This window comes from Thunnus thynnus, chromosome 17 (genome assembly GCF_963924715.1).
Source record: "Thunnus thynnus chromosome 17, fThuThy2.1, whole genome shotgun sequence".
Taxonomy (NCBI): Eukaryota; Metazoa; Chordata; class Actinopteri; order Scombriformes; family Scombridae; genus Thunnus; species Thunnus thynnus.
The window spans coordinates 24,211,645-24,318,972 of record NC_089533.1 but is presented as its reverse complement, the minus strand read 5'-3'; the positions used below and the strand labels follow the sequence as shown (position 1 = coordinate 24,318,972).

The window sequence follows — 107,328 nt, the reverse complement described above, 5'->3', positions numbered from 1 at the left end:
AAAAACCCTCAACCAAATAGTTTTCAGTACCGTTCACATCACCATGCAGGCATGATGTTTCTCTTCTCATTGTGTGCATGCAAACCAGAGGGAAGTCTGTTGCTGATGAACATAATAAAAACAAGCGAAAGTCATTTTCTTCTGTGGTATAAACAGTTAGTCATTTCACATGCGGACAGCATTATTGTGGATTTTATTTAGTTATGCCTATTATAGAGAATAAAAAGAAACGTCTGAGAGTAAAATTGGGTTTGCCCTTTTGTTTGAGTTTTGTGCTCAATCCAATGGAACGGCGGATTTTATCTGATGCATTGTATCTATTTGATCAGCCCGCATGTCTTTGCTTGTCCGCCTGCTAACATATGATGCTGTCTTTATTTATCTGTCTCTCTGCACCGACACTTTGTCCCTCAGCCTCTCTCAGTCTGTCTGTCTGCCTGCCTGTCTTCCTCTCTGGTTAGATCTGTCTGTCCTGGTGCGGTCAGACAACACAGACCTGTATGTTTATGTATGGGTTCATTAACAGGCATTGACAGCTTGTGAAGGAGAGTGCCATTAACATCGCATGTATTCCCAAGTGGTGATCCTGCCGTGAGTATTGCACTCATCTCTGTGTTTTACATGCGTAGTGGGTGACCGTAGTAAAGGAGGGGGGTGTGTGGGATGAGTGGAAATTACAGGGCTAGTTATAGTGTGATAGTCTGCTCGACAGGCCTCGCTTGGCATGATTCCTTTTTTTAAGGGAATTTAAAAGCACTAGACGGGGACCCTATTGTGTGACCCCATCTCTGTGCCTCCTCCTCCCCTTCCACACCTCCTCTGCTGCATCCGTCGCTTGCTTCCAGTCATGATTCAACGCTGTTTTTTAATCTCGCCAGGCCTCAGCGGGGCCTAAAAGCACAGGGACTGGGCGCAATGCCTAGATGACCCCAGGTAATATGGAAATGGATAGAGCAACCCCACTCACAGTCCCTCACGGACCCACTCACACACACTGAGGCGCTTACACTAACACACATGCAGACTTTTTTAATTTTCCATCAGAGCCATTTCACCTGAAATATTCCTGCAAGCAGAGCAGCACTGTATTGGAGCCACTGCCCTCTTTGGAGCCCTTTTGTCCCCTGCTCCCTCTACCTCTGCAGAAAGGCCGGTGTTATGTAACTGCACCAGATTCCCTCCCGCATGCTCACATCACAGGTCAAGAGCTCACGCTGATAATTTTTAGTGAAGTGCACCACTCGGAAAAGTTTCTGATAGAAGAGTCTGGCCAAACATGTACCACACAGGCCTATGCACACTTAACTTTAGATTTGGCGCAGTTGCACACCATTCAGCGAGAGTGTTTGCAAAGTTCTGTTCTAATGAAGTTACATGGCCTTCCCGAGTCAGAGCCCACTGCGGGTTTCTGATCCGTAACCATCCAGCATCATTTTTCCACTCAAGGCTAAATTTATGCTCGAGAGGCAGGATACACAAAAACTCCAAAGTTTACCCTCTCCCCCGCTCTGCCTCACACACTCCCGTCGTAATTTGTCTGCCCACTGGTTTCACTTATTAAGTTTCAAAAGGTTTCTGGGCAACGTGGTTTGAGAAAGGGAAAAAAAAGGAGCCATGGCATTTTTTTGGCACACCGCTCTGCCCGTCTTGCCCAGAACGAGGAGGTTACCATGGCATCAGTGGGCACCTCATAAAGCAGACCATTGTTGGTGCTTGTGTGTGTGTGTGTGTGTGTGTGTGTGTGTGTGTGTGTGTATATGTGTGCATGTGTGTGTGTGTGTGTGTATGTGTGCCACATTGAGTTTCATGGCAACAACCTCTGGGCACCACCACCACTAGCAAGAAGCTCAAATCTTGCACGGGGCAGTGCCAGCCTGCAAAGCAACATGAACATGAGTCTTTTCAATCAGTTTGATTCTGACTTTTGCTCTACCTGCCTGTCTGCTTCTTCATCTGTCTTACATTTACACACACACACACACACACACATATTTTTCCACCTGAGCTGTAAGTTTTCGGCACTTGAAAAGAGAGTGAAAGATGCCATAATTGTTTCTCAGATCATGATTTATCGTTCCCAAACACAATAGCAACGGGTTGTCAGAGGTTAGCAAATCAGGAATGATCTGGAGTGGTTTTTTTTTTTCTTTCTCTCTGTGCAGACAGTGGTGTGTGCAGATTTTCATTAAAGCTAGAAAATTACTAAGAAACATGCACTGCATGCGTAAAGAGTGGCCACCATAATTCGAAAATGAGCCCACAATCTAAAATAACCTGAGGGGGGAAAACAGAAACGTTTAATTTTCTTGTCTTTTCTAGTCAGATCCATTAGCTGAGAAAGGGTATGATACAGGTTTGTTTGTAATTGTTTCAGTCCCAAATAGCCCAAAACACTAAGTTACTATGTGTGAAAATCTGGACACAATTTGTGGTTCCCTTGGAAAAAAAAAAAAAGTGAGAGCAGGGAAGGAAAGTAGCTATTTTCAGTTTATAAAAGTTTTGGTGGGAGTTGAAACGCGCGGGTGACAACAACCTTTGACAGGTGTACTCTCTCTGGCTCACTGCAACCTTTGTGTTAGAGTTAAGGCCTGACTGTGTGTAGTGCCTGTGGTGTTATGAGCTGCAGGTTAAACATAAGACTAAAGTGAGACGTGGGTCCTCTGGCGCACTCTGCTGGTGCGTTTGTACAACTACACAGCTCTCAATCATTTTGAAGAAAAGGTTTTTGAAAGAAAATAATTTGTGATAGCAATTTATGATAAAGGTCATGATGATTTATGGATGTATCATGAATCCTTGTTAATCACCATTAAGAAATTATCAAGTCACTATGAGTTTATGCGGTTAGTTAACAATTAATGATTGTTAACTCACAGTTGCTTCATGCATTCGTTGGTAGCCAGTGAAACGAAATTAACTGGAATCCAGTGACATAGAAAAGGGCATTTCAGACCCTGAAAGCAGAACAGCACCTGTTATCATAGAAATATGAAGCTGTTTTTATCGTCATGTTACTGCATGACGCAACAGTCAACAGAAACAAGATGAGAAGTAACAATCAGATTTCTAACACAAAATTAATATCCAGTTTTTCTTTCACACTTCATCACAACGTGAACTTTATGCCTGAACATATTTTTTCATTCGCTCTTAGATATATTTGGTGTTAGTGCAGCATTATATTCTGTGCTACACTGCACTTGTTAAAAATATATAGTAATAGAATAAAATAAAACACACTTTCAACCCATTATCTTGTCAATGTGACAAAAACAAAGACTTTCAGCTCATGCAGAAACGTCTATCTGTTTGATACAAACTGCGTCATATTTCTGTGAGAACAGGTTCACCTGTATATAGACATTCCTTGTGTATATTTCTGAAGATTGTTGTGTTGTTTTTCTGTGTAAGTACATTGAGAGCCACTAAACTGGAGTCCTTGTATGTGTAAAAATACTTGGCCAATAAAGATGCATCTGATTCACTGAGGCTTTTCTATGTCACTGGATTTCAGCTAATTTGGTGGCATGAGTTATAAATTATTGTATGTAATTGTGACTCATTCATGCATTAATTCAGCATATTTTTGTACCCTTATTATGAAGTGTTACTGAATTGGCAATAAATTTAGTTCCGTTTCTTCTCGAGCATTCGTGCATAATGAATTTTACTTTGTTATAGTGATTTCTGAGACACAGAGTCATACTGGAAAAATACTTAAAAGCCCATTTGATTGGAAAGGTAATATTTGACTACAATAATCCTAAAATGATACATTGTTGACAGTAAATATAACAGCATTCCTTGTGGCCACAAAAAGAAAACACCAAATGTTGGTTTTACCCTTTCTAGCCCCATACACTATAAATCACGTACACATTCATTTTCTTCTTCTTCTTCTTTTTTTTTTTTTTTTTAGATTTTTCATGGTTTTTTTCTGTATCCCAGGCCACCACTGGTTGTCACATGTTTCATATGGTTTGAACCCATATGAATGAATTATAACTCTGAATTTCTGCAGCACACAAAATGTTCACTGAAGTCTTCATCTGAAGCAAGTTTGAGGTCCTTACAAGTTGATTTCCGTACTGCACAGAAATGAATGTGGCTGCCTAGAAGGAAGGAAAACATTAAAATAAATCTTAAAACTATGGTATGCTGTGCAAAACTCTTTTGGCACTCGTGTAAGGTAGCTGTGACCAGCAGTAAATGGGCTAAAACATGTAAAAGTACCAGTATGGTCTTGTGAAGGACAGCGACCTAAGAGGGTTCAACATGATCACAACTTATATATGCAGCCACCTGGAACAGACTTCCTCACTTGCCAAATATATGCCATGTTTAGCCTGGGCAAGCCTGGCTGCTCCGAGTTCGTGTGTGTGTATGTGCGTTGTCAGGTCTGTTACTGTGGTGCTCCTTTGGTCCTCTGCTGTTGTGCAGCATGTGGCCCACAGATTAACGCTTTAAATGAGACTCTCTCCTGTTCTGAATGCCCCCTCTGTTTGCTTACAAGGCCCGGGTGAGACAGAGTGGAAGGATTTGAGAGGGTTTTTGTATCTCCTCCTATTCAGAGGGGGGCATCCTATTATGACTGAAAAGCTAAGGGAGGGCATGGTCACAAAGGGTTAAAACCTGAGAGTGTCTTTTTTTGGCATAATATGCGGAATTGGCTTTTTTTTTTTAAAGACATGTGGAAAACGGCTCCAAACAGATTTTAGTGTAAGACAGGTGCCAGCTCTGCCATCTGCTTTCAGTTTTACCTCCCTCTCTGTCTGCTCTCAGCCGATCCCCTCCTCTCTCTACAATCCTGATTCATCCATCTCTCTCTCGCTCCTTTCCCCCTTTTCCACCAATCACGTCAGTTTGACACCCTCCCCATCATGTGCTGGCACACACCCTTTAGGTACCTGGAAGAAATTAAAAGTGGGGAGAAATCAAATCAAAGAGAAATGTATTAACTTCAGGTATGGCACCCAAAATACTGGGTATTAAATGTGTAAGTATATGCATGGATGGATTATAGAATAGGCCTACGGAGCGCAGGGTCAGCAGGTTCAGTGAGACTCTCTGTTTGAAGTGACTGTTCACAAGATTTAGTCTTTTAATGTTGGGTATCTGCCTTTTTTCCCCTATATTATGCAGTTGCACAGTGAATACTTAACCTACAGAAAAACTAATAAAGCAAACTCAGTGTTTGACACAGTAAAGCCCTGCTAAGAAAATAAAACTTGCACCAAAGGTTTGGACAAGATGGCTCCCTTTAATGTTCTGTGTGCATCTGTGCTCAATTTTTTTTGTCTTCAACATGAACAGAATATTGAAGTTTAAGCGCCGTTTTCAACCAACATGGTTACAGTTGCAAAATGTTGAATTTTACACTGTAAAAAAAAATACAGTTTAATGTTATTTATAGGCTCCACTATTGTAGAACTAATCTGAGTAAAACCTATGTCTCAGTATCACCATCATGTGATGCAAATTAGTTGAAGGGTCACTTGCTCATTAATTTTGGTTTTGTCCAGTCTTATGTGATTATTGGCTTAAAGTATTCAGATGGGGTTTTTTTATGGTGTTTAAAAAAGGGAACCAGATCTGCTCTTGGTAATGTTTGGTTCATCTGAAATGAAAAAGAGTTTTTCATATATCCATCAACAAGCATAGATATGGGGCATAGTTACATGTACACTGGAAATGTGGAAATTATCAGGTTATCCATGTTAAAAAAAATGGTTAAACGGGATGCTTTTTATCATTAAATATGGACTCTGAAACACAGAAAAATGTTTCTGTTGTTTGACTTTTCTATTCCTACTTTCTATTTTGGGATATTCGCATCAGTGTATTTACCTTTCATCCATTGAATAAATAAATTCTTTTTTAATGGGGACTCTTTTTTAATTTATTTTTTTTGAATGGTTTTTGTATTTCCTTTAATTGTGTCTATCTTCTTTTGTCTCACTGTGATTCTATTATGTTTTTCCTCTTGATTTGTGAAATGGAACAAAACAAACTGTTTCCTTGGGTGTAAGTAACATTTTAAATACAAAAATACAGCTTTGTTATATTGTTATGGTCTGAATAATTAGCTCACATGGTGAAAAACTCTTTTTTTTTATTTCACTGTGACTTTAACACATGTAATGTTCCATTTCAACTCACCTTTGAGGACACTCACAACAGAATGTGCAAAAAAAATTAAAGCTGATTCATACTGTTGGGAAAAGAAAAACTTCCAAAATGTTGCTGCATTGTACAGGAGGGCGGTCCTTTTACATGTCTGTGCCTAGGGGCCAACTGTCTCATAGTCCGTCCCCGCACACACACAAGCACCACCTGTGCATACATAAAGGTATGCATGTAACGGCAAAACCTTCCCGCGTCCCTTCACTGTATTTTATTAGGAAACGTAGAGCGAGCAGAGACAGCAGCTGCCAGATCCTGGAAAGCTTTAGGACATTAAAATGATGCTGCATACAGACCTGCTCCTGCATGTAATGTGTTGAAAGCATGTTAAATTCTCATGTGCAACGTGTACTGCCAAAACCTTAAAAGGGAGGAAGAAAAAGAGAAAGGGAGCGAGCATGTTGCTTTTTGGAAAAGATGCAATTTCTTGTGAAAAATATCACTTTTAATGGCCAACTAGATGACTTATGAAAATACATAAAAGTGAAAACATATTGTTGGCTCCTCTCACTGCAGCTACCCCAGGCCTCATTTACAGTGCGGCGCCTGAGCCGTGTCGCTCGGCTCAGAAATGTGGGGCTTTAACCTGGTGGTTTCTTGCTGGAATGAGGCCGCTGCTAATGAGCCCATTAGGACAAAGGTGAGTTCTAAACGAGCAGAAAGAAAAGTAAACAAACCAGGTGACAAATTGCAAATAAGCGAACATCAAATAGGCTAGATGGGGATTCTGTTCACGGATACAAACTTGTTCTCCTGGGTTACATAAGAAAACCAGTGACCGTCAGTGTTGTAAAGAGTTGTTGAAACGAGAGTTTTTGTTTCTGAGACTCTTACAGCATGCAGGTGCTCTTTTCAAAGGCAGTGCTCTCCGCCAGCCACTTCTTGGCCGGTGTTGAATGTTGGGCTCCCAGGGTGTTTGTTTGGGTTCCTTTCTGTATGCTTACTGTCTATGCCTGCTTGATACCTATTCCTCTTTTCTTCTGTTATTTAAGTGCACTTTTTTTTTTTTTTTAAAGAACGCTTGCAAGGCTTTTCCAAAATATATAACTTGCTCACAAAGAGTGTAGGTCAGTTTTTCCATTCATAAAAAGAAAAAGAAAAGAAGCAACAGGAGATTTAAACACAAGTTCACAAGCCGTAGCGGTCCTGAAAAAAAAATGTGCACAGTTCATTACTATAAATCTATATGTTACGGATTTCACAGTGCATTCTCAAGACAAATCCCTTCTTCTCCTCTAAAACCTTATGAGTTAAGACCTCAATTAAAACGCGGTTTTCAGTTTCACACTACATTTAAATCCTGTCTGTGATTTTGGCCCACAATCTTTCAACGTGTGTGTGTGTTTGTGTGTGTGTGTGTGTGTGTGAATTCATCAGTGTGTCAGATGGAGCCGGTTGTGCCAGGCAGCAGTGGTGCCACTCTGTGTGGCCAGGGCACAGTGTGTCCTCTCAGCTGCTGTTTCGAATACACAACTAACTTGACAGCAGCATCCTCGCTCATTCACCACAGCAGATGGTAGTGAGCTTGCTATTCGTGTGTGCGTGTGTTTGCCCATTTCTTTGGAGAGGCAGCTGTGGGAGGCAAAGCTTTGCCCGCTGCTGTGTCCAGTTTCATGTGCAGGAACACACAGCGACACAGAGGAGGACAATTGAAATAAAACTCTGGAGTCTGAAAAGTAAAAGAATCTCAAAACAGGATGCTGCTGGCCGAGGCTTGCGTAAAATTCTCCCGTATCACTCTGTATCAGAGATCCAGAGAGGCTGCGGCCAGTTTCATTGGAGAGTAATCCTTGAGATTATATCCCTGCCTGGTGGACAATGAGCATATTGTTGTGATCTTGTTGCCGTAATCCAGCTCAGCACCATATGCAATAGACAGCAACGCTCTCTAGAGAACTGCAGCGGTGAATAATACACTGCCCAGTCTTAGCACGGCAATCCATCTGCCACTGGCTCTCTGTGTCTGAAAATATCTCCACTAGAATCAAATCAGAGAGCAGCATTCAGTGTGTTTCTGTGATATGCCTCACTGCTGTGTTTTAGAGAAAAGGTGTAAATATTACAGTTTCTAGAGTGTATTATCAATCTGGTTTAGTTCATTTTTATTCAATATGCTGCCAAAAATGCAAAGGACCACAACATGATACAGGCATTCAAGTCTCCTGGAGTCTAATATGAACATAACCTCAAGTGCACAGAGAGGAGATGGATTAAAAATGAGGATGGGGTGAAGCCATCTGTTTTGCGGTAAAATCTGAGAGACAGAGGAAGGAATCTGGAGCAGCCAGGCTCATAAAGAAACGGCAGACTCAGGCCAAATTGTCAGTCAGTCAGTAGATGAGATGTCATGCTAGCCAGACATGCTAGACAGGCGGGCGGCGTTGCCTGAGGAGGAATCCTCCTATTTAATGTGCCTCGGCAACCCAGCTGATTCACCACTACACCATCCAGTCTAATAGGTTTTGTTCTGGTGAATCACTCCAGGTTTCCTTAATGGAAAAGCCAAACATACTGCTCTAACATTGGGTGACAAGGGCACCTTGGGTTTGCAGATGTTCACGCAGATGACAGATGGCGCCGGCGCAGCTAAGGGAGCAACGGGAACGATGTCTGCGCCAGGCTGGTGCCACATGCACCCCCTCTCCCTCTTAAATTCCCCCTCTGTACTGCAGAGTCCCTTATCTCAAAATCTCCAAAATGAGGGGCATGTAGTTGTATGAATATGTCTATGTCTCTGTGTGTACCTCTATCTGAATGTGATTGTGCACACGCAGTGACTCAGCACCCTGTGGTCAGGGCTCGAGGGACGCACAAGCTGTAACAAAATGTGCATCCCATGTGTTTGGATCACAGGTTGACTCAGATGACAGTTGGTCCTTGGATCTTTCAGTAACTCCTCTTTCTCATATGAAGAGGTCAAAGGAAGCTCATGAGGTCAAATTGATGTTTCGCTAAGCTCCACCTACCTTAGTCAGCTACTGAAACTAAGTCTGTCAAGCTTTCCATTGACTGCACATAGGCTATAGTTTGAAATTAAATGGGGGCAGATTTACCATCAAAATTATCATCATTATTATTGTTTTTTATGGTAGACAAAAACAGGCTTCCCATTTCTTGCCACCAGCTGAAATTACAACTGTCCCTGTCAGATTTTATTAGCTGTAGCTAGTTAGTCAACTAAGCTAACGTTAACTAAGCATGAGTTTGTTGAAAACACAGTCTCTGGCTGACTTTTTAAAGTTTCAAGCTCGTTTTATAACAAGAACCCTGTAAATGGGTCTTAACTATGCACTTGATGGCTACATACGTGATATGCTAAAAGACTTGGGCTAAAGCTACATGTCCCAGGCAAAACGTTAGCATCCCCACCAATAGATGATTCATGCATAAGAAAAGAAAAAGAAACGACTCTTCAGACTGTTATTTCATTTTAACAAAATCCTATTTGCCTGGATAACTACATGTCTGTTCATGTTTTTAAACAGTATGTTTCAATTTTAAAATTACAAGACAAAAGACTTTTATGATGAGAACCAATGTTTATTGCGAATGTTTAAGCTTAAGTTGGCTTGGTTTGCTGGAGTGTAATTTAAAGAGCAGGATAGAGCAGCTAACAGTTAGCCTGAACCTGCTAGCATCCAGGACTGGCTTCCACAGTGTTGGGAAATACTGTACAGTGCTAGTCTACAGGCTTTGTTTGTCCTGTAACCTGTGTCATTTTTTTTACACTTTTGTTCTTGTGTTTTTGATTTGGAAAAGTTCAAAAAGAAATGTTGCCAGAGTTAGACCCTACCTTACACTGGAAGATGCCACAAAGATGACTCATGCTTTTGTATCTTCTCGCCTGGATTATTGTAATGCACTTTATTCAGGATTACCGGAAAAAAAAAACATTGATAGGCTGCAGCTTGCAGAATTGAGCAGCCAGGGTTTTAACAGGAACCAGGAAAAGAGATCACATTACTCCAGTTTTAGCATCATTACACTGGCTGCCTGTTTCGCTGTGGATTGATTTTAAAATTCTTTTACTTGTTTATAAGGCCCTTAATGGTTCAGCACGTTCATACATTTCTGATTACTTATCCAAGTATGTTCCAAACCGTCCCCTTAGGTTGTGTAATGCAGGCTTGCTAAATGTTCCAAAAATGAACTACAAAAAGTATGGAGAAGCAGATTTCTGTTTTTATGCACCGAAGCTTTGGAACATACTCCCACCACAAATTAGATAAGCAACTTCTGCTGATAGTTTTTTAAGAAACAGCTCAAGACCTATTTTTATGATCTTGCTGTTAATTAACTTTATTTTCACTTCACTGTGTTTTTTTGGTACTTCTTTTATACCTTTATAACCACTTTATGCTTTTTTTTATTGTTTTTTTTTATTGTTTCATCGCTCTTTTTTATTGCTATTTTTAAATTTATAAAATCGCCCCTCATGTCTTCTTTTTAATATCTGTCTTTGATTTTATTTTCTCCCATAAAGCACTTTGAGCTGCATTTTATGTATAAAAGGTGTTGTATAAATAAAGTTTATTATTATTATTATAATTAGTATTATAAAAATAAAAGACAACATCCTCCAAACTTTTTCAATGCTGTGCATCACTCTTACTACAGCCCCATGTACACCATTTCGGCATGTTGAGAAATCCAAAGCCTGACAGGCCTGTCAAACTATTATGATTGGGTAATTGTTCAGGGAAAAGATTTAATGAACGGTCAATTTTGATGAATCTGGTGGATTCATTGTGCTAAAGACACTGTTCTCTTTCACTCACTGGGGTGAAAATCTCCAGCAATGTAAAAGTTGGTGTCATATTATCCCCTAACTGTACTATCAGTGGCCACTATGCTGGTAATTCTGCATCAAAGAAGCATATTCAGTGCCTTTGGCATGAGATTTCATAGAAACCAATGACATTTCACAACAATGCCAACTGGAAGTGCAAACAGTAATCGCTCTGTTGAGCAAGTGATAGCACTTACAGCCCGACTGTAGCAGTGGAGAAAGCCTAGTGATTAGATCATTTGGTGCCAATGTGCAGAATGAGGCATTCAGTGTGGCACTTTTTGTCAGATGACAGCAACAATACTGCTGCATTAGTACAATGTGTAATAAGCTCTCACTTCAGACTCAATTGAAATCTATCAGTAAAAAGTGGAATTTGATATAAACATCGGCTCTTCATGCAGACGGATTAGGAGCCCTGGAACCCCAGGCAGCCGCAGAGAAGAGGAGGGTGGTCGTGAACAGGTAGAGTTGATAATTACCTCCATTCATCTTCACTGGACCCCAGCACTGTTTTATGAAGGTGCATCTGAGTGCAGGCCCACATTTGATGAATCTCCCCTTAAATTAGCAGTCACTAGTGGATTGAGAGCCTCCATCATTCCGTATGCTCCCATTCATCATCTCATTAGGACCCTGGGCTGGGCTGTGTGGGCCTGAGGACTCCCAAAGAGAAAGGAGAAACTATGAGCTCCATCATAACTAAACATTTTGAGGCTGTTATCATCATTGTTTACAAATCTGTCAAATTGGGCACATACACATTTTTTCTAAACTGCAATCTGTTCGATTTCCCAGACCATTTGATCATTTGTAGGGAAAAAAAAATCTTAATGTATCAGAGGCAGAGAGTGGCACAGTTGTTTACTACCGTGGGAATCCGGTGCCATTACAGACCAGGAACTAATGCCAAATCCTTATGTAAACCCAGTGCGTGTATATGTTTATAGAATGTATTTCTCTTCAGGTGTTTACATGAGCGTGAGATATAAAGATTTGTGATGCAAGATAATATGGTTAAAATGTTACAGCCATTATGTGGCAGGGAATGCAGTGGGAGTTCGGGGAGTCCCAGCTTGCCATTTTTACTGCACTCTTTGCTGCAAAGTGAGCAGAAATAAAAGCTCTCTGGTGGCTATGCTCGCCTCGCCCCCCACCTCTCCATCATCTCTCTGCCCAGGTGGATGAATCTTTTAGAAAGCCACAGTCACCCCTGCATTTTTCCACAGTGGAGAATGCAGTAGGGCATAGAGACCCCCCCCAACTCCACTCAAAATCCCCAGTCGCGCTCCAAACGCATCACTAACCAGATCTCCATGTGGTACATCCATTACCGTAAAATACTCTGCTGCTCCCCACTGAAAGCTCACCATCCTCTGCCTTCCCTCACACATCAGCCCCCCACCACCACCATCCTAACTCCATTCCCTCTGCACCACCCCGGCCCCCCTGTATAAGACCGCTTACGCTGGCAGTTCTGAATTGGGCTAAGTCCAAGTTTAACATTAGTGGGGGGCGGTTGGGGTGTTTAAAAAGCAGCCTGCGGAGAGCTGCAAGAGTGATCACAGCCGTGACTTACGCTCCAGTGAGAAAAATCTGCACATGACTACACTCCTCAGATTGCTTTGTCGTGAGCATAATGGTCTGTTTTTTTAAACCACAAATTGAGAAATCAGTAATGCCATACAAACTTGCAGATTTTACATGTTTGAGGAGTAAGCTTAAGTTGTCTATGGGCAATTTACAGTATATATCCCGGTTGCCAAGGACAACATTAGTTACCTTTGGATTATTCATTTCTGTGTGATGTTCCTGTGGAAAGCTGTAATTCATCACCAGCCCTGTGGGGACTCGTCTTACCAAGGAGACTTTTTTTATGTCCTTTTTTTTCTCTTACTTTGTGCAGTATAGCCACAGTGCTGTCATTACCAGGAAATGGAGATATTTTGGGGCTCAGCTCTCTTTTATTTGGATTTTGTCCTCATCCCTTGTTCTGGGGAAATGCTGACAAATCTAATTCTTGGTGCCAAATTCTGAGTAAAACCCTGTCATTGTTTAAGGCCAACAAAACAGTGGTTCATTTAGTCTCAATTTATTGTGATTTCTTCTTTGTGTCAACAAATAGTAACGCTGGCTTGGCTTGTTGCTTCATAGGAAAGACGAAACCAAACCCTGGCTCTCTCTCTGCACGTGTGTGTGAGAGAGTGAGAGAGAGAAAAAGAGTGAGAGTATTTGAAGAATAAAATCTATTATTACAGAAGAAATCCCCTGATAATTATTGGTTGAATAAACCACATGAAAACTCAGTAGGTACGTATTTATCACATTACACATGCCCAAGATTTTTTGTGCAGTTCATAACCAACTTCAGAAAAAATAAAAGTATGATTTCTGCAAGGCATCCTAAACCTCAGCTGCACAGGGGCACCACTTCTAAAATCATCAGCTGTGATAATAGGATTAAATGGGTGCAATGAGGCAAAGGTCACTGACACTGCAATTTTGCTTCAATTACAGTTCCTGTAATTTAAATTTTACATGTGTTTATAAGAATGTGGAGATGTTAAAATTAAATTTATATGTCTCACAGTGAGTTTAGTTTAGTTTAGTTTAGTTTAGTTTATGAGAAAGATGACATTAAATCACACGCAACTACAAAAATACAAAGGATGACACACTGCAACTAATAGTTATTTTCATGATCAGTTCATGTTTTGTTTGACCATCAGTCTAAAATCTAAAGATATTTCAGTGAGTAAAGCCACAAACCCTAAAATCTGAAAAAGTATGATCCAGTACATTTTGCTCAAAAAATAATTGAAACAATTTATTGATTAAAATTGTTGTTGATTAATTTTCTGTCAATCAACTTATCTATTAATTGACAAATAATTTCACACAATTAAGTCTAAGACTTCGTGAAGTAAAGAAAGCAAAGATGCAAGAGTCCAGGTGACTATAGGCAACAACCTCCTACCAACAAAACAACACAATAAATACGCAATAAATTACATACAAATTATAACTAGAATGATGAGCTTAATATAAGTTTCCTATGAGCCATAACTGGTCCTTCGTTTTAAAATAGTGGTGGTCACTCATCATTTTAATGGGCAAAAGTAACCTCCAATTCCTGGCACCACAGACTATGGTATGCTGAAAGGTTTTGCTTCAATAGATTTACTTGGTCTAATATGACCAGTAGCTTATGACATTAGCTCATGTTTGCTAATGTAAGCAAACTTTATGTAGCTCTCTTGAGTCCTTGAGAGTCCTTCAAAAGTCCTTTAGACTGTCTGCCTTGGCTTCAGACCTCAATAATCAAATCTTTAAATGCAATGTAGCAGAGCTTCGTAAGAGACCTCAGCTCACCTTTGATTGTAAACAGTGTGACAATGAAATTCGTCAGAGTAGTGATGTGAACGGAGAACATTAGTTCCGGAACAAAAACGTGAAAATACAAACAATGGACTAATGCACTAGTGGTTAAAATCCTTTCAGTCACCAATATTAATTTTCTACCTGTTATACATCAGTATATTCCTGTACAGTATGAGACAAATGTGTTTAATCGCATCAGAAATTTTAACCTTTAAAATTATTTAAGTCAAATGAATTATTTATTTATTGCACTAAATTATGAAATCAAATCTGAATGAATTGTTAATTATGCATCATGAACACTACGTATTTATGCAACAGCACTTACACTTTATATAGATATTGCTGTGTGAATTACATTACTTTGGCTGACTTTCTAATCTTTCTTTACTTCTGCTACTGCTAACTGCTAACATTTCAATGGTTTATCATTAAGGTAAAACAAGAAGTAAACATACTGTGTTTATTGAATGTTTATCTCTGACTGTAGCATAAGAAGAAGAATAGTGAACTTAACAAATGAATTCAGTATCAGCTACACATTATCTATCTAAAGTTTGCTAACAGTAGCCACCATAAACTACTGGTCATACCAGTACAGCTGTAGTAGTAAAATTTTTGAGTGTATTGAGTTGAGCGAGGGTGCATTTTATTGCTTTTGAATTCAACTTTTAATTTGTAAGAGGATAAATGTATTATTAAAAGTTACATAGTCTCACTTTAAACCTTGGCAAGCCCTAGTTGGCAACATTAACTGTAGTTTGGGCATGAGTTCCTCAAACCCTACCAAGGTGGTCTTTGAGATACTCAGGGGATCTGTTGTTCTACATATTATGTAGTGCACTGAATTGCAGTGTATGGCTCTATTCTTCAAGTGTAACCACTCGAACTACGTATTGGAATTTCTGTTTGCCAAGATGTGCTCTTTGTTTCCAGTCCAACACGACCCTGATCTGCAGTTTGTAAGTGACCAGATGTGGAGGGCCAAGGTGTTGTTCTGGGCTGACCCTGTATGTATACAGTTCAACTTAGCAAATGTACCAAAACCTCTGAGCAGATACTCCTACCACTGACACCATTACATGAAAGATAAATGTGCGGTTCTATAAAAATTAAATGCATCTGTAAAGACAGAGGCAATTTTAAGAATGAATAGAGTGATAATTCAGGTAAGCTTGCTCTATATAACTTCCCTAAACATGTTTAACACACCAGCCATCCCTCCTACTCACATACTCACTCAGAAATAGACCTGTCATCTTGCCACTATCCCCTTATCGTCTAACTGCTAACAAGCCTATTTGCCTGTGACTGACGTTGATGTGATCCCTAAAGCCCTGGGCTTGGCACCATAGCTCCTAAGCCAAATTAAGCCTCTGTCATGCCCACCCCCACCTCCAGCCTAGTGCTACCCCTGCCATGGGAACCCTAAATCTTTAATGACGATGGAGAGCTTTGCGCGCTCCCACAACACAAAAGCGATGACATCTGTCTCTGTAAGTGCTGCACTCCAGAGCAACCCCATTTGTTCTATCTCCGCTTCTTGAAAAGAAATCAAATATAAAAGTTGAGGGAGGGTGAAGGCTGCTAAAAGAGGAAGGAGGAGGTGGGGCCAAGGAGGTTAAAACAAAGATCCTTTCTTTCAAGGAAGGTTTATTCCCTGGCCCAGTGGTCCCAAAATGTTCAAAGAAGGTGTTAAAAGAGTCTCAGCTCCCCTCCTTGTTCTGGTGCTCTGGCTCCGGCCCACCTGCTCACAACTACTTCCATGTCAACGGGGATGTTGAGTGAAAAACATCGCCCCCCACCACCGCTTCATTTAACTCCTGAAAGTCAAAGTCACTGAGAACGCTTTTGAAAGTGATAACTAATTCATTTAACAAGCAATAGACACTTGAACTTTAGTCATCACAATCCCCAGTACAACTGTACATTAGAAAAATACTTTCTTTTGAAATACTACACAATAAAAATGTCTGAAACAGATTCTGGCAAGCCACACAGAGAAAGAGCATCTATTTAGTGACACTGCTTCAAAGAAATGAGAAAGATGTACAGTAGATCTGTAATGATTAGTCAATGAATCGATAATTTGCTAACTTTTAAATTAATCACCAACTATTTTGATAATTGATAAATTGTTTTTGAGTTATTTTGCGAGAGAAAAAGTCTAAATTCTCTGATTCAAACTCCTCAAATGTGAAAATGTTCTGGTTTCTTTAGTCTTCTATGACAGTAAACTGAATATCTTTGGGTTGAGGACTGTTGGTCAGGACAAAACAAGACATTTGAGGATGTCGTCTTGGGGTTAGGGAAACAGAGATAGACATTTTTCACATTTTTTGACATTGTATAGACCAGTGATTCCCAACCAGGGGTACTTGTACCCCTAGGGGTACTTCTGCTGTTGCCAGTGGGTACGTAGCTCAACTCATTTGAAAAATTTTAATTAATGATTTGATTAAAAAATTCATCCGTGTATTGAGTCAGCTATAACAATTAATTTAGGTGTTACTGCAATTAAGAGTGCATGAAAACTAATTAGCAAGTGAGCAGAGGAGATGAAATAGTTAGCTAAAACTAACGGATAAATGGTTGGAATATTCAGCTTTTGCTACTCCATATTGTTGTAGCTTGAATGCAAATTTGACCAAACTGAACTAAACATTGACAGTTCAGTTGTATGAAAATATTGTAGCATCCACTATTATATCCACTTTTATACATAATTTATAATTAAATAACATCCAGTTTGAAATTAATTCAAATGAACACATTTGGAACATAGATGGTGGTGTTGATGAAGGGTTACTTGAGTTCATCGGACTGGGCTGTGGGGGTACGCCTTACAAAAAAGGTTGGGAACCACTGGTATAGACCAAACAACTAATCGATTAATTGAGGAAATAATCAACAGATTAATTGATAATGAAAATAATATTTAGTCACAGCCCTAATCTACAGAAGATACAGTGAAAGAGGTTCTCCCGCTGTAATCATTCCTCCTGTTCATACTGGCTATTAAAAGATCCCCTTCAAAGGTGCTTTCAGTATAAGTGATGGGGGCCAAAATCCACAGTCATTTTGTGCAAAAATGCATTTAAAAGTTTATCTGAAGCTTATATGAGGCTTCAACAGTATGAGTTAGCCATATCAAGTGGATATCTGCCACATTTACAGTCTTTTTAGCATCAAATTCCCTCTTTGTGTTTTCCCTTGGACAGTGTTTCCCTGTTGAGCTGCGGTGGAAGTATAATAACAAAAAGAGGGACTTTGGCACTAATGTTGAAAGATATCTACTTGATTTGACTAATTTGGATGACTGAAGCTTCATATTACCCTCAGATAACTTTTAAATACATTTTTGCACAGAAGGAGGTTTGTGGATTTTGTCCCTCATCACTGACATTGAAAATACATTATGAAGGGATTCTCTAGTGGCCAGTATGAACAGGAAAAAGTATTACAGCAAAAAGAACATGTTCAATGTTCATTTGGGCACCTGACTATTGCTTTAAGAAAAATTGTGAACCTGTCCTTTAAAACTATGAACCCACACTAGAGCTCAGAGAAAACCTATGTGAACACAGAATTAAGAGGCAGGAATAGAAATTAAATTCATGTGGATTCCTGCACATATCAGTGTGGATGGAAATGAGCTGGGTTGAGACTGAGGTTAAAAGTATAATCAAATCAGAAATTAAAAATAAATGGCAGGAAGAGATGAAATAAGGGCTGATACTACTACAGCATTCAAAGAAAAATAGGAAAAATGAGAGGAAGAAATAAGAATAGAAAGGACGAGGACATGATATCAAGGTTTGGTCACACTGGTCTGTACAGTACATTAAACATAATGAATAAGCAGCATGCTACAGGTAGATGTGAACATTGTAGACTACATGAAACGGTGGAGTATGTTTTTTTATACTGTCCTAGATATCAACAAGAGAGACAGAAACTTAAAATTACTCTTCAAAGGAATCACATGACACTAGATATTATAGAAATGTTGCAGGTGATGTAGAATACAGGGCTATTTTCATATTTTTAGAAAGAACGGGGCTTCATAGGAGAATTTAAGGAGAATAGGAGAATTTAATGTACTTTAATAGTATAGTAACCGTTCAGATCCACACTCCAATCCAGAAGATGGCGGTAATTAATTTAAAAGCTGTTTGCCAACCGCTATCAAACAACAAAAGAAGAAGAAGAATAACCAGGCACAGTTGCAGCCACCTATGACTTTACCCCGGGGTCCTTGTTGTGTGCAAAGAAAGATGGCGGTGTCCATGGTGTGCAGGAGGACAGCAGTGTTATGTAGGACTTTAAAGGGGATTTCATCTTCAAAAGCTGTCATTCCAGCGCACTCCTTATTACAGACAGCATCTTATAACCCGAAACCCCTCAAACTAAACCTCCATGACCCTTATATCCCGGACAGGGACAGCGAGAGGACACCGGAGTGGCAGCGGACGGCCCGATATGCAGGGAAGCTGTTCGGACGTTACGGCTCCGCGTCGGGCATCGAGCCGGCCTCGCTGTGGCCCAGCAGCGAGCAGCTGGACAGGGCCGTGGCAGAGGAGAGCGAGTGGCACCCTCCGTTAGAGGTGATGCTGAGGAACATCGAGGCCAAGCAGAAGGAGGAAACCGAGAAACGCCTAGCAAAGTAAGTCCTGCTAACAGAGCTAATGCTGGTGCGTCAATCATCGGACAGCTCGTTGAAACAAACTGTCCCATGCTTCCAAATCATCTCATCTAATTTAAAGATTATTAACTGTAAAGGTTACACAGTATAATTATTGGAGTAAAGATCTGAATGATACAAAAGCTTATAGAAACATTTAAAAAGTGCTTGTGTCCCAACTGTTGTGAATGTGCGGCTAATGCAATACAAACTGATGACAGTATTTTATATAAATGAACAAGATATTTTGATAATGACGAAGGGAAATTAAAATGTTACAGCAGCCAACAATGAGGTAAGAAACAATGAGTTAAAAGAAACAAATACAACTAAAGACGATGCTGAAGTTAGCGTCTGATTCTGAGTTAAAGGAAACATAAATAATGATTTTTAGCGGCTGATTCTTCGTTTTTTCACCACTTACACTCATGAAAAAGTGTTAGACATCGCAGTAAATACCTTAACGCTATTTAAACCCACTCTCAGATTTGTGAAACTCTGTTTCTAAAAACAGAAAAAAAGGTGATTTCACTGCTTTTGATAAGTTTAAGTATAGTGGTTTTTGATCTAGACCTGGACTAATGTGTGTGGATGGAGAAATTGCCCTTTTTTCTTTTCTCATAAGCAAATAAAGGTTTCAAATCCGAAAGTGGGTTTAAACAGTGTTAAGGTTTTTACTACAATATCTAATACTTTTTCACAAGTGTAAATGATGCAAAAGATGGAGAATCAGCCGCTACATGTCATTTGTTTCCCTTAACTTTCCCCTTAATTCTGAATTGAAAGCTACCTTCAGCATTGTCAATTAAAGACTAAATTATACAATAATGAAATAAACCAACCCAAATATAAACAAAAATGAATAATAGAAAGTAGAATGAACAAGTGGATATTGTTACGGTAGATTGATGACATGATTGTCTGTCAGAATTCATTGAGTGTACTAAATATTGATACCTGAATAACCTACACAAGGTTTATACATATAACAGCAGCATATACCAAAATTATGAATCTGAAATGCAACAGATGTGATGGACAATGTAATAAATGAATAAAGAAAATTCCAAGTGAGCAGTCTGTCTTCACAGTCAGAGGAGTCCCCTCTCCTGACACAGAGGAGAGTCATTGTACAGACTGATGGCAGCTGGCAGGAACGACTTCCTGTAGCATTCCTTGTCTGACTGAAAGTGCTCTGCTGTGTGAATAGCAGGTCATGGAGGGGATGTGAAATGTTCTCCATGATGTTTAACTTTTTGTGCAGCATCCTCCTCTCCAAAAACCCACACATTTTGTCCAATGTTTGAAGGGTTTCTGTCATTATTGCCTTATTCGTTCCTTCTGGTTGTGTACAAAAGTGAAAAACACTTGCTGAGATATTCCAAAAATGAATTGGAAATCTAGAATTTGTGACGCAAAAATAAAATTCTCACCAATTTTTGGAGTGCTGAAAATTCTCTGTGGGTCAGCAGACTCTTCTGTTAAACTACTGTAAACATGCAGAACTCCTTACTTTACAGACATGGGTTGATCTGGTGAAATGTTATCAAGTCATAGAGAAGATAAAGTCTGAAGATAACAACAAAACCAGTTACTGACCTCTACTAGCACTATGGACCGTTTTTAAAAAAAAAAAAAAAAAAAAAATTTTATGAGTGGGACCTGTCGCTGGTCATCTGCATGGATAGGTAAAGGACAGTTTCACAATTTTTCAACTCTGTCTTAAAACAGTCAGATGCCCTTATGATGCCCACTGAAAGAGTTTTTCCTCACTGTAATCATTCCTCCTGTTCATACTGGCTATTAAAAGATCCCCTTCAAATGTGCTTTCAGTGTAAGTGATCCACAGTGTGTCCATACAGTCATTTTCAGCAGTCTGAGTTAGTCATCCACTTGATGTGACTCAGACTGCTGAAGCCTCATATAAACTTTAAAAAACATTTTTGCACAGAAGGAGGCTTGTGAATTTGTCCATCACTTACACTGTAAGTGCATTATGAAGGGATCTTCTAATGGTCAGTATGAACAGGAGGAATGATTACAGCAAGACAAACATATTCCAATGTTCATTTGGCCATCTATTTTTAAGTCAGACTTGAGAAATTGTGAACCTGTCCTTTTAAGGTTTTATGCACATCCCTTCTTGGCAGTGGTGGTTAAAGTCAATGTGAAAATGATAGTGGTTGTCATGCATACATGCTCACAACTACAATGTAAACATGCTCATGTTAAGCAGGTGTAATATTTACTATATTCACCATCTTAGTTTTGTATGTTAGCAAACTAACATTTGCTTACGAGCAAATTAGCACTAAACATAAAGTACAGCCAAAGCAGATGGGAATGTCATTAGTTTTGCAGGTTTAAACCAGTTTTGGTCAAATTAAAATTTGACCTTGATGATGGCTCTAGATGAAAATTCAGGAGATCACCCAAGTTATTACAATTCATCTTGAGGGGAGTGTTGATGTGTGCGCCAAATTTAATAGATATCCATCCAATAGTTGAGACATTTCACTCTGAACCAAAGTGCTGGATTGCTCGTTATACAACTATGCATCATGCATGACATTAACATCTATTATACTAATCTTTTCTATTTCCATTGCAGAGAGAAACTCATAGCAGAAAACATGGCCAAAATGCCCAAGATGATAGCCGACTGGCGCAGAGAGAAGCGTGAAACCAAACAGAAGCTAAAAGAGGAGAAGGCTCGCCGTGCGAAGTTGCTGGCTGAGGCCAGAGAGCGTTTTGGCTATGCAGTGGACCCCCGCAGCCCCAAGTTCTTGGAAATGGTTGCTGAAATAGAAAAGGAAGAGAAGAAGAAGAAGAAACTAATGAAACGCAGACTGAAAGAGGAACAGGCGGCAGCTCCTGTCACACCTCCTGTTGCCTCCTCATAGTTTTGGACTGAGTCATTGTAGGCATAATTAACTATTAGACCTTGGTCTAACTGTATTTAATGACAAGAGAAACAGTTTATCCCTTGTTTTCTGTTACCTGATCCCATCAGGATAAGAAAACCCCATCCATTCGTTTCTGTGAAAAAAATATACTTTTTCCAGAATTGTTTGCTTTCTTTGTGCATATTTGTTAATTTTTCAGGATCTCTCTATGTATTTGGCTGAAATAAATGCGTCTGTGCAGACTGTGTAATTTCAAGCTTGAGTGCATTTTGTCTAAAATACTTCCAAAGAAAGATATTGAATGTTACACAATGACAAACTACTGAACGATGGTAGTTTTTGTATGATTCAGGAGAAGACACAGGCATTCATACATAGAATTTATTTATGCAAAAATAACTTTTGTACAGATAAAATCTTTTTGGAAAGTGCATGCACTGATCCAGATAAGTCTAAACACTGAATTTTGATTGTAAACACATCAAGATGAGGGGAAGTGCTGTGACTATAATTAGTGTGTCAGGGAGCATAAAACACTGGCTGTGGGTCGTACTTTTATTCAAGCCACTTAATTAAAACAGTTAAAATGTTTCCGTATCATGTAAAACATCCTCATTCTAAAACATGTTGCTACAGCACAGTATTCCGAGGTTATTTAATTATATAATCATGTAGAGCTCTTTCAATCCAGCTCAACAAAGTCATCATTATACATTTCATTACATCAAACATTTCTTACATTTGGTATTCAGAGTGGGTTTCAATCAATTGTTGATTAAAGTTTAGTGTTCTTTAATTTTCAGTGTAAACAATAAAAACATTGTTAATAAAATTAAAAGTCTACCGTATATACACTCAAGTCTATTAACCTATGAAAGGCAGTGAAACTGAGGTCCCTCGGCTCAAAATATCAACCTCCACTTGACACTTTACTGCTCTTGGAAACCAGTCTGGGAAGGATGGACTCTTGTAAATATTCTACCAGATGACACCTTTGTCCAATGATATGTTAGTGCAGACCGTGACACAACCATGGCAGAAAAGGTCCACCTGAACAAATACCCAGTATTTACTCATTGAAAACGGATATAGGTCAAAAACTTGGTATCAGCTAAAAACAGCCGGCACAGTGTAAGCAATAACTTTGAGGGCAGTGGAGCATCAAGAGTGAAGAGCTGTTCCAATCATGAAGAAATGTCTTCTTACAGATGAGAGTCCTCCTCCTCACCAGGGCCAGCCTTGAGTTTGGCCAGAGCAGCGTGTACTCTGAACTGCGTACGAGACTCCATCGAGTAGTCTTTGTAGTTTTGTCTACAAGTCAAAACAGTGGAGATGCTTTAACTTCTACACATTTATCCGAGTTCATGAGTGTTAGATGAAATGGAAGTAGTATTAGCATTTAATGGAACATTAGAAAAAACGTTTAAAAAAAACAAGATTTCTCAACACCTATAAGAACAACTGCACAACTGAAATGTTACTTGCTTTGCACATTTTATGCTATTCTTTAGATTTTTTTTTTTGTGAATTAATTATTGAGTTAAAATAGTAGTAATAACAGCATTTGCCATTGGCACCTATAATATAAAGATTAGTCTTGAAGAACCCATATCATTACTCCCAGTCAGTGCATAACATTTGTGTTAAAGACAACCTATCAGATCTACATGTAGCAGGCAGACAGTGACCTCTAGTGTGTCTTGATGGCCATACATTAAATTGTTATATAAACCCATCCAACAGTCGTGTAATAAACACTTTTTTTGTGAAACTAATAATATAGTGGTAAATCATTTCTTGGCCAGGAGTGGTCACTCCTTGAGATATAACCTGTTGATGAGTGAGCTTTAGAGGTGTTTGTACGTGGATTTTGTCACCTTTGTAAAGAGCTAGTCTAGCTGCTTACAATCTTTATGCTAAACTAAGCTATCTGACTGCTGGCTGCAGCTTTAATACTGAAAACTACTAGTGGTATCAATCTTTTCATCTAACTCTAGAAAAGAAAGCAAGTAAGAGTGCTGAACTAGTAAAGTAGTATTTATTGCAAGGCTGTCGTAATGTAAGGTATCTATTTTTGGTCATTATCTCTTTGTTTCGAAGTGCTTAAACTGGGCCAGTACTTAATGGTACAGCATACTGGTATTTAAGATTTCTGTCCAACAGAGCACTACTACTCACTACTGCCAATTTGTAAAGAGTGTAGAGGGGGTGAGGTGGGGCTATAAATGAGTTACTTACTTGGCCTTGTGCAGTAGGTTAATAGCCTCGTCCCTTCTGCCTTGGTCAATGTAGAGCAGACTGAGCTCCACCAGAGAGTTGGGCACCAGGTAGTGGTCAAACTTGATCTTCTTCTCGCTGAGAACATACAGAAACAGTTGAATAAACTGTCGCTGTCACACATTTCATTGTACCTGTATGGATTTTACTGTATGTGACATGCTGGGTAGGTGACTTTTGAAATGAATGAAGAAGATGGTTGTCATGACTTGAAACCCTCAAGCAATGTTAGTTTATTAACAAAGAGTGATGTTACTCTTAACTGACATTCAAATATTCTCTGTATGCCTTGGTGGGTGAGTTCAGATAGTTTTATAATTGCTAAGCAAACATCAAACTGTCAATACATACATTAAATCAAGTTGCCCTTAAGACATGAGGAGAAGCTGCAGTTATCATTTTAACAAAAGTCAAGCTAAAACTAAAACTTGAAAGTCTTTGTTAATGATAATTATTACTGTGAGAATGGTGTGGTGAAATTTTAAAGTTTTGATTGTCTTCTGGCCCTAATTCAACATGACACATGGTCAAAGGCAATAAATTACCTGCATTTGAAATCAAGAGCTCACCTAGAACACACTTTGTTGAAGCATTCCTCAGCAGCCTGGAGGAGACCCTGGTTCTTGAAACACAGACCCTTTAGCAGGTGGATCAAACAGCGGTCATCTATCATATACTGATTTTCTGTAGATGGGGGAGCAGACACCATCAGCACAACCCAGATCACAGCACACTTACGTGCCACATTTGGAGTTATATATAAAGTTGAGGGTGGGTTGTCCTGGGTTATGGTTTGAGATGTTGTATTACCAGGAGACTCCAGCAGGGTACGCTCTGCCTCCACTAGAGTCTGCATCATGCCTTCAGTCAGCTCTGGTCGTTTGCTGATCATCCTGAAACCGTTCCACATGTACATCATCTCCTAAAATGAAGCAGTAAATGCTGTTGAAAGGCTCTGTGAGTCAAACATACTGTCCATTGTGTGTGTGTGTGTGTGTGTGTGTGTGTGTGTGTGTGAATGAAGCTTTACCAGCACTGGCACTGGCAGCCTGACTGGGCAGGAACCCTTGTAGCGTCTGGCTTTACGGATAGCAAACTTTTCAGTCGGTTGAGACTTCCCTGCTATCTTCTGCTTGAAGGTGGGCACTTGTCTAAAGGTGCAGGACAAGAATAAAAACCAAATGTAGAGGCAAGAAACAGGTCTTAGTTAGTGAAACAGCCTAAAGCTTCTGTTGTATTTGATTTCTTAGTCATTTGGGGGTTGTGCAACAAGCTGTAAAAACAGCAGCGATGTATCATCACTTTATGAAGTTGTTAAATCAAACATGTTAGCTAACAGTTGCGTATTTACACACCCGGCAGTTTGGAGTCATGTTGCTTTCCACCTGATGACTCTTAAATCTAATATTAACTCTTCTTTTAATTCTGTTTTTCAGTCTCCCCTAACTTTTGAAGTAAAGGCTCTTTAGCTGTTATGTTCTCCAGCTAGTTGCTAACTTTGTCCGTCTGCAGTAACCCTAACCCTGAAAACAGCTGCCTAAAAAATTTGACTAGTGCAGCTTTAACAATGCCTTTATATGCATATGATTGCTACCCTGCATATCATGCGTTACTTTGGAGTTTTGTTTATGCATGTCCTTAGGAATCAACACTGCATGAATGGTGGGGACATATATCAGCATGTAAAATAAGGTTGGCTACAAATTCTGCATGAATTGCAACAACAGTGGCAGAATGTTTTGAAAGGAAACAAATCTGCACTGGTACCGCTGGTTAATTCTCTGCCATGATATCAACATTAACATTTTAGTAACCTCTTTATGTTTATTTTGTGCAGAATCCAAAGTTCTCACAATGGACATTCCAGCATTGACCAGGAATGATTCAGCAAATAGCTGCATGTCTACAAATGCTTTTGGTAAAAAGCAAGATAATGAACCTTAAGACAATGGCAGTTAAATAAAAGATAAATGAAGACACAATTAGTGTGTGTGTGTTTACCTAAAGAGGTCTACCTCGTCCTCCCCAAAAGGCCTGGCCTCATCTTTAGGCAGCATGCTGAGGTAAGCAGCTTTCATGTACACGTACATCGCCTACGAGAGAGAGAGAGAATCATAAACACAGGATTTAGTTTTTCCAAGAGGTTTGACTGGATCACAACAAGAATGCCTCTTCTCGTCTGTACCTTGGACCAGCGGCTCTCCTGGCTCAGTAGGTCTGCATAGAAGTAAGCCATCCTCCATGCTCGCTTATAGGTGAAGCACCACATCAGCTCCCAGTAGCACATGTGATGGAACTGCTTCCATGCCTGCTGGGCCTTGCAGCCATCTTCAAAAAGAGCCACCGCCTGGTAGCACAGCGACATATCAGACAGTAGAACAATAAGGACATGTGACGCTGCATTTGAGGTATGTTGTGTATTAAGTCTTAACATCAGGTGCTGGTCCTCATCCTGGTAGCTCAGCCTGAAATGTTGTATTAAAAGTGATTCATGATTCGCTTACTCCCAAGAATGTACACTCACTTACAATAATGAATAGTTTGCTTGAACAAAATTCTCTTTTGACAAATTAATAGCTAATATTTTATTTCCTGTACATTTATTGATGTCATCTTTCAGGCTGTGTTCCCAAAACATTTTATGACACACACCTCATCAATGTTCCCTTTGATCTCTTCAGTTCTGCCTGCAAAGAAGAGGAATATCGCTCCCTGGACAGAAGAGAAAAAACAGTTAATGAAATTAGATTTAAGCTTCAAAAATAGCTCAGTATTACATGTCATCTTACTGGTGTTAAATTCTTTTTCAAGCACACGCATCATATAGTAATTATTCTTAGCGTGTTTAATCAAGGCATTTCCATTGTGGCTTGGTACACATTGTGTCAGAGTGTTGAGTTTGCTCTCTGGGATGGGCAGGCATGTAGGTAAAAGGTGGAGCGTGAACAGGGATTGTGAATTTACAGGAATGTTAGGAGGTGGAGGTGGCGTCAGGATTATGGGTGCAGAGGACACTGCGTGAGAGGAAGGTGGAGTGAGTGAACGTATCAAACAAAACTAATCAGGGTGTGGGAGATCCTAAGTGTGTGACTGGATGATAGGAAGAGAGGAAAAGAGTTAAAAAAAAAAAAACACAATGAGAGAGTGCTGACATGCAAAGACGATGTAAAAATAGGAAGATTGTAAAGAAGTTTAGGTAGCAGTTGAAAGAAAGAGAACACAAGTCTGAATAAGAAACTGGCAAGAGACGAGGAAGAATAGATGTATTGTCAAGCACTAAACATCAAGAAAAAGAACAAACATTACAAGCCACAGTCTGAATTTATTGGCATAAAAAGGATAATTCTGGTTTATCACAACTTTTTTTTGTATGATTGGCTGTCATTTCTATCAGTTATCCTAACACTGGAGTCACTTGCTTAGATTTCGGAACATCTAGCGATATCGCTAACACAAAATCCCACAGGGCAAATTCATAAGCAGAGAGATTGTAAATACGCAAACAATTTATTCCCGATTATCTTAACCACTTTATTTGATGAGTAAACTCAAAGTGAGAGCACCTGAGGTGTTGGTAATAATTTCTTATTGCAAGTTGAACCAGGCAGTCTCCCTATTTCCGACTTCTTGGTGTCGCTACATTCAGAGATGAATTTAGTGAGTATAAGGTTATCATAACTGATAGAAAAGTCCAAAGTAAAAAAAAAAGAATATGCCATCCAGCACCTCACCAACTGATATGTAGCATCTTGCATATTCCATGAAAAATTTAAGTGTAAACATGACACATTGTGGATATAGAAGGGGTTATGTGCTATTATGAATTTTATCAACTATATCTTTACCTGGCCCAGTAATTTGCCTGACGACCTTACAGTCACAAGACTGGAGACTGGAGCTACATATTTACAATACAGACATGTATGGTATCAATATACTCATCTAGCACTCACACAAAGCAAATAAGCCTACTTCCCAAAACATTGACTGATTCCTTTAAAAGGTTTACGTTTATGAAAGAAATGTGAAAAAAGTGAAAGAAAATGACACAATGAAAAAGAAAAGAGAGTCAAACAGTCAACATCGATGCAACAGAGGCAAGACACCTTGACATTTAGTCCCTAACACAGTATAAGAGAAGCTCCAAAAATGCTGGATCCTTCATTTCCCCACCAAAGTTACTTCTCAGACTCCTCCAGAGATTCAGAGAAAACATACAACCATTTGCACCAGCTGAGAAGTACTACCATTACCAGAAACTTCATCTACATGTGAAAATTGGTGTGGTTCCCCTTAATCTAACACAATTTGGCTGGCTGGCTGCTGTACATGTCATTTGTTAAAAACATAACACCCATACCAAAACTACTGTTTACATTCAAAGCAAAAGAATTTTTTTTTTTTTTTGTGATGACTAGTTTCTGTAAAGAACACTTTTTGTAAGAGAGAGTGATTAGATATATGCTTATACATCAGTCTGCCCAGTGAGTGAGGCCACCTTTGCAGAATAATAGCACTCACACGCAGAAAGTCCCCAGCTTTAACTAGAAAGTGATTTATTCCACTCACCCGTGGGTAGCGGAGTCGAAAGGGCTTCAGCAGCCTTTCAGCTTCAACCACCTCTCCCTCGCCTGTCCCTGAGAGGAGAGACATTGAAAGGATATATGACATATGATAAATTATACCGACATCTTTGACACAATCAGCATCATCTGGAAGTCAGATGCATTTAGTTCTGTACAGCGTTACCTAGTATGAATGTGAGAAAGGTGTAGTAGCAGAGCAGTAGCAGAGCGCACAGCATGGAGCGCAGATTCATCCCTGTCGCGCCGTCATGCAGCAGGGACAGACCATATTCCTAAAACAGGACAACACATGTAGAAAACATCCACGGGTGATTTGCTGTGTCAGTCAATGAGTGAATACATAATGGAGGAAATTTATTATAAATTTAAATATATATAATTTATACTTATATATACTATATATCACACCTTGTCTCCAGAGAAGCCTGCAAACTCCAAAACTTTGAGTATCCGTGGAGGAAATAGAGAAAGAGTCTGTAAATAAAGAAAACCTGATAAACTGTGTGGTACAAACACATGATTACACACAATGTACAGACAACCAGTGGCGCTTAAAAATACTTGTGTGACGTACCAGATTAAACGCCCCTACTCCAAAAGATATTCCTCCCTCTAAGTGAATGTGGCTGGGTCCTTTGAGACAGTGGTGAGATTTAATAAAGGAGTGCAGTTCTCTGGATGATAAAAGGGAACAATGTCAGTAACACAGCTCAGCATAATAAGCTGCATACTGTAGCAAGTGACTATGCAAAAAAACAAACAAAAAGTGGTACTCCAGTGATTCATTTATTATGTCCACAAAGTTAGGAAATTTGTGAGAGGTCAAAATCAAGTCAGCACAGGCCAAGATATCCTGACTTTAAGTCCATTGTATAGCTCAAATACCAAAAACACTGGATCCTACATTTCCCATGGTGCAACTCAATAACATCTTTCGTTAGAAGCCTTTTAAATGCCACACTTTCAGTTTGTATGGCTTTCTGCTACAAAATTTTATCCTCTGTAATACTGTCTCCAAGTCCAAACTGAGATAACCCTGATGACATCACCATGACATCATCAGGGTTATTTTTTAGTTCCCTCCAAATCTACAGATGATGTTATAAAACCGTTTTCACAGGCTGAGAAGCACTCCTCATGATGAGCAAACTGAACTTTATGTGTAAAATCAGTGGAGTGCCCCTTTGATAACAACCATGCAAATACTTTTTAACAACTACAGTAAGTTAACTGGGCATTAAATAACTAAGTTAGATAATGGATTAACTATTAGTGCACATTTAAATTACACATCACTGACATTCACTTAATATACACCCTGTTTTTTTTTTGATTACTTACTTGTAAATCAGGTAACTATTTCGTACTTTGATCCCTCCTTTGATAAAACTCACCATGTTCTCATCCTGCAAAAAAAAAAGTAAGGAAATGAAAAAAAAAAAAATTTAATGCAGTCATTTGTGGAACTTTCATGCCATATATTCATTGGACACTTTTGATAATACACTCTGGTTAAGGTGGAAACTTTGGTGTGCTGTATATATTGTGATATACAGTTATGTCTGTGTTTTCAAAAGCCTAGTGAACCTGAAGGAAGGTGAGAGCAGCTCTTTGGAGTTGGCACTCTGCGTAACACACTTCAGCATGGAGCTGCTCTGCAAAAATACATACACACACACACACAATAAGTTTTAAGTAATAAAGAACATACTCACAGTCAACAAACAATAAAGCATAAAATCTAGTGACCAACCAGACAAGAGCACACAGGAAAGTATTCCATATACTTGTAGGAAAGAAAGCATACAGTATGTGGTTGTTTAGGAGAACAGGTTGAGGCTTGGTACTTTAACACACATTTACTTCCTGTTGTACTGGTTGTAGCCAGCTACAGGGAAGATCTGATTTCTGCCAAATGTCACTTCAGCTCACAGTGTTGTCAATGTCTCTTAGGCCTATAAAGACTATCTGTCAAATGCTGTAAATTATAGCTTAATCTTTCATTTGTGGGTTATTTTATCATTGATTTAGTTAATTTACGTTTTGTGTAACCGCTTTCCCTCAATCGATGTTGATTTCCCACATTTCCCAGAATGAAATTCAACAACCAAAATTGATGAATTAATGCCACGTTCATGTCATATGGATGGGAAAGATAACCATGTTCACAACTTGCGAGCGTACACCTTATCTTATATACACTCACCATACTCTGTGTGTGTGTGTGTGTGTAAATTGTGTAGTCACAGATGAGCGGTCACACACAATAATAACAGAGTTAAAAGACAAGTAAGTTGAATTAGCCATATCTCCGGCTGGTTTTTGAATAAATTAAAGCAGGTGTGATCGCACTTTCAACCATTTCGGTCCATCTTCAGTTTGTTATGTGTATTTGTGTATAACATCAGGTTTAATATTGAACTGTCAACAATGGTAGTTTTATAGCCATTTTAGCACCGACTTCCGGAAGTGCTTCTGCCAAGTAGGAGATATCATTGTCAGAAATTCCGATATCTCTGGAGGGACCTAAATCATGGATGTATTATAAGAGCTGGATACCGAACTGAAAATAGCGTCCATTCAGTCCAATGGGAATTGCTTGGCTGGCGCAGTTTCTAGCTTCCGCGTTTGCTTCCGTGTTGTGCGGCCCACTGAATATGCGCAGTAGTGTTTCTCCCACTGGGCCTGCCCACAAGTTCCCGCTCAGCCCATAGACTTTACAATGTGACAGATTTTTAAATTGCTTTTCTTGACTTGAAGAAAGTTTTGTGAATATAAAACCTCCATTGATCAAAAAAAATTTATGATAGAAAGAGTCTTAATTGACCTAATTTGCAGATTGAGGTGTTCTGTCAACAGTTTTACAGACGTCTCCTTTACAAAGGTGGTCTATGGGGAAAATGCTTTTTGGACCGCAAGGGTTTTTTTTGTTGCAATACCGATACACAATTCTTTGTTTATATTTCACACTTGCTTTGGCAATGTAAACATGTGTTTCCCATGTAAATAAAGCCAATGAAGCCTCATTGAATTAAATATTGAATTGATAGAGGGGGAATACAGGATTGTGCACAAATGTCCCTGTTTGGTTTTTGGTTTCCAGCACAGACTACCTTGTAGGTTTAAATTGATGGGGTCAATTTGACCCCTAACATGAAATATGTCTAATATGTCTAATTTAGATTTTGACGACAGAGGATGCAATAAAAGTGTAAAGAGTCTTTCATCAGTAGCCCCCAGGGTCTTCCACTTAGGCATAGTCTATTCATACTGTTAAATAAATTGTTAATAATTGTTTAGAAGAAATTGTTTAATAAATAAATTTGATTTAAAAATTACATCAAACATTTAAAAGTATTGGTGACTTATTAAAGACTTGAATTAACTTGATACTAGCCCATTTTTAAAATCTGTACTAATTGCGAACTTGTCAATTTAAATATTGTATAAAGCCTTTAAGAGAGTCAATAGACTTTTAAATTATATTTCTAATGAATAAACTTTGCATATTTTTTTTTAATCCGTATGCTGCTTCACAGGGAAAAGAAAAAAGACTTCCACTGCAAGTGATTTCCTGTCAACTGCGGTGGCAGAGGTCCAAGATGTCTGCCTCCGTGTCCACCATTTTGTCTGCAGCTAGGTAGTCTTGGATATCTCCAACACGGAATTACACGTCAGAGGTTGACGTGAATGGCTTTTCTCATTTGTCTGCTTATAATTATGGTTTGAACAACATGACATGAATGTGGCCTTTTTTTTTTTTTTTTTTTTTAAATAAAGTGGCACTACTTGGGTCTAGGGATGACAATGTCATCTGTAAGGCAGTCGGTTCACCACTTTGGTCCAGAATAAAATGTCTGAAAAATCTCAACAATTTGTCCAGTACAAATTTCCTATGAAACTCCATTGTAAATGTACTGGAAATATGACACAACCTATTGCAGGTTATCTCTAGTTATCCACTGGAATAAGGAAAATGCAATACATGCTGATTTTTTCCACTGTTTTTGGATGGATTTTCTTTAAAACTGCAGGGAGAGGTGTCAAAGTGTTTTACCTTCAGTTAGTGATTCACCTACTGACTTGTTAGCCAAACCTGAGGATTTCCGTCGAAACCTGAAACATCAAACAGTATTTCAGTATTAACAAAAGACATTTTATAACTATTCCTGGTATGATAACCACATCTTTTCTGACACAGCAATCATCCATTTTAACTATCTGCAACAGACGCTATATTCTCTCATGCAAACACAGTCAAATTGGTAGGATGATCAGAAACAGGCCTGTTGGCCATGTAAATGCACCTGTGTAAATTTGCCTCTTATGGCTTATGGACTGTGGAAGAGGAGTTTACAGCACTTTAGAGAATACAGTTAGGCGTTTTAAAAGCTGGGAAGACTATCAAATGAGTAAAAGAACCATCTGTTTAACTCTAAACCTGCTGAAAATAATCTACATTCACAAGACATCCTGACCTCTGACACACCTCCTTGGCACTCTTCATGGTATTTCCTGCATTGTTGATGTCGTCATGCTGGAAAGTCATCATGGCCTGCATTTCCAGTATTGTGGCGTAGATAAGAGCATGGTACATACTCTCATTCACTCTACATAGGAAACATGGAGTCCGAGGATCAACAACATACACATCATACTGCCAGCAAACAAGGGCAACATTAGTAGGATAGCTGTCATATGCCCTGCGCACATTCCTGTTGTGAAAAGATAAGAGTAAATATCTTGTTCTCTTTATTCTTCCTATCTCCTCTACAGTCCCAGTCTGTCAAGTGGATGGTGTTTATTTTCCAGGGCAGCCTTTCTGGTAGCTGTTGAATCAGTCAGACCTTGGGCGTCAGCTTCAGCAAACACTTCATATCCTGGAGGACTGAAGCCTACCAGGGCAACCCTTGTGTCTTGGCTGACAGGAAGCACACTACTTCACAGTTCAAACCACTGAAGTTTCTCAACATCACCTGCGGCCACATATTGCTGACTTCACACTAAAACACACCACTATGAATGTGTGCTAAAACAAAGTAGTATACTACCTCACAGCTAGACATTAAAACCCCTGTGGGGCCAGACATGACTCAGGGTTATGGTGTTACCTTGGTCGCAGCCTCTCCAGGCTCTCGTCGAAGTGGTTGTTAAGGAAGAGATCCAAGGCTTCCATACACTCATCCAGGTTCTCTTTCAGGGTCATCTGTGAGGAGCTGTTGCGCAAATACAAACATGGATTAAAGACATGCATAGAACAAATGCAAATGTATTTAAGTGTGACTAAACTGATGTGTGCTTTGCTGGTGAATGGTAATGCAAAGTCAGCAGCAGCACTGGGCACACACATAATAAATATACAGCATCCATGCTTTGAATGCAAATTTGAGTTTGCTTACAGTGAGCTTTCCACTAAACACAGCACTGATGTGACGCAACTGGAGCACCATCACACAATGTGCTGCTGTATTTGTATTATATCCTTATTAATGTGATCGAAAATCAAGTTTTATCAATAACCTATCAGTACCGCCGTGCTGACTTCAGTTGCTGGCTGTCTGGAAAACACCCTCGGCACTAACCGAAAGCATACAAATACGAGACTCTCTCCAGGAGCACCACCGGTGACTTTAATTTATCGGGCATTATTTTAAGACAAAGTTAAACAAAGGAAAAATAGATCGTCAACACTGACGACCAGAAAATGAGGACAGAAACGGTGTATTAACGTTTGCTGGTGCAGGTGAGGGTGATTTTTTTATTTATTTCCTCCTGTGCAGGTAGTTTTTTGTCAAGTTTAACATAATCTTACCAGTTGATCAAAAGAGCGAATAAACAGGTTAACCGGCCAAGATATAAGCACTGTAATGAAAAAAAGTCAAACTTTTGGCGTGTCAAAAATTTCTTAGTTGCCTGTACTCACTTTTCTGCAGCATTTGCGTCTTTCCCATTGGACATGTTCTCTCTCCGGGCGGCGTGCCCCAACACCTGTTAGGAGCTCAGCAACACTCGCAGAAAATCAAGATGCATTCACCACTTATACCGTGAAACCAAGCTTTGAGATCAGTCCAACGGCAGAGAATGTGGCATTAAGTTACGCAGACTTTGTATCCTGTTGGTTTAATTCACACACACAGTGCTCAGAGGTAAAGGCATGCGTTTATCTGTGTTGTGTGAGTGTGCGCATTAGAGACGCATCTGACTCCTCCTCTGTTCTGTGACGGCGCTGCCACGCACAATGAGCTCTGAATTACAGGATCAAGTGTCAGCAGCACCCAGTGAAGTGGTGATCTGAGAGATTCAGATTTGGTGATATTAAGTTGATCACTACAACGACTTCATCGTTGAATTACTTGAAGGACAGGTTCACAATTTTTCAAGACAGTCCTCAAACAATAGTCAGGTGCCCAAATGAACACTGACAAATGTTTTTCTTGTTGTAATCATTCTTCCTGTTCATATTGACTATTAGAAGAGCTCCTCATAATGCAATTACAATGTAAGTGATGGGGGGCAAAGTCCACAGTCCTCCTTCTGTGCAAAAATGTATTTAAAAGTTTATCTGAAGCTAATATGAATCTTTAGCCATCCAAATGAGTCAAATCAAGTAGATATCTTTCAATGTTGCAGTCTTTTTAGTGCCCTCTTTTTGTCACAATTCTTTCACCACAGCTGAACAGAGAAACACATTTTAAAACAATCAGAGTTGACCAAAGTGTTTTACAATAAATAATAAAATTTAATAACATAACATGGTGACAGCAAAAAAGCAGTAGAGCTAACATAACGATACTATCTCATAAGCATACACAAAAAATAAGTAAAGGAACAGTTGGAAAAAAACCCAGAAGAGTAAAATGTGAAACATAAAACCTTAAAGACACTCAAAGGCCTGAGAAAACATGTGGGTGTTAAGTTTGGCTTTGGGGCAGCTACTGCGAACGCACAATCACCCTTACCCCTTAGCCTCAATCAAGGGACAGCCAGGAGCAGCTGGTCTGAGGATCTGAGAGATCTGGGGTTGGAAAGGGGGCAGAGGAGCTCAAAGATGTACTGGGGCACCAGAACTTTTAAAACAAATAATAGAACCTTAAACTCAGTCCTATACTTTACCAGTAGCCAATACAGGGATGCCAGTACAGGTGTAGTGCTGTCTCTCTTCCTGGTACCAGTTAGCAGTCTAGCAGCAGCATTCTGCACCAGCTGCAAGCGAGACAAGGGTGATTGTAGGGTGACTGACTAATACCCAAATAAAGAGCTTTGCCATAATCCAGCTGAGAGGAAATTCAGGCATTTGTGACAATCTTCAGGTGATTAAATGAGAGGAACAGTTTGAGTTTGGCAATATTTCTTAGCTAGAAAAAGCAACCTTTCACAACAGTGTTCATTTTTTTGTCAAATTTTAAAGCTAGATTGAATATGACAATGAGATTTCTGGCATGGGCATGAAGGTTAGGGGCCAGGGGCTCTAAATCATTAGCTATATCCCCGATGGAGTTGGACGGCCCAAATAAGACCACTTCAGTCTTACTATCATTTAATTATAGAATTTAATTTAATTATATGTCATCTGCGTAGCAATGGTAGAACATATTGTATATTTTGAAGATAACGCCTGAAGGGAGCATGTATAAAGCGGATAATGTGGGCCCTAAAATGGAGCCTCTAATGTGTAGCCACGGCCATGGCCAAAAAAGCTGCACAAAAATAAAAGAGTCCATAATACCAAGAGATTCAGTGGCTCTGACGTTTGATGAGAGGTCAACATGAAAATTAATATATTGTCATGATTCACAACAACTGAAGCTAAAAACTCAGAGAACTCAGCGAGGAAAATGGCATCCAGCCTAGGGGGGCGATACACAACTACACAGAGGACTGGACATGAGCCACTGGTTTTAAACATCAGGACTTCAAAGGTAGAATAATCATTAATACCAATGGGAGTGCACTTCAGTTTCTGAAAATGACAGCTAAGCTTCCACCATGGCCGCTCGGCTGAGGGGAGCTATAGAAGTCATAGTCAGGGGGACATGCTTCCAAGAGCTGGCTGTGTTCACCAGGTTTCAGCCAGGTTTCTGTCAAAATGAAATCTAGGTGGTTGAATGAGATAAAATCATTTAGAATGAAAGACTTATTCCTCATATTTAGAGGAACCAGAGGACACTATGTTTTATCTAAGAGAGGTTGTTTTTGTTTACAGCTTTGAAACTGCCAAGTGGACGAGAAAACCTGTCTGTCACAATAGTCTGAATGGGGAGACCAACAGCTGAGGGGGTTAGTGACAGGTGAGGCCAGTAGGGGGAGTTCTCAATTCAATTCAATTCAGTTTTATCTATATAGCACCAAATCACAACAGAGAGGGAGGAGGAGAGGGGAGAGAGAGACACAGAGAAGCACAACAACAACAACAACAACAACAACAACAACAACAACAACCAAAACAACAATAATAATGATAAGAAGAAGAAGAATAGCAGGCGTGGGTGTCAAGCATAACCACGACAACACTGGGCACCACAGGAAACAGTACTCTGAGGAAGCACGGAGGTACCGGAGTGTGTGTGTGGGGAGTGAACAGTCAATCAGTTTTATGCTAAAAAGATTGTAAATGTGGCAGATATCCACTTGCTATGATTAACTCAGACAGCTGAAGCCTCATATAAGCTTCAGATAAAATTTTAAATGCATTTTTGCTCAAAACGAGGACTTGGCCCCCACCACTTACTTTGTAAATGTTTTAGGAAGGAATCTTTTAATGGTCAGTATGAACAGGAGGAATGATCACAGCAAGAAAACCTGTTTCAATACTGTATGAGCACCTGACTATTGTTTTAAGACGGACTTAAAAAATTGTGAACCTGTCCTTTAATTTGTTTCCCCCCTGTTTATCTGGGGGATGCCTTTTTTTTCAAACTATCAAACTTTAGTAAATCATTATTTTACATTATTGGCACATACATGACATATGGATGTGAATAGTCAGTTTAGTATGACAATGATTTGTTTCATTTTGGGGACTGGGAGGCCAAATGATACGTTTTACTTTACTTGAGTTGGGATGAAAGTCCGAGAATACTGAATGAAACCTATTTGCTCAAACCTGATGACAAACTGGCGCCATTTTCAAATATGTAATGTGTATCTCTTCATTCGCATGTAATGCTACAGTACTGTCACTTGGGGGCAGTATTGTCATATTTATATTAAATATGCACTGCAGTTGGTACATTCATTCTCTTAATCTTTACATTCATCTTTTTTGTTTAAGATCACACAGGTTATAAGAAGGTAGAAACAGCTTGTAAATAAATACTGACCCAGATAGCAAAATTGCTGTGGCCCAGATCTGGCCCACACCCGATACTTTCGGCACTTTCATCCGGCCCACATACCGCATGGAATGATGGCAATTGTTTCCCAGATGAGGGCCACAAGCAAGCTGTATGTCAACCAAGAACAAACCAGATAAACCAGAACTGGCCCACATCCAGAATACACATACCTTAGGGCACCGCATCTTTACCAAAAAGGCCCACATTTGATTTGGGATATTTGAGCCATATTTGCTATATTACATGTGGACAATTTCAGACTCACATCCATTTTGTCCGGGCCAGAAGAAGACCAGCAGCGCCGCATCATTGCCTGAAGTGGCCCACTTCCGTATGCTATCTGGAAAGTGTAAAAAGGCCATGGACCTGTTCATATTTTCCCCTGATATCTCCTGTTTCTGATCATGCTCTGTGCATGTGAGCTCTGTGTGCCCACACTGTGCGTGCATGCAAATGCAGCAGTAAGTGAGTGGGACCTGCAGATGACAGCAGAGCTTATCCTACCTCGGATCACGGTGACATCAAACGAACATTTCGCTGAGTGTGTGCGTCCATAAAAACGTGAGTTTAATATTTGCTCATGTTTATGTTACGCCGTTAGTGTTTATATTTAGCCACGAGTGTATGTTGTAGAGTTAGTTGCGGTTTTCTGTCTGTTTACATGATGTCCAAAAGGCCCTATTTAACAGCAACACTCTCACTACATATTGCCGGGGTTGTGTTGTTTAATATTTACCATATTACCGATTGAATAGCGGACTGAACGGCCACTTGTAGGTCCGCTCGTTAATTAACGGGCGCGCACAACCCCTGCAGTATAGCAGCTCGTTCAGCCCCCCGGATTGATGTCATGCATGTCTACTTCTGGCCAATAGATGGCAGTGTTGCACTGCTGATGGACATTAACCTACTGTTGGAGGGAATATGCTGCTTCAGCCTCAGCTATGCCTGTTTAATACACGGCCACATTATTTATTAACTGTTTGCCAGTTGTATTGTCTTGTATACATTCAGAAAGTAATATAGTTTACCATTTCTACATTAGCCTGTTATACTTTCATACGGATATCTGACGTGTTTATTCTGATTTATTATGTTCATATACACAGAACCACTGAGTCATCAGACAGTTGTAGCTACAAGGATTGTGGTTGTAGTGGTGACAATAAATCCATACCAATTCAAGACATTCAAGACATCTGCGTGATTCTGATCAATCACCTGCAGCGGGCTCCACGTGAACAAATCCAGCACATAGTCATAGCAGGGAACGAGAGCTTCCTCACACATGACGTGATTCAGAGTTAGCTGCTAGCTTGTAATAGTCTGAGAGAGTTGTGTTACTGTATTAAAACTATCATTTCAGTGCATTTCTGTCATTATTTTTCCATTTTTATATCCTTGTACACTGAATGCTTGTTTATTAGTAACTGTTACAGTGACTGTCATCCATATGTTGTGCAGTTTGCTTATTCACTTTTTGCTAATATTTTATATTAGCTAATATTTTATTTATATTTACTAGCCTTTAGTTCTGTATATGACCTGTCATCTGGGTGGATGTCTATGTCTAGCTTAGGTTGATATGTTAGATTCTCGATTGCTAATCAGTCTGTACTGTATGTTTATTGTTACAGAACCACACATCCTTTAGACAAACAACCTAAACCTTAGACGTGGACTCTGCACTCCCACCTGAACACCACAGAATAGTGTTCTGATCGGAGACACCCTGGAGTGATTGCTGTCACACCCATAGCCCTATCCACATTCTCTCACACAGGAAGCATTTATAACCTGCTTTATATTTGTTTACATTTGTATTTATATTTGTTTACTGTACTATTGACATTTTTTTTCAATATTCAACCAAAATCATGATCTTTCCTTATCATATTCCTTGTGTTCTTGTGGCCTAAATTTAAACACATGCAGGGTGCAGCGTCTTTATGTTTATCAACAACTCTGAAACTTTGTGGGAAAATGCTGTAAATTAGATGTTATTGAAAAAGATTAATATGTTCTGAAAAGGTAAATAAATGCAGATGGAATGGATGAATATATACAGTATTTATAAGTATACACGTTTCTTTTCTTTTAAAATGTGTTAGAAAGGAATCATCATGTCCTAATGTCAGTTCTGTACATTCAGTGAATTTTGGAAATATTACTGTTATATTTAATTTTATTTTCCACTGAAAACCTTCAGCACAATGGCCAAAAGGACAGAAAACACGAGATATACAAGATGATAAATGTATTTTATTTAAACTTTATTTACACATAAATACAGACAGATCTTGGATTTTATGCGTCAGACTTTCACAAATAAATTTCCATTTCACAAAGATATAAAATTAGATGAACTTAGATACATTCCTGTAATACTGAAAATTAAAAAAAACAAACACACAAACTTCCTCTATCTTAAAGTCACATTGATAAATTCTCCCATCTGGTTAAATGATCAAATGAAGTATCATTCTTGAGGAGAAACAACCTGTTTGACAATATTAACTTGAAGGCAGTCAGTGTGATGTCTCAGCTGTGAGAGTGAACCTGGCATTGGAGATGTGTATCAATAATATTCAGCTATCTGCACATATCGGCACATATTGCAGGAAGATCGAGCCGTTGCTCAGTAGAGTGTAATACACTGTTGTGTCCCAAACAAGGTTCAGCGCCAGAAAAGGTTCAACATCATTGGCGCAGAGAGTTGGAAATCAGCAGGTTCGAGACCACCTCGAAACCAATGCCCGCTTCCCATTTCAACCGACAAAAGCGGGTGGGTGTTTTTAGTGAGACATTGGGACATTTGCAGCCGTTTTTATTTTATTTTTTATTTTATTTAAACCCAAACCATGATCTTTCCCTAACCCTAACCAAGTGGTCTTTGTGCCTAAACCTACAGCGGAGGAGGAGGGGCAGGTGGATGGTTACTAAGTTCCTTGGCAGCGAGTTGGAAATCAGCAGAGAGCACGGTTTGAGACCATTTCAACCGACAAAAGCGGGTGTTTTCAGTGAGGTGTCAGGACATTTGCAGCTGAGAGAAAACGAGAAAACCGGCTTTTTTGTGAGACATCGGCCATTTTTTAAAATCTTTATTTTAACTCAAACCATGATCTTTCCCTAACCCTAACCAAGTGGTCTTTGTGCCCAAACCTAACCAGACCTTAACCACAGCGTTGTCACCAACTTATACATCTCGGTTCCGTCTTGAGACACACAAGCATTTTCAGTCCCGCCTTGAGTCAGGCCGTCTGAGAAGTAGCCGTTCACCTACGCAGTCGGTTTTATCGCCAGTTCTTGAGAGCAAACGGGCAAAAGGCTACAATAAACCTACACAGTCCATTTGAATTTGCTCTCGAGACCAAGCGGCCAAAACCTTACTGTAAACCTACTTGTGCGGTTTTGTGGGTTTATTTTCGAGGCCGTTGTTCTGAAACCGAGCTCCTACTCGTACACGTCATGAGTTATGCGTATGAGTCCAGAAAACGGACCTGAAAAATTCATGTAGAACTTTGTGTTCTGGCCCTTTGAGTGGGCGCCTTGGGCCGCCGGTTATGTTATTACACACGTTTTCGAGACCATGACCTTAAATGGCGCTTAAGCCGCAGCTGTAGGCTACATTTCAGATCGAGGACTCAACAACGTGTTAGGGGAAAAAAACATACACATACATAACGTACATACATAGAGCCGTTCATACTGTAACGGTAACCTTAAAGTGAATGCGGTGAACTTAAGGATAAATCCAATCAGAATAGCGTTATGGACCGCTATGGAACGTTATGCGCCCGTATGGACCACATAGGGGCTGCTGCACACACACACACACACACACACACACACACACATACACACACACACACTCACACACACATATTAAAATTGAGGTTTTATGTAAGATTATCGATAGTGACATCTCAAACACACATACCACAAAAATAATTATGACCATTAGGTGATGCTATACCAGTTTGAGGTCTAACAATAGAGATTACTTCTCATCACAGTGACAGGTTGAACTTTTGAACTTTTGAATGTGCTCTAGAGCGCCACTTATGTAACTAAAATGGCCGCCACGGCCGAGAGATCAAACCAAAACTCAATTATTCGTCTCATCAAGACAAATCATACACTGACACCCCTGACCTAAATCCAACAGGAAGTTCGTAATCAGCCTTTCAAAATAACACTGCCCCAAATTTGAACTTTTGATCTATGGAGGCTTTATGTTTGTAAAACTTTCCTCGAGCCGAGAAAAACGATTTAAAAATCCGTGACGTCATCACAATGTAAAGTCTATGGGCCGAGCGGGGCCAGCGGGGGAAACACTACTGCGCATATTCAGTGGGCCGCACAACGCGGAAGCAAACCCGGAAGCTAGAAACCTTTTTGTGGCGTATGCGCCAGGCGAACAATTCCTATAGGACTGAATGGGCGCCATTTTAGTCCGGTATCCAGCTCTTATAATACATCCATGTTTTATCCCCATTCAAGTTAGCCGGAGGGCTAAACCGGAAGTTACCGGCTCTGCCAGCGGAAGTCACTAGTGCGCATGCTCAATGGGCCGCACAACGCGAAAGAGACGGTTAAGGTCAACTTTTACTGTCCACCATTACCTCGCCATGAAAGTCAAGACCGTTTGTTGTACAGGACAAAACTCTTTAAAACATGGTAAGAATTCGAAATTGTGTTGTCTTAAAGGAAGTGTGTTTTCCATATACATTTACGGTTAGTGGCAGGGAGGACAACTACTTTACACACTGCCTTTGTATTTTGTGCGCTAGCGCTAGCTAACGCTAACGCTAGCTAAAGGTAGTTGCATCAATTTCTCATGTATACGGCAATGCTTTCGTTGTCTTGTTTGACACATGCAATGTTAATGTTGTTGCTAATGTTATTTTGTTGTCATGTAAGGAAATATAGTGAAAGTATGTTGAGGCTCGTTGTTTATAGTATACTGCTTTGTGTCTGGACATGTTTGTACCGGGGGCGGGCTAGGCTCCCCCACCACACGGACACACACTGATGAACAGAGCTGGCAGCAGAGCTAAGTGAGGCAAAGATAGTGAACGTCGGTGGGCACATTTTATCGAATTGGCGGCTGAAATGCATGCTGCTGTAAGTGACATAAACCTTTGGAGTAAAAACTAAACAATTTATTAAAATTGTACAAACAAAATAGAATTTTATAGACGTGACACGCATTTGCCTGTCCTGTCTCACATCCACATTTGAAATAGAGTTAGCCTGCATTGTTCACAATGGATGAGGTAACTTTTTTAATCAATGGCAACAGGTCAGCGGTGGTCTGTAAAATAAATATTATCAGCTATCATGTGAAAACTGCTAAAAAAATTGGGCCAAAACAGTCCAAAATGCTATTTGGCCCACTACACAGTTGTAATATTTCACAATAACATATGCATGTGCTTTTTTGTTTTTTAAAGATCAACGCTGAATTCATGACAATAAACAACTGTTCCACTTCAACTGTGATTTCTGGCTTCCTTGGACAAGCACCGGCAAGCTTATTGAAATCATCGGAAACAAGGGAGGAGTTGTCAGAGAGAAGACCTGGATTATACTCAAAGTTCTTGATCAGGTCTGTATGTGCTCAATATTTTTTACTTTATATCACTTAAATAGTAACATTGTAAATAGAAGCAAGGTCATGTTTTGTTCATCTTGTCAATACATTGTGGAGTTAGAGTACATGTAGAAAGATGTGCTACGGTTATCTTCTGAGTTAGACAGGCCTTTTAACTGCTTTGCTCAAAGCATTTGTAAATCACAATTCCTGTAGCGTCGAGTGTTCAGTCTAGTTGCAAAATCAGACAGCATTATTTTGATTTGATTGTGTGTTTGCACTCTCACCTAGAACCTCAAAGTCAATCTATAAAGAGAGTCTGCTCAAGGGCCTTATTGTGTTCCTTGGGGAAGATGTGGACAAGCTTATCAAAGAGTATCTGGTTAGAAGTTTTGCATTAATCATTTAAGCTTCAGTCAAGATAAAACACTGAATATTTTAAATTTTAAAGTTCATATACGTGGTCTCAGGTCCTAAAAAATACACTTATTGTACATTCATGTACATTTGCCTACGCCCATAATTTTTGTGGATTTCTCTGTCCCTTGGTGGTCATCAATCATCACTGTTATTTATTATTCAATATGTCTAATACTCGATAAAGGTCTCTGTGCTGGTTCATATTTTATACAACATTGCACAGTGTGGCTACATGTGCCTGGAACATATTTAGATATTTTAATTACAATATGAAATATTTGTCGGAGCAGTGAAAGCTTGGAGATAAAATAGATATTATATCCAAATATTGCATTGTGTAAAATTTCAGTCTGGGGCCAGATTCTGAAATTAATGAAATATGAAAATGCAAGGCTTTTAACATTATAGTGAATCTTAATTTAAGTATATTTACTACTGTATTGTGCTATGTAATATTTTTTGTCACAGCAGATGTTATGACTTTTTGGCGGATAGCTATTATTAACCTCTTAAACTCCACAAGGACGCCGGCGTCCTCATCTGACGTGACTGTCTTTAAGAGGCTGTAGTGGGCTCAGTTTTAAAGCTATTACCATATGAAACTATACAACCTAAGGCATCTATTGGCATTAACTATGTCATGCTAGCTTGTCGGGAAGAGGGCTAAATAAAGAGAGGCTAAATTTTGGCGAGGGAAAAACTGACATGGCCATTTTTAAAGGGGTCCCTTGACCTCTCACCTCAATATATGTGAATGGAAAATGGGTTCTGTGGTTACTGATGAGTCTCCCCTTTACACACATGCCCACTTTATGCTAATCCCATGCAGTTTCTTGCATGCAGTATAAATGTGTTATTTTCACCTATTCCAGGGCAGGAATAATACTACAGCCAAACGGCCAGTGCTGTTGCTCTTGGGGTGTGGCCGTAATGCCCGTCAAAAATTAATTACCCACACGGCCAGTTTGGCGTGCCCTCTTTTGAACTGGCCGTTGTGCCCTTAAAAGAAAGTTGCGGATTTCCTCATTTAAAACTACATGCGACGAAGCAAATAAATAGACTGAACATTTCCCAGTGTCTCCGTCATCACACTGAGCATCAACAGGAGTGCAAGATTTCTCCTGCAAATATGTAGCTAGCCCAGTAGCTTACATTAGCAAACAATTAACATTATGTGATAAGCACAGGCAGCTGAACACTGCACAGTGTAAGTATCGATACATGTTGTGTTTTAAAGTTCAGTCACGCACTCTTCTAACAGGCTCTCAGGAAATGGTCAAAAGTTATTTTCTCTGGCAGTTAACAGATACATAAGACTGCCTGTGTCACCTGTCTGTGACAGGGGTAAAGTTAATCTGGCAGTTTGATATATTCCGTTTCTGCAATCGGAAGATGTTTTGGACTCATTTTCACTCGTCATGAATTTATTTCCTCCGTGGCAGAAAAATACAGTACACGATCCTTCAGCAATGACTGCCGGGGGATGTTCCATCAAGCTGGCTAAATGGCATAGCTTGGCTTATTTCAATAAGCCTTGCTAATTTAAGTGAGAGTTCTGTTCCATCACTGTGGCTTATATGAGTTCCAGTTTAGTAACCATGGTAACTTACACTGTAAAAAATAATCCGTAAATTTTACGGTGAAAATCTGGCACCTGAGTTGCCAGACTTTTACTGTAAAAAATACAGAATAAATCTGCATCTCGGTTACAGAACTTAACTGCGATAAATACAGTGAAAGGACGTCTGTTATTTTAACGGTGAAAAACTGGCAGCTGAGTTGCCAGAATTTTACTGTAAAAAATACAGTAGAAATCTGCCGCTTGTTTACAGCACTTAATTGTAATAAGTACGGTGAAGGCACTAACAATATTTTAATGGTGGAAAACTGGGAGCTGGGTTGCCAAAATATTACCGTAATAAATACAGCTTACCCACGTGTGCCATTTTGGCAGAATAAATGTTGATGTCACACTGTAAAACCCGATAAGTTAATATAACTTAAAATAATTGTTGAAACAGATTACATCGAAAATTTTAAGTGATAATTATTCCATTTTCTAAGTTAAAGAAACATACTTGTTCAAGTAGTTTTTACTAAGTAATTTCTAGTGACACATACTCAATATTTTAAGTTACATAAACTTTCTTACTTACATCATTATTACTCAGTATTTTGTTTTCAGACTACTAATAAAAATCAAGTATAGCTAACCGTAAAATTTTTGTTACTTAACCAGAAAATGTTTAATTTCTTGGTAAAGCTATTTTCACTTTATGTGAACTTAACTTGTTTAAGTTCAACAAAGTTGTACAATCCTCCCTATACTTAAATATTTCACTTGAAATTTTAACTCAAAATTCCATGTGAGGCAACTTAATTTTTTTTTTGAAACTGATTACATCAATTTTATTAAGTAGATTTGACTAAAAAATACAAACATATTTTGAGTAAACATTAAAAACACATTAACACAGATGATTCAAATGCAAGTTACTATTTTATTTAGTAACCAAAAACATTTTACACTGAAATTAGCACGATAACACCTTCAAAAACAGTGCAGGGGCCTTTGGGAAATTACTTTTTTCCCCAAACTATAGAAGTGGACAATATGTATATACTCCTATAATGGTACGTGCCAATTTTTATCATGATATTAATATACAATCGTGGCAAGTTAAAAACATTTTTGTACGTTTCCTGACAAGGAAAGGCAATTGATACCAAAATTATCCAAATATTGCCATAAACCGTTCTGTTCACCAATTTTTCAGTTTGCTTATAATGGCCGCATATTAAAAAGAGTTACATGACAATGAATATTAAGGCAATATCTCTGCTGGTTGACAACTTTCACGTTATACATCAATATCTTGCCCTATACGCTTCCATTCAGTGCAAAAACAGGAACAGTAACATTGAACAATAGTGCAAGGGCCTAACAAAATGGCCTGACAAAAGAACCACATAGTGGACAACCGCATGGTATGGGATCTTACCAGTACAGAATGAGTTTTCTTGAACATTAACACATTCAAAATTGAACAATAAAAATCTTTGAAAAACACATCTCTAAGATGTTTTAAAACAGGAACAAACTACTCCACTGCCAAAAGTTCATTTTTGAGGCTCAAGACCCTGGGTCTCATGTTTCCATCCTCCAGACCCATCAAGACTTTCTGAGTGAAGTCAAAAGTATTTGCCATGTCTTTTGGGTAATTCAGATGCAGTGCATAAATCAGTGCGAAAAGCACTACAAATGCGTCAGCGAATGTGGGAAAATCAATGACTGTTTTACCCTCGAGCACGACCGCAACCTTCTCTGGGCAGAGGTACATGGCATCTGAAGTGGCACTGATCAAGAGCCCAACCGGTAAGTCACCAATGTCTGGTTCAGACTGCGCCACCTGCAGACAACAACAGAAGGGTTACCTTAGGCCCTAGACTCCCTCAGCTATTTCTAAAGGGTGATTGCTGAAAAATATATCAGTGGCTTATCAGAAGACAAATAGCAGTAAAAAAAAAAAATTACAATCTATGAATGTGATTTGATTCACCATATGTAACATAAAATAAAAAATAAGCAATTAATCTTTTAGGGGCGAGTGTACATTTTGTTGACACATGGCATAGCAACTATGGCATTTATTAAGATAAACCTGAAACTTGGTAATATTACCATTGCTTCAAGGGCAGGATTTCAGCATTACAAAAAAAAGGTAGCACTATGGAATTTCCATGGTACTGTTTATTTTCATGTAACTATAGATTTGACTAATTTACACTGGAGTTTGCAGTCCAAGTGACAACAGTGAGAAATGGCCACTTAATATTTAAGCATACTGAAGCAAACTGAAGCTTGGAATAGATCATGAAATTGTATATTTTGGAGAGTATGAATGATTCAGGCAAACAGAAATTGGGCTAGAACCAGTTATTAAGTTATCAAAATTATCAATATCCATACAATATGGTAAATTTGAATGGCATGTACTCAGAATTGTTTTCTCCAAGATGTGGATTTTCATTCATTCACACAGTGGCAGAGGCATTATTTTTGATTAATAAAATGAATAGACATTTATTAATCATGTTCAGTCCAGTTATTTATTATACCTCATTCCAGTCTACAAATCTTTGAATGTGTACTGTGATCGTAACCTTAACCCCCAAGAAAAACATAACATTAATTAAAGCAGGATTTATTGCATATGGAAACATCGTAATTTCAAAGACACCCATGATTGAAAAGCATATTCAACACATGCCTGTTTTCTGATTTGTGTCCATTCTATTCATATGACTATAATTTTAATGGTAATATTCAAACTCTGAAATTTTTCAACTTGTATAATCAGTGATTTACTGGATTAGAGTAACAAAGAAATTTGACTCTTTGATCAAAATAAATATACTGACTTACATCGATTGAAGGGAACCATCCAGTTTGATAACATATAATCATGATGTTGTTCAAAAGAAATGCCAGAAATGTACTTCAAATTTTCATTTTAGAATGAAAAAAAATATTGTTTTTGATGAGTATCATTAACTTCAAACGCCTGCCGTTTGCAATAAACAAAACAATCTGTTCAGTTAGTCTTTATTGGCTTGTTGTGGTGGGCAGTGTCACTGGCACTGATTATTTCCAGCAGAGGGCAGATTATTTTCTCCACTGTCTATAGATCCTCATTTCCAAATACATTTTAATCCTGCAAGTCTCTGATCAAAATAAATCTTTTCTGCGTTAACATCAAATGCCCATCAATATCATACGCCATGAGACTTACAGTGTCATTTAACTCTGACAGCTGAAGCACAGAGGTGTTGCCTGTTGATGTCAGCTCAAATGATCGTAAATGCTCACTGTACCAGCACTTGTAGTTCCTGCAAAGAAAGGAAACAGAGTTATCCACAAGCAGAACACGTTCAATTCTGCTGAAATTTGGAAGTCCTCCAGTCTGGTCTGCAGACACAAACATTCCATTTGCAAAATCTGTGCCATTTATGGAGACCTTTGAAGTACTATATATGTTTTGGCTTTCTGTCTTTGTCTCTATGAAGTCTTTGGCCACTTGCGGCAGTGTGGCGATTTGGACAGAGGTGACACTTGAGGCTCGTGTGTGGGGTCTGAAAAACAATGGTGCACTGAGGTGATACGCCATCATGTGCTGATGCCTGGTTGCAAGAGTTTTCAAGACATTCTTGAAATTCTGTGTGTCATGTATCACCCTTTTGAAAAAGCGATGTTTTCCCTCAAACCTCATGGTCCATAAGTGAACCAGAGGCCCAAAACATCTTGTTAGTTCTGGGTAGTGCTCAAGGTAATGATGTTTGGGTCGGAGCTTAAAATCTGGAAACACTGCTTGAAGACCCTGTCTGTGATCACTTATCTTAGTCTGCATGTACTGGATGGAATCTTCTGTGAAAGATGGGGAGAGTACTAGCTGCACGATTTCTTTCAGGTCCATCAAAATAGCCCAGGTTTCATCTCCTTCAGGAACTTTACTTCCCACCATAAGGGGCAATAACCTCAGCAAAGTGGAATTTTCATGTCCATTTCCACCAATGCTTAGTTTGGCCGCAAAATTCTTTGGGATTGGTTGTGGTTTATCAAGCCTATCAGAGTGCTGATATGGAAATGAACGTATTTTTGTGTTAAGATATTCAAGAGTGAAATACTTAAGACGAATCATTTCACGAATGCACAAGGCCAACTCAACTGGCACAATACCTTCAAAAAGGTCGTGAAGTATATCAGGTGGGAAACCAGAAATAGGATGAAAATGCTGTAGTGTCTTACTGAGAGTGCACTCAGCCTTTACACCAAAATGAGATGCATTTTCTCCTTGCACAACATTCTGCACATGTACGTCATGGGAGGCCCTTGTTCTCATGCTAAACTCTCCTTCAGAAACTTCAGTGGACTGTATTTGGTCTGTAGTACAGCAACAAAATCTGCAGACATAGTGTCCTCTGAAACACTGCACAAAGCCTGCCAGACCATGGGCAGCCAAATTATCAGCAGCAACACACATGACAGTGCCCTTTACGCATTGGCCGACAGGTTCGATAAAAATGCCATCCTGCTCAAGAGTATGCAAGTCTTTCAGCAAAGGTGAAAGAACACTTTCATAACCACAACTCTGCAGATCAGGTACTTTGCACAACAGAGCTAGTTGTATGATATGAAGGCTGGACCTATATATACTGGGCACATTGGCTAGCATCCAGTACACCGCACAAAGCTTGTGGATCTTTCTAGCTGTGCCTAAAGGATTAGCTAGTTCAATGTCATCCACATATAAAATCAGAGACAACTTAAGGTCTTCTGCCGCTGACAACAATTGATTTTCTTTGAAATACATTCCATCTTCATGAGACATGTACATTCCAGGTGGTGATGGTTTAGTTTCTTGAATCTTGTCAAGAAGATCTGTATTTTTAAACATTGTTTGAAGCATCTGTAGTATTGGAACATACACTGCTGTGTGTCCAAGGGAATCCACAGCATATTGCACTGGCATTACCAGAGGGTAGTGACTTCTTACAAATGTTTTCCTCCGTTTAGCACTGGACAGCTCTGCACCTTCAGCAGTAGCACTGACAAAAACATTACTTTTCATGACAGCTTCCACCAATTCCTCAAGAAGGGCCTCATTGATAGACTGATCATGCTCTCCTAAAACCTTGATGACAGAGTCTCTCACAAGGGGTTTGGACAACGTGAATATTTGTGCCAGATTTTCCACTATGTCTTGTATCGCTGTCTCTGACACATGCAGAACACTGTGCATTTTCAAGAACAAAGAAGCCAAATTTTTTCTCAGTTGAGTTTGCAATTCACCAGCGTCATATCCAGAGTCGGGAGGATTACACTCTGGAGCTTCCAGCTCAAGAAAATTCTGAGACGGACCAGCCTCATCAGATTCAACTTGGTTCTGAATGGGTTGGCCGTCAGTTTCTGTCAAGACAATTTCTGTCTTAAAATCTGAGAATTCACAGCCTAGATGATTCCTACTTTTGTGGGCATTAAAGGAGGAATACACATTAGTGCGGTACTGACAATTTTTGAATGGACAATCCACCATCTCGTGTTGTTTTAAATGCATCCTTAAATGACTGAGAAGAGTTTTGTCATTAAAAGGTTCTTTAAATTTACACACAGCACAGACAAATGACACATATCCTTCTTGATTGTCACTTTGCACAAGCGTCTGAGTATGTAACCGGGTTAGGTGAATTTTCAATGCATTTACTGAATGAAATGTGCAGACACAGTTGTCATAGAGACGAGGCAATTGATTGACTGAGGAGACATTGCTATGATGTAAACGATAATGTTCAAGCAACTGTGCCTTTCTATCAAAGAGAGTAGCACAGAGTTTGCACCTCCAAGCCATTGGAAACCAAAATTCTATTTACAACTCTAATATTTAGAGTGAGAACTGGTACGAGCAGAGCATTATAAACATACCAGATTGAAGAATCTGGTATCTGTATCTCAGCCAGTCTTTTGTTGCTTCAATTTCAACCTGAAGAGAGAAGAGATTGAAAAGTGAGATAGGCTGCAATCTTTTTACAAAACCAGAGCAAAGTAATAGAGAAGCATTGAATAATTGTCAGTTACCTTACATTACAGAAATTACATGAAATATGGTGTTTCAGAAACTTAATATAATAATATACTATATAATATACAAAACCCAAGGACACCCGAAAAACACTTTGTTCTTTTTGGTCTCAAAAAATTAAGCTATTTATTTTCTCTTTCTTTGCACAATAAGTTGTCTTCCATGTCAAAATCCTAAAAGGTGAGGGCAACATAGAATAAATACATTCAGCAGGTTACTAATGTAATGTTATGTCTTGCTGATGCCTTGATCGTCTAAAGGCTTTTCTGGGTGTAATTTAGCAAAAAATGTAACAGGCTACTTAATATATTTAAACTTTGGCTAAGTAAAAATCCTCATACATTCATAGGAAAAAAAAATACAAATGGTTAGAACGGTCCTTTTATCACCAAATAAATATAACAAACAAAAGTCTATACTGGCTCTTAAGTTTAGCAGGCAAATAAGGATGTTGGGTGTTTTTCTTTTTACTTATTATGTTTTCGTCAACACTGCTAATCTTTGGAGGTCAGGTTACTGCACAAACCCTGGACACTGTGCCCTGACCTTGACCATGAGAGTGTTATTTCACACACAAATCACAAGACTAATTTTTTTTAATGATCTCTCCTTACTAAAATACATGACGTGTAGTAAAACGTTCCAGCATTACATCGGGGCAAAAACTGAATGCAAACCATTGCCTTTACTGAAACTTGCCAAAACTTGCCCGATTAAAATGGGGTCGCATGCCGCCAATTTCTGGTTGAGAAAAGAACCAGAAAACTTAAAAAGCCTGCACAAATAAATTAATGCATCACAAACGGTCCGCCTCAACGGGAAACATTAGAATAACTATTATTGTTGTGTACTCTAATAATTAACGTTAACTTTCAGTGTTTTCAACGTTTTAATTGCCTTTCACTCTTTAATTAGGCAGATATGGTTAACAGTTTTTTCAAATGCATGAAGTAACTCTAAGACACGCCAAATATTAGTTACGTTAATTAAACCCGACAAAACACGTAACTAAACTAACGAATAAAATATTAAGGCAACCACGGAAAACCATATGACCGCTTTCATTGCAGCCAGCATGGTAACAGTTAAAGTTAGCAACAATTAGCTGGTCAGGTCGAGAAACTTGCTGCATGCCACAGCACGTTTCGCTTAAAATATCGTCACAAGCAGTCCCACAGCAAGTTTACCAATCTCTCTTTCTTTCGCTTTAGGCTCTAAATATATTTAAAGAACTCACATGCAAAAAACGTTTAAGCAAACTTCTTACCTGTGCACTGCAGGGATGTAGCAGCAGTAATGGCGGACATTTCCACTTTGGCGAAGAGGCACGTACGCACGTGCGTGACGTCACGCGGATTAAGTGATTACTATCAAATTATTTGAGTACAATATATCAAAATCATTAAAGTGGTTAAGTACTGTACACTTAAAATTAAAAATTCGTTGAAATAACTCAAACATTTTGCCTTGTAATAGCTGTTTTTAATTTAATAATACAACTCATCATTTTTAATAAGCTTATACTGTTCGGTTTTACAGTGTGTAGTCGGCCATATCTGAAATCAGTAACAAATTTTAACGCTCTTTTCAATATCAGCAACTCTGTAACCTAAAACAATAGTAAGTACTCTATACATTTATTTTAAACATCATGTCAGTATTCTCTCTCCTCTCATTAACCATAGTGTCGGCACTATTTCCATTATATTTCCAATATTTCCATCTATAGTCAGCCAGATCGGAAACAGACTCAGTAACAGTAACAAATCATTAACAGACATACCATATCAGCAAAAACTGTAACGTTAAACAACAGGAACTGCCCTAGGCATCTCTTTGAAACATGTCGATAGGCTACTCTATTTCCACTCATAGTCGGCCAGGTCTGAAATCAATGTTAGCACTCTGGGATTGACCTGGAGCACTTTCTTCTGTTTTCTCCATTCAACCTTTGTTCCTCTTTCCGGGTTTATGGCGAAGAAGCACCTTAAGTAAAACAAATGTGCACGTTTTACATAACTTTAGAGGGTAAATAATAAAGGATAAGGATAGAGTATGACCATCTATTGTTACAATGTAAAATGACAAAATTACCTCTGGAGAAACTCCAGTGTGGAGCGGAGCTCCACTGGGTAATGAATGTTGAAAACGTAGTAGCTCCCAAACATCAGACAGACAGCCAACATGAAAGAAGTGATGTGGTCATTGACCACCTCCTGGTCAATGGACAGCATGTACGTCTGGGCTGCAAAACAGGAGGACCCTAAAATGACAGGTACAAAGAACAAAACAAACAGCCAATAACAAAAGAGTTAAACTGTGGTTCACATTAAGAAACCTGTGATGCCTCCTGTAAACCCACCCACCCCTCCAACATGATGGCAGCAGACTGAACAACCTCCATACCTGGACTAGCAGGCACACATTAGAGACACATTAATCCACCAAACCCCACGCAAACATTGGACTCAAATCATCCACTGAACCCCACCCCCTATCCCCAAGTCATTTCAGTACAACAGGAAAAAGTCAATTCAGTACACCAGCATTCAGTACACCTTGAGGGTTTAGGCAAACTTACCACACACAATGATACAGGGGTTTGGTGGAAGCCTCTGCAGTTCAATCTCATGGGCCAGACAAGTATCATCAACGAAATGGAAAAGGCTTTCTTTCTTCTCAGTGAAACGGGTCATCAGAAGGATAAACATCTCAATGATCTCTGTGCACCTGCCTGATGGCCCTTTTGCAGCATGGCATTTCATCAGCACATCCTGGACCTTTTTGTTTTTTGGTGCAATCACATGTCTGAAGAATTCCAGAAGACGTCTGCCCTTTCTTTCCACATTTCCAATGAAGGTGCCGATGAGACTAAGACCAGTCAATTCTTCAAAGTGTGCAGCCATGCCAGGCTCTTTAAACAGAAAAGGCCACTCTTGACGAAGGTGCTTTAAGGTCACTCCTTTGTTGATGTCTCCTCTTTGGGAGAAGTAAGTTGCCACAACCAACTTTTTGATCTCCTCTGCATTGTAATGCATGTCCTCGTGCATCTTCTTCATTTGTTCTTTCTTAATCTTCTGAGACTCCACAGTTTCAGTCACTGGCATAAACTTTGGATCCCACTTCACACACCCATAGGTGTCCTGCACAGTTGCTCGTTGGCTTGGTGTGACTTCATCTGTGTCCTCTTCCTCAGTGTCTTGTTTACGTCTTTTTATTTTTGGCGTGTCTGGTCTTTTTACGTTCTCCACCTGAGTCTGTAGCTGCTTGGCAATCGAGTCATATCCAGAACCAACGACGTCACCATCAATGACGTCTTGGAGAGACTTTGGGTACTTCGCCACCATCCTCTTAGCAATCTGTGTCATGTTCTGTTTGGTAGGATTGTTGCACACCTTGATTACAGCTGCTACAACAACCCTGATCATTTCACGTCTAAGTTTTGGGGAAGGCCTTTTCTGTCTTGCCAGACATTGCATGAGCTCTTCAGGGAGTTTAGCCCAAGGAATTTCAAACTTCTCAATCCAGTTGACTGAAGAGGATGGTGTGTTGCATGTTGAGGACAAAGATGTCACAGAAGAAGTGGGCGATGGGGAGGAAGACACCATGTGTGTCAAGATATGGCTGGGCAGTGGAGATGCACACACTGAGGACAAAGGTGGTGTGACAGACTCTGTAATTAGACAAAGGAAACATTTGTCCACTTTTCAACACAAAAGGATGCTGGTTTTGTGAAGTCAATGGTGAGGAAAGTTAGCTTTAATACTTAGTATTTTTAGCCCAGGTAACAAGTCTCCTGGCTTGAACTGGTTTTAGTGTGGGCAACAAATCAACTTCAGTTATATAGTGGAGGTCATCCAAAGTCTCTACACCCACCGCTTTGAGAGCATCCATCACTGAACTTAGAATGTCTTCAGAGTAATCTGGAAATACTGTAGCAATGGTCCTTCTGATCATTTCAGTCTGGGATTCTGACATTTCTGTCACAAACAAAAACAATTTGGACTGTGTTACATTCACAATTCTATGCAAACAATCACCATTCTATGCAAACAAGCACCTTGCATTTGCTTTTAACTGTATCAAAACAAAAGTGTCTTAGCAAAATCATGTAGGGGTTTTTTTGGCATGGGCATGAGTACATTTTTCATGAAACAGCAAAACTATGACAGAAGCTGGCTTTTACGTTTGGTAAAAATGGCAAGAACATTGACCATCATCCTGTTATTTGAATCCGTCTTGGCCTATATTTCTGCCTCGAGAGGAAAATTCCTGATTGGTACATCACTACAATTTCTGTTTCACATTTATATTGACAATATGCTGTGCCTCAATGGGACAATCTGGTGTCCATCTTTGATGTAGGATGACAATGGCCAAGCATCTAGGAGGTCATTAATGTGAAAGCATTGCAATTTTTCACTTGGGTTTTTTACAGAGTACATGCGGTAGTGTGGCAAAAATTCTGTGGCATGTAGTCTCAATAGAAAATGAACAGCAGTGTCATCCTTCACTATGACCTGAATGAGTTCACCAAATTGAACCAAATCATCATTCCTAGTGACAACAAATTGACCCCTCTTGTAAGTTATCCCTTTGTACTGAACATCTGCTGTGATCTTAGCATTTGTCTCTGTGAAACCAAACTGCACCACTGCACTGTTAATTTGTTCAGAGTAAAACTCAGAACAAAACGGTGAACAGTGTTGGGCCTCAAACCATGAGGTCACACAAAGAAGGCCTACATGTAACCTGTGAGGCCTGACCACGAGGTGCTTTATTCCTTTGTTTTCCCCGAGACAAAGAAATAGCGCCAAAAATGCTGCTTAGACAATGGGAGTCCATTGCGAACTCCATTTCCAAGGATGTTTTGCGATTTTCACACCTCAGCAGGGAGCAGTCAACATACAGTCTCATTGGCGGAGACGCTCCTGCACAGCGGAGCGTCCTGATCATGCAGCCATGACATCACCGCCCCTTTAAAAACTGAACGTGCCCTGAAGTACATGCCCTTCCCATGTCACTGAGCTAGGGGTAACTCCTGTTCCTCTGTGAGTCAGCTGACTAAAGGGGGTATCCCACGCACGTGTTTTCCCCTCATCGAAGACTCCCCTCGCCGGACGAGACGAGACTTCGCCCGTGTTCACCCGAACACATTCCCGGATCCGAGAGAGACTGCTGCTGCAACTAGCGTCCTCAATTTCCTCGAGACGGAAGAAATGCTTCTTCACCGAGTCGACTCTGCTGTTCTCTCCGCCACGCCGCCGAGAGCCAGCTGCCGTGCTTTTCGCCGACCGTGCGAGAACGGCCACCGTCTGCATCCGAGCCCAGGACAAAGCCGGAAATAACGACGGATTACACACACACCCTGCTCGCTTTCTGAAGTGACCCAAGTAAGAGGCATAAGTCTGGGCAGAGGCAGTGTTAATTGTGTGTTCTTATCAGCATCAGTTGCTGTTGTATAGCATTTAGCTTTTGCTTTATTGCTATTGTTTTGTTGTGCTGTTGACGGACCGCCGAGTCCATTTCTCCTGTTTTACTCTTAGGAGTATTTTAAGTTTGCTGCCTGTTTAGTTGTGTTCACCACGCTAGACTGTTTTGTGTTTGTCCCGCTCGGGACTACTGCTGTGTTTGTGCCATTGTGAGTGAGGAAGTAAGTTGCTTTGTCGATCAGAAACCAGACAACGTGCGTTACATACTGCCGTCCGTACACACGCTGTCTGTGGACAAAGCTTCTCTTCCTCTCACGATCGCTCTCTCCTTCTTCCTTCTCTCTTCTGACTAACACATACACGCGCGCGCACACGCATACACGCACCGACATCTTTTGCACATCTGATGGTCAGATAACGTCGGACAAAGCTTCGCTTTGTCTTTCCTTATCCGCCATCAGACGTGTGTTTTTCACAGAAGTGGGTGAGTGCGAGACGCCGTCCATTAGGCGGTGCCGTCTTGTTTCTGTCTAACCAAGACACCGCCACATTTCTGCCATCCGGTTCTCGCGCGACGTGACTTCCTCACGTAGTCACGTCCGCGTCGCAGACCGACGACGTCATCACGTCAGGCCCCGTCGCCATCTTGTCACACACACGCTCACACACACACACGCGCACGCATGCACATGCATTACCCTGCATGTGTCCAACCCTTACATAGCTGTTGTGTTTGTTTGGTAGGATTAGATTTTAGAATAGTCGTTTATTGAATGAAGCATTTGTTAACTTTGTTAATTTTGCTAAGTTTAATAAACACTGTTATATCTTTAAAGAGAAGTTCTTCTGTCATTATTGTGTGTAATATTGTGAAAAGTGGCTGATTGAAGGAGTCAGAGCTCGAATTCACCCTTTTTTGTTCATCCTTGAATGTTGATATCTCTCAGATATTAACATTCTGGTTCTGGTTTGGTTATTGGTCCCGGTTTCCGGGTGGTGCCCCGTATTTGTTAATTCATATTAATAATTCTATTAATTGTCATAATTAGTTAATTATCCTTGATAATTGATAATTATTGCAAATAATCAACTGTGTTCCTCACAGATCCAACAGTTGGTGCCGAATTGTTGATTAAGGTTAACAATATCTTATTTTCATAATTCATAATTATCTATGATAATTATGAATTATTGCTAATAACCAACGCACTACTGCCCGTCCCAACAACAGTCCTTCATTTGCAAATCTTGAGGACCAACAGATCCAGCTGTAAGGTAAGCCTGTAACAACTGATGTTGGTTTGAAAGGGTGAGAGGCAGGTTTTTAAAATTCTTCAATTGTCTTGCACATCTTTTGAAGTAGCTATGCTTACTTTCAAAGCGCATAGCCCAGACCTTAATCAATGGGCCAAAATTTAGCATCAACCCTGGATAGTGGCGCAAGTAGTGATGTTTGGGTCTCAAGTTGGTTTCAGGAAATAGTGTCTCCCGAGAGTCCATGTATTCCTGAATGAGAGCATCAAGGTAAGCAACCTGCGATCTTGAGATGCTCTGAGCACATGTGAAGTCAACTATGTCCTTCAATTGTAGGGTCAATTGCCATACATCGTCCTGTGGATCTTGTACTCTGTCTCCAATGATCAGAGGCAAAAATCTCAAGAAGTTCCAATTCTGTATGGCATGACCGGACAGTTTCTGTGTTTTAGGATTGACTTCACATGGCTTGGAGGAGGCATCTGTGTTTTTGAATTGGAACTGTTTAATCCGCCTGTTCAATTGAGGGTATGTGAACCATTTTCTTTTTTTCACAAAGTACTTCAGATACAGTGCCACGTCAGGAGAGGACACTCTCAAAGACATCATGTCTTAGACAAGGAGGCAAGCCAGGAAGACACACATTATAGTGTTGCAAAGAATTGAAAACTGACCTGAATTTTATCCCTTGCACTTCCACGTTGCCGGTCATCTGAATCTGGTCCACTGCAGAAGAATAATTTTTGGGTGTTCGTAGGACAGCAGACAAAGTGCAGTCAGTCTGAAATTCAGAACGAGAAATTAGACAGTATCTGCAAAAATGTTCTGATGAGCTTAAGTTTTCAGTGAACTCTCCAATGCAATGTGAGCCAAGATTGTCTCCAACAATGCAGTAGAGAGTTCCTTTCAAAACAGATTCATCAGCTGTTATCCCACTCTCCTCTAACATTTTCAAGTCAGATACCAACTCAGAGAAAACTTTGGCATGGCCAAATTCTGTAAAATCCTTTTCTCTACAGAGTAGCACCAGCTGCATGTGGTCGACGGTTGATCGCATATGGGGGGGCAAATTTAGTAGGGAGAAATACACAGCCAGAAGTTTGTGTCTCCTTTTAGCTGAACCCAAGGGGTTCACAACCTCAAAGGCATCTTGGTACAAAATCAACTTAAGGCAAGCTGGAAAATCCTGAAAGAAAGTGTTCGATTTAAACACCTTGCCATCACAGCAATCACTGAGAATGTCTGGAGAATTTTCTGGAGGATTTTCTGACATCAGTCCCTTCCAAAACCCTGATGTGAGCATATTCTTCAGTGTCTCCAAGATTGGAACATAGTAGGCAAATCGCTTCTCTCTGTTTTCATCTCTGCCCAAAAACAGTTGCTTGGGCTCCACAAAGTTAAACATTTCTCTAAAACACTTAGTCCTAGAGTAGGCTGTTCTCATTGGGCCAGTGTGGCAAGCTGAGAACAAGTCTGATTCCTTCACAGCATCACATACTTTTCCTCTGACTTCGTCTGATACCAGTGTTTGCAGAAGTACATTTAGCCTGCTCAATGTATGTGTCTGCCCCAACTCATGAATGTTCTGCATCTCTTCCACTATGATCTGGATAGTAGAGGTTGGAACTAAATATTGCCCTTGTAACTTTGCGTAGAACAAACACACATTTCTGAGATACAGATCCTCAAAACCACTGTGTTCTAAAGTGTCTTCATTATCCGACAGACAGCCTGGTTGCTCTGTAGTTACAGTGTGTGTTGACCTACCGCTACCACATGAGCCTCGATGACATTGACAGGGCAGTCCCTGTGCCTTCTAGACATATGGGCAGTGAAGGTAGATTTTACAGTGAACACCATTTTACGTCCTGCCACTGGGCAGTTCACTGGACATCCCCCATCTATGTGCTCCTTTAGATGTGCAACCAACCCTTTCACGCCATCACAGTGGCACTCACAAAGTGAAACTGCATTTCAAGGATTCCATAGTGAAGCCTTGTGAAGACACTGATTTGCCAGTATGATGGCGATAGCAGTGAGCCTTTAAGGAGACATATTTGGCAAACACACGCTTACAACCAACTTCAACACATTTGAAAACTATGCGGGGTTCATTGCGATGCAGTTGGCAATGCAAAACATACGCCTTCAATGACTCAAGAGACAAACCACAAATGCAACATGAATAGGACATAGTGAAGTCATTAATGAAAACAACATTAGCCTATCTGAACTATTTATTCACCTTGCCTTAGTTGCTCTTTGCTGGCAGCAGCATGGCTATTCTCATATTACAGCCCATATACTCATATAGGCTACAGTCCTCTCAAATCTGAGGGGGAAAAACGTACAATTCACTCTCCAAACAAAATAAAAAGTAATGCAATATTTGGGAAGATGCAATAGTAACTTCACAGCAATGCAATCATTTTCTGCCTCAAATTTAACTGAGGGGAAAAAAACTTACAATTCACTCCCCCAAACAAAAGAAAAGGTAATGCAATATTTGGGAAAATGCAATAGTAGCTTCACAACTTCACAATCATTTTCTGCCTCAAATTTAGCTGAAATTTAACGGACCCTCCCCCTCCCCCAACCGCATGCACAGAAACTAGCAACTAGCATATGTAACTATTTTGCACTTTGCTGTCTGCAGGAAGGCTATTTTCATAACAGCACTCTCTAATAAAAAATCTGAGCAAAAAAACTTTTAATTTACTCCAAACAAAATAAAAATTAAGCAAATGTCGGACAGATGGAATAACTCCACAGCAATAATATCTATTTCTACCTCACAGAACCTACTACGCATTCAGACGGAACACTTCTAGTATGAGACTGGAAAGCGTGGGGAAAACGAGCTAGGAAAAAGCCCCTCTCCCAACCGCTAATCAACCCAACTGAGTTCTCAACGCAAACGCCACCTTTACATATCTACTCAACAACATTTAGCAAGGTCTCACCGGTCGGCGAATATGCCATTCAGTGCATTCAGTGGAGAAAATAAACCAGGCAGAGTTAACTTCTTGGCGGCGAAACAGAAATCCTGCTGTCTCCACCACTCAATAAACCGCAAAACAGTAACCCAAGCAAGCTGCTAGTTAGCTGCACTTTGCAGGCAACAGCGAAGCTAATACTCTCCCCACTCGGTGATAACAACCCTCGCTGATAACAAAAATAACAAAAAAGAGTCACACCTGCTCCAAACATATGGAAGCCTATACTTATGTTGGGGATAACTCCACAGCAATGTTATCTACCGGTATTTCTGCCTCACACTTAACCTAGCTGCTACTCTGCATGTCGAAAATGTGTGTTCGGTTAGAATAATCCACAAGTACGAGAGGACAGCGAGGCCAAAAAGCAAGCAAGCATGCCTCCCCAGAAACTTTTCACCGCGCCACTTTTACGTTAACATTCCATAACACAGTTGAGCAATGTCTTACCAGTCGGCGAAATCTCCCAAATGCAGAAAATAAACCTGCAACATAAAAACGGACTGTGTTAAAACCCAAATAGTGGAAATAGCCTACTCTATCCACCACTCAGTAACCAAGCAAAAGCGTTGGCTAATGAAATCGGATATCGTTTCGGTGCACAGGATGGATTAGCAATTCTCAATCAAAGCGAGATTTCGATTAGGACGTTACTAAGCATGCAGATAAAAACAAACGTGATTGACATTTCATGACCATCTCGGTTACACTTGAAGTTGCAGGTCTAATCGAAGCATAAGCTTAATACAGTTGTAAAGTAATGTTTTCATCAACACATGGCCAAAAATCTACATGCTAAGCACTTGTCATTAGGCAGCAAATTTAGCTAGTAATCTGTAAACACGAGACGCGTCTAAATATTACACCACTCATTAATAACTTCGATTAGAATGAACTCTTCAATGTGTTGAATTGACATTTTCATATGTTTTATGATTTCACCAATCATGACGACATACCTTACCTTGTGCAGAGCTCGATTTCGTCCAAGTGTGTGCAGAGGCTTTCTGGTCTTGCCCCAGAAGATGAATAGATTCAAAACCAGGAAGATGAATATATTCAAAATTCATTGATTCAATAGGCCTGCAAATAGGCCTGTTTGGCCAGGGTGATCATAGATATACCACCGTCCATGAGGGTGATGCCTAAAGGATAACACATCCATCCGTTCATCCATCCATAGCTCTTTCACACACTCATTAATTGATCATTAATATGCTGAGTAGTGCATTTAGAGTGTGTGTGTGTGTGTGTGTGTTAATTAAGCCTTTGTGTTTGTTTTATAGCTTATAGGGTCTTATTGACTTTTTAATGGGTACATTTTGTATTTATTATGGAAGAGTGTTCTACCGTTTCAAAAACTGTGTTCAACCTTTTTTTGATTTACAGTTTTGGACTGTTGCAGTTTCACAGTTTTCCACTGTGAAATCTATGGATATTTTTTACCGTGGCCTGCTCCATGGCAGGCTTAAGGTCAAGCTTAACTCAGCTGCATGTCAAAGAATGTCCGACAGACAGAAACAGACTCTCAAAAGATGGTTCCATCATGTCTTTTCGCACTCGCAACTCTTATTTAAAAGCTTAGCATTTATCATTTAAGAAATCAAAGTGTGCCAGCATTATTTTGAAATGATTTATTTATTAATTCAAAAGAAAATTAAATAAAGCCCAAACTATGACCTTCTGCTGTGTTTAAATGTATACAGTGGTAACTGCGTATAGTGATAAAGTTACAGTGATCAGCTGCTTATCAAAAAGCTCTGAGACAGAATCATTCCTATACAACATTTATGCTGTTTGAATAAGTCACCTATAGAAAACAAGCAGTCAGCCTACAGTATTCATTTTGGGTCTCTTCATACATGACAACATATGGAAAAACATTTTAAACCATGTAAATCTATTTTTGCACTTTACTCCCATGATAAGTGGCTGCTGCTGCGTGGACACTGAAATCATGACAGAGACAAAAAGTCGTTTTCTCTCAATGAAAAATGTAGTCTCCCCGAAACTTATGACAATGAGGGGATTTAAGTTAATTTCACCGTTTCAAAAATGTGCACATGGCGTTTGAAACAGCTGTACTGTATTTTGAAACCGTTGTTAAAATCTGTATCTTTATATTCATGGGGACTAATAAATATACGAATGTCAATTAGATGGTATTCTGCATGACAAATAAAGGAAAAGGTTATAATAATCATCTGCTTATACTGATATTTGACCCAGACAGACGTGATCATTATAAGTGGCTTCCACTGTACTTATATCCTTCCTTACAGTTAATTTTTAACTTTCAGTGATGCTTGTAAATGGATCCTGTGAAAGACAAAATGTGTCAAAGAGTATGATAATGTTGTAAAGCTCTCTTAAGTTGCCTACACCATTATTTTAAATATACATCAGATATTATCTAGCCTATTGATAATATAATCACAGTCACTCATCTGAATGCTCATTTATTAACAAATAAAGATGAAACCATGAACGGGAACAATCTAACCCCATCTTTTGTTCCTTTTGGCTGGGATCTCCTCCCTTTTTCTTTGCTTTCTTTGCACTTTGAGTACAGTTTATTATTGTTAAAACGAAGCTTGTTTTGTTTTCATGAAATATTGCTGTTTTGTCATTCTTTTATTTTCCACTGACAACCTTCAGCACAATGGCAAATAGGAAAGGTTACATCAAGTTGTCTATTTACAACATGACATGTTTATTTTATTGACCTCATTTCAACTTTATTTACACATTACACACAGACAGATCTGGGATTTTATATGTCAGTATTTAGAAGAAAAAAAAAGCATCTCCATTTCTGAAGAATATCAAGTTATTCTAACTTGGATACACTGCTGTGATTCTGAAAAACAAACAAGGAAAACTTCACATGCCACAAAAACCAAGTAGCCTGTGCGTAAAGATGTTCCCGCGGGTTTTACGCACGGACAATGTGCAGGTTTGTGTAGGTGATCAAGAGTTCAAAGTCCAGCACAACATACATCAGTGAGTACATAACACAATGTGAGAGGCACATATTGCAGGAAGATCGAGCCATTGCTCAGTAGAGTGTAATACACTGTTGTGTCCTCAAACAAGGTTCAGCGCCAGAAAAGGTTCAACATCAAAGTTCACTCACCGACTCAGCAGCAGTCTGAATCACTGCTAGCAGCTGATGTCATCTGCCGAGGAAGACTGAACTGTTAGAGCTGCTTTTACACTTCAACCTTATGTGAACATATCACATCTTTCACAATAGTTGTACTTTTAACGTGCAAACAAATAAATCAATCAAATAAGAATAAACCAATGATCTCACACACAGTTTGTCTGAAAGGAACATTTCTTTTAATCTTGAAAACATGTTTAAAAATGACAATTAAACTTCACAAATGTTCAATCATTCTTGTATAAAATTCTAACAATGATTTAGTGATAAATGATGAGGATAGCATATTGATTGTAATCCCGGTTATTTTTGACCCACTTACGGAAGAGTGTAGCTTCACATTTTCGGAGGTAAAGAGCCGAGATTTTGGCCATTTAATCATCCATAAACTTACTGATCGTTAGTCCTTCATCTGAATGCCGGATCCGGTTCTTGTGTCTGTCAACGGGATTGAAATATTTTTTCCAATACGAAGTCCAACAACTGGTCAGAGTATATACCCAGAAAACTTTGCAGTTTCTGAGGAGCAGTGTTCAATGTTATCACATTTTCGGGAATCAATTTCGGGATGATGTGTGACTATGTGTGTGAGGTTTATCGGATAAACATCCGGCATAAACTTCGGCTTTACGTATTCCGAAAATTATGTTCATAAACCCCGGTATAGACCTCGGGATAAACCTCCGGGATAAACTCCGGTATAGACCTCGGGATAAACGTCCGGGATAAACTTCGGGATAAACCTCCGGCATAAACCCCGGTATAGACCTCGGGATAAACCTCCGGGATAAAACTTCGGGCATAAACCCCGGTAGAAACCTTTACTTACTTTACGTATTCCGAAAATTATGTTCATAAACCCCAGTATAGACCTCGGGATAAACCTCCGGGATAAACTCCGGTATAGACCTCGGGATAAACCTCCGGGATAAACCTTCGGGATAAACCACCGGCATAAACTCCGGTATAGACCTCGGGATAAACCTCCGGGATAAACCTTCGGGATAAACTTCGGGCATAAACCCCGGTAGAAACCTTTACTTGCTTTACGTATTCCGAAAATTATGTTCATAAACCCCGGTATAGATCTCGGGATAAACGTCCGGGATAAAACTCCGGCCCGGGTTTTTTTCCCGACGTTTAACCTTTACTTGCTTTACGTATTCCGAAAATTATGTTCATAAACCCCGGTATAGATCTCGGGATAAACGTCCGGGATAAACCTCCGGGATAAACCTCCGGGATAAACTTCGGGCATAAACCCCGGTAGAAACCTTTACTTGCTTTACGTATTCCGAAAATTATGTTCATAAACCCCGGTATAGATCTCGGGATAAACCTCCGGGATAAAACTCCGGCCCGGGTTTTTTCCCCGACGTTTAACCTTCACTTGCTTTACGTATTCCGAAAATTATGTTCATAAACCCCGGTATAGATCTCGGGATAAACGTCCGGGATAAAACTCCGGCCCGGGTTTTTTTCCCGACGTTTAACCTTTACTTGCTTTACGTATTCCGAAAATTATGTTCATAAACCCCGGTATAGATCTCGGGATAAACGTCCGGGATAAACCTCCGGGATAAACGTCCGGGATAAACTTCGGGCATAAACCCCGGTAGAAACCTTTACTTGCTTTACGTATTCCGAAAATTATGTTCATAAACCCCGGTATAGATCTCGGGATAAACGTCCGGGATAAAACTCCGGCCCGGGTTTTTTCCCCGACGTTTAACCTTCACTTGCTTTACGTATTCCGAAAATTATGTTCATAAACCCCGGTATAGATCTCGGGATAAACGTCCGGGATAAATCTCCGGCCCGGGTTTTTTCCCCGACGTTTAACCTTTACTTGCTTTACGTATTCCGAAAATTATGTTCATAAACCCCGGTATAGATCTCGGGATAAACCTCCGGGATAAACCTTCGGGATAAACCTCCGGGATAAACTTCGGGCATAAACCCCGGTAGAAACCTTTACTTGCTTTACGTATTCCGAAAATTATGTTCATAAACCCCGGTATAGATCTCGGGATAAACGTCCGGGATAAAACTCCGGTCGGGTTTTTTCCCCGACGTTTAACTCAATAAGAATCAGTGACTTGACTGACTCTTCATTGTCACAATCCAACGTTTCCCATTTCAACGCAGCAAACCATGGACCGAGTCAGCGGAGTGTTTTTTGGTTCACTGCGGCAGATATTTGTCATTCTCCGGGATTTGGTGTCTCAGCTTGATGTACAGCTGGACGAGGGCGACCCTCAAGGATTCGGTGTCATCATTTCCCGCGGCGGAGTCATACTTGTTCGGATATCCATCAGTGGACTGCTGAATGTGATGTTCAAGAGAGGTGGCGCGCAGAGTAGCAGAGTTTGAGCACAGCGACATGTGCGGCGCGGTTGATCCGTGGGACTGTGGGAGCTTCGCTCTGACTTCAACGAACAGCTTCATAATGAAACTCTGCAGAGAGCGACCCTGTCAGATGACGACACACCCACAGTACTGGAGGGGAGGAACCAGAGTGAACTGCACTTCAACCACTACAGGAGCCTCAACTACAACAACAACATGCACAGACTGCGCGCTGCTGGTGTACTTATGGACAACACTGCTGATGGTGCTGAGATGGAAGTCATTGGACTTGACTGACTCTTCATTGTCTGGATGCAACATTTTCGATTTCAACGCAGCAAACTATGGACCGAGTCAGCGGAGTGATTTTTGGTTCACTGCGGCAGCTCCCACAGCACAGTACTGCTGATGGTGCTGAGATGCAGAGAAATACACAACCAACGTCTCATCAACTTTTGGCTTTTATTATTTTAGTTTGTTTTTTTTTGTTTGGGTTGGAGATCACCGGTAGTCCAGTTCTCGGCTTTTGTTTTAGTTAAGTTTAGATGATATTTTGCTTTTGATAGTTTAGGGGGATGCGCTGGGTGCGACGGCCCATTGCGTGGCTGGCTCAGTAGCTTCCCCGTCTTTTGTTCCTTTTGGCCGGGATCTCCTCCCTTTTTCTTTGCTTTCTTTGCACTTTGAGTACAGTTTATTATTGTTAAAACGAAGCTTGTTGTTTTCATGGTAACTCAGAGATCAGAGATCTTGGTGTCCTTGTATATGTTTCGGTCTCCAGCTGAGCCTCTGTATGTTTAGAGAGGCTGTAACACAATGATTTGATGAGACCATTTTTTTTCTTCTGTCACGCTTTCAATCTGTCAATAAAACTATGAATCATTTTCAGAAATATTGCTGTTTTGTCACTCTTTTATTTTCCACTGACAACCTTCAGCACAATGGCAAATAGGAGAGGTTACATCAAGTAGTCTATTTACAACATGACATGTTTATTTTATTGACCTCATTTCAACTTTATTTACACATTACACACAGACAGATCTGGGATTTTATATGTCAGTATTTAGAAAAAAAAAGCATCTCCATTTCTGAAGAATATCAAGTTATTCTAACTTGGATACACTGCTGTGATTCTGAAAAACAAACAAGGAAAACTTCACACGCCACAAAAACCAAGTAGCCTGTGCGTAAAGATGTTCCCGCGGGTTTTACGCACGGACAATGTGCAGGTTTGTGTAGGTGATTAAGAGTTCAAAGTCCAGCACAACATACATCAGTGAGTACATAACACAATGTGAGAGGCACATATTGCAGGAAGATCGAGCCGTTGCTCAGTAGAGTGTAATACACTGTTGTGTCCTCAAACATCAAAGTTCACTCACCGACCCTGCTGACAGGTCATGTGGAATATTGAAGCGTGCTGTGGCCTCTCACTTTATCTAACGTTCATGAAACAATCTGGCAGTCTTCATCTGTCCTCCTCCCCTCCCAAACCTCATTCTGATCAAATGTTAGTCTTAATTAAAGCTTACAGTGATTTCAAAATAAGCTCATTTCTGCATGAAAAACACATTTCTCATTGTATCTGATTGTAGCTTTATCATTTCAAATTCTTATGAATGATCACTTCATGAAGGTTTTTATGGAGACAAAATAGCAGAAAGTCATGAAGAAAGGACCAGATAATGTCCGACTGATACATCATAACCTGTGAGAATGATGAATGAATGTCCTCACATACTTCAGCTACCGTTAGAACAGTGACAAAGGTGGAGGCTTCACTTGTTACTGTCATACACAGACACAGTCTGACTATCAACAATTGAGTGAGTGACATGTTGCCTCTTGACCAATCCAAACTTTTTATTTTCCTCCTGGCCAACAGTCAGGTTCATGGACACTGTATGGCACAGTGACGCGCTAGCCACTAACATCTTATTGGCTAGCTTCTCTATGACACATGACCGTGAACTGTGTGCACCTCCCAAATACTTGCTCATGTCTCATCATGTGTTGCCAGCAGCAGTCTGAATCACTGCTAGCAGCTGATGTCATCTGCCGAGGAAGACTGAACTGTTGGAGCTGCTTTTACACTTCAACCTTATGTGAACACATCACATCTTTCACAATAGTTGTACTTTTAACGTGCAAACAAATAAATCAATCAAATAAGAATAAACCAATGATCTCACACACAGTTTGTCTGAAAGGAACATTTCTTTTAATCTTGAAAACATGTTTAAAAATGACAATTCAACTTCACAAATGTTCAATCATTCTTGTATAAAATTCTAACAATGATTTAGTGATAAATGATGAAGATAGCATATTGATTGTAATCCCGGTTATTTTTGACCCACTTACGGAAGAGTGCAGCTTCACATTTTCGGAGGTAAAGAGCCGAGATTTTGGCCATTTAATCATCCATAAACTTACTGATCGTTAGTCCTTCATCTGAATGCCGGATCCGGTTCTTGTGTCTGTCAGCGGGATTGAAATATTTTTTTCCAATACGAAGTCCAACAACTGCTCAGAGTATAAACCCAGAAAACTTTGCAGTTTCTGAGGAGCAGTGTTCAATGTTATCACATTTTCGGGAATCAATTTCGGGATGATGTGTGACTATGTGTGTGAGGTTTATCGGATAAACATCCGGCATAAACTTCGGCTTTACGTATTCCGAAAATGATGTTTAAACTCCGGTATAGACCTCGGGATAAACCTCCGGGATAAAACTTCGGGATAAATCTCCGGGATAAAATTCCGGCATAAACTCCGGTATAGACCTCGGGATAAACCTCCGGGATAAACCTCCGGGATAAACCCCGGTAGAAACCTTTACTTGCTTTACGTATTCCGAAAATTATGTTCATAAACCCCGGTATAGATCTCGGGATAAACGTCCGGGATAAACGTCCGGGATAAACCTCCGGGATAAACCTCCGGGATAAAACTTCGGGATAAACTTCGGGCATAAACCCCGGTAGAAACCTTTACTTGCTTTACGTATTCCGAAAATTATGTTCATAAACCCCGGTATAGATCTCGGGATAAACGTCCGGGATAAAACTCCGGCCCGGGTTTTTTCCCCGACGTTTAACCTTTACTTGCTTTACGTATTCCGAAAATTATGTTCATAAACCCCGGTATAGATCTCGGGATAAACGTCCGGGATAAATCTCCGGCCCGGGTTTTTTCCCCGACGTTTAACCTTTACTTGTTTTACGTATTCCGAAAATTATGTTCATAAACCCCGGTATAGATCTCGGGATAAACCTCCGGGATAAACCTTCGGGATAAACCTCCGGGATAAACTTCGGGCATAAACCCCGGTAGAAACCTTTACTTGCTTTACGTATTCCGAAAATTATGTTCATAAACCCCGGTATAGATCTCGGGATAAACGTCCGGGATAAAACTCCGGTCGGGTTTTTTCCCCCGACGTTTAACTCAATAAGAATCAGTGACTTGACTGACTCTTCATTGTCACAATCCAACGTTTCCCATTTCAACGCAGCAAACCATGGACCGAGTCAGCGGAGTGTTTTTTGGTTCACTGCGGCAGATATTTGTCATTCTCCGGGATTTGGTGTCTCAGCTTGATGTACAGCTGGACGAGGGCGACCCTCAAGGATTCGGTGTCATCATTTCCCGCGGCGGAGTCATACTTGTTCGGATATCCATCAGTGGACTGCTGAATGTGATGTTCAAGAGAGGTGGCGCGCAGAGTAGCAGAGTTTGAGCACAGCGACATGTGCGGCGCGGTTGATCCGTGGGACTGTGGGAGCTTCGCTCTGACTTCAACGAACAGCTTCATAATGAAACTCTGCAGAGAGCGACCCTGTCAGATGACGACACACCCACAGTACTGGAGGGGAGGAACCAGAGTGAACTGCACTTCAACCACTACAGGAGCCTCAACTACAACAACAACATGCACAGACTGCGCGCTGCTGGTGTACTTATGGACAACACTGCTGATGGTGCTGAGATGGAAGTCATTGGACTTGACTGACTCTTCATTGTCTGGATGCAACATTTTCGATTTCAACGCAGCAAACTATGGACCGAGTCAGCGGAGTGATTTTTGGTTCACTGCGGCAGCTCCCACAGCACAGTACTGCTGATGGTGCTGAGATGCAGAGAAATACACAACCAACGTCTCATCAACTTTTGGCTTTTATTATTTTAGTTTGTTTTTTTTAGTTTGGGTTGGAGATCACCGGTAGTCCAGTTCTCGGCTTTTGTTTTAGTTAAGTTTAGATGATATTTTGCTTTTGATAGTTTAGGGGGATGCGCTGGGTGCGACGGCCCATTGCGTGGCTGGCTCAGTAGCTTCCCCGTCTTTTGTTCCTTTTGGCCGGGATCTCCTCCCTTTTTCTTTGCTTTCTTTGCACTTTGAGTACAGTTTATTATTGTTAAAACGAAGCTTGTTGTTTTCATGGTAACTCAGAGATCAGAGATCTTGGTGTCCTTGTATATGTTTCGGTCTCCAGCTGAGCCTCTGTATGTTTAGAGAGGCTGTAACACAATGATTTGATGAGACCATTTTTTTTCTTCTGTCACGCTTTCAATCTGTCAATAAAACTATGAATCATTTTCAGAAATATTGCTGTTTTGTCACTCTTTTATTTTCCACTGACAACCTTCAGCACAATGGCAAATAGGAGAGGTTACATCAAGTAGTCTATTTACAACATGACATGTTTATTTTATTGACCTCATTTCAACTTTATTTACACATTACACACAGACAGATCTGGGATTTTATATGTCAGTATTTAGAAAAAAAAAAAGCATCTCCATTTCTGAAGAATATCAAGTTATTCTAACTTGGATACACTGCTGTGATTCTGAAAAACAAACAAGGAAAACTTCACACGCCACAAAAACCAAGTAGCCTGTGCGTAAAGATGTTCCCGCGGGTTTTACGCACGGACAATGTGCAGGTTTGTGTAGGTGATTAAGAGTTCAAAGTCCAGCACAACATACATCAGTGAGTACATAACACAATGTGAGAGGCACATATTGCAGGAAGATCGAGCCATTGCTCAGTAGAGTGTAATACACTGTTGTGTCCTCAAACAAGGTTCAGCGCCAGAAAAGGTTCAACATCAAAGTTCACTCACCGACCCTGCTGACAGGTCATGTGGAATATTGAAGCGTGCTGTGGCCTCTCACTTTATCTAACGTTCATGAAACAATCTGGCAGTCTTCATCTGTCCTCCTCCCCTCCCAAACCTCATTCTGATCAAATGTTAGTCTTAATTAAAGCTTACAGTGATTTCAAAATAAGCTCATTTCTGCATGAAAAACACATTTCTCATTGTATCTGATTGTAGCTTTATCATTTCAAATTCTTATGAATGATCACTTCATGAAGGTTTTTATGGAGACAAAATAGCAGAAAGTCATGAAGAAAGGACCAGATAATGTCCGACTGATACATCATAACCTGTGAGAATGATGAATGAATGTCCTCACATACTTCAACTACTGTTAGAACAGTGACAAAGGTGGAGGCTTCACTTGTTACTGTCATACACAGACACAGTCTGACTATCAACAATTGAGTGAGTGACATGTTGCCTCTTGACCAATCCAAACTTTTTATTTTCCTCCTGGCCAACAGTCAGGTTCATGGACACTGTATGGCACAGTGACGCGCTAGCCACTAACATCTTATTGGCTAGCTTCTCTATGACACATGACCGTGAACTGTGTGCACCTCCCAAATACTTGCTCATGTCTCATCATGTGTTGCCAGCAGCAGTCTGAATCCCTGCTAGCAGCTGATGTCATCTGCCGAGGAAGACTGAACTGTTGGAGCTGCTTTTACACTTCAACCTTATGTGAACATATCACATCTTTCACAATAGTTGTACTTTTAACGTGCAAACAAATAAATCAATCAAATAAGAATAAACCAATGATCTCACACACAGTTTGTCTGAAAGGAACATTTCTTTTAATCTTGAAAACATGTTTAAAAATGACAATTCAACTTCACAAATGTTCAGTCATTCTTGTATAAAATTCTAACAATGATTTAGTGATAAATGATGAAGATAGCATATTGATTGTAATCCCGGTTATTTTTGACCCACTTACGGAAGAGTGTAGCTTCACATTTTCGGAGGTAAACAGCCGAGATTTTGGCCATTTAATCATCCATAAACTTACTGATCGTTAGTCCTTCATCTGAATGCCGGATCCGGTTCTTGTGTCTGTCAACGGGATTGAAATATTTTTTTCCAATACGAAGTCCAACAACTGGTCAGAGTATAAACCCAGAAAACTTTGCAGTTTCTGAGGAGCAGTGTTCAATGTTATCACTTTTTCGGGAATCAATTTCGGGATGATGTGTGACTATGTGTGTGAGGTTTATCGGATAAACATCCGGCATAAACTTCGGCTTTACGTATTCCGAAAATGATGTTTAAACTCCGGTATAGACCTCGGGATAAACCTCCGGGATAAAACTTCGGGATAAATCTCCGGGATAAAACTTCGGGATAAATCTCCGGGATAAAATTCCGGGATAAACTTCGGGATAAACCTCCGGCATAAACTCCGGTATAGACCTCGGGATAAACCTCCGGGATAAAACTTCGGGATAAACTTCGGGCATAAACCCCGGTAGAAACCTTTACTTGCTTTACGTATTCCGAAAATTATGTTCATAAACCCCGGTATAGATCTCGGGATAAACCTCCGGGATAAACCTCCGGGATAAACCTTCGGGATAAACTTCGGGCATAAACCCCGGTAGAAACCTTTACTTGCTTTACGTATTCCTAAAATTATGTTCATAAACCCCGGTATAGATCTCGGGATAAACGTCCGGGATAAACCTCCGGGATAAACCTCCGGGATAAAACTTCGGGATAAACTTCGGGCATAAACCCCGGTAGAAACCTTTACTTGCTTTACGTAGCCTATTCCGAAAATTATGTTCATAAACCCCGGTATAGATCTCGGGATAAACGTCCGGGATAAACCTCCGGGATAAACCTCCGGGATAAACCTCCGGGATAAACTTCGGGCATAAACCCCGGTAGAAACCTTTACTTGCTTTACGTATTCCGAAAATTATGTTCATAAACCCCGGTATAGATCTCGGGATAAACGTCCGGGATAAATCTCCGGCCCGGGTTTTTTCCCCGACGTTTAACCTTTACTTGCTTTACGTATTCCGAAAATTATGTTCATAAACCCCGGTATAGATCTCGGGATAAACCTCCGGGATAAACCTTCGGGATAAACCTCCGGGATAAAACTTCGGGATAAACTTCGGGCATAAACCCCGGTAGAAACCTTTACTTGCTTTACGTATTCCGAAAATTATGTTCATAAACCCCGGTATAGATCTCGGGATAAACGTCCGGGATAAAACTCCGGTCGGGTTTTTTCCCCGACGTTTAACTCAATAAGAATCAGTGACTTGACTGACTCTTCATTGTCACAATCCAACGTTTCCCATTTCAACGCAGCAAACCATGGACCGAGTCAGCGGAGTGTTTTTTGGTTCACTTCGGCAGATATTTGTCATTCTCCGGGATTTGGTGTCTCAGCTTGATGTACAGCTGGACGAGGGCGACCCTCAAGGATTCGGTGTCATCATTTCCCGCGGCGGAGTCATACTTGTTCGGATATCCATCAGTGGACTGCTGAATGTGATGTTCAAGAGAGGTGGCGCGCAGAGTAGCAGAGTTTGAGCACAGCGACATGTGCGGCGCGGTTGATCCGTGGGACTGTGGGAGCTTCGCTCTGACTTCAACGAACAGCTTCATAATGAAACTCTGCAGAGAGCGACCCTGTCAGATGACGACACACCCACAGTACTGGAGGGGAGGAACCAGAGTGAACTGCACTTCAACCACTACAGGAGCCTCAACTACAACAACAACATACACAGACTGCGCGCTGCTGGTGTACTTATGGACAACACTGCTGATGGTGCTGAGATGGAAGTCATTGGACTTGACTGACTCTTCATTGTCTGGATGCAACATTTTCGATTTCAACGCAGCAAACTATGGACCGAGTCAGCGGAGTGATTTTTGGTTCACTGCGGCAGCTCCCACAGCACAGTACTGCTGATGGTGCTGAGATGCAGAGAAATACACAACCAACGTCTCATCAACTTTTGGCTTTTATTATTTTAGTTTGTTTTTTTTAGTTTGGGTTGGAGATCACCGGTAGTCCAGTTCTCGGCTTTTGTTTTAGTTAAGTTTAGATGATATTTTGCTTTTGATAGTTTAGGGGGATGCGCTGGGTGCGACGGCCCATTGCGTGGCTGGCTCAGTAGCTTCCCCGTCTTTTGTTCCTTTTGGCCGGGATCTCCTCCCTTTTTCTTTGCTTTCTTTGCACTTTGAGTACAGTTTATTATTGTTAAAACGAAGCTTGTTGTTTTCATGGTAACTCAGAGATCAGAGATCTTGGTGTCCTTGTATATGTTTCGGTCTCCAGCTGAGCCTCTGTATGTTTAGAGAGGCTGTAACACAATGATTTGATGAGACCATTTTTTTTCTTCTGTCACGCTTTCAATCTGTCAATAAAACTATGAATCATTTTCAGAAATATTGCTGTTTTGTCACTCTTTTATTTTCCACTGACAACCTTCAGCACAATGGCAAATAGGAGAGGTTACATCAAGTAGTCTATTTACAACATGACATGTTTATTTTATTGACCTCATTTCAACTTTATTTACACATTACACACAGACAGATCTGGGATTTTATATGTCAGTATTTAGAAAAAAAAAAGCATCTCCATTTCTGAAGAATATCAAGTTATTCTAACTTGGATACACTGCTGTGATTCTGAAAAACAAACAAGGAAAACTTCACACGCCACAAAAACCAAGTAGCCTGTGCGTAAAGATGTTCCCGCGGGTTTTACGCACGGACAATGCGCAGGTTTGTGTAGGTGATTAAGAGTTCAAAGTCCAGCACAACATACATCAGTGAGTACATAACACAATGTGAGAGGCACATATTGCAGGAAGATCGAGCCGTTGCTCAGTAGAGTGTAATACACTGTTGTGTCCTCAAACAAGGTTCAGCGCCAGAAAAGGTTCAACATCAAAGTTCACTCACCGACCCTGCTGACAGGTCATGTGGAATATTGAAGCGTGCTGTGGCCTCTCACTTTATCTAACGTTCATGAAACAATCTGGCAGTCTTCATCTGTCCTCCTCCCCTCCCAAACCTCATTCTGATCAAATGTTGGTCTTAATTAAAGCTTACAGTGATTTCAAAATAAGCTCATTTCTGCATGAAAAACACATTTCTCATTGTATCTGATTGTAGCTTTATCATTTCAAATTCTTATGAATGATCACTTCATGAAGGTTTTTACGGAGACAAAATAGCAGAAAGTCATGAAGAAAGGACCAGATAATGTCCGACTGATACATCATAACCTGTGAGAATGATGAATGAATGTCCTCACATACTTCAGCTACCGTTAGAACAGTGACAAAGGTGGAGGCTTCACTTGTTACTGTCATACACAGACACAGTCTGACTATCAACAATTGAGTGAGTGACATGTTGCCTCTTGACCAATCCAAACTTTTTATTTTCCTCCTGGCCAACAGTCAGGTTCATGGACACTGTATGGCACAGTGACGCGCTAGCCACTAACATCTTATTGGCTAGCTTCTCTATGACAAATGACCGTGAACTGTGTGCACCTCCCAAATACTTGCTCATGTCTCATCATGTGTTGCCAGCAGCAGTCTGAATCCCTGCTAGCAGCTGATGTCATCTGCCGAGGAAGACTGAACTGTTGGAGCTGCTTTTACACTTCAACCTTATGTGAACATATCACATCTTTCACAATAGTTGTACTTTTAACGTGCAAACAAATAAATCAATCAAATAAGAATAAACCAATGATCTCACACACAGTTTGTCTGAAAGGAACATTTCTTTTAATCTTGAAAACATGTTTAAAAATGACAATTCAACTTCACAAATGTTCAATCATTCTTGTATAAAATTCTAACAATGATTTAGTGATAAATGATGAAGATAGCATATTGATTGTAATCCCGGTTATTTTTGACCCACTTACGGAAGAGTGCAGCTTCACATTTTCGGAGGTAAAGAGCCGAGATTTTGGCCATTTAATCATCCATAAACTTACTGATCGTTAGTCCTTCATCTGAATGCCGGATCCGGTTCTTGTGTCTGTCAGCGGGATTGAAATATTTTTTTCCAATACGAAGTCCAACAACTGCTCAGAGTATAAACCCAGAAAACTTTGCAGTTTCTGAGGAGCAGTGTTCAATGTTATCACATTTTCGGGAATCAATTTCGGGATGATGTGTGACTATGTGTGTGAGGTTTATCGGATAAACATCCGGCATAAACTTCGGCTTTACGTATTCCGAAAATGATGTTTAAACTCCGGTATAGACCTCGGGATAAACCTCCGGGATAAAACTTCGGGATAAATCTCCGGGATAAAATTCCGGCATAAACTCCGGTATAGACCTCGGGATAAACCTCCGGGATAAACCTCCGGGATAAACCCCGGTAGAAACCTTTACTTGCTTTACGTATTCCGAAAATTATGTTCATAAACCCCGGTATAGATCTCGGGATAAACGTCCGGGATAAACCTCCGGGATAAACCTCCGGGATAAAACTTCGGGATAAACTTCGGGCATAAACCCCGGTAGAAACCTTTACTTGCTTTACGTATTCCGAAAATTATGTTCATAAACCCCGGTATAGATCTCGGGATAAACGTCCGGGATAAAACTCCGGCCCGGGTTTTTTCCCCGACGTTTAACCTTTACTTGCTTTACGTATTCCGAAAATTATGTTCATAAACCCCGGTATAGATCTCGGGATAAACGTCCGGGATAAATCTCCGGCCCGGGTTTTTTCCCCGACGTTTAACCTTTACTTGTTTTACGTATTCCGAAAATTATGTTCATAAACCCCGGTATAGATCTCGGGATAAACCTCCGGGATAAACCTTCGGGATAAACCTCCGGGATAAACTTCGGGCATAAACCCCGGTAGAAACCTTTACTTGCTTTACGTATTCCGAAAATTATGTTCATAAACCCCGGTATAGATCTCGGGATAAACGTCCGGGATAAAACTCCGGTCGGGTTTTTTCCCCGACGTTTAACTCAATAAGAATCAGTGACTTGACTGACTCTTCATTGTCACAATCCAACGTTTCCCATTTCAACGCAGCAAACCATGGACCGAGTCAGCGGAGTGTTTTTTGGTTCACTGCGGCAGATATTTGTCATTCTCCGGGATTTGGTGTCTCAGCTTGATGTACAGCTGGACGAGGGCGACCCTCAAGGATTCGGTGTCATCATTTCCCGCGGCGGAGTCATACTTGTTCGGATATCCATCAGTGGACTGCTGAATGTGATGTTCAAGAGAGGTGGCGCGCAGAGTAGCAGAGTTTGAGCACAGCGACATGTGCGGCGCGGTTGATCCGTGGGACTGTGGGAGCTTCGCTCTGACTTCAACGAACAGCTTCATAATGAAACTCTGCAGAGAGCGACCCTGTCAGATGACGACACACCCACAGTACTGGAGGGGAGGAACCAGAGTGAACTGCACTTCAACCACTACAGGAGCCTCAACTACAACAACAACATGCACAGACTGCGCGCTGCTGGTGTACTTATGGACAACACTGCTGATGGTGCTGAGATGGAAGTCATTGGACTTGACTGACTCTTCATTGTCTGGATGCAACATTTTCGATTTCAACGCAGCAAACTATGGACCGAGTCAGCGGAGTGATTTTTGGTTCACTGCGGCAGCTCCCACAGCACAGTACTGCTGATGGTGCTGAGATGCAGAGAAATACACAACCAACGTCTCATCAACTTTTGGCTTTTATTATTTTAGTTTGTTTTTTTTAGTTTGGGTTGGAGATCACCGGTAGTCCAGTTCTCGGCTTTTGTTTTAGTTAAGTTTAGATGATATTTTGCTTTTGATAGTTTAGGGGGATGCGCTGGGTGCGACGGCCCATTGCGTGGCTGGCTCAGTAGCTTCCCCGTCTTTTGTTCCTTTTGGCCGGGATCTCCTCCCTTTTTCTTTGCTTTCTTTGCACTTTGAGTACAGTTTATTATTGTTAAAACGAAGCTTGTTGTTTTCATGGTAACTCAGAGATCAGAGATCTTGGTGTCCTTGTATATGTTTCGGTCTCCAGCTGAGCCTCTGTATGTTTAGAGAGGCTGTAACACAATGATTTGATGAGACCATTTTTTTTCTTCTGTCACGCTTTCAATCTGTCAATAAAACTATGAATCATTTTCAGAAATATTGCTGTTTTGTCACTCTTTTATTTTCCACTGACAACCTTCAGCACAATGGCAAATAGGAGAGGTTACATCAAGTAGTCTATTTACAACATGACATGTTTATTTTATTGACCTCATTTCAACTTTATTTACACATTACACACAGACAGATCTGGGATTTTATATGTCAGTATTTAGAAAAAAAAAAAGCATCTCCATTTCTGAAGAATATCAAGTTATTCTAACTTGGATACACTGCTGTGATTCTGAAAAACAAACAAGGAAAACTTCACACGCCACAAAAACCAAGTAGCCTGTGCGTAAAGATGTTCCCGCGGGTTTTACGCACGGACAATGTGCAGGTTTGTGTAGGTGATTAAGAGTTCAAAGTCCAGCACAACATACATCAGTGAGTACATAACACAATGTGAGAGGCACATATTGCAGGAAGATCGAGCCATTGCTCAGTAGAGTGTAATACACTGTTGTGTCCTCAAACAAGGTTCAGCGCCAGAAAAGGTTCAACATCAAAGTTCACTCACCGACCCTGCTGACAGGTCATGTGGAATATTGAAGCGTGCTGTGGCCTCTCACTTTATCTAACGTTCATGAAACAATCTGGCAGTCTTCATCTGTCCTCCTCCCCTCCCAAACCTCATTCTGATCAAATGTTAGTCTTAATTAAAGCTTACAGTGATTTCAAAATAAGCTCATTTCTGCATGAAAAACACATTTCTCATTGTATCTGATTGTAGCTTTATCATTTCAAATTCTTATGAATGATCACTTCATGAAGGTTTTTATGGAGACAAAATAGCAGAAAGTCATGAAGAAAGGACCAGATAATGTCCGACTGATACATCATAACCTGTGAGAATGATGAATGAATGTCCTCACATACTTCAACTACTGTTAGAACAGTGACAAAGGTGGAGGCTTCACTTGTTACTGTCATACACAGACACAGTCTGACTATCAACAATTGAGTGAGTGACATGTTGCCTCTTGACCAATCCAAACTTTTTATTTTCCTCCTGGCCAACAGTCAGGTTCATGGACACTGTATGGCACAGTGACGCGCTAGCCACTAACATCTTATTGGCTAGCTTCTCTATGACACATGACCGTGAACTGTGTGCACCTCCCAAATACTTGCTCATGTCTCATCATGTGTTGCCAGCAGCAGTCTGAATCCCTGCTAGCAGCTGATGTCATCTGCCGAGGAAGACTGAACTGTTGGAGCTGCTTTTACACTTCAACCTTATGTGAACATATCACATCTTTCACAATAGTTGTACTTTTAACGTGCAAACAAATAAATCAATCAAATAAGAATAAACCAATGATCTCACACACAGTTTGTCTGAAAGGAACATTTCTTTTAATCTTGAAAACATGTTTAAAAATGACAATTCAACTTCACAAATGTTCAGTCATTCTTGTATAAAATTCTAACAATGATTTAGTGATAAATGATGAAGATAGCATATTGATTGTAATCCCGGTTATTTTTGACCCACTTACGGAAGAGTGTAGCTTCACATTTTCGGAGGTAAACAGCCGAGATTTTGGCCATTTAATCATCCATAAACTTACTGATCGTTAGTCCTTCATCTGAATGCCGGATCCGGTTCTTGTGTCTGTCAACGGGATTGAAATATTTTTTTCCAATACGAAGTCCAACAACTGGTCAGAGTATAAACCCAGAAAACTTTGCAGTTTCTGAGGAGCAGTGTTCAATGTTATCACTTTTTCGGGAATCAATTTCGGGATGATGTGTGACTATGTGTGTGAGGTTTATCGGATAAACATCCGGCATAAACTTCGGCTTTACGTATTCCGAAAATGATGTTTAAACTCCGGTATAGACCTCGGGATAAACCTCCGGGATAAAACTTCGGGATAAATCTCCGGGATAAAACTTCGGGATAAATCTCCGGGATAAAATTCCGGGATAAACTTCGGGATAAACCTCCGGCATAAACTCCGGTATAGACCTCGGGATAAACCTCCGGGATAAAACTTCGGGATAAACTTCGGGCATAAACCCCGGTAGAAACCTTTACTTGCTTTACGTATTCCGAAAATTATGTTCATAAACCCCGGTATAGATCTCGGGATAAACCTCCGGGATAAACCTCCGGGATAAACCTTCGGGATAAACTTCGGGCATAAACCCCGGTAGAAACCTTTACTTGCTTTACGTATTCCTAAAATTATGTTCATAAACCCCGGTATAGATCTCGGGATAAACGTCCGGGATAAACCTCCGGGATAAACCTCCGGGATAAAACTTCGGGATAAACTTCGGGCATAAACCCCGGTAGAAACCTTTACTTGCTTTACGTAGCCTATTCCGAAAATTATGTTCATAAACCCCGGTATAGATCTCGGGATAAACGTCCGGGATAAACCTCCGGGATAAACCTCCGGGATAAACTTCGGGCATAAACCCCGGTAGAAACCTTTACTTGCTTTACGTATTCCGAAAATTATGTTCATAAACCCCGGTATAGATCTCGGGATAAACGTCCGGGATAAATCTCCGGCCCGGGTTTTTTCCCCGACGTTTAACCTTTACTTGCTTTACGTATTCCGAAAATTATGTTCATAAACCCCGGTATAGATCTCGGGATAAACCTCCGGGATAAACCTTCGGGATAAACCTCCGGGATAAAACTTCGGGATAAACTTCGGGCATAAACCCCGGTAGAAACCTTTACTTGCTTTACGTATTCCGAAAATTATGTTCATAAACCCCGGTATAGATCTCGGGATAAACGTCCGGGATAAAACTCCGGTCGGGTTTTTTCCCCGACGTTTAACTCAATAAGAATCAGTGACTTGACTGACTCTTCATTGTCACAATCCAACGTTTCCCATTTCAACGCAGCAAACCATGGACCGAGTCAGCGGAGTGTTTTTTGGTTCACTTCGGCAGATATTTGTCATTCTCCGGGATTTGGTGTCTCAGCTTGATGTACAGCTGGACGAGGGCGACCCTCAAGGATTCGGTGTCATCATTTCCCGCGGCGGAGTCATACTTGTTCGGATATCCATCAGTGGACTGCTGAATGTGATGTTCAAGAGAGGTGGCGCGCAGAGTAGCAGAGTTTGAGCACAGCGACATGTGCGGCGCGGTTGATCCGTGGGACTGTGGGAGCTTCGCTCTGACTTCAACGAACAGCTTCATAATGAAACTCTGCAGAGAGCGACCCTGTCAGATGACGACACACCCACAGTACTGGAGGGGAGGAACCAGAGTGAACTGCACTTCAACCACTACAGGAGCCTCAACTACAACAACAACATACACAGACTGCGCGCTGCTGGTGTACTTATGGACAACACTGCTGATGGTGCTGAGATGGAAGTCATTGGACTTGACTGACTCTTCATTGTCTGGATGCAACATTTTCGATTTCAACGCAGCAAACTATGGACCGAGTCAGCGGAGTGATTTTTGGTTCACTGCGGCAGCTCCCACAGCACAGTACTGCTGATGGTGCTGAGATGCAGAGAAATACACAACCAACGTCTCATCAACTTTTGGCTTTTATTATTTTAGTTTGTTTTTTTTAGTTTGGGTTGGAGATCACCGGTAGTCCAGTTCTCGGCTTTTGTTTTAGTTAAGTTTAGATGATATTTTGCTTTTGATAGTTTAGGGGGATGCGCTGGGTGCGACGGCCCATTGCGTGGCTGGCTCAGTAGCTTCCCCGTCTTTTGTTCCTTTTGGCCGGGATCTCCTCCCTTTTTCTTTGCTTTCTTTGCACTTTGAGTACAGTTTATTATTGTTAAAACGAAGCTTGTTGTTTTCATGGTAACTCAGAGATCAGAGATCTTGGTGTCCTTGTATATGTTTCGGTCTCCAGCTGAGCCTCTGTATGTTTAGAGAGGCTGTAACACAATGATTTGATGAGACCATTTTTTTTCTTCTGTCACGCTTTCAATCTGTCAATAAAACTATGAATCATTTTCAGAAATATTGCTGTTTTGTCACTCTTTTATTTTCCACTGACAACCTTCAGCACAATGGCAAATAGGAGAGGTTACATCAAGTAGTCTATTTACAACATGACATGTTTATTTTATTGACCTCATTTCAACTTTATTTACACATTACACACAGACAGATCTGGGATTTTATATGTCAGTATTTAGAAAAAAAAAAGCATCTCCATTTCTGAAGAATATCAAGTTATTCTAACTTGGATACACTGCTGTGATTCTGAAAAACAAACAAGGAAAACTTCACACGCCACAAAAACCAAGTAGCCTGTGCGTAAAGATGTTCCCGCGGGTTTTACGCACGGACAATGCGCAGGTTTGTGTAGGTGATTAAGAGTTCAAAGTCCAGCACAACATACATCAGTGAGTACATAACACAATGTGAGAGGCACATATTGCAGGAAGATCGAGCCGTTGCTCAGTAGAGTGTAATACACTGTTGTGTCCTCAAACAAGGTTCAGCGCCAGAAAAGGTTCAACATCAAAGTTCACTCACCGACCCTGCTGACAGGTCATGTGGAATATTGAAGCGTGCTGTGGCCTCTCACTTTATCTAACGTTCATGAAACAATCTGGCAGTCTTCATCTGTCCTCCTCCCCTCCCAAACCTCATTCTGATCAAATGTTGGTCTTAATTAAAGCTTACAGTGATTTCAAAATAAGCTCATTTCTGCATGAAAAACACATTTCTCATTGTATCTGATTGTAGCTTTATCATTTCAAATTCTTATGAATGATCACTTCATGAAGGTTTTTACGGAGACAAAATAGCAGAAAGTCATGAAGAAAGGACCAGATAATGTCCGACTGATACATCATAACCTGTGAGAATGATGAATGAATGTCCTCACATACTTCAGCTACCGTTAGAACAGTGACAAAGGTGGAGGCTTCACTTGTTACTGTCATACACAGACACAGTCTGACTATCAACAATTGAGTGAGTGACATGTTGCCTCTTGACCAATCCAAACTTTTTATTTTCCTCCTGGCCAACAGTCAGGTTCATGGACACTGTATGGCACAGTGACGCGCTAGCCACTAACATCTTATTGGCTAGCTTCTCTATGACAAATGACCGTGAACTGTGTGCACCTCCCAAATACTTGCTCATGTCTCATCATGTGTTGCCAGCAGCAGTCTGAATCCCTGCTAGCAGCTGATGTCATCTGCCGAGGAAGACTGAACTGTTGGAGCTGCTTTTACACTTCAACCTTATGTGAACATATCACATCTTTCACAATAGTTGTACTTTTAACGTGCAAACAAATAAATCAATCAAATAAGAATAAACCAATGATCTCACACACAGTTTGTCTGAAAGGAACATTTCTTTTAATCTTGAAAACATGTTTAAAAATGACAATTCAACTTCACAAATGTTCAATCATTCTTGTATAAAATTCTAACAATGATTTAGTGATAAATGATGAGGATAGCATATTGATTGTAATCCCGGTTATTTTTGACCCACTTACGGAAGAGTGTAGCTTCACATTTTCGGAGGTAAACAGCCGAGATTTTGGCCATTTAATCATCCATAAACTTACTGATCGTTAGTCCTTCATCTGAATGCCGGATCCGGTTCTTGTGTCTGTCAGCGGGATTGAAATATTTTTTTCCAATACGAAGTCCAACAACTGCTCAGAGTATAAACCCAGAAAACTTTGCAGTTTCTGAGGAGCAGTGTTCAATGTTATCACATTTTCGGGAATCAATTTCGGGATGATGTGTGACTATGTGTGTGAGGTTTATCGGATAAACATCCGGCATAAACTTCGGCTTTACGTATTCCGAAAATGATGTTTAAACTCCGGTATAGACCTCGGGATAAACCTCCGGGATAAACCTCCGGGATAAACCTCCGGGATAAATCTCCGGGATAAAATTCCGGGATAAACTTCGGGATAAACCTCCGGCATAAACTCCGGTATAGACCTCGGGATAAACCTCCGGGATAAACCTCCGGGATAAAATTCCGGGATAAACCTCCGGGATAAACCTCCGGGATAAACTTCGGGATAAACCTCCGGGATAAAACTTCGGGATAAACTTCGGGCATAAACCCCGGTAGAAACCTTTTTCTTGCTTTACGTATTCCGAAAATTATGTTCATAAACCCCGGTATAGATCTCGGGATAAACGTCCGGGATAAAACTCCGGTCGGGTTTTTTCCCCGACGTTTAACTCAATAAGAATCAGTGACTTGACTGACTCTTCATTGTCACAATCCAACGTTTCCCATTTCAACGCAGCAAACCATGGACCGAGTCAGCGGAGTGTTTTTTGGTTCACTGCGGCAGATATTTGTCATTCTCCGGGATTTGGTGTCTCAGCTTGATGTACAGCTGGACGAGGGCGACCCTCAAGGATTCGGTGTCATCATTTCCCGCGGCGGAGTCATACTTGTTCGGATATCCATCAGTGGACTGCTGAATGTGATGTTCAAGAGAGGTGGCGCGCAGAGTAGCAGAGTTTGAGCACAGCGACATGTGCGGCGCGGTTGATCCGTGGGACTGTGGGAGCTTCGCTCTGACTTCAACGAACAGCTTCATAATGAAACTCTGCAGAGAGCGACCCTGTCAGATGACGACACACCCACAGTACTGGAGGGGAGGAACCAGAGTGAACTGCACTTCAACCACTACAGGAGCCTCAACTACAACAACAACATGCACAGACTGCGCGCTGCTGGTGTACTTATGGACAACACTGCTGATGGTGCTGAGATGGAAGTCATTGGACTTGACTGACTCTTCATTGTCTGGATGCAACATTTTCGATTTCAACGCAGCAAACTATGGACCGAGTCAGCGGAGTGATTTTTGGTTCACTGCGGCAGCTCCCACAGCACAGTACTGCTGATGGTGCTGAGATGCAGAGAAATACACAACCAACGTCTCATCAACTTTTGGCTTTTATTATTTTAGTTTGTTTTTTTTAGTTTGGGTTGGAGATCACCGGTAGTCCAGTTCTCGGCTTTTGTTTTAGTTAAGTTTAGATGATATTTTGCTTTTGATAGTTTAGGGGGATGCGCTGGGTGCGACGGCCCATTGCGTGGCTGGCTCAGTAGCTTCCCCGTCTTTTGTTCCTTTTGGCCGGGATCTCCTCCCTTTTTCTTTGCTTTCTTTGCACTTTGAGTACAGTTTATTATTGTTAAAACGAAGCTTGTTGTTTTCATGGTAACTCAGAGATCTTGGTGTCCTTGTATATGTTTCGGTCTCCAGCTGAGCCTCTGTATGTTTAGAGAGGCTGTAACACAATGATTTGATGAGACCATTTTTTTTCTTCTGTCACGCTTTCAATCTGTCAATAAAACTATGAATCATTTTCAGAAATATTGCTGTTTTGTCACTCTTTTATTTTCCACTGACAACCTTCAGCACAATGGCAAATAGGAGAGGTTACATCAAGTAGTCTATTTACAACATGACATGTTTATTTTATTGACCTCATTTCAACTTTATTTACACATTACACACAGACAGATCTGGGATTTTATATGTCAGTATTTAGAAAAAAAAAAGCATCTCCATTTCTGAAGAATATCAAGTTATTCTAACTTGGATACACTGCTGTGATTCTGAAAAACAAACAAGGAAAACTTCACACGCCACAAAAACCAAGTAGCCTGTGCGTAAAGATGTTCCCGCGGGTTTTACGCACGGACAATGCGCAGGTTTGTGTGGGTGATTAAGACTTCAAAGTCCAGCACAACATACATCAGTGAGTACATAACACAATGTGAGAGGCACATATTGCAGGAAGATCGAGCCGTTGCTCAGTAGAGTGTAATACACTGTTGTGTCCTCAAACATCAAAGTTCACTCACCGACCCTGCTGACAGGTCATGTGGAATATTGAAGCGTGCTGTGGCCTCTCACTTTATCTAACGTTCATGAAACAATCTGGCAGTCTTCATCTGTCCTCCTCCCCTCCCAAACCTCATTCTGATCAAATGTTGGTCTTAATTAAAGCTTACAGTGATTTCAAAATAAGCTCATTTCTGCATGAAAAACACATTTCTCATTGTATCTGATTGTAGCTTTATCATTTCAAATTCTTATGAATGATCACTTCATGAAGGTTTTTACGGAGACAAAATAGCAGAAAGTCATGAAGAAAGGACCAGATAATGTCCGACTGATACATCATAACCTGTGAGAATGATGAATGAATGTCCTCACATACTTCAGCTACCGTTAGAACAGTGACAAAGGTGGAGGCTTCACTTGTTACTGTCATACACAGACACAGTCTGACTATCAACAATTGAGTGAGTGACATGTTGCCTCTTGACCAATCCAAACTTTTTATTTTCCTCCTGGCCAACAGTCAGGTTCATGGACACTGTATGGCACAGTGACGCGCTAGCCACTAACATCTTATTGGCTAGCTTCTCTATGACACATGACCGTGAACTGTGTGCACCTCCCAAATACTTGCTCATGTCTCATCATGTGTTGCCAGCAGCAGTCTGAATCCCTGCTAGCAGCTGATGTCATCTGCCGAGGAAGACTGAACTGTTGGAGCTGCTTTTACACTTCAACCTTATGTGAACATATCACATCTTTCACAATAGTTGTACTTTTAACGTGCAAACAAATAAATCAATCAAATAAGAATAAACCAATGATCTCACACACAGTTTGTCTGAAAGGAACATTTCTTTTAATCTTGAAAACATGTTTAAAAATGACAATTCAACTTCACAAATGTTCAATCATTCTTGTATAAAATTCTAACAATGATTTAGTGATAAATGATGAAGATAGCATATTGATTGTAATCCCGGTTATTTTTGACCCACTTACGGAAGAGTGTAGCTTCACATTTTCGGAGGTAAACAGCCGAGATTTTGGCCATTTAATCATCCATAAACTTACTGATCGTTAGTCCTTCATCTGAATGCCGGATCCGGTTCTTGTGTCTGTCAGCGGGATTGAAATATTTTTTTCCAATACGAAGTCCAACAACTGCTCAGAGTATAAACCCAGAAAACTTTGCAGTTTCTGAGGAGCAGTGTTCAATGTTATCACATTTTCGAGAATCAATTTCGGGATGATTTGTGACTATGTGTGTGAGGTTTATCGGATAAACATCCGGCATAAACTTCGGCTTTACGTATTCCGAAAATGATGTTTAAACTCCGGTATAGACCTCGGGATAAACCTCCGGGATAAAACTTCGGGATAAATCTCCGGGATAAAATTCCGGCATAAACTCCGGTATAGACCTCGGGATAAACCTCCGGGATAAACCTCCGGGATAAACCCCGGTAGAAACCTTTACTTGCTTTACGTATTCCGAAAATTATGTTCATAAACCCCGGTATAGATCTCGGGATAAACGTCCGGGATAAACCTCCGGGATAAACCTCCGGGATAAAACTTCGGGATAAACTTCGGGCATAAACCCCGGTAGAAACCTTTACTTGCTTTACGTATTCCGAAAATTATGTTCATAAACCCCGCTATAGATCTCGGGATAAACGTCCGGGATAAAACTCCGGCCCGGGTTTTTTCCCCGACGTTTAACCTTTACTTGTTTTACGTATTCCGAAAATTATGTTCATAAACCCCGGTATAGATCTCGGGATAAACCTCCGGGATAAACCTTCGGGATAAACCTCCGGGATAAACTTCGGGCATAAACCCCGGTAGAAACCTTTACTTGCTTTACGTATTCCGAAAATTATGTTCATAAACCCCGGTATAGATCTCGGGATAAACGTCCGGGATAAAACTCCGGTCGGGTTTTTTCCCCGACGTTTAACTCAATAAGAATCAGTGACTTGACTGACTCTTCATTGTCACAATCCAACGTTTCCCATTTCAACGCAGCAAACCATGGACCGAGTCAGCGGAGTGTTTTTTGGTTCACTGCGGCAGATATTTGTCATTCTCCGGGATTTGGTGTCTCAGCTTGATGTACAGCTGGACGAGGGCGACCCTCCAGGATTCGGTGTCATCATTTCCCGCGGCGGAGTCATACTTGTTCGGATATCCATCAGTGGACTGCTGAATGTGATGTTCAAGAGAGGTGGCGCGCAGAGTAGCAGAGTTTGAGCACAGCGACATGTGCGGCGCGGTTGATCCGTGGGACTGTGGGAGCTTCGCTCTGACTTCAACGAACAGCTTCATAATGAAACTCTGCAGAGAGCGACCCTGTCAGATGACGACACACCCACAGTACTGGAGGGGAGGAACCAGAGTGAACTGCACTTCAACCACTACAGGAGCCTCAACTACAACAACAACATGCACAGACTGCGCGCTGCTGGTGTACTTATGGACAACACTGCTGATGGTGCTGAGATGGAAGTCATTGGACTTGACTGACTCTTCATTGTCTGGATGCAACATTTTCGATTTCAACGCAGCAAACTATGGACCGAGTCAGCGGAGTGATTTTTGGTTCACTGCGGCAGCTCCCACAGCACAGTACTGCTGATGGTGCTGAGATGCAGAGAAATACACAACCAACGTCTCATCAACTTTTGGCTTTTATTATTTTAGTTTGTTTTTTTTAGTTTGGGTTGGAGATCACCGGTAGTCCAGTTCTCGGCTTTTGTTTTAGTTAAGTTTAGATGATATTTTGCTTTTGATAGTTTAGGGGGATGCGCTGGGTGCGACGGCCCATTGCGTGGCTGGCTCAGTAGCTTCCCCGTCTTTTGTTCCTTTTGGCCGGGATCTCCTCCCTTTTTCTTTGCTTTCTTTGCACTTTGAGTACAGTTTATTATTGTTAAAACGAAGCTTGTTGTTTTCATGGTAACTCAGAGATCAGAGATCTTGGTGTCCTTGTATATGTTTCGGTCTCCAGCTGAGCCTCTGTATGTTTAGAGAGGCTGTAACACAATGATTTGATGAGACCATTTTTTTTCTTCTGTCACGCTTTCAATCTGTCAATAAAACTATGAATCATTTTCAGAAATATTGCTGTTTTGTCACTCTTTTATTTTCCACTGACAACCTTCAGCACAATGGCAAATAGGAGAGGTTACATCAAGTAGTCTATTTACAACATGACATGTTTATTTTATTGACCTCATTTCAACTTTATTTACACATTACACACAGACAGATCTGGGATTTTATATGTCAGTATTTAGAAAAAAAAAAAGCATCTCCATTTCTGAAGAATATCAAGTTATTCTAACTTGGATACACTGCTGTGATTCTGAAAAACAAACAAGGAAAACTTCACACGCCACAAAAACCAAGTAGCCTGTGCGTAAAGATGTTCCCGCGGGTTTTACGCACGGACAATGTGCAGGTTTGTGTAGGTGATTAAGAGTTCAAAGTCCAGCACAACATACATCAGTGAGTACATAACACAATGTGAGAGGCACATATTGCAGGAAGATCGAGCCATTGCTCAGTAGAGTGTAATACACTGTTGTGTCCTCAAACAAGGTTCAGCGCCAGAAAAGGTTCAACATCAAAGTTCACTCACCGACCCTGCTGACAGGTCATGTGGAATATTGAAGCGTGCTGTGGCCTCTCACTTTATCTAACGTTCATGAAACAATCTGGCAGTCTTCATCTGTCCTCCTCCCCTCCCAAACCTCATTCTGATCAAATGTTAGTCTTAATTAAAGCTTACAGTGATTTCAAAATAAGCTCATTTCTGCATGAAAAACACATTTCTCATTGTATCTGATTGTAGCTTTATCATTTCAAATTCTTATGAATGATCACTTCATGAAGGTTTTTATGGAGACAAAATAGCAGAAAGTCATGAAGAAAGGACCAGATAATGTCCGACTGATACATCATAACCTGTGAGAATGATGAATGAATGTCCTCACATACTTCAACTACTGTTAGAACAGTGACAAAGGTGGAGGCTTCACTTGTTACTGTCATACACAGACACAGTCTGACTATCAACAATTGAGTGAGTGACATGTTGCCTCTTGACCAATCCAAACTTTTTATTTTCCTCCTGGCCAACAGTCAGGTTCATGGACACTGTATGGCACAGTGACGCGCTAGCCACTAACATCTTATTGGCTAGCTTCTCTATGACACATGACCGTGAACTGTGTGCACCTCCCAAATACTTGCTCATGTCTCATCATGTGTTGCCAGCAGCAGTCTGAATCCCTGCTAGCAGCTGATGTCATCTGCCGAGGAAGACTGAACTGTTGGAGCTGCTTTTACACTTCAACCTTATGTGAACATATCACATCTTTCACAATAGTTGTACTTTTAACGTGCAAACAAATAAATCAATCAAATAAGAATAAACCAATGATCTCACACACAGTTTGTCTGAAAGGAACATTTCTTTTAATCTTGAAAACATGTTTAAAAATGACAATTCAACTTCACAAATGTTCAGTCATTCTTGTATAAAATTCTAACAATGATTTAGTGATAAATGATGAAGATAGCATATTGATTGTAATCCCGGTTATTTTTGACCCACTTACGGAAGAGTGTAGCTTCACATTTTCGGAGGTAAACAGCCGAGATTTTGGCCATTTAATCATCCATAAACTTACTGATCGTTAGTCCTTCATCTGAATGCCGGATCCGGTTCTTGTGTCTGTCAACGGGATTGAAATATTTTTTTCCAATACGAAGTCCAACAACTGGTCAGAGTATAAACCCAGAAAACTTTGCAGTTTCTGAGGAGCAGTGTTCAATGTTATCACTTTTTCGGGAATCAATTTCGGGATGATGTGTGACTATGTGTGTGAGGTTTATCGGATAAACATCCGGCATAAACTTCGGCTTTACGTATTCCGAAAATGATGTTTAAACTCCGGTATAGACCTCGGGATAAACCTCCGGGATAAAACTTCGGGATAAATCTCCGGGATAAAATTCCGGGATAAACTTCGGGATAAACCTCCGGCATAAACTCCGGTATAGACCTCGGGATAAACCTCCGGGATAAAACTTCGGGATAAACTTCGGGCATAAACCCCGGTAGAAACCTTTACTTGCTTTACGTATTCCGAAAATTATGTTCATAAACCCCGGTATAGACCTCGGGATAAACCTCCGGGATAAAACTTCGGGATAAATCTCCGGGATAAAATTCCGGCATAAACTCCGGTATAGACCTCGGGATAAACCTCCGGGATAAACCTCCGGGATAAACCCCGGTAGAAACCTTTACTTGCTTTACGTATTCCGAAAATTATGTTCATAAACCCCGGTATAGATCTCGGGATAAACCTCCGGGATAAACCTCCGGGATAAACCTTCGGGATAAACTTCGGGCATAAACCCCGGTAGAAACCTTTACTTGCTTTACGTATTCCTAAAATTATGTTCATAAACCCCGGTATAGATCTCGGGATAAACGTCCGGGATAAACCTCCGGGATAAACCTCCGGGATAAAACTTCGGGATAAACTTCGGGCATAAACCCCGGTAGAAACCTTTACTTGCTTTACGTAGCCTATTCCGAAAATTATGTTCATAAACCCCGGTATAGATCTCGGGATAAACGTCCGGGATAAACCTCCGGGATAAACCTCCGGGATAAACCTCCGGGATAAACTTCGGGCATAAACCCCGGTAGAAACCTTTACTTGCTTTACGTATTCCGAAAATTATGTTCATAAACCCCGGTATAGATCTCGGGATAAACGTCCGGGATAAATCTCCGGCCCGGGTTTTTTCCCCGACGTTTAACCTTTACTTGCTTTACGTATTCCGAAAATTATGTTCATAAACCCCGGTATAGATCTCGGGATAAACCTCCGGGATAAACCTTCGGGATAAACCTCCGGGATAAAACTTCGGGATAAACTTCGGGCATAAACCCCGGTAGAAACCTTTACTTGCTTTACGTATTCCGAAAATTATGTTCATAAACCCCGGTATAGATCTCGGGATAAACGTCCGGGATAAAACTCCGGTCGGGTTTTTTCCCCGACGTTTAACTCAATAAGAATCAGTGACTTGACTGACTCTTCATTGTCACAATCCAACGTTTCCCATTTCAACGCAGCAAACCATGGACCGAGTCAGCGGAGTGTTTTTTGGTTCACTTCGGCAGATATTTGTCATTCTCCGGGATTTGGTGTCTCAGCTTGATGTACAGCTGGACGAGGGCGACCCTCAAGGATTCGGTGTCATCATTTCCCGCGGCGGAGTCATACTTGTTCGGATATCCATCAGTGGACTGCTGAATGTGATGTTCAAGAGAGGTGGCGCGCAGAGTAGCAGAGTTTGAGCACAGCGACATGTGCGGCGCGGTTGATCCGTGGGACTGTGGGAGCTTCGCTCTGACTTCAACGAACAGCTTCATAATGAAACTCTGCAGAGAGCGACCCTGTCAGATGACGACACACCCACAGTACTGGAGGGGAGGAACCAGAGTGAACTGCACTTCAACCACTACAGGAGCCTCAACTACAACAACAACATGCACAGACTGCGCGCTGCTGGTGTACTTATGGACAACACTGCTGATGGTGCTGAGATGGAAGTCATTGGACTTGACTGACTCTTCATTGTCTGGATGCAACATTTTCGATTTCAACGCAGCAAACTATGGACCGAGTCAGCGGAGTGATTTTTGGTTCACTGCGGCAGCTCCCACAGCACAGTACTGCTGATGGTGCTGAGATGCAGAGAAATACACAACCAACGTCTCATCAACTTTTGGCTTTTATTATTTTAGTTTGTTTTTTTTAGTTTGGGTTGGAGATCACCGGTAGTCCAGTTCTCGGCTTTTGTTTTAGTTAAGTTTAGATGATATTTTGCTTTTGATAGTTTAGGGGGATGCGCTGGGTGCGACGGCCCATTGCGTGGCTGGCTCAGTAGCTTCCCCGTCTTTTGTTCCTTTTGGCCGGGATCTCCTCCCTTTTTCTTTGCTTTCTTTGCACTTTGAGTACAGTTTATTATTGTTAAAACGAAGCTTGTTGTTTTCATGGTAACTCAGAGATCAGAGATCTTGGTGTCCTTGTATATGTTTCGGTCTCCAGCTGAGCCTCTGTATGTTTAGAGAGGCTGTAACACAATGATTTGATGAGACCATTTTTTTTCTTCTGTCACGCTTTCAATCTGTCAATAAAACTATGAATCATTTTCAGAAATATTGCTGTTTTGTCACTCTTTTATTTTCCACTGACAACCTTCAGCACAATGGCAAATAGGAGAGGTTACATCAAGTAGTCTATTTACAACATGACATGTTTATTTTATTGACCTCATTTCAACTTTATTTACACATTACACACAGACAGATCTGGGATTTTATATGTCAGTATTTAGAAAAAAAAAAAGCATCTCCATTTCTGAAGAATATCAAGTTATTCTAACTTGGATACACTGCTGTGATTCTGAAAAACAAACAAGGAAAACTTCACACGCCACAAAAACCAAGTAGCCTGTGCGTAAAGATGTTCCCGCGGGTTTTACGCACGGACAATGTGCAGGTTTGTGTAGGTGATTAAGAGTTCAAAGTCCAGCACAACATACATCAGTGAGTACATAACACAATGTGAGAGGCACATATTGCAGGAAGATCGAGCCATTGCTCAGTAGAGTGTAATACACTGTTGTGTCCTCAAACATCAAAGTTCACTCACCGACCCTGCTGACAGGTCATGTGGAATATTGAAGCGTGCTGTGGCCTCTCACTTTATCTAACGTTCATGAAACAATCTGGCAGTCTTCATCTGTCCTCCTCCCCTCCCAAACCTCATTCTGATCAAATGTTGGTCTTAATTAAAGCTTACAGTGATTTCAAAATAAGCTCATTTCTGCATGAAAAACACATTTCTCATTGTATCTGATTATAGCTTTATCATTTCAAATTCTTATGAATGATCACTTCATGAAGGTTTTTACGGAGACAAAATAGCAGAAAGTCATGAAGAAAGGACCAGATAATGTCCGACTGATACATCATAACCTGTGAGAATGATGAATGAATGTCCTCACATACTTCAGCTACCGTTAGAACAGTGACAAAGGTGGAGGCTTCACTTGTTACTGTCATACACAGACACAGTCTGACTATCAACAATTGAGTGAGTGACATGTTGCCTCTTGACCAATCCAAACTTTTTATTTTCCTCTTGGCCAACAGTCAGGTTCATGGACACTGTATGGCACAGTGACGCGCTAGCCACTAACATCTTATTGGCTAGCTTGTACACATGACCGTGAACTGTGTGCACCTCCCAAATACTTGCTCATGTCTCATCATGTGTTGCCAGCAGCAGTCTGAATCACTGCTAGCAGCTGATGTCATCTGCCGAGGAAGACTGAACTGTTGGAGCTGCTTTTACACTTCAACCTTATGTGAACATATCACATCTTTCACAATAGTTGTACTTTTAACGTGCAAACAAATAAATCAATAAAATAAGAATAAACCAATGACCTCACACACAGTTTGTCTGAAAGGAACATTTCTTTTAATCTTGAAAACGTTTAAAAATGACAATTCAACTTCACAAATGTTCAATCATTCTTGTATAAAATTCTAACAATGATTTAGTGATAAATGATGAAGATAGCATATTGATTGTAATCCCGGTTATTTTTGACCCACTTACGGAAGAGTGTAGCTTCACATTTTCGGAGGTAAACAGCCGAGATTTTGGCCATTTAATCATCCATAAACTTACTGATCGTTAGTCCTTCATCTGATTGCCGGATCCGGTTGTTTCCGTGTAAGATGTGACGATCGTTAGAATAGTCGGAATTGGTAGACTAAGGCCGACGTTCATCTCGAAGTCAATTCCGCCGTTTTTCTAGCTTAAAAGGATCGGTAAATTGACTGATTCTTCATTGTAGCGCCGGATCCAAAAAATCGATTTCAACACAGCAAACTATGGACCGAGTCAGCGGAGTGATATTTGGTTCATTGCAGCAGATATTTTTCTTTCTCCGGGATTTGGTGTCTCAGCTTGATGTACAGCTGGATAACGACGAGTCTCATTGGCTGGTTGTCATCATTTCCCGCAGAGGAGTCAGACTTGCTGTGATATCTATCAGTGGACTGCTGAATGTGATACTCAACAGTTGTGGTGAAGAGTAGCAGAGTTTGAGCACAGCGACATGTGCGGCGCGGTTGATCCGTGGGACTGTGGGAGCTTCGCTCTGACTTCAACGAACAGCTTCATAAGATGACGACACACCCACAGTACTGGAGGGGAGGAACCAGAGTGAACTGCACTTCAACCACTACAGGAGCCTCAACTACAACAACAACATGCACACACTCCTCACACAGTGGACATAACCTGTTCCAGCTTCTCCTCTCTGCTAGGTGTTACAGAACACTGTGAACCAAAACCACCAGATCACCTCTCCTCGTCAACGTAGTCCGCGACTTTTCCCGTGTTTTGTGGGAGTCGGAGCCAGCTCATCGCTCGAGAATCTTTTTGGAGAGACACATAAAGTTTATTGGACTAATAAACTTGAAGATCACGCAAAGTCATATTTTCTTTTTTTACATATTGGGGATTGTGTTTGGGATTCTGATACAATCACGTATCTAACAGTTTTTGGATTCATCTATGTGTGATTTGCATAAAAATTAATAATGTGTAGACAAACAATGTTAAGTGTGTGTGTGTTGTAGATTGTATGACAGTAAGTCGTCATATATTATCGTCAATTATATTCTGTTTACTGCTGTAGTTTATTTTATTTCGTTTTATTTTGAGACTTTTATTTGCCAAAGTTATTTTTTCTGTTTGTTCTCTTTCATGTTCTTCAAGTGGCGCCTTGGATGTAGAATAAGAGCTCCTATAATACATCCATGAGCGGCGTCCTATCCAGCTCTTATTATACATCCATGCTCCCGATGCTCTCGGAACAGAGGGACTAGTACTATACAGTCAATGTGACTATATAGTAGAGTTACACAAACCTGACCTGACATTGACATTCTGGCATTCATGCCAATAAAGCTTGTTGAACTGAACTGAAATGAAATTGAGAAAGGAAGAGCAAGAGAAAGAGGAGGAGGAATGAGAGAAATAGAGAGAGAGGGGAGGAGGAGGAGAAAGAGGTGGAGCAGAGAAATAGAGAGAGGGAGGAGGAGGAGCAGGGGTGAGGGCGGTAAATGTGCAGTACCAAGACAAGGAAGAAAGTACCGAGGCATGGCCGTGCTCGTTCATCTCGAACAAGCTCGTTCAATGCCTGGCTCATCCTAGGCTTAGCCTCGACTCGAACATGCTTCCAATGAACCAGGCCGGAGTGTAGGATTCAGAGAGAGAGAGAGAGAGAGAGGAGGAGGAGGAGGAGGAGGAGGAGGAGGAGGAGGGGTGAGGGCGGTGACTGTTCATTTTTTGTAGTACCGAGACAAGGAAGAAAGTACCGAGGCATGGCCGTGCTCGTTCATCTCGAACAAGCTCGTTCAATGCCTGGCTCATCCTAGGCTTAGCCTCGACTCGAACAGGCCTCCAATGAACCAGGCCGGAGTGTAGGATTCAGAGAGAGAGAGAGAGAGAGAGAGAGAGGAGGAGGAGTGAGAGAGAGTGAGAGAGGGAGAGGTGGCGAGAGAAGAGAGGAGGAGGAGGAAAGAGATCATATGTGTTATTCATGCACGTCGTCAGTGGTGCTGTAGTACTGCTGCTCAATCACCTGTAGGCCTACAGTGCTACGACATACAAAGCGCAAAATAAAGGAAAAGGCGCACAGAAAATCTTTTTCGCCAATAAATGTGACGAATCTCCAACCAGAAAAAACTTACTGTGATTTTTACAGTAATTAACTGGCAGCAATTGACAAGTAACTTACTGTAAATCATTTCACAGTAAGTTACTTGTCAATTGCTGCCAGTTATTTACTGTAACTAAAAACACAGTACACTTACTGTAATTTATTTTACAGTAAGTTTATAAACACAGTAAACTTACTGTAAAATAAATTACAGTAAGCGTAGTGTGTTTTTATTTACAGTAGCAATTGTAAAATAAAATACAGTAATTTTATGCTACTGTGTAATGGATTACATTAGCACCAGACATTTTGCAGTAAATTAGATTACAGTTATTCATATAATGCTGTAAACTTTCAAACAATATTTAAATTTCAATAAATGAGTACAGAACCAACTCTTTAAATGACAATTATTTATTATCTGTTGAACAGCAACTACTGCATTTTACTTATTTTCACTGTGCACAGGGATTGTGCACCATGTTTACAGAAATCTAATGGCCTTCTTCCATATGGCAGAAATACCCACACTGCAATAATATCTGTGATGCACAGTGCAAATGGTTTTCCCTAAGACAGGACAGCAGAACAGAGGAAGTTGTTTACCCTTAATGACATAAACCGTAGTAAAAGAGCTTGTTGCCTGCAGTTCTACATCTACCACCTCACTTCAGCTGTTTCCTCTTTCACCAATGCTCCTTTGCAATATATAAAACTGATCTGCTGACCAAACAGCACAAAACATTTTGCATAGACCAATGTCTTCTGACCAATACTGCAGTCTGTTTTACATTTCCTGTACATGCCTCATAATAAAAGCCACACAGTGGTACACCAGTGAGAAGCTTTTAATGTGAAGTAGCAAACGCAGGAAATATTTGGATTGCATGGGCATCAACTTAACACAGTAAATAAATATATAGAAAATAAGAATGAAGTAAATAAATGTTTACTTTTCAGTGTTTGCCATAAAAGAAGCAGGGGCCATATGCAACTTTCTGTCCTCTAAATATCATTCTATAACAAAGTTTTCAAATGTGTATATTACAAACATTAGCAAATATTACAATGACAACGTTAAAAATGCAATTTGTAAAAAGCTTGCTTAAATCTGTAACCACAGTTAAACAAACCCTCATGAAAAAATAATACAGATGCCATTTAATAAGCCCACTACAAGTTAAAAAAAAAAACAAAATCAAATCACTGAACTTGATATATAGACAATGACACTAGACACTGTTATTTCCTTGAAACAAAACACTGTTAGGTAATCTAAACATGTACTTTCAACTGTGGGAGATTTCACCAGGTACTCAGGTGTCCATTGAGTCTTTAAAATGGTGTTTGTGGATGCGTACTTGTCTGCAAAGAGTCCAACAGCCCACCTCAGTCCACTTTGCATCACAAGTCCACTGGCCCAAAAGGCTTTGGATGCAGGTCAGGAGCCGCCGGGTGATTTCACTTTGATCCTCCACTGCTGCTTCATGTTCTTCAGCAAATTGAATGACAGCTACTGTAGATGACAAAAAACAAAAATGTTTTACCATTACTGTCAGTGTAATAACCAAGCTAGGATCAAAACACATGTTTTTAAGACTCTCAAAGAAAGCTTTTGTAGAATAGGCTACACCTAACAAGATTTTAGGTGTATATTTACACAAACACACTCAAACAAAAAAATAGGGTGATGTTTTCACAGTGAACTAGTATAACAGTGCTGAGTTAGCCAGGGGGTGGCACAGGCTAAACACACGTTACAGTGCTCTCACGAGTCCTATGAGGGTAGAATTTATAAAGCTAACATTTGTAACGTTAAGGCGTGTTGACGAGTTAGATTTGTAACAAGAAGCTGTTTCAGTTTAACACAATACAGTCAGGTTGACTATGGATTTCTGTTAGCTAGCAGACCACTAGCTAACATAATAATGTGAGCACAGCACACTTCTGAGAAGCCAGAAATCGATGTGAATAATTTAACTACAAAAACTAGCTACTGTGTTTTTAGGCCTAATACACAGTACTATCCTGTAAAAATATTCACAGTAATTAAATGTGCAGAAACACAGTAAATTACTGCTGCTCTCACACTGCGGTGTCCACACAGACAGTGTTGCTGCGGCGCTGCTACTGCCAGCCCTACCTTTCTACATACAGTTTGACTGTGATAATGACCATCAATAATACAATGTTTCATGTCATTTCGACATAAACTTAACTTATATTTAGTTTAGACAGAAAAGGTTCAAGACGCCTGTATTCAACTGTGAAAAAATAAATTGTGAGGTGAAAGCGGCTTTCCCTCTGACGGGCATGGTTGTGTCTGTTCGTGGTTACCTCTGTGTCAGTCATAGACACGTACACACTTGATACAGGACGGGGTTTGTATGTATGTATGTATGTGGTATGTAGCAGGAAATGGCTCTCAGTAGGAAGAAACCAAAGTAGCACAACTTGCACATACCCCGCCTACTTGCAGTCCTACACGCAGGCGTACACACGCAGTAGGCGGGGCATGTGACCGCCTACTCATGCCCAGGTGAAGCCTCACCTACTGCAATATAAAAGAGACTGGAGTCATCTAAACACCAGCAGCAGGTGGACTGATGTGATTTGGGATTCATTAGCCTACGGCCGTCTGACTTTTGATCATTGTCACAACCGATGTCCCTTTGGGAACTTCTTCGAAACTAAGTCACTGTTCAGACGTCAAACTATGGCTGGAAACACTGCAAGCATCACCACTGCACTACAGCAGATATTGCTGTCTGTCTCAAACATCTTCTCTCGGTTTGATGTACAGATGCGCTACGAGGAGCCTCAAGGACTGGTTGTCATCATTTCCCGCGACCGAGACAGACTTGCTGTGATATCCATCAGTGGACTGCTGAATGTGATGTTCAACAGAGGTGGCGCACAGAGTAGCAGAGTGTGAGCACAGCGACATGTGCGGCTCGGTTGATCCGTGGAACTGTGGGAACTTTGCTGTGACTTCAACAAACAGCTTCACAGTGAAATTCTGCGGAGAGCGAATCTGTCAAATGATGACACACCTACAGTACTGGACGAGAGAAACCAGATTGATTTGCACTTTAACCACTGCAGCAGCCTCAACTACAACAAGAAAATGTACAGACTGCGCGCTGCTGCTGTATTTATGTACACCACTGCTGATGATGCTGAGAAGCTGACAAATACACAACCATCGATTTGATGAAACACTTTTTTTCTTCTGTCACGCTTTCAATCTGTCAATAAAACATGAAATCATTTTCAGAAATATTGCTGTTTGCTCATTCGTGTTTTTTCCACTGACAACTTTCAGCACAATGGCAAATAGGAACGAATACATCAAGTAGTCTATTTACAACATGACATGCTCAGGCTTTTTTTTTTTCTTTACTTCATTTCAACTTTATGATCCGTGCGGACTTCGACCACTGCAGCCACAATACTGGAGGGGAGACACCAGAGTGACATGTGTAGCCGGCTGAGTTACCCCTATGATGTTCTGCGTTGTGTTCTTGGCGTTTTCAGTTAAGAAGCATGAGGCAGCTCTGGGTCTCAGATCTTTAGTAGCAATCTCTGGTAAAATATATACAAAGTAAGAAAACATCAGCTGGTGGTGTGTGTGTGTGTGTGTGTGTGTGTGTGTGTGTGTGTGTGCTTGGCTCCCCTGACAGAAAGAAGAAGACGTGTACAATTATATTCTGTTTACTGCTGTAGTTTATTTTATTTCGTTTTATTTTGAGACTTTTATTTGCCAAAGTTATTTTTTCCGTTTGTTCTGTTTCATGTTCTCCATGTAGAATAAGAGCTCCTATAATACATCCATGAGCGGCGTCCTATCCAGCTCTTATTATACATCCATGCTCCCGATGCTCCCGGAACAGAGGGACTAGTACTATACAGTCAATGTGACTATATAGTAGAGTTACACAAACCTGACATTGACATTCTGGCATTCATGTCAATAAAGCTTGTTGAACTGAACTGAAATGAAATTGAGAAAGGAAAAGCAAGAGAAAGAGGAGGAGGAGGAATGAGAGAAATAGAGAGAGAGGGGAGGAGGAGGAGAAAGAGGTGGAGCAGAGAAATAGAGAGAGGGAGGAGGAGGAGCAGGGGTGAGGGCGGTAAATGTGCACTTTTTGCAGTACCAAGACAAGGAAGAAAGTACCGAGGCATGGCCGTGCTCTTTCATCTCGAACAAGCTCGTTCAATGCCTGGCTCATCCTAGGCTTAGCCTCGACTCGAACATGCTTCCACTGAACCAGGCCGGAGTGTAGGATTCAAAGAGAGAGAGAGAGAGAGAGAGAGAGAGAGAGAGGAGGAGGAGGAGGAGTGAGAGAGATAGAGAGATTTTTAGAGTTTACAAGGACTTTATTTTTTCTGTATCAGAATCCAGTAAACATTTTGACATTTTTGGCAAACACTCCCCAAACACAAGAAAAACCAGGAGAAGATCGAGGAGGAACGCTGGCGAGCAACCCCACAGGCAGCTCTGAGAGTGCACATTCATCGCCAAGATTCACCACCGAACATTCAAAGCCCGGCTTACTGCATGAACGCAGCCGCTCGATATCATGTCGACCGTGCACTTAAAATGGTATGTGCTGCCGCACGTATCCCTCCTCCCACTGCGATTCCCTCCAAGGCGAATGAGCTGGACTACAGTCAGAGCAAAGTTCGCACAAACTGGCAATAGAGCGGTCGCTGCTTTCAACGGCGTTTCCTGAATCGCACGGCTCGTTGTTCTCGTGCTTCGTCACGGAGTGACCCCATGTCTAGACAGAAAGGCTGTTTTTTACTCGCACTTCAGACGTCTCAGCGGCATCTCACGAACGTACTTGACGTTCAGTATTTGTATTGGGCTCTGTGTGCTTCCAAGACGCGGGTGACCTACGCTCAACAGGGCACCTAAACACACCGACGACGCACTCGCTGCTGCTGTTGCTCTTTTGCTCAAGCTATGATGTGTAGAAACGGAGATCCATGGGCGTGATCCTCGTTGTGATCCTGCCCATCCGTCCGACCGCCGGTCGGAGGATCGGACCGGCCGCCGGTCGGACGGATGGGCGGACGGACGGATCGCACCTAGCTCCTCCTACACCCACTGTCATTTATTTATTGGGCTGGATCACTTCAAACTATACAGTCACAGCAAAATCCACACAAACTGACACTTGTTGGATCGTTTGCCACTGACGCTCGAACTTATATTGTTCGGCGAAACTTCTCAGACTCCTTTACAAGTATGGATGGCGTAAAAGGAATTATTATTTCTGCGCTCCAGCAGACATTAAGGTCTCTTCGTGAACATGTTTCTCGGTTTGAAATCAGGCTGAGTGTTGAACAGCCACACGGTCTCGTTGTTACACTGCTTCGTGACGGAGTGAGACTCGTTGTGATCACCGGTCTGCTGAAGCTGGAGGGGAACCCTCCCGATGGAGCTGTGTAGCACGGCACATATGCAACACCGGCTCACATGAGGCGATACCAGCTGCGCTCCGACTTCCGTGAACATCTCTAAAGTTTATCTCCGGAGTCGACCGCGGACACCGAGATGATCACACCTATTTGTGACGGGAAAAACGCCGAGTGAATGTCGATTTACGAAGCCACGAGACAACCTCATGCGACTAATATCGCCTCACGATTGAGACCGTGACACACATGAGCTGTTAATAAACTTTGTTCGATTGTAACACTTCTAGTCTTTCTTTCATATGTGTTATTCATGCACGTCGTCAGTGGTGCTGTAGTACTGCTGCACAGTCACCTGTAGGCCTACAGTGCCACGACATACAAAGCGCAAAATAAAGGAAAAGGCGCACAGAAAATCTTTTTCGCCAATAAATGTGACGAATCTTTAGAGACACGAAAAAACAATTAAATATGAACTTAAGCTGTTATGTGAACTATGAAAGACTATCTGGTGACGGTGAAACATAGCAGAGAGAGCGGCTACTACAGCCCATTCTCCTGAAGAGGTGTGGGATGAGTGTCGTGCAGCTGCAGGCTCAAGCCGGCTGTGTCCCGACCATAGACTGTCAGGCACATTTCAGAAGTACCAGCATTTACCATTTCAAGTATACTGTCGTCGATTCGTTGGCAGGCTTTCATTGGTGTATCCGTCTATGTTTGGAATCTCAGTCTGAAGTCACAGCAGTGTGTTATACACAGTACACAGCCTGCGCACTTCAACACGTCGCCTGCGCGGATGCTTGTCTTCTCTCGTCGTCAACGTTGTCCGCTACTGTTCTCGTGTTTTGTTGTGTTTGTGGGAGTCACTCGTCGGCCGAGGATGTTTGTGGAGACACAGCCGGCATTTCAACGTTTATTCACAAGTGAATCCATTATGTTGATTTAACGTAGGCTACAGATCTTGTTGAAATTCCAACCTTGATTTATGAAGATTTTAATCTTTTTACAACCATTTAGCATTAAACGGTGTTTCAACGTTATTTCAACGTCGAATCAACAACTGACATTATTTCAACCACATTTCAACATTGAAGGTCGGTCATGTGCCGGCCCATCTAAACTCAGTTGGACTAATACACTTGAAGATCTCACACAGTCATGTTTTCTTTCCCACATATTGAGGATTGTGTTTGGGATTGTGATAGAGTCACGTGTCTAATACTTTTTAGATTCCTATAAAAAGTCTTTCTCTGAAAGATTCCTCCTGAAGTGATTTGCCGAGTTAGGCTATCAAAAGTGATAATATGTAGGCTAATAACTCATGTATAGTTAGTGTTTCTCTGTGTGTGTGTGTCCTCGTGTGGTTGTTGACATTAATAAGTCATCACATATCAATGCCAAATATATTCTGTTTATTGCTGTATTTTATTTAACTTTTATTTGCCCAGATTTTTTTTTTTTTTTTGATATTTCCTGTTCTCCATAGATTTACTGTTGTCTTGTGTTGAATTTCTGAGTTTTCATTTATTGGAAAATTTAATAAATAACTTGAATTACCAAAATGAACCCTTTATTAATGATTTATTAACATTTATAACTGCATAATACTGACTGAAAGTCAGAGACTTGTAGTCCTTTATAAATGGCTTTATAAACACCTGTAACTGCAGAACTGATGGTTTATCATAAAGTTGTAAAGCCATTATCCTTTTTATTAAAGATTGTTAACACGTGACCATTTATCATTGACTCACATTTATAAGTCCAGACATGAAAATCTTATGATTATTTTATAATGACTTACACAGATCAGATCATTCAGCTACAGTAGGTCTATCACCAAACTCTATGCAGGAGTCATGAAATGATGATACACATGATTGATTAGAGAGAATAAGATGAAATGATATTTTCTTGGTAACTTACATCAGACCAAGAATTCTCACTTTGAAATTTCTCAATTTCTAATAAGTCATCATGTCTGCAGTTCTGAATTTGAATTAAAGGGCAATAGCTAAAAATTCAAAGCAGGAGGAGTATTTTCCACAACCTGGCAACCCAAAAGTTGTTCTCATGAAAGGCATATAACTAAAATGATTTATTAATCATTAATAAAGATTTTAGTCTCATCTCATAAACCCTTTATAAAGGACAACTCATTAGACAGTGGTACTGTCCACCATGGATGCATACTGGAACTGATACCAGCTTTATTAGGGCTGAATGTTTTCTTAACTAACAAGTTGTGTTGTGGAATAAATGTTTTCACTTGGTTAACTGTAAAATGCAAGTGCAACTGGAAATAAATTGAACAGCCCATAAAATACTGGTGAACTGGTTCACGCTGAAATGAACAAGCCAATTCAGCCAACAGGTTACATGATGATATACAACATTATCACTACTACACTACTACAGCAAGGTCATCTGCACAGCAGAAATAATGGTGTGTCAAAAGTAGTCAAAGTCATGTCATACAGTCACACAGGGGACCATTGTTATACTTTAGATTCTTTCTTCCTGAAGTGATTTGCCGACATATGCTATCAAAAGTGATAATATGTAGGCTAATGGCTAATGTATAGTTAGCGAATGGGCAACGCAGGCAAATAGGAAAGGTTACATCAAGTAGTCTATTTACAACATGACATGTTTATTTTATTGACCTCATTTCAACTTTATTTACACATTATTACAGACAGATCTGGGATTTTATATGTCAGTATTTAGAAAAAAGCATCTCCATTTCTGAAGAATATCAAGTTATTCTAACTTGGATACACTGCTGTGATTCTGAAAAACAAACAAGGAAAACTTCACACGCCACAAAAACCAAGTAGCCTGTGCGTAAAGATGTTCCCGCGGGTTTTTCGTAGGTGATTAAGAGTTAAAGTCCAGCACAGTACATAACACAATGTGAGAGGCACATATTGCAGGAAGATCGAGCCGTTGCTCAGTAGAGTGTAATACACTGTTGTGTCCTCAAACAAGTTTCAGCGCCAGAAAAGCTTCAACATCAAAGTTCACTCACCGACCCTGCTGACAGGTCATGTGGAATATTGAAGCGTGCTGTGGCCTCTCACTTTATCTAACGTTCATGAAACAATCTGGCAGTCTTCATCTGTCCTCCTCCCCTCCCAAACCTCATTCTGATCAAATGTTACAGTGAAGCTTACAGTTTGTCTGAAAGGAACATTTCTTTTAATCTTGAAAACATGTTTAAAAATGACAATTAAACTTCACAAATGTTCAATCATTCTTGTGTACAACACTGCTGATGACTGTGAGAAGTTCAGACATACAACCAACTTATGATGAAACATTTGTTACTTCTGTCAGTCCGCAAATTCTCTCAATAAAAACACTGAATCATTTTCAGAAATATTGCTGTTTTGTCATTTGTCACTAATTTGGCAACGAACTCAGCACTCTGATGGTCGCCAAATTTCTCCAAATCGACTTTAATTTAAAAAACTGTGGTTAGTGATCTCAAATATTGACAGAATTTACACAAAATAGAAGTGATATGACATAGAACAAGATGCAACCATTAGATCACGTTAGCATCACATCTAGTGCATAAAAAAATAAAGTTTATCGTGGAATTTCAGTTTACGCAGCCTACCTCTCTGTCAATTGGATAGAGCTTTAACCTGCGTGCGTGCGTGCGTACGTGCGTGCGTACGTAAGTAAAAATACACTCCGGCTGCTACAATCTCCTGTTGATTCCTACACGGGGAAATGCGTGTCAACATATCGGCAGCGGCTATTTTAGGCACGACCGACAGAGGGTTTCTACCAGGCCATTATGATCCAAGGTCCAACCAGAAATGACTGTAGTGAAAAGGCAACATCGCCCCTGGGACACACAGCCTACCTCTACCTGAGCAGCGTGTGTGTGTCGCTGAACTGCTGCTCTCACACTGCGGTGTCCACACAGACAGTGTTGCTGCGGCGCTGCT

General features: G+C 40.6%; 3 protein-coding genes and 1 long non-coding RNA gene across 15 annotated transcripts; 2 read left to right on the top strand and 2 right to left on the bottom strand.

The window, feature by feature from the left end:
- The first annotated feature begins 18,586 nt into the window (after window positions 1–18,586).
- gadd45gip1 (growth arrest and DNA-damage-inducible, gamma interacting protein 1) lies at window positions 18,587–22,199 on the top strand. The gene is made up of 2 exons (XM_067615925.1): window positions 18,587–19,019; window positions 21,649–22,199. The coding sequence occupies exons 1-2, from the start codon at window positions 18,592–18,594 to the stop codon at window positions 21,938–21,940; spliced, it is 720 nt and encodes a 239-aa protein (XP_067472026.1). The 5' UTR covers window positions 18,587–18,591; the 3' UTR covers window positions 21,941–22,199.
- A 111-nt stretch (window positions 22,200–22,310) lies between these two features.
- On the bottom strand, window positions 22,311–36,329 carry zgc:158403 (tetratricopeptide repeat protein 39A). 3 transcript variants are annotated; one of them, XM_067615922.1, is made up of 19 exons: window positions 35,920–36,329; window positions 34,730–35,821; window positions 33,918–34,022; window positions 33,285–33,416; window positions 32,864–32,922; window positions 30,394–30,461; window positions 30,148–30,212; window positions 29,381–29,480; window positions 29,215–29,280; window positions 28,970–29,078; window positions 28,790–28,857; window positions 26,873–26,932; window positions 26,406–26,567; window positions 26,228–26,313; window positions 25,251–25,377; window positions 25,031–25,142; window positions 24,790–24,904; window positions 24,182–24,298; window positions 22,311–23,254 (listed from the first exon to the last, which is right to left on the bottom strand). In XM_067615922.1, the coding sequence occupies exons 2-19, from the start codon at window positions 34,762–34,764 to the stop codon at window positions 23,146–23,148; spliced, it is 1,695 nt and encodes a 564-aa protein (XP_067472023.1). In that variant the 5' UTR covers window positions 34,765–35,821; window positions 35,920–36,329; the 3' UTR covers window positions 22,311–23,145. The 3 variants fall into 3 exon arrangements, with proteins under 3 accessions (XP_067472023.1, XP_067472024.1, XP_067472025.1); XM_067615923.1 differs by lacking the exons at window positions 33,918–34,022; window positions 34,730–35,821; window positions 35,920–36,329 and having other exon boundaries at window positions 33,296–33,393; XM_067615924.1 differs by lacking the exons at window positions 33,918–34,022; window positions 34,730–35,821; window positions 35,920–36,329 and having other exon boundaries at window positions 30,394–30,456; window positions 33,296–33,393.
- Window positions 36,330–42,267: 5,938 nt separating this feature from the next.
- On the top strand, window positions 42,268–107,029 carry LOC137168017 (uncharacterized). Of its 2 annotated transcripts, none has more exons than XR_010924220.1 (3): window positions 42,268–42,821; window positions 43,598–43,752; window positions 100,746–107,029. It is a non-coding gene; the product is annotated as an uncharacterized lncRNA (long non-coding RNA). The 2 variants fall into 2 exon arrangements; XR_010924219.1 differs by lacking the exon at window positions 100,746–107,029 and adding an exon at window positions 66,791–67,884 and having other exon boundaries at window positions 42,271–42,821.
- On the bottom strand, window positions 46,639–65,299 carry LOC137201311 (uncharacterized). Of its 9 annotated transcripts, XM_067616288.1 has the most exons (6): window positions 61,444–65,298; window positions 54,376–59,261; window positions 53,889–54,057; window positions 53,062–53,780; window positions 51,638–51,695; window positions 46,639–49,047 (listed from the first exon to the last, which is right to left on the bottom strand). In XM_067616288.1, the coding sequence occupies exons 2-4, from the start codon at window positions 55,400–55,402 to the stop codon at window positions 53,654–53,656; spliced, it is 1,323 nt and encodes a 440-aa protein (XP_067472389.1). In that variant the 5' UTR covers window positions 55,403–59,261; window positions 61,444–65,298; the 3' UTR covers window positions 46,639–49,047; window positions 51,638–51,695; window positions 53,062–53,653. The 9 variants fall into 9 exon arrangements, 2 of the variants coding, with proteins under 2 accessions (XP_067472389.1, XP_067472388.1); XM_067616287.1 differs by having other exon boundaries at window positions 46,639–51,695; XR_010932158.1 differs by having other exon boundaries at window positions 46,639–51,695; window positions 53,062–59,261; window positions 61,444–61,961; window positions 62,441–65,299.
- Window positions 107,030–107,328: the final 299 nt, after the last annotated feature.

Excerpts from the sequence above, each read along its gene's own strand:
- gadd45gip1 (XM_067615925.1), top strand. The coding sequence starts at position 18,592 with ATGACTTTACCCCGGGGTCCTTGTTGTGTGCAAAGAAAGATGGCGGTG. Across the intron at positions 19,020-21,648 it reads ACCGAGAAACGCCTAGCAAA|AGAGAAACTCATAGCAGAAA; the intron begins GTAAGTCCTGCT and ends TTTCCATTGCAG.
- zgc:158403 (XM_067615922.1), bottom strand. The coding sequence starts at position 34,764 with ATGTCCAATGGGAAAGACGCAAATGCTGCAGAAAA. Across the intron at positions 29,281-29,380 it reads GAGTAGGGGCGTTTAATCTG|ACTCTTTCTCTATTTCCTCC; the intron begins GTACGTCACACA and ends CTTTATTTACAG. Across the intron at positions 29,079-29,214 it reads CAGGCTTCTCTGGAGACAAG|GAATATGGTCTGTCCCTGCT; the intron begins GTGTGATATATA and ends GTCCTGTTTTAG.
- LOC137201311 (XM_067616287.1), bottom strand. The coding sequence starts at position 55,402 with ATGGTGTCTTCCTCCCCATCGCCCACTTCTTCTGTGACATCTTTGTCC. Across the intron at positions 54,058-54,375 it reads CCCCTGTATCATTGTGTGTG|GGTCCTCCTGTTTTGCAGCC; the intron begins GTAAGTTTGCCT and ends CTGTCATTTTAG. Across the intron at positions 53,781-53,888 it reads ACACTGGAGTTTCTCCAGAG|GTGCTTCTTCGCCATAAACC; the intron begins GTAATTTTGTCA and ends GTTTTACTTAAG.